Source organism: Mobula hypostoma, chromosome X2, assembly GCF_963921235.1.
Source record: "Mobula hypostoma chromosome X2, sMobHyp1.1, whole genome shotgun sequence".
Taxonomy (NCBI): Eukaryota; Metazoa; Chordata; class Chondrichthyes; order Myliobatiformes; family Myliobatidae; genus Mobula; species Mobula hypostoma.
In genome coordinates this window covers 23,700,513-23,844,691 of record NC_086129.1, presented here as the reverse complement: position 1 = coordinate 23,844,691, position 144,179 = coordinate 23,700,513, and the positions used below count along the sequence as shown (strand labels likewise).

General features: G+C 42.3%; 3 protein-coding genes and 1 long non-coding RNA gene across 4 annotated transcripts; 1 reads left to right on the top strand and 3 right to left on the bottom strand.

Annotated features, from left to right (window-relative positions):
* Positions 1-554: 554 nt before the first annotated feature.
* Positions 555-1,067, bottom strand: LOC134340758 (jupiter microtubule associated homolog 1-like). Its single transcript, XM_063038242.1, has one exon. It carries the CDS (start codon positions 1,065-1,067, stop codon positions 555-557), a length of 513 nt encoding a protein of 170 aa, XP_062894312.1.
* A 28,114-nt stretch (positions 1,068-29,181) lies between these two features.
* Positions 29,182-29,694, bottom strand: LOC134340919 (jupiter microtubule associated homolog 1-like). The gene has a single exon (XM_063038515.1). It carries the CDS (start codon positions 29,692-29,694, stop codon positions 29,182-29,184), a length of 513 nt encoding a protein of 170 aa, XP_062894585.1.
* A 20,692-nt stretch (positions 29,695-50,386) lies between these two features.
* LOC134340817 (uncharacterized) lies at positions 50,387-99,946 on the top strand. The gene is made up of 4 exons (XR_010016644.1): positions 50,387-51,987; positions 77,609-77,629; positions 79,847-79,876; positions 99,930-99,946. It is a non-coding gene; the product is annotated as an uncharacterized LOC134340817 (long non-coding RNA).
* Positions 54,070-54,582, bottom strand: LOC134340694 (jupiter microtubule associated homolog 2-like). Its single transcript, XM_063038154.1, has one exon. It carries the CDS (start codon positions 54,580-54,582, stop codon positions 54,070-54,072), a length of 513 nt encoding a protein of 170 aa, XP_062894224.1.
* Positions 99,947-144,179: the final 44,233 nt, after the last annotated feature.

The window sequence follows — 144,179 nt, the reverse complement described above, 5'->3', positions numbered from 1 at the left end:
AGTTCCGGTAATCCATCATCCAATTATGTGGAAACCTCAATGATTTGGCATCACAAGAGTTGTTTGTCATGCTCCTTCCAACTTGACAAATCCTTGGTTTCCACACTCCCTTCAACTCTCTTTAAACTTTATTTTGCAACTTTAAGTTTAACAAATTCATTGGAAAAGTTTTTATAATACTGGGTAAGATTTTAAAAAAGAGTATTAAAAGTATGTTGGGGAATTCCAACATCCAATAATACAGAAAATCAACAAGTCCAGCATCATCAAAGCCCAGAGCATGCCAATTTTTTTTTCAATCACAAATCACATCCAAATACCAAGTCAAAAATGCCAGAATTAAGTCTGAAGTCACAAGAAAAACAAACACTCAGTACTTCACATCACAGGGAATAAATGACGCGTGCCTTTTCCAGCAGGCCTCATGTTTTGAGCACCTATGGACCATTCAAATATAAAATGCCAATACAAAATGGTGACGCTCAAATTTTAAGGTCACAATAAAATCAATGTTTATTCAGTCTGCAGCTGATACACTGAGGTGAACAGTGGATTTACCCCAGCACAATGGTAGACCATCCACCAGGTGGGACTCTCTTGCGCCTTACTGGTTCAGTTTGAGCAGACTGTACTGGCCCAGGCACACATTCTCCTTTCTTTCCCTGGGCTTCCATTTGGTTTTCAGTTTCGGAGGAACCTGGGCTATTTTCACCTTCCCCAGTTGCGATATCCGGAGTTTTGGGAGGTATTTCCACAACGTCACAGATGCCACTTGTCTTGCCAGCAGGAGGATTTCTCTGTTGCTTTAGATCAGGTGTTTCAGTGGTAGCTGCCGGAAAGATACCACTACTTTTTCCATCTGGCGGGTTCCTTCTTCTAGTCACAGGTTGATTTTGCAATGGTGGCCCGAAGGTATTGGATGCAGTTTTGCTTGGACGGGAATGCACTGGTTTGACATTTTCCTCCACCCCCAATGAGATACTGGATTTACCACCTGGAGGCTGCAACACCCTGCAACTGCGGCGAGCCTTGGAGTCCAGGCCTCGGAAGGTGGTTGTGCTGCTCATGTCTTCCGATCCGCAGATGAGGTACCAAACTATTGATAGGTATAACAACCACCAGGTTATTACGTACATTTAGGCTGCTATTGATACAGTACCCAAAGGAGTCCTGTAGAGGTTACATCTGATGATGCTATGCCATTGTTACACTTCATGATGTCAGCAAACATCACAATGAACTCAAGACCTGCTTAAGGTGTGTGCAAGTAAACAGGCTGTCAGTTCACCAAAGACCAGGAGGGAGGGAAGATCATGATTGTTACAACATGGTTAATTTACCTTTTCGGGCAAACGACATATGATTGGATAGTATCATTCATCGTAAAACAAACTCCTGAGGAAGTAGGGGTGCTGTCCTGATTGCTTTACAATAACATTTACATGATAAGTCTAGGACAGGTCCGCCGAGATTGTGACACCCAGGAACTTAGAGTTACTGACCCTCTCCTCCTCTAATCCTCAGATGACTACTGGCTCATGGGCCTCTGGTTTCCCTTTCCTGAAGTGTACAATCAGTTCCTTGGTCTTATCGACATTGACTGAGAGGTTGTTGTTATTACACCACTCAGACAAATTTTCAATCCTGTGTGTTGATTCATCACCCCCTTAGATACAGCCCACAACAGTGGTATCATCAGCAAACCTGTATATGGTTTGGAGTCGTACTGAGCCTCACAGTCATAGGTGTAGAGTGAGTAGAGTGAGCACAGTGAGTAGGTTGCGGACTACCCAGACAAAATATGAAGTGTTGCTCCTCAAACCTGATAACGGGCCTCATCATGACAGTACAGGATCCCGCGGACAGACATGTCAGAACGGTTGGCCACGGGGAAACCCTGCTTGTTGCAGGTGGAATGAAGGTGCTCAAGAAAGCGGTGCCCCCAATCTATGTTGGGCCTCACCAATATAGAGGATACCATTTCAGAAGCACGGATACAGTAGACTTCTTTAATGCCAAGGACCCCTACCATTAAGCAAGGGGTTCATGGACCCCAGGTTTGGAACCCCTGCAGCAGACGATCCAAACCGATTTGCAGGTGAAGTGTTCCCTCATGTGGGTGAGGGCAGCATCAATAGTGGAGGAAGGGAAACCCTGCTCTTTGAAGAAGGAGGACATCTATGATTTGTCCTGGAAAGGAAAGCCTCATCCTGGGAGCAGATGTGGTGAATATGAAGCAACTGACAAAATGGTGCCACAGATGAAATAAGATCTAATGCCTTCCTGGCGTATACGACAAATAAACTCTTCGTGAGCTTCTTGTACGTGGCTGGAAGCCCAAGATGAGTGTATTTGGTGCCACAGATATTCCCTTTGTGCTACCTATTCCTCCCAATCCTCGCTGCAACTTCAAACTATGTTTTCTCACATTTCCAGTCCCGGTGAAGGGTTTTTGACATGAACTATTGACTCCATTTCCCATTCCACTGATGCTGCCTGACCCGCTGACTGATTCCTGCATTTTCTGTTATTAATTCACATTTTCAGCTTCTGCAGTGTTTTTTTTATTTTCAATCATTGTCTGTGAAACTCAGCAAAAATTAATTTTAAAATGCATCTTTTAAATACAAGGCAAATATTTGCACTCTATGCAAGTATGATGGCTTGCAAATGTTTAAAGAAAAGCATCTCACCTGAAGTTCTCATTGCAAAACAGCTATTAAATCAAGACTTGGTAAATAAACTGACTGCATGCTCACTTAAGGTATTTGTCAAATGAGTTAGAGGCAACGTGGAAAGAATTTATTTTCATTGTTATCTGGAATGCATGTGGCAGATACACTTAATGCCAACTATCATTCGGGATTTGGATAGACGTGGGGAGGAAGCAATTACAGCACAACGAAGAAACAGCAAGGAAATGGATCAAGTTGAAATATTGGCCAACTCTTTCAAAGAGCAAGCACAGGCTTGATATCTACTTTCTTTGCTCTATCGGACAACAATTCTATGATTATATATTGCAATTAATGATTCTCCTACATACATCAATGAAGTATGCTTTCAGCACGTTAATAATCCCTGAATATATACCACTTCAGCGTACTGCAAGTTCAATTTTCAGTAAAAAAAATGCCAACTTCTCATTCACTGTGCATAGCAAGCCCTTTAATCTTGCTTTAGAGTTGTGTTAAAATATGACTGCTTAATTACGACATTCATACCTCTAGGTGTAAATAGCGACAAACCCACAGGGATTGCAGCATATATTGGCAAGGATATATTGGCTGATCAATGGGCTAGATATCCCACCATGTCAAATGAGACTGTACTTATAAATAAACGGAAATCGATTTTGGCTGACAGAGAAAAGATGTTTGGCAGCCATTCAGACTAGATTTTTTTCAGTAATTTATTTTTTGGGGGAGTTGATCTTCACCGGCATATCCACCATTTTACCTTCTACCATTTCAGAGAGACACTGAAAGTAGTGGATACAGAAGTCTTTTATTCACAAAAACAAGCAGCACGCATCATATTGAGACACGCTTGGAGAAAGAGACCTCCCGACCCAATATTCCATGACATTTTTATATGTTAAAGATCAAAGATAACAGCAGGACAATTCTATAGTTATCATGTATCTACAATACTTCATTAGAATTACATATGGTTTTCAAACACCTCCTTCTTTGCACGCAGACTCCAGACACCCAAAATGAATGTTAGTCAGCATTGTCTGGTTTGCAATCAACTCCAGTCTGCAGCTCCAGGAAAACTATTGGTCAGGGCTGCATTTTAAATTCAATTTACAATCCATGTTCATGTCTGAAAATTGCTTGCTGGTGAAATTAATATTTGCTATATACCCCAACTCCAGAGTACGCCCTAACACTAGAGGCAATGAAGAAATGGCAATATGTAACTTGAAAGAGTGTATACAGGTGCTGCTGATGTTTCTGTATGTATCCTGGCCAATGTATAATTTTTAGCTTAATGATCAACCTTTTTCAGGGAAGATCAAAGAGAAATATGGAGACCTGTATTAAAATCATACAGGATTATTATTTTCTCTTTCACAAACACGATGTCACATCCAAAGACACCTTTGTCAACCCTCAGTATACATGACAAAGCTACACACTGAATGCGGTGAATTCGCACTGGTGATGCCAATCCACCTTTGATGCCCAAATGGTGGATGGCTTATAAAGCTGAATTACTTGAGTGTACGACAGTTAACAATTGTTGATGTCTCGTGGGCAATTGTCTTATCCACAGGTACTGTACATCCTGAACCACAGCTAGTTCAGAAAATAATCAATCCTTTGTATGTTTGTTGGGAATTGAATAGATGAGCAAACTTTAGTCAGTGGGCTGAAAGACTTAAACAAAAGTCAGTAGCTGAGAAGAAGGTCAGAGGAAACTAACGAAAGGTGCAAGATCTTTGATAGAAGCTTTCCATAATATTTCTCCGAGAGTTGGTTCCACCCAAAACCATTTTCCTCCACTGCTTGATATGCTAAGTTTCAGATTCCAGTACCTACTGTCGCTTGTGTCTCCTCTTGATAAGAAATCCATCCAGAACTTTCACTTATTGCAGCTAAAGCTCATGCCACCTTCCCCTGTCTGGACAGGTCAACTTGCAGAGAACAGTAGGTGTAGCTTCGCGATCACTTCAGACCACATGTCATGCTTTGTCACACATCAAAGCACACGTCACATCATGGATGCTCTCTTCCCAAGGAGAGGGGAATTCATCTGCTTGTGAAGTCCTGCTAAGCAGAGTGGGGAAGCCAGAGTGCAAAAGCAAGCTGCGATATTTCGGACGCAGAGGCAGAGTTAAGGCAGCTGAACTGGCAATCCCAGTAGGCTACGGCAGATCTCACGGTAGACTAGTAGACTCTGTTGCCACCAAAGTAATTTGCATTGACTGGTTCTCTGACTTCCTAACCTGGCAACATCCTTTGCACACCAAGATATCCCAGGCATGTTTTAAAGTAGTCCTATCTGCAACAGAAGTATACAACTGTGGTTGTTACAAGGAAAACATAACAGAATCATCACACCACCAAGATTCAAGATTGAAGATTAAAATTTATTTATCATGTGTACATCGAAGCATACATACATACGTTGTTTGCGATAACAACCAACACGTCCGAGGGTGTGCTGGGACAGCCCGCGAATGACACCACACATTCCAGCACCAACATAGCATGCCGACAATGCCTGGCAGAACAACACAGAACACAGCAAGCAAAACAAGCCAGGTCTCCCTCCCACCCATGCACATACACAGTCCTTTAACCACAGAAAAGGTCTCCAGCCTCCAGTGGACTCGTAGAGATTTGTAAACTCAGCTCAGGCCAATGGGCCATGACTTCTGGACTTCCAGTTCACCCTTGGGCCTCGATCTTTGGCATCGATTCCAGGACACACCAATCATCAACCACAGGGCCTTGAACTCCGGACTCACTGATGACGGGACTCTGAACACTAGACCTTGAACTACGGCCACTTCAACTTGCGTACACTGTTGGTCATTGGAACTTGTTCCTCATGCCCGCACGGAAATCCGACTCCAGAACCTGCTGACAAGGGGTGGGGGAAGGGGTATGACCCTTGTCCACTCTCTGCTAACCCGGCATCTGACATTCGATCACCTCTACATTACTCGCCTTTGAACGCGAAGCAGAGACTTAGACTGGCCTGATCTCTAATTCCTCATTCCTGTCCCTAAACAGTACAAGCCCTTTGGAGCAACATTGTGAGCCGAGGGGCCTGTACTGTGCTGTAACATTAAAATAAAAACCCTAAGCTGATCCGTAAATCCACTCTCTGTCCCCAACACCATCCTTACAAACTTTAAAAAACAAATCTGAGCCACAACTCAACAGAGTTCACAGCTTGGTGCCATCTTGGATTATATAGTATCTAGAATCACCATTCTAAGCTTTTACAGCACCAACCTGACAATGCAGCACCTTGACTGGCTCATCAGCTCAGACGAGAGGTAAGAATTTCACCATCCAAAGCACCTTAACATCATCTCAGAAAGGGCCTTTGCCAATCACGCCCTACCTAAACTTTCCTCTTGCCTAATTATATGTTTCCTCAATCAGGGAAATTGTATGTTTCCTGCAACAAGAAATGTTCAGGAACAGTCATTACCCCTTAACCATCAGGCTCTTGAACCAAAGGGGATAACTTCACTCAACTTCATTTGCCCCATTATTGAAATGTTCCCATAGCCTATGGACTCAACTTCAAGGACTCTTCATCTCATGTTCTCAATATTTATTGTTTATTTATTTAGTTATTATTATTTCTTTCTTTTTGTATCTGCACAGCTTGTTGTCTTTTTCATGCTGGTTGAACACCCAGGCTGGTGCAATCTTTCATTGATTCTATTATAGTTATTATTCTATTATGGATTTACTGAATATGCCCACAGGAAAATGAATCTCAGGATTGTATATGGTGACATATATCTACTTTGATAATAAATTTACTTTGAACTTTGAACCTATCAATCTCTGCTTTAAATATGCTCAATGACTTCCACAGCCTTCCATGGCAATGAATTCCACAGATTCACCATCCTCTGGCTAAAGAAATTCCACCTCATTTCTGTTCTAAATGGGCGTCCCTCTATTACAAAATAATTCTCGTGAACTTCCTCTGGACCTCTTCAAGGCCAGCACATCTTTGATTAGATGGGGGCTCAAATACTCCAAGTGTGGTTTGACCAATGCCTTATAAAGCATCAGCATCATATCCTTGCTCTTACATTCTAGTCCTCTTGAAATGAATGTTAACATTACATTTGCCTTCCTTACCAATGACTCATCCTGCAAGTTAACCTTCAAGGAATTCTGCACAAGGACTGCAAAGTCTCTTTGCACCTGTCCGTTTTGAATTTCTTCCTCGTTTAGACAATAGTCTATGCCTTTATTTTTTCCGCCAAACTGCATGACCATATATCTCCCTGCGCTATATTCCATGTGCCACTTTGCCCATTCTCCCAATCTGCCCAGGTCCTTCTGCAGACTCCCTGCTTCCTCAATAATATCTGCACCTCCACCTATCTTCGTATTGTCCACAAACTTAGTGATAAACCCATCAATTCCATCATTCAAAACGATGTCATATTACATGAAAAGAAGAGGTCCCAAAACTGAATGTAACGGAACACCACTAGTCACTGGCAGCTAACCAGAAAAGGCCCCCTTTACTCCCGTACTTTGCCTCCTGCCAGTCACTCAATCTTCCGTCCATGCTAGTATCTTTCCTGTAACTTTCCACCTTGATAAAGCCACTAAATAATTATCATCAATAAATCACTTGTAGTAGCAGAGGAACCAACACACTGGACCACTGTTACACCACTATCAATAGTGTTTATCGCGCTATCCCACGCCCACACTTCAGAAAGACTGATAAGTCTGATCACCTGGCTGTGCTTCTATTCCCTGAGTATAGGCAAAGACTGAAGACTGCAGCACCAGTAGTGAGGACCAAGAAGGTAGGGACAAGGGAAGCACAGGAGCACTTATAACACTGCTTTGAATCAGTGGACTGGCATTCATCTTCCAATCTGGATAAGTATGCCATAGTTCTTAGCAACATCACTAAAACCGGTGTGGTTGAGTGTGTGCCCATGAAAACTTGTTGTACTTTCCCAAATCAAAAGCTGTGGATGAACTACAAGGTTAACCTTCTGCTGAGGGCTAGGTCTGTGGCATTTGAGTCTGGTAACCCAAGTCTGTGCAAGAAAACCAGGTACAACTTGATAAATGGTAAATGGTAGGGCATTGAAGAATGCAGTAGAACAGAAGGATCTAGGAATAATGGTGCATAGTTCCCTGAAAGTGGAATCTCATGTGGATAAGGTGGTGAAGAAAGCTTTTGGTATGCTGGCCTTTATAAATCAGAGTATTGAGTATAGGAGTTGAGATGTAACGTTGAAATTGTACAAGGCATTGGTAAGGCCAAATTTGGAGTATTGTGTACAGTTTTGGTCACCGAATTATATGAAAGATGTCAACAAAATAGAGAGAGTACAGAGAAGATTTACTAGAATGATACTTGGGTTTCATCACCTAAGTTACAGAGAAAGATTGAACAAGTTGGGTCTTTATTCTTTGGAGCGTAGAAGGTTGTGGGGGGACTTTATAGAGGTATTAAAATTATGAGGGGGATAGATAGAGTTGACATGGATAGGCTTTTTCCATTGAGAGTGGGGGAGATTCAAACAAGAGGACATCAGTTGAGAGTTAAAGGGAAAAAGTTTAGAGTTAACAAGACGGGCAACTTCTTTACTCAGAGAGTGGTAGCTGTGTGGAACGAGCTTCCAGCAGAAGTGGTTGAGGCGGGTTCGATGTAGTCGTTTATAGTTAAATTGGATAGGTATATGGACAGGAAAGGAATGGAGGGCTGAGTGCAGGTCGGTGCGACTAGGTGAGAGTAAGAATTCGGCACGGACTAGAAGGGCCGAGAGGGCCTGTTTCCGTGCTGTAATTGTTATATGGTTATATATGGTTATAACTTGCAGAGGGCTATTTCAAGAGCGAAGAAACAATTCTGAGTGAGGTTGGAGGGAACATCGGATGCACGTCAACTCTGGTGGGGTTTGCGGGACGTTAATTCCTACAAAGCAAAACCCAATAAACAGCATGAATGGCAGCTAGGCCTCACTACCAGACGAGCTCAATGCCTTCAATGTTTGCTTTGAAAGGGAGAATATAACTAGAGCTGTGAAGCTCCCTGCTGCATCCGGTGACCCTGTGATCTCTGTCTCAGAGGCCGATGTCAGGCTGTCTTTCACAAGGCAGCAGACCCCGGTGCAGTACCTGGTAAGGCTCTGAATACTTGTGGCAACCAACTGGTAGGAGTGTTCAAGGACATTTTCAACCTCTCACTGCAATGGCTGAAAGTTCCCACCTGCTTTAAAAGGGCAACAATTATAGCTGTGCCCAAGAACAGTAGTGTGAGCTGCCTTAATGACTATCGCCCAGTAGCACTCACATCTACGGTGATGAAATGCTTTGAGAGATTGGTCATAACTAACATCAACTCCTGCCTCAGCAAGGACCTGGACCCACTGCAATGTGCCTATTGCCACAATAGGTCTACGGCAGACACAATCTCAATGGCTCTTCACACGGCCCTAGATCACCTGGACAATACTATGTCAGGATGCTGTTTGTTGACTAGAGCTCAGCATTTAACACCGTCATTTCCACAGTCCTGATCGATAAGCTACAGAACCTGGGCCTCGGTACCTCCCTATGCAATTGGATCCTCGACTTCCTAACCGGAAGACGAGAATTTGTGCAGGTTGGCAATAATATCTCCTACCCACTGACGATCAACACTGCTGCACCTCAGAAATATGTGCTTATCCCACTGCTCTACTCTCTCTATACCCATGGCTGTGTGGCTAGGCATAGCTCAAATGCCATCTATAAATTTGCTGATGATACAGCCATTGTTGGCAGAATCTCAGATGGAAATGAGAGGGCGTACAGGAGTGAGATAAACCAGCGAGTAGAGTGGTATTGCAGCAACAACCTTACATTCAATGTCAGTAAGAACCAAGAGCTGATTGTAGACTTCAGGAAGAGTAAGGCAAGGTAACACGGACCAATCCTCATAGAGGGATCAGAAGTGGAAAGAGTGAGCAGTTTCAAGTTAATGTGTGTCAAGATCTCTGAGGATCTAACCTGGTCCCAACATAGCGATGTAGTCATAAAGAAGGCAATTCAGCAGCTATACTTCATTAGGAGTTTGAAGAGATTTGATTTGTCAATTAGAACACTCAGAAACTTCTATAGATGTACCATGGAGAGCATTCTGACAGGCTGCATCACTGTCCGGTATGGGGGTTGGAGCTACTGCAGAAGACCGAAAGAAGCTACAGAAAGTTGTAAAATTAGTCACCTCCATCTTGGGTACAAGCCTTTGCAGTATCCAAGACATCTTCAAGCAGCGTTTATGCACCAAACGAAAATGATGCAAAATTCATACAAGAAGCTTTTTTGAATTTGGCGGATGCACATGAAAAAATATTAATTGGAGAAGACTTTAATTTTTGCTTAGACCCAGTCTTAGATAGATCAACCAAGGATGTTATAAAATCGAAGGTAGTAAATCTAACTTTATCATTGATGAAAGATTTAAATTTGATTGATATATGGAGAAGAATCAATCCTAAAGAAAGAGACTATTCGTTCTATTCTCATAGACGTAAAACTTACTCAAGGATAGATTTTTTTCTATTATCAATGCATATTCAACACAGAGTGAAAAATATGGAATATAAAGCAAGAATATTATCAGATCATTCTCCTTTATTAATGACAATAATAATGGCTGATAAGGAAGAAGTGGGTTATAGATGGAGATTTAATTCAACATTATTAAAACGTCAAGATTTTTGTGATTTTATGAAAAAGCAGATTCAATTTTTTTTGGATACAAATTTTCATTCAGTGGATGATAAATTTATATTATGGGATGCGATGAAAGCATATCTTAGGGGCCAGATAATAAGTTATACATCTAAAATTAAGAAAGAATATATGGCAGAACTAGATCGATTGGAAAAAGAGATTACAAAATTAGAAAAAGAATCTCAAAGATATATGTCAGAAGAAAAATGAAGGCAACTTGTCAATAAGAAGTTACAATATAATACGCTTCAGACATATAGAATGGAAAAAGCAATTATAAGAACTAAACAAAGGTATTATGAGTTAGGTGAGAGAACACATAAAATTCTTGCCTGGCAGTTGAAAACAGAACAAGCTTCCAAAACAATAAATGCAACTAGAACAAGGGCAAATAAAATAGCTTATAAACCTCTTGAAATAAATGAAACCTTTAAAAGTTTCTATTCTGAATTAAATCAATCAGAATCACAAAATGATGTTAATGAGATAGAAAGGTTTTTATCACAAGTATCTCTTCCAAAATTGAATTTGGAAGAACAGAAGGGATTAGATATGCCTTTTACATTAAAAGAAGTTGAAGAAGCTTTAGGATCACTCCAAAGTAATAAATCTCCAGGAGAAGATGGTTTTCCACCTGAATTTTATAAAAAATTTAAAGATTTATTATTTCCTCTCTTTATGGAACTAATACGTCAAGCAGAAAAAACACATAAACTCCCAGAATCTTTTTCAACAGCGATTGTAATAGTATTGCCAAAAAAAAGACAGAGACCCTATGAAACCAACATCATACAGGCCTATTTCTCTATTGAATACGGATTATAAAATAATAACAAAAATTTTATCGAATAGATTATCTAAATATTTACCAAAATTAATACATATGGATCAAACAGGATTTATTAAAAATAGACAATTGGCAGATAATGTAACCCGGCTACTCAGTATAATTCATTTGGCACAAAAAAGGGACGAGAAGAGTATAGTAGTAGCCTTGGATGCAGAAAAAGCATTTGATAGATTAGAATGGGATTTTTTATTTAAAGTATTAGCAAAATATGGGTTAGGAACATCTTTTATAAATTGGATTAAAACTTTAAATTCTAATCCTAAGGCCAAAGTAGTGACAAACTCTCAAATTTCAACACCATTCCAGTTAAAAAGGTCAACTAGACAAGGTTGTCCACTATCACCTGCTTTATTTGTACTGGCGATAGAGCCATTAGCAGAACTAATCAGAACTGATCCAGATATCATGGGTTTTAGAGTTAATCAGGAGGAATATAAAATTAATCTTTTTGCCGATGATGTTTTGATCTACTTAACAAACCCACAACATTCGTTACATAAATTATCTTTTAGATTGGATGAATATGGGAAGGTATCAGGTTACAAAATAAATTGGGATAAAAGTGAAACTTTACCTCTTACTAAAGGAGACTATAGTCAATGTCGATTAGTAACCCAATTTAGATGGCTGGTAAATGGTATAAAGTATTTAGGTCTAAGACTTGATAATGATGTAAAGAATTTATATAAATTTAATTATTTACCACTATTGAAAAAAATTCAAGAAGATTTTGACAAATGGATGATACTACCAATAACATTAGTAGGTAGAGTCAATGTTGTAAAAATGAATATATTTCCTAGATTACAGTATTTGTTTCAAACATTACCAATACAACTGCCACAGAAATTTTTTCAAGAGTTAAATAAATGTGTGAGAAAATTTCTTTGGAAAGGTAAAATGTCAAGAATATCATTGGAAAAATTGACATGTAAATTTGGGTTAGGAGGGTTACAACTTCCAAACCTTAAAAATTATTATAAAGCAAATCAACTTAGATTTATTGCATCTTTCTTCGATGATCGAAAACCAGCATGGATTAAAATAGAATTAGACAAGATAGGAGAAAATAGACCTGAAGACTTTATATATAAATGGGAATCTAAATGGATACGGGAAAAGAAAGAATCTCCTATATTAAAACATTTGATTGATCTATGGAATAAGATAAATGTTGATAATGAAACACAGAAATCTTTATTAGCAAGGAAACCTTTGTTCCAAAATAGACTTATTCCTTTTACAATGGACAATCAACTTTTATATAATTGGTACCAAAAAGGGATTAAATTTATTGGAGATTGTTATGAACGAGGTATATTGATGTCATTTGAACAATTAAAGGATAAATATAAAATATCAAATAATACTTTCTTTTATTACCTTCAATTAAGGGCTTACTTAAAAGGTAAGCTGGGTCAAACAATGTTTTTGCCAAAACCTAATGAAATTGAAATTTTAATTCAAAAAGGGAAAATTAAAAAATGTATTTCTTGTATGTATAATTTGATTCAAGAACAGACAATTAAACAAGGAATCCATAAGTCAAAGCAAAAATGGGAAACAGATCTGAATATTAATATTGATGAAACAAATTGGTCAAGACTTTGTCTTGACAGTATGACAATATATTACACCACAAAAAATAAATAGATTAAATTCAAATCTATCCGATAAATGCTTTCGGTGTAATCAAGAAATTGGTACTTTTTTACATTCTACTTGGTCTTGTTTTAAAATTCAACCCTTTTGGATAAATCTAAGAGTCTTATTGGAACAAATTACTGGAATTCAACTTCCACATAACCCGGTATTATTTCTATTAGGTGATATTGAAGGGATAAAACCAAAACTTAAATTGAATAAATATCAGAAAGAATTTATAAAAATTGCATTGGCAGTAGCTAAGACGACTATAGCAGTTACTTGGAAATCTGATTCGTATTTAAGTATGGATCGTTGGAATAATGAAATGGCTAGTTCTATTCCACTCGAAAAAATTACTTATAATTTAAGAGATAAATATGTAACATTTTTGAATATTTGGTGCCCTTATTTACAAAAGATAGGATGTCATATTTAAGTGCTCCGAAAAAGATCTTGGTCCCTTGGGGAAAGTAACGAATAATTATACCAAATTTATTTTGAATCCCATGGAGCATGTGGAAACCTTCCAATACCCAGGCGGCTCTTCTTTTATTTTCTCTTCTTCCTTTTAGGTAGGACTATATATGGGGGGGGGAGGGTTAAGGGGAGGGGGGAGGGTAGATTTTATCTTTCATGTATTCTTTTTGAAAACTCAATAAAAATTATATTATTAAAAAAAAAGCAGTGTTGCCTCAGAAAGGCAGCGTGCATTGACAAAGACCACCATCAACCAGGACATGCCCTCTTCTCACTGTTACCATCAAGAAGGAGTTACAGAGGCCTGAAGGCACACACTCAGCGGTTCAGGAACAGCTTCTTCCCTTCTGCCAACCGATTCCTAAATGAACACTGAACCCATGAACACTACCTCACTTTTTTATATTATTTCTGTTTTTGCATTATTTTAATTTAACTATTTGTATATAGAGAGTTCCTGTAATTCACAGATTTTTTTCTATACTATCATGTACTGCTGCTGCTAAGCTAACAAATTTCACAACATATGATGGTGATATTAAACATGATTCTGATTCTGATTCTGATTGTAATACCATGGGCTCTCATTTTGCGAAGCAGCCTGATATGTGGCACCTTGTCAAGGCCTTCTGAAAATCCAAGTAAACAACATTCACTGACGAAGGGTCTCGGCCTGAAACGTCGACTGCACCTCCTCCAACAGATGCTGCTTGGCCTGCTGCGTTCACCAGCAACTTTGATGTGTGTTGCTTGAATTTCCAGCATCTGCAGAATTCCTGTTGTTAACATTCACTGACTGTCCTTTGTCTTTCCTGCCTGTTACTTCCTTAAAGAATTCCAACAGATTTGTCAGGCAAGATTTCCCATTGAGGAAACCATTCTGTCTTGGGCTCATTTTATCAAGTACCTCCAAGTACCCCAAAACTTCATCCTTAATAATGGATTCCAACATCTTCCCAACCATTGAAGTCAGGTCAACTGGTTTATCATTTCCTTTCTTCTGTCTCCCTCCCTTCTTAAAGAGTGGAGTGACATTTGCAATTTTCCAATCCTCTGCAACCATTCTAGAATCTAGTGATTCTTGAAAGATCATTGCTAATGCCCCCAGAATCTGTTCAGCCACCTCTTTCAGGACCCTGGGGTGTACACCATTTGGTCCAGATGACCAGTGACCTTCAGACATTTCAGCTTCCCACATAACTTCACCCTAGTAATTGCAACTGCACTCACTTCTGCCCCGACACTCGAATTTCTGGCATACAGCTTGTGTCTGCCACAGTGAACACTGTTGCAAACTAATTATTCAGCTCATCTGCCATTTTTTGTTCCCCCATTACTACCTCGAGCGGCATTTTCCAGTGGTACGATATCCATTCTCACCTCTCTTTTACTCTTTATACTGTATATCTGAAAAAAACTTTTGATATCCTCTTTTATATTATTGGCTAGCTTACCTTCATATTCCATCTTTTCTCTCTTTATGGCTTTTTTTTAGTTGCCCTCGTGTTTTTAAAAGCCTCCCAATCATCTTGCTTTCCACAGATTTTTGCTGTATTATACGTCCTTTCTTTTGATTTTATGCTGTCTTTGATTTCTCCAGTTATCCACCATTGCCCTATACTCCCTTTAGAATACTTCTTCACCTTTGGGACCTATCTATCTTGTGCCTTCCGAATTAACCCCTCTGACCTTTGAACATTTATCTCATACCAAGCTAGGAACGTAACCCAGCTATCTGCATTTTATTTACTTTGTGGTTCAGCTGGCGTAAGATAGTGGAAGTGAAGCCCTGGACGTGTTTATATTGTAAGGGTAAGCTCTGAGGTCACAATATGGTGTATTCTGATCTACATGTCCATTACACATTTTCCCAATTTTCACTTCCTTCGTATTCGTTCTCTTTTCTCAATACTATTCTACCTCATTTCTAAAGTTTAAATACACAATCTCCAATCTTTACACTGCAGATTAATGGTTTATTCACACACTCCTTTACATTGTGGCAACCACAAGAGAACAGAAAGTACACAATATATCATCTGACCAGATGTAATGCAGCAATTGTAATTGGAAGTATGGAAAAGATCAAGGTAATTTATAATGATTGAGTAACAGGTCAGTTAATTGAGAAATTTGCAGGTAAATTACTATTTTAAGGCCAGGTAATATTCTGAGGGCTTATTAGCATTAAAATTAAATAACTTGTAAGATGATAATAGTTACAGTTTCAAAGGTCAAAGGTCGAAGGTTCATTTATTATCAAAGCATGTGTCTATACACAACTCTGAGTTTTATCTTCTCCAGATAGCCACGAAACAAACAACAGGAAAGTCATTCAAAGAGAAACATCAAAACCCACACCCGCACAAAAAGGAACACTATCAGCCCCCAAACTCCCCTTCCCCCACACAAAACGGAACACTAATATCGACCCCCCACACCCTTTTCATTCACACAAAAATATGAAAAGAAATGGGCGAAAAACACAGAATATGAAAACCATATTACTGAGAAAGTCCTCAGTCCATAAACACAATAGTCCAATCCATAACACAGAACCACAGTAACATCTTCCTTTGTCAACAAAGAGAGAGAAACCACTCAAACACAAAGCCCTACCCACCAGCGGCAGTGAACCATACAGCGACAGGCCAGTCGCATACACCTTCTCAGCAGCAATCAAAAGGAAGGCGGTTGGCGGTAAACTCTCGCTCGCATTTGGCATTCACCTCGATGTCTCAATCATTTCAACAGATAAGCAGGGATTGTGTTCATGATACTTAGCCAAAAATTGGAATCATTCCTGGTCACTAGTTTTAACTCACCATTGGTGCTCTCCTTAATAATTTCCTTCTGTTTGCAGTTTCCATCTGTTCCTCAAACAATGCCTTATCACAAGGTAATGATTTAAAATGAAGCTGTGAAATTTGTAGTGATAACCCAGAGATAATATTGTATGCACTGAGGAGCTATCAACTATCTGCAAGTATAATAGGTTTAATCAGGAATATTACTCCCAAGTACCAGTTCGCCAAGCTGTTCCACATGCTTGACTCTGAAAGACAGACAGATATGTAATATCCAGTCTCTGTTTTCCTGGAATACCATGCAATGTGACTTTAATGACTTGAAGGCAAACTTCTAATTGTCATATTAAGTGTAAGAGCCGTTGGAACATGAAGACTACAGATTATGTTTAGTAATACCAAGCAGCATACAATGGTCTTTTACTTCCACCTTGCATTAAACATTCATGGGTGCTGGTGTCATCAGTTCGAAGGTTAAGGCCTGCTTTGTCATTGGTTAAAGGAGTTCACACTACCGCTGCAGAGTCTGGGGAGTCATCTTAGACTCAGTGATAGAGGACTAATCACAGAAACAAGCCTTTCGGCCCATTTAGTCTGTGCCCAACTGTGATCTTGCCTAGTCCCATCAACTCTCACCTGGACCATAGCCATCCATGCCACTCCCATCCACGTATTTATCCAAATTTCTCTTAAATGTTCTGACCAGTGTCTCTGCTGGCAACTTCTTCCACACTCACACCACCTTCTGAGTGAAGAAGTTTCCCCTCATGTTCCCTTAAACTTTTCACTTTTCACCCTTAACCTTTAGATCTAGTCTCAACCTATCTATACCCCTCATTTTCCTAACTCCAGGGAACAAAGTCCTAACCTGTTTAATCTGTTCCTATAACTCAGGTCCTCAAGTTCCGGCAATATCCTTTAAATTTTCCCTGTACTTTTTCAATCTTTTGGATCTTTCCTGTAGGTACAGTAGGTGACTATAACTCCACTTTGGCCTCGCCAATGTCTTCTCTAATTTCAACACAACATCCCAACTCTTGTCCTCAATACTTTGACTTTAAAGGTCTATGTACCAAAAGCTCTCTTTGTGACCTTATCTGCCTGTGACACCACTTACAAGGAATTATGAATCTGTATTCCCATATCCTTCTGTTCTACCACAATCCTTAGTGCAACACATCAAGGCTTGTCTGCATTAAATTGTACCTGCCATTTTTCAGCCCATTTTTCGTGTTGTCCAGATCCCATTGCAAACTTTGTTAGCCTTCTTCGCTGTCCATTACGCCCTGATCTTAATGTCATCCACAAATTTGCTGATCCAATTTACCACATTATCATCCAGATGACAAACAACAATGGGCCCAGACTTTCAGAAGGCCTTTGACAAGGTGCCACACATGAGGCTGCTTACCAAGTTAAGAGCCATTGGTATTACAGGAAAGTTACTAACATGGTTAGAGCATTGCCTGATTGGTAGGAGGCAGCGACTGGGAATAAAAGGATGTTTTTCTGGTTGGCTGCCAGTGACTGGTGGTGTTCCGCAGGGGTCGCTGTTGGGACCGCTTCTTCTTATGCTGTATATAAATGATATAGATGATGGAATAGATGGCTTTGTTGCCAAGTTTGCAGATGATATGAAGATTGGTGGAGGGGCAGGTAGTTTTTGACGAAACAGGAAGGCTGCAGAAGGACTTAGGCAGATTAGGAAAATGGGCAAGAAAGTGGCAAATGAAATGCAATGCTGGAAAATGTATGGTCATACACTTTAGTAGAAGAAATAAATGTGCAGACTATTTTTTAAACAGGGAGAAAATTCAAAAATCTGAGATGCAGAGGGACTTGAAAGTCCTTGTGCAGAACACCCTAAAGGTTAACTTGCAAATTGAGTCAGTGGTGAGGAAAGCAAATGCCAAGTTAGCACTCATTTCAAGAGGTCTTGAATATAAGAGCAGAGATGTGATGCTGAGGCTTTATAAGGCACTGGTGAAACCTCGCCTTGAGTATTGTGAATAGTTTTGGGCTGCTTATCTAAGAAAAGATGTTCTAGCATTAGAGAGGATGCAGAGGAGGTTCACAAGGATGATTCTGGAAATGAAAAGGTTATCATTTGAGGAATATTTGATGACTCTGGGCCTGTACTCGCTGGAAATTAGAGGGACGAGGGGGGTTCTCATCGAAACCTTTTGAATGTTGAAAGGCCTAGACAGAGTAGATGTGGAAAAGATGTTTCCCATGGTGGTGGAGTCTAGGACAAGAGGGCACCGCCTCAGGATAGAGGGGCATCCATTTAAAACGGAGATGCAGAGAAATTTTTTTAGTCAGAGGGTGGTGAATTTGTGGAATTTGTTATCACAGGCAGCTGTGGAGGCCAGGTCGTTGGGTGTATTTAAGGCAGAGATTGATAGGTTCTTCATTGGCCATGGCATCAAAGGCTACGGGGAGAAGGCTGGGGAGTGGGGCTGAGGAGGGGTAAAAAAGGATCAGCCTTGACTGAATAGCAGAGCAGACTCGATATACCAAGCTGCCTCCTTCTGCTCCTGTGTCTTATGGTCATATGGTTTAAATAGTCTCCTCATGGTGATCTGGTTTCCTCCTGCATACCAAACACATACAGGTTGGTGGGATAACGTGTGTAGTTGAGTGGTAGGATCTGTGAGGGTGGGGGGAGTTGGTGAGAGAATCAAGTGAATAAAAAATGGGATTCACGTAAAATGGATTGTTGATGGTCAGCATAGACAGTGCTTTATGACTTTATAATATAGCATCTATTTATTACATCAGTGTTAGTTTGGCAGTAGACAATTGTTTAAGAAAAAGCTATTCTTGACAAAAAGAGCTTAGAAACTGTAATTTTGTGCTGTTCGTATGTCTTTGAATGAAATTTGCATTTGACAGTTTAGTGAAAAAGTAAAGCAGCGTTTGAGTTCACAAGGACCAACGTTAGGTTCATTCTGACATTCAGGATTATCATTGAGATTTATGATATATTGTCAATGATTACCTCCTTATATCCTGGCGAGAAAGCTGTGCAGTTACGGTTGCAAGATAGTTAAAGGCAAAGGCAACAGAAGCTCAGTTTTGAGTCTTTGCAACACTGGTATTTAAAGGACTTCAGATAAGAAAGAATTTGATGGATATAAATATACCTGTCAAGAGTAGAGTACACATATGTTCCAGTCAGAAGGAAGGACAAGGATGGCAAGGTAAGAGAACCTCGGATGTTGAGGGAGATAATGAATTTATTCAAGAAAGAAAAGGGAAAGTAAGTAATGCTTAGGAAGCTAGAATCAAACAGAGCCCTTAAGGAATATAAAGAAGCCAGGAAAAAAACTCTTAGAGGGGAATTAGGAAAACCAGGAAGTGCCATGAAATGACTTCGGCAAGTAGGATTAAAGAGAATCCCAAGGCATTCTACACCTACATCAAATGCAAGGAGTTAACTATAGAGAGGGTAGGATTCTTAAGGATCTTTATTCTTAGATGTGGCGGACGTGGGTGAGGTCATTAATGAGTGGAGGATAGGGAGGTCAGTGTTGAGAGTATTAATATGCCAGGAGCATTTCGAGGTAAGGGAGGTGGTAGTATTAGATCTCTTAAAGGGAATTGCATTGGATAAATCTGCAGGACCTGATGGGATGTAGCCCAGGTTATTGAGAGAGGCAAGCGATGAGACTGTTTGACTGCATGTCCAACCAGGGATAATCCTGGAAACTATAGACTGATGAGTCTTACATCAGTGGCAGGGAAGTTACTGGAGAAAATTCTTCAGGATAGGATTTATGACCATTTGGAAAACCATGGCCTAATTAGAGAGTACCAGCATTGTCTTACTAACTTGTTTGAGTTTTTTGATGAGATGACGAGGGTGATTGATGAAGATGTTGATGTTATCTACATGGACTTTAGTGAAGCATTTGACAAGCTCCCTAATGGGAGGCTCTTCCAGAAGGTTAAGATGCATGGGATCAGTGGTGAATTGGCCTTTTGGATGTGGAACTGTCTTGCTCATAGAAGACAGAGGGTTGTGGTTGAAGGGACTTATTCTGCCTGGAGGTCTGTGATTAATGCTGTTCCGCTGGGATCTATACTAGAACCTGGTGTTTGTCATGTATAGAAATGAGCTGGATGAAAATATAGATGGGTGGGTTGATAAATTTGCAGATGATACGAAGATTGGTGGTGCCGTGGATTTGGGCGGATAAATGGCAAATGGAGTTTAACCCAGCCAAATGTGAAATTTTGCACCTTAATAGGTCAAATGTAACTGTTAAGGGACCCTCAAAAGTATTGGTGAACAGAGCGATCTTGGGGTCCAAGTTCATAGCTCCCTGAAATTGACTACATAGGCTTGTATTTATTAGTTGAGGCATTGATTTCAAAACCCAGGAAGGTATGTTGCAGCTTTATAAATGTCTCGTTTGGCCTCATACGGAGTATTACATACAGTTCTGTTCGTCCCATTAATGGAAGCACGTTGAAACTTCGGAGAGAGTGCAAAGAGTGGTTGGTGCCTGGGGTGGATGTAGAGGCAGAATCATTAGGGATTATTAACAGACAATTAGATAGGCACATAAATGAGAGAGTAATGGAAGGAGAAAGACATTGTGTAGGCAGTAGGGATTAGTTTAGTTGGCCATTAAATTGGTAATTAAATTCCACACAATATTGAGGGCTGAAAGGCCTGTTCCTGTATTGTACTGTTCTATGTTCTATGTACCTCTCCATATAAAGTTAGATCGGGAAATTCCAGAAGATGTCATTAAGTTTGATGGGTCATCAAAGAACACATTCTAAATGCTTTTCAATTTGACACAGATGGAATCCTTTTGTAATATTAGTTTGCTGCAAGTAACTAATTCAATGATTTCCTTCTTGTTTTCAGATTCTGCTGTCATATCCAGTGGTAAGGGTATTATGTAATATTGTCAGATGGGTAAATAGTTGATGATAATGCAAACCAGTGACAAGTTGAGCATCTCTTGCCTACAATTCCTTCATCTGGGAATCAATCCCAAAATCTATATAAACTATCCAGGATCTGTATTCCCAGATCCCTTTGTTCTACTTCACTCTTCAGTGCCCGACAGTTCACTGTCCATAAGACCATAAGGTACAGGAGCAGGATTAGGCTATTTGGCCCATTGAGTCTACTTGGCCATTCACTCATGGCTGATTTACTATCCCTCTCAACCCCATTCTCTTGCCTTCTCCCTGAAACCTTTGATGCCCTGACTAATCAAGAACCTGTCAACCTCCACCTTAAATATACTCGATGACCTGGCCTCCACAGCCATCTGGGCAATAAATTCCACAGGTTCACCACCCTCTGGCTAAATAAATTCCTCCTCATCTCTGTTCTAAAGGGACGTCTTTGTATTCCAAGCTGTGGCCTCTGGTCCTAGATTCCCTGCTGTAGGAAACATCCTCTCCAAAATCCACTCTATCTTAGCCTTTCAATATTCAGTTGGTTTCTCTGAGATCCCCCAGGCTTATAGACTTCAGAGAGTACAGGTTCAGAGCCATGAAACACTCCTCATATGTTAACCCCTTCTTTCCAAGGATCATTCTAATGAATGTCCTCTGGATCCTCTCGAATGCCAGTACATGTTTTTTGAGATAAGGGACCCTGAACTGCTCACGATACTCCAAGTGCAGTCAGACCAATGCCTTGCAAAGCCTCAGCATCACATCCTTGCTTTTATATTCTAGTCCTCTTGAAATGAATGCTAACATTGCATTTTTCCTTCCTTACCGCTGAACCAACCTGCAAGTTAACCTTTAGAGAGTCCTACACGAGGACTCCCAAGTCCCTTTGCACCTCAGATATTTTAATTTTCTCCTGGTTTAGAAAATAATCTATGCCTTTATTAATTCTTCTAAAGTGGAAGCAACTTTCCTACTTGTATCTTATCTATCCCTTTCAAAATTCTGTATGTTTCTATAAGATCCCCTCTCATTCTTCTGAATTCCAGAGAGTATAGTCCCAGGTGACTCAATCTCTCCTCATAGATTAACCCCTTCATCTCTGGAATCAACCTGGTGAACGTCCTCTACACTGCCTCCAAAGCCAATATATCCTTCCTCAAGTATGGAGACCAGAACTGCACACAGTACTCCAGGTGCGGCCTCACCAGTGCCTTCTTAATAACCTGTTGCACCTGTAAGCCAACTTTTCGCAATTCATGCATAAGCACTCCCAAGTCCCTCTTCACAACAGCATGCTGCAATTTTTCACCGTTTAAATAATAATCTGCTCTTCTATTATTCTTCCAAAGTAGATGATCTCAAACTTACCAACGTTGTCTTCCATCTGCCAGACCTTGGCCCACTCACTTAACCTATCTATATCCCTCTGCAGACTCTCCACATCCTCTGTACTTTTCCACTCAGTTTAGTGTCATCAGCAAATTTTGCTACGCTACACTCAGTCCCCTCTTCCAAATCATCAATATAAATGGTAAACAGCTGCGGGCCCAGCACCGACCCCTGCGGCACCCCACTCACCACTGACTGCCAACCAAAGAAACACCCATTTGTACCAACTCTCTGCCTTCTATTGGTTAACCAATCCACTATCCATGCCAATACACTTCTTCCGACTCCATGCATCCGTATCTTATCTATAAGTCTCTTGTGCGGCACCATATCGAATGCCTTCTGGAAATCCAGGCATACAACATCCACCCGTTCCCCTCTATCCACTGCACTCATTATATCCTCAAAGAACTCCAGTAAGTTTGTCAAACAGGACCTGCCCTTTCTGATTCCATGCTGTGTCTGTCTAATGGAACCACTCCTTTCTAAATGTTTCGCTATTTCTTCCTTAACAGCTTCAAGTATTTTCCCGACTACAGGTGTTAAGTAACTAGCCTATAGTTCCCCGTCTTTTGCCAACATCCTTCTTTTAAAAAGATCAGGTCAGCATGGACTAGATAGGCCGAAGGGCCTGTTTCTGTGCTGTAGTACTCTATGGCTCTAAAACTGCACAAGGAAAAATCTGGCCATGTTGTAACGTGTTTCATCTCATTTCAGCTGTGGCATCAGAAGATTATAGCAGCAATCCCCAAAATAAGACTCTCTTAAATTAACCATGTGTTTCACCAGCTTTGCCTCCATCTGAGGTTCGGTTTTTTGTTAATAACATCTTCAACAAGATGCTTACAAGTGGAAAGAGATAGAGAGATCCCATATTGCTGCTTGTTCAGTCCACTGACACATCTCCTGGAGATAATTTCAGCATTGCTCTATAGTCCCAGATAGACTTGCTATTCAATAACAATGAATATCAACCAGTTGAGTTCCTATCAAAATGGAGACTATGCATATGGCCTGGATTCTGCTCTCCTATTTTCCAAGTCATGTTTTCTTGAAAGAATCCCTTCCAAATGCTTGAAATATTGAACAATATAAACATGCTAGAAAAATTGGAGTTTATACAAGAAAAGAACACCATCAGAATGTTATACGCAGGCATGAATACAACATTTGCTGAGACTTTTCAATGGAACTGAGTTGAATCATCAGTGAACATCGCCAAGTCAAATGTTAGAAGGCGAGGCCACTGATAAACCTGGTGTATATTTTCTGGGTTTAGGATACTGCTCTATTGAATTTTACCAGGCGTAGGATAACTGACTTCCAACATTAACAGTCATCTTTCTAAGTGAGATATTTGCTGCCAGCGGGTGAAGTACTGTACTTACCACTGGATTCCAACCGACTACAGTCTTACCTGGCTTTTGCCTGCATGATCAATCTGCCATTGTGGCTTTGTCAAGTGCTTTGTTAAAAACCATGTACTATAGAACTGCTCTGTCCTCATGAGCATCCACTAGAAATTCAATTCTTGATCAGACACAGCTGCACTTTACAATTCCATGCTGACCGATCGTGAATAATGTATCTCTCTTTATGCTGCCCCTCAGAACATTTCTCAACAATTTGACACTATAGGTATCAGACTGACTAGTTTGTCACTTTCTCCCTCTGTAAACAAGATCACTTTATCTGCACTACATCTAAAGTCAAGGAAACCTGACACTATCCACAACTGCAATCATTCTCTCCCTCCACTATTGGCATACTTTGATTGTGGGGTTTAGGATCTATATTAGCCCAAGCCACACCACACGTTTGTCCAGATCCATATTTCCCAACAAGAAGGGCAAAGGAAGCTGCTGCATGGGGATAATTCACACACTATCCTGACTTGGAAATATACTGCAAGTCCATCATCACGGGGTCAAATCCTAGAATTGTTTACAGGGTGGCACTGTGGGAGTATCTTCATCAAAAGGACTGCAGCTGTTCCAGCATGATGCACAGTGCCGTGTTCTCTTGGGTTATCAGGGCTGGGTAAGAAATGTTGCCCTTCCATTGTTGGCTGCATCATGTAAATTAACAACAGAAATACATCCTTTCCATATTTCCACATTTTCCACACAAGAAAACCTGTAAATAAACCCATATCTTTAATATATAATGTAAGTGTTCATCCTCGGTAGTGAGTTTTACTTCAGAAAGCAAATTTTATTGTTTTTACTCAGAGGATCTCAAAATGCTTGCAGCCAACTAAGTACTTCTTTGTGACCACGATTGTAGGGAACACACAGCACATTTTCACATATCAAGATTCCACAAAACGAAACCAATTGTATAATACTTTATTGATAATATTTAAATATTATCTTGGACAACATGATGTCTGTAATCAAACAAGAAAAAGTCTGCAGATGCTGGAAATCTGAGCAACACACACAAAATGCTGGAGGAACTCAGCAGGCCAGGCAGCATCTATGCAAAAAAGTACAGTCGACGTTTCGGGCCAAAACCCTTTGTGCTTCTAAGTAGTGTCATGAAATGTCTGATACCCATCATAAAACAGTGATTGAACCACAGCTTACTGCCTCATACAAAGGATGGCATCTCCGACACTGCAACACTCCCTCCACTCTGCGATGAACTACTAATATGGATTTTGTGATCAAATCATTGAACCAGGTCTTGAACACACAACATTCTCTCCCACTTTGCTGACAGCTTTGAAGTGAAGAAAAGCGCGAGTTTTCTTTTCCTGAAATACAGACTTCAGGTAAGTACTGTAAGTGTTCAATCCTGACCAGACTGCATGTGATGAGTGATGTTGGACTACTCTGTTACACCAACTTGCAACCTGTTACACTGATACCCAACATCACAAAGCCCAAAAATTACTTCATCTCTGCAACTGGCAGACAGCCTGTTAAAATTACGATACACTGCATTTAAAGTTTTGATGGCGCTTGAATAGCTGACAATAGATAAGAAGAAATAACTTGTTATGAGTTCAATGCATTAAGATGGTAGAACAATGGAATAAACAGTATCAACTGAATTCAGACCAAGAACCTATAGGTGCCCCTGAGAAAGGCTTGTTGGTGCCCCAAAAGAGAGAGGATTTGAGCAGCTTTACATCCATTGTATCACCAAACACTGTGAGATTTTATAACATCAAGGAACACACAGTTGCTGAAAATGGATTGCAGGTATATGGACAGCAAATAGGACAAGACAAGAAGGTGATAACAAGTCACAAGAATGTAAAGGTAAATGAAATGAGGAAGTACTCAGTGACGTGTACTTATCAGAAGGAAGTGGTGGTGGGATTAAATGGTGGTGAGACTGAAGATTTTACAATTGCAACAAAAAATGGCAGCACTCAAGCACAGATCTGCAGGATGGATGCAAGCACTGAGAGAGCAGCTGAGCCAATCATTCTGATCTGTCGAAAGGCAGATCATTTTAGTGGCCCGCTCAGTTTAAGGAGAGACAATGACTCCCTGTCTGCAGCCAGTGGCAGTCCTACCCTTCCTATTGATCAGGATCTGTCCCTTTGGCCCATCCTGTGGGACCCTCAGTCAGAACCTGGGGCCCTGAAGCAACTAAATGCAGAATCTTTACAGCAGCTATCCAATGGGAGGTCTCGATTGAAACTGATCAATAGGTTAGAGACTTGGAGTACAGGGCTGAAGAAAAAGTTCAGAAGTGAATTAGATCAGTTGAAGCAGAAGGTGAAACCTAAAGGAAGATCACCAGACCAAATGGAGGGTGAAGAAGATGATCGTCAGTGGGAAGGCCACATACAGGATGATGGATTTATTGACATTCCACTTATTTAATTTAATTCTTTAAACAATTAAAGAATTTCATTTAAAAAATATTATATGTTATCTACCAGGCATTGGCTGCATTCTTTGAACTCTGAAATATCCTGCATAAACTTGGCTAAGGCTTAGCACCTGTTTGGAAGGAAGCTTATTACTTGTTCATTTATCACAAAATTTCCTAATTACAATCAAGAGTGAGTGGAGCAATGCACCCTCTTTGGGCTGCAGTTAGCTCTGATTTGGACTGAGTTAATTCTAAAGGGTGGGAGGGCCGAGATAATCAAAGCAGCCGGTGATGTTCAGCAGTGATGGGACAAGAAGTCCAAGTTCACTGCCCCTAATTCTAACAAGTTTCTTCAGGCAGGTATTTAAAATTCATTTAAGGGTCCATCCATGTTCGTCCATCGTCGTCGTCGATGATGACCTCGACACCATTGATGGTGCCAAGACTAGTGCATGATTTGGATTTAAGTGAGGGAGAGTTGCGCAGCGTCAGCCTCACTCTCTCTTCCCACTTCCCATCTGGATCCAGTGTCAAGACAGAGTCGAGACAGCTGGAGATGGGACTAGGCGCGGTGGATGACCAGGACGTCTTCTGTGTCTTGTCGTGCTCTACGCGTTCCACAACGCTTGCAGAGACGGCCTTCTCGACCATTGGACCTTCCATTGGTCTCGTCCGCTCAATCCGCCGGAGTCTGTCTTCACATTGTGGGATAGACAACTCCCTATCTCACCGAGGGTTTGAGACCCGTCAGCTACCCTCACCTGGTTTAGCCGGCTTGTTGAAGCCGTTGCCCGGAGTGTGGCCGCTGTCGTATGCAAACAGATACGGGGAGCCACAGGTGTGAGCTGAGTGCCAGGTGGGGACCAAAGCTGGGCTAACCACCTGGAAAAGGACACGACATGTTCCCCCACCAGAGGTGCTCCCCCTCCCTGACACCCCATACACACCCATCTAAGGGTAGGGAAATTGCAAAACATAGGCTTCCAATCTTCACAAACAATTGTAATGAAAATTATTTCCAATTTTCAGGTTCTTTGACTTATACACTGAATAAATTATTTGTATAATCATGTCACTATAGCTCGGAAATAGTAAGGCACATCTAAATCTCCTCTGGCTCACTTCTCCTCCACAGAGTGAGATGTCTTTGTACTCAGATCAACAGTTGAGTTATACAGATCAATTACGTGAACAGGACTTCCAGAAGATCAGGCACTTAATTTGACATACTTAGGAAAACAGGCATAGTAGATAGGGAGAAACGATAGCTAACATTTGTAAGTCTGGGATGGATACAGTGTAACAATTGGACACATTATCGTGAGAGATGTTAAGAAATGATTCTGTGTGCAAAGGGTAGTATAAGATTCTCCTTGCTCTATCATAATAGGAGAAAACTATCAGTCCAGATAAAGGCTCTCAACCCAAAACATTGACTGTCCACTTCCCTCCATTGGTGCTCCCTGACCTGCTGAGTTCCTTTGGCTTTTGTGTGTGTTGCTCCAGTTTCCAGCACCTGCAGACCCCTGCGTCTCAGGAAAATTATGGAAATTTCTATAGTTTATTTGTCTTAGAGACACAACGCAGAACAGGCCCTTGCAGCCCAACCCAGCAACCCAACTATTTAACAGTAGCCTAATTACAGGACAATTTATAATGACAAATTAACCTACTCACCAGTAGGTCTTTGGACTGTGGGAGTAAACCAGAGCACCCAGACAAAACCTACGCGGTCACGGGGAGAACGTACAAACTCATTACAAATGGTGTCAGAATTAAACTCCAAACTCTGACACCCTAAGCTATAGAAGCTTCGCGCAAACCACAGTGCTACAAGACAAGAAAGGATATTTCCTGTCAGAAGCAGCTGGCTATCGGGTCCTAGGTTTAAGTGAAGAAGGACTAAATCAGAATGGACCAAAAAGGAGCACATCAAAATGGTGGCAATATCTAATTCTAATTCTCCAAGAGGCCATTCTTTACTCTGCTCAAACAGAAATTAATCTGGTGTGGTAAACAGGAAGAGAGACAATTTCTCCTGACTTTGAGGTCACTCAGTTTGCAACTGAGCTCCATTCACAGTCCCATGTTCCTAGCATGAGCATGAGGAACTTTCATCCCTTGACCGAACCATTAAAGATTTAAACTTTGCAAAGGGAGCGTTGCTCAGAGTTCTGTATTCGGTATTTAATGGGCTGGGGATACACATGAGTTTGCCATGATACTGAAATTAGAGTAAAGTTCCGGTAATCCATCATCCAATTATGTGGAAACCTCAATGATTTGGCATCACAAGAGTTGTTTGTCATGCTCCTTCCAACTTGACAAATCCTTGGTTTCCACACTCCCTTCAACTCTCTTTAAACTTTATTTTGCAACTTTAAGTTTAACAAATTCATTGGAAAAGTTTTTATAATACTGGGTAAGATTTTAAAAAAGAGTATTAAAAGTATGTTGGGGAATTCCAACATCCAATAATACAGAAAATCAACAAGTCCAGCATCATCAAAGCCCAGAGCATGCCAATTTTTTTTTCCAATCACAAATCACATCCAAATACCAAGTCAAAAATGCCAGAATTAAGTCTGAAGTCACAAGAAAAACAAACACTCAGTACTTCACATCACAGGGAATAAATGACGCGTGCCTTTTCCAGCAGGCCTCATGTTTTGAGCACCTATGGACCATTCAAATATAAAATGCCAATACAAAATGGTGACGCTCAAATTTTAAGGTCACAATAAAATCAATGTTTATTCAGTCTGCAGCTGATACACTGAGGTGAACAGTGGATTTACCCCAGCACAATGGTAGACCATCCACCAGGTGGGACTCTCTTGCGCCTTACTGGTTCAGTTTGAGCAGACTGTACTGGCCCAGGCACACATTCTCCTTTCTTTCCCTGGGCTTCCATTTGGTTTTCAGTTTCGGAGGAACCTGGGCTATTTTCACCTTCCCCAGTTGCGATATCCGGAGTTTTGGGAGGTATTTCCACAACGTCACAGATGCCACTTGTCTTGCCAGCAGGAGGATTTCTCTGTTGCTTTAGATCAGGTGTTTCAGTGGTAGCTGCCTGAAAGATACCACTACTTTTTCCATCTGGCGGGTTCCTTCTTCTAGTCACAGGTTGATTTTGCAATGGTGGCCCGAAGGTATTGGATGCAGTTTTGCTTGGACGGGAATGCACTGGTTTGACATTTTCCTCCACCCCCAATGAGATACTGGATTTACCACCTGGAGGCTGCAACACCCTGCAACTGCGGCGAGCCTTGGAGTCCAGGCCTCGGAAGGTGGTTGTGCTGCTCATGTCTTCCGATCCGCAGATGAGGTACCAAACTATTGATAGGTATAACAACCACCAGGTTATTACGTACATTTAGGCTGCTATTGATACAGTACCCAAAGGAGTCCTGTAGAGGTTACATCTGATGATGCTATGCCATTGTTACACTTCATGATGTCAGCAAACATCACAATGAACTCAAGACCTGCTTAAGGTGTGTGCAAGTAAACAGGCTGTCAGTTCACCAAAGACCAGGAGGGAGGGAAGATCATGATTGTTACAACATGGTTAATTTACCTTTTCGGGCAAACGACATATGATTGGATAGTATCATTCATCGTAAAACAAACTCCTGAGGAAGTAGGGGTGCTGTCCTGATTGCTTTACAATAACATTTACATGATAAGTCTAGGACAGGTCCGCCGAGATTGTGACACCCAGGAACTTAGAGTTACTGACCCTCTCCTCCTCTGATCCTCAGATGACTACTGGCTCATGGGCCTCTGGTTTCCCTTTCCTGAAGTGTACAATCAGTTCCTTGGTCTTATCGACATTGACTGAGAGGTTGTTGTTATTACACCACTCAGACAAATTTTCAATCCTGTGTGTTGATTCATCACCCCCTTAGATACAGCCCACAACAGTGGTATCATCAGCAAACCTGTATATGGTTTGGAGTCGTACTGAGCCTCACAGTCATAGGTGTAGAGTGAGTAGAGTGAGCACAGTGAGTAGGTTGCGGACTACCCAGACAAAATATGAAGTGTTGCTCCTCAAACCTGATAACGGGCCTCATCATGACAGTACAGGATCCCGCGGACAGACATGTCAGAACGGTTGGCCACGGGGAAACCCTGCTTGTTGCAGGTGGAATGAAGGTGCTCAAGAAAGCGGTGCCCCCAATCTATGTTGGGCCTCACCAATATAGAGGATACCATTTCAGAAGCACGGATACAGTAGACTTCTTTAATGCCAAGGACCCCTACCATTAAGCAAGGGGTTCATGGACCCCAGGTTTGGAACCCCTGCAGTAGACGATCCAAACCGATTTGCAGGTGAAGTGTTCCCTCATGTGGGTGAGGGCAGCATCAATAGTGGAGGAAGGGAAACCCTGCTCTTTGAAGAAGGAGGACATCTCTGATTTGTCCTGGAAAGGAAAGCCTCATCCTGGGAGCAGATGTGGTGAATATGAAGCAACTGACAAAATGGTGCCACAGATGAAATAAGATCTAATGCCTTCCTGGCGTATACGACAAATAAACTCTTCGTGAGCTTCTTGTACGTGGCTGGAAGCCCAAGATGAGTGTATTTGGTGCCACAGATATTCCCTTTGTGCTACCTATTCCTCCCAATCCTCGCTGCAACTTCAAACTATGTTTTCTCACATTTCCAGTCCCGGTGAAGGGTTTTTGACATGAACTATTGACTCCATTTCCCATTCCACTGATGCTGCCTGACCCGCTGACTGATTCCTGCATTTTCTGTTATTAATTCACATTTTCAGCTTCTGCAGTGTTTTTTTTATTTTCAATCATTGTCTGTGAAACTCAGCAAAAATTAATTTTAAAATGCATCTTTTAAATACAAGGCAAATATTTGCACTCTATGCAAGTATGATGGCTTGCAAATGTTTAAAGAAAAGCATCTCACCTGAAGTTCTCATTGCAAAACAGCTATTAAATCAAGACTTGGTAAATAAACTGACTGCATGCTCACTTAAGGTATTTGTCAAATGAGTTAGAGGCAACGTGGAAAGAATTTATTTTCATTGTTATCTGGAATGCATGTGGCAGATACACTTAATGCCAACTATCATTCGGGATTTGGATAGACGTGGGGAGGAAGCAATTACAGCACAACGAAGAAACAGCAAGGAAATGGATCAAGTTGAAATATTGGCCAACTCTTTCAAAGAGCAAGCACAGGCTTGATATCTACTTTCTTTGCTCTATCGGACAACAATTCTATGATTATATATTGCAATTAATGATTCTCCTACATACATCAATGAAGTATGCTTTCAGCACGTTAATAATCCCTGAATATATACCACTTCAGCGTACTGCAAGTTCAATTTTCAGTAAAAAAAATGCCAACTTCTCATTCACTGTGCATAGCAAGCCCTTTAATCTTGCTTTAGAGTTGTGTTAAAATATGACTGCTTAATTACGACATTCATACCTCTAGGTGTAAATAGCGACAAACCCACAGGGATTGCAGCATATATTGGCAAGGATATATTGGCTGATCAATGGGCTAGATATCCCACCATGTCAAATGAGACTGTACTTATAAATAAACGGAAATCGATTTTGGCTGACAGAGAAAAGATGTTTGGCAGCCATTCAGACTAGATTTTTTTCAGTAATTTATTTTTTGGGGGAGTTGATCTTCACCGGCATATCCACCATTTTACCTTCTACCATTTCAGAGAGACACTGAAAGTAGTGGATACAGAAGTCTTTTATTCACAAAAACAAGCAGCACGCATCATATTGAGACACGCTTGGAGAAAGAGACCTCCCGACCCAATATTCCATGACATTTTTATATGTTAAAGATCAAAGATAACAGCAGGACAATTCTATAGTTATCATGTATCTACAATACTTCATTAGAATTACATATGGTTTTCAAACACCTCCTTCTTTGCACGCAGACTCCAGACACCCAAAATGAATGTTAGTCAGCATTGTCTGGTTTGCAATCAACTCCAGTCTGCAGCTCCAGGAAAACTATTGGTCAGGGCTGCATTTTAAATTCAATTTACAATCCATGTTCATGTCTGAAAATTGCTTGCTGGTGAAATTAATATTTGCTATATACCCCAACTCCAGAGTACGCCCTAACACTAGAGGCAATGAAGAAATGGCAATATGTAACTTGAAAGAGTGTATACAGGTGCTGCTGATGTTTCTGTATGTATCCTGGCCAATGTATAATTTTTAGCTTAATGATCAACCTTTTTCAGGGAAGATCAAAGAGAAATATGGAGACCTGTATTAAAATCATACAGGATTATTATTTTCTCTTTCACAAACACGATGTCACATCCAAAGACACCTTTGTCAACCCTCAGTATACATGACAAAGCTACACACTGAATGCGGTGAATTCGCACTGGTGATGCCAATCCACCTTTGATGCCCAAATGGTGGATGGCTTATAAAGCTGAATTACTTGAGTGTACGACAGTTAACAATTGTTGATGTCTCGTGGGCAATTGTCTTATCCACAGGTACTGTACATCCTGAACCACAGCTAGTTCAGAAAATAATCAATCCTTTGTATGTTTGTTGGGAATTGAATAGATGAGCAAACTTTAGTCAGTGGGCTGAAAGACTTAAACAAAAGTCAGTAGCTGAGAAGAAGGTCAGAGGAAACTAACGAAAGGTGCAAGATCTTTGATAGAAGCTTTCCATAATATTTCTCCGAGAGTTGGTTCCACCCAAAACCATTTTCCTCCACTGCTTGATATGCTAAGTTTCAGATTCCAGTACCTACTGTCGCTTGTGTCTCCTCTTGATAAGAAATCCATCCAGAACTTTCACTTATTGCAGCTAAAGCTCATGCCACCTTCCCCTGTCTGGACAGGTCAACTTGCAGAGAACAGTAGGTGTAGCTTCGCGATCACTTCAGACCACATGTCATGCTTTGTCACACATCAAAGCACACGTCACATCATGGATGCTCTCTTCCCAAGGAGAGGGGAATTCATCTGCTTGTGAAGTCCTGCTAAGCAGAGTGGGGAAGCCAGAGTGCAAAAGCAAGCTGCGATATTTCGGACGCAGAGGCAGAGTTAAGGCAGCTGAACTGGCAATCCCAGTAGGCTACGGCAGATCTCACGGTAGACTAGTAGACTCTGTTGCCACCAAAGTAATTTGCATTGACTGGTTCTCTGACTTCCTAACCTGGCAACATCCTTTGCACACCAAGATATCCCAGGCATGTTTTAAAGTAGTCCTATCTGCAACAGAAGTATACAACTGTGGTTGTTACAAGGAAAACATAACAGAATCATCACACCACCAAGATTCAAGATTGAAGATTAAAATTTATTTATCATGTGTACATCGAAGCATACATACATACGTTGTTTGCGATAACAACCAACACGTCCGAGGGTGTGCTGGGACAGCCCGCGAATGACACCACACATTCCAGCACCAACATAGCATGCCGACAATGCCTGGCAGAACAACACAGAACACAGCAAGCAAAACAAGCCAGGTCTCCCTCCCACCCATGCACATACACAGTCCTTTAACCACAGAAAAGGTCTCCAGCCTCCAGTGGACTCGTAGAGATTTGTAAACTCAGCTCAGGCCAATGGGCCATGACTTCTGGACTTCCAGTTCACCCTTGGGCCTCGATCTTTGGCATCGATTCCAGGACACACCAATCATCAACCACAGGGCCTTGAACTCCGGACTCACTGATGACGGGACTCTGAACACTAGACCTTGAACTACGGCCACTTCAACTTGCGTACACTGTTGGTCATTGGAACTTGTTCCTCATGCCCGCACGGAAATCCGACTCCAGAACCTGCTGACAAGGGGTGGGGGAAGGGGTATGACCCTTGTCCACTCTCTGCTAACCCGGCATCTGACATTCGATCACCTCTACATTACTCGCCTTTGAACGCGAAGCAGAGACTTAGACTGGCCTGATCTCTAATTCCTCATTCCTGTCCCTAAACAGTACAAGCCCTTTGGAGCAACATTGTGAGCCGAGGGGCCTGTACTGTGCTGTAACATTAAAATAAAAACCCTAAGCTGATCCGTAAATCCACTCTCTGTCCCCAACACCATCCTTACAAACTTTAAAAAACAAATCTGAGCCACAACTCAACAGAGTTCACAGCTTGGTGCCATCTTGGATTATATAGTATCTAGAATCACCATTCTAAGCTTTTACAGCACCAACCTGACAATGCAGCACCTTGACTGGCTCATCAGCTCAAGACGAGAGGTAAGAATTTCACCATCCAAAGCACCTTAACATCATCTCAGAAAGGGCCTTTGCCAATCACGCCCTACCTAAACTTTCCTCTTGCCTAATTATATGTTTCCTCAATCAGGGAAATTGTATGTTTCCTGCAACAAGAAATGTTCAGGAACAGTCATTACCCCTTAACCATCAGGCTCTTGAACCAAAGGGGATAACTTCACTCAACTTCATTTGCCCCATTATTGAAATGTTCCCATAGCCTATGGACTCAACTTCAAGGACTCTTCATCTCATGTTCTCAATATTTATTGTTTATTTATTTAGTTATTATTATTTCTTTCTTTTTGTATCTGCACAGCTTGTTGTCTTTTTCATGCTGGTTGAACACCCAGGCTGGTGCAATCTTTCATTGATTCTATTATAGTTATTATTCTATTATGGATTTACTGAATATGCCCACAGGAAAATGAATCTCAGGATTGTATATGGTGACATATATCTACTTTGATAATAAATTTACTTTGAACTTTGAACCTATCAATCTCTGCTTTAAATATGCTCAATGACTTCCACAGCCTTCCATGGCAATGAATTCCACAGATTCACCATCCTCTGGCTAAAGAAATTCCACCTCATTTCTGTTCTAAATGGGCGTCCCTCTATTACAAAATAATTCTCGTGAACTTCCTCTGGACCTCTTCAAGGCCAGCACATCTTTGATTAGATGGGGGCTCAAATACTCCAAGTGTGGTTTGACCAATGCCTTATAAAGCATCAGCATCATATCCTTGCTCTTACATTCTAGTCCTCTTGAAATGAATGTTAACATTACATTTGCCTTCCTTACCAATGACTCATCCTGCAAGTTAACCTTCAAGGAATTCTACACAAGGACTGCAAAGTCTCTTTGCACCTGTCAGTTTTGAATTTCTTCCTCGTTTAGACAATAGTCTATGCCTTTACTTCTTCCGCCAAACTGCATGACCATATATCTCCCTGCGCTATATTCCATGTGCCACTTTGCCCATTCTCCCAATCTGCCCAGGTCCTTCTGCAGACTCCCTGCTTCCTCAATAATATCTGCACCTCCACCTATCTTCGTATTGTCCACAAACTTAGTGATAAACCCATCAATTCCATCATACAAAACGATGCCATATTACGTGAAAAGCAGAGGTCCCAAAACCGAACGTTACAGAACACCACTAGTCACTGGCAGCTAACCAGAAAAGGCCCCCTTTACTCCCGTTCTTCGCCTCCTGCCAGTCACTCAATCATCCGTCCATGCTAGTATCTTTCCTGTAACTTTCCACCTTGATAAAGTCACTAAATAATTATCATCAATAAATCACTTGTAGTAGCAGAGGAACCAACACACTGGACCACTGTTACACCACTATCAATAGTGTTTATCGCGCTATCCCACGCCCACACTTCAGAAAGACTGATAAGTCTGATCACCTGGCTGTGCTTCTATTCCCTGAGTATAGGCAAAGACTGAAGACTGCAGCACCAGTAGTGAGGACCAAGAAGGTAGGGACAAGGGAAGCACAGGAGCACTTATAACACTGCTTTGAATCAGTGGACTGGCATTCATCTTCCAATCTGGATAAGTATGCCATAGTTCTTAGCAACATCACTAAAACCGGTGTGGTTGAGTGTGTGCCCATGAAAACTTGTTGTACTTTCCCAAATCAAAAGCTGTGGATGAACTACAAGGTTAACCTTCTGCTGAGGGCTAGGTCTGTGGCATTTGAGTCTGGTAACCCAAGTCTGTGCAAGAAAACCAGGTACAACTTGCAGAGGGCTATACCAGCAGCAACAACCTTACATTCAATGTCAGTAAGAACCAAGAGCTGATTGTAGACTTCAGGAAGAGTAAGGCAAGGTAACATGGACCAATCCTCATAGAGGGATCAGAAGTGGAAAGAGTGAGCAGTTTCAAGTTAATGTGTGTCAAGATCTCTGAGGATCTAACCTGGTCCCAACATATTGATGTAGTTATAAAGAAGGTAAGGCAGCGAAGCAGCCTGATATGTGGCACCTTGTCAAGGCCTTCTGAAAATCCAAGTAAACAACATTCACTGACTGTCCTTTGTCTTTCCTGCCTGTTACTTCCTCACTGTGTACATACATCTACTGATGCTTCTAGAAACATCTTCAGTGATGTTCCTGGAATCACTGTTTCAGGTCTTTCAGTATCATACACCCTCCTCCAGGTGACCCAGCCGGGGCTGATCAGACCCCAGCTTGTGTCCAGATGGCTAGCTACTTATGACTCCATGGCTCCCCTCTTTTGAGCCACAGCCATCTTGAGGCCCTCTCTGCCGCATCGGTGGTACTGCGGATGGCTCTCCTCTTCCTCTCTCGCTCGATGCCCAAAGTGCTGAAGGCTCTAACTAAAGAACGGGCTATGAATCCCCTACAACCACCCTCCACTGGGAGACACCTCGCTCTCCATCCAGACTGCTGACAGTTGCTGACCAGTCCTGCGTACTTGGAGAGTTTCCTTTCAAAGGCCTCCTCCAAGCAAAGAATTCCAACGGATTTGTCAGGCAAGATTTCCCATTGAGGAAACCATTCTGTCTTGGGCTCATTTTATCAAGTACCTCCAAGCACCCCAAAACTTCATCCTTAATAATGGATTCCAACATCTTCCCAACCATTGAAGTCAGGTCAACTGGTTTATCATTTCCTTTCTTCTGTCTCCCTCCCTTCTTAAAGAGTGGAGTGACATTTGCAATTTTCCAATCCTCTGCAACCATTCTAGAATCTAGTGATTCTTGAAAGATCATTGCTAATGCCCCCAGAATCTGTTCAGCCACCTCTTTCAGGACCCTGGGGTGTACACCATTTGGTCCAGATGACCAGTGACCTTCAGACATTTCAGCTTCCCACATAACTTCACCCTAGTAATTGCAACTGCACTCACTTCTGCCCCGACACTCGAATTTCTGGCATACAGCTTGTGTCTGCCACAGTGAACACTGTTGCAAACTAATTATTCAGCTCATCTGCCATTTTTTGTTCCCCCATTACTACCTCGAGCGGCATTTTCCAGTGGTACGATATCCACTCTCACCTCTCTTTTACTCTTTATACTGTATATCTGAAAAAAACTTTTGATATCCTCTTTTATATTATTGGCTAGCTTACCTTCATATTCCATCTTTTCTCTCTTTATGGCTTTTTTTTAGTTGCCCTCGTGTTTTTAAAAGCCTCCCAATCATCTTGCTTTCCACAGATTTTTGCTGTATTATACGTCCTTTCTTTTGATTTTATGCTGTCTTTGACTTCTCTTGTTATCCACCATTGCCTCATCCTCCCTTTAGAATACTTCTTCACCTTTGGGATCTATCTATCTTGTGCCTTCCGAATTAACCCCTCTGACCTTTGAACATTTATCTCATACCAAGCTAGGAACGTAACCCAGCTATCTGCATTTTATTTACTTTGTGGTTCAGCTGGCGTAAGATAGTGGAAGTGAAGCCCTGGACGTGTTTATATTGTAAGGGTAAGCTCTGAGGTCACAATATGGTGTATTCTGATCTACATGTCCATTACACATTTTCCCAATTTTCACTTCCTTCGTATTCGTTCTCTTTTCTCAATACTATTCTACCTCATTTCTTAAGTTTAAATTCACAATCTCCAATCTTTACACTGCAGATTAATGGTTTATTCACACACTCCTTTACATTGTGGCAACCACAAGTGAACAGGAAGTACACAATATACCATCTGACCAGAAGTTATGCAGCAAATCTGATTGGAAGTATGGTACAAATCAAGGTAACTTATAATGATTGAGTAACAGGTCAGTTAATTGAGAAATTTGCAGGTAAATTACTATTTTAAGGCCAGGTAATATTCTGAGGGCTCCTTAGCATTAAAATTAAATAACTTGTAAGATGATAATAGTTACAGTTTCAAAGGTCAAAGGTCGAAGGTTCATTTATTATCAAAGCATGTGTCTATACACAACTCTGAGTTTTATCTTCTCCAGATAGCCACGAAACAAACAACAGGAAAGTCATTCAGAGAGAAACATCAAAACCCACACCCGCACAAAAAGGAACACTATCAGCCCCCAAACTCCCCTTCCCCCACACAAAACGGAACACTAATATCGACCCCCCCACACCCTTTTCATTCACACAAAAATATGAAAAGAAATGGGCGAAAAACACAGAATATGAAAACCATATTACTGAGAAAGTCCTCAGTCCATAAACACAATAGTCCAATCCATAACACAGAACCACAGTAACATCTTCCTTTGTCAACAAAGAGAGAGAAACCACTCAAACACAAAGCCCTACCCACCAGCGGCAGTGAACCATACAGCGACAGGCCAGTCGCATACACCTTCTCAGCAGCAATCAAAAGGAAGGCGGTTGGCGGTAAACTCTCGCTCGCATTTGGCATTCACCTCGATGTCTCAATCATTTCAACAGATAAGCAGGGATTGTGTTCATGATACTTAGCCAAAAATTGGAATCATTCCTGGTCACTAGTTTTAACTCACCATTGGTGCTCTCCTTAATAATTTCCTTCTGTTTGCAGTTTCCATCTGTTCCTCAAACAATGCCTTATCACAAGGTAATGATTTAAAATGAAGCTGTGAAATTTGTAGTGATAACCCAGAGATAATATTGTATGCACTGAGGAGCTATCAACTATCTGCAAGTATAATAGGTTTAATCAGGAATATTACTCCCAAGTACCAGTTCGCCAAGCTGTTCCACATACTTGACTCTGAAAGACAGACAGATATGTAATATCCAATCTCTGTTTTCCTGGAATACCATGCAATGTGACTTTAATGACTTGAAGGCAAACTTCTAATTGTCATATTAAGTGTAAGAGCCGTTGGAACATGAAGACTACAGATCATGTTTAGTAATACCAAGCAGCATACAATGGTCTTTTACTTCCACCTTGCATTAAACATTCATGGGTGCTGGTGTCATCAGTTCGAAGGTTAAGGCCTGCTTTGTCATTGGTTAAAGGAGTTCACACTACCGCTGCAGAGTCTGGGGAGTCATCTTAGACTCAGTGATAGAGGACTAATCACAGAAACAAGCCTTTCGGCCCATTTAGTCTGTGCCCAACTGTGATCTTGCCTAGTCCCATCAACTCTCACCTGGACCATAGCCATCCATGCCACTCCCATCCACGTATTTATCCAAATTTCTCTTAAATGTTCTGACCAGCGTCTCTGCTGGCAACTTCTTCCACACTCACACCACCTTCTGAGTGAAGAAGTTTCCCCTCATGTTCCCTTAAACTTTTCACTTTTCACCCTTAACCTTTAAATCTAGTCTCAACCTATCTATACCACTCATTTTCCTAACTCCAGGGAACAAAGTCCTAACCAGTTTAATCTGTTCCTATAACTCAGGTCCTCAAGTTCCGGCAATATCCTTTAAATTTTCCCTGTACTTTTTCAATCTTTTGGATCTTTCCTGTAGGTACAGTAGGTGACTATAACTCCACTTTGGCCTCGCCAATGTCTTCTCTAATTTCAACACAACATCCCAACTCTTGTCCTCAATACTTTGTCTTTAAAGGTCAATGTGCCAAAAGCTCTCTTTGTGACCCTATCTGCCTGTGACACCACTTACAAGGAATTATGAATCTGTATTCCCATATCCTTCTGTTCTACCACAATCCTTAGTGCAACACATCAATGCTTGTCTGCATTAAATTTTACCTGCCATTTTTCAGCCCATTTTTCCAGCTGTCCAGATCCCATTGCAAACTTTGTTAGGCATCTTCGCTGTCCATTACTCCCTAATCTTGATGTCATCCACAAATTTGCTGATCCAATTTACCACATTATCATCCCGATGACAAACAACAATGGGTCCAGACTTTCAGAAGGCCTTTGACAAGGTGCCACACATGAGGCTGCTTACCAAGTTAAGAGCCATTGGTATTACAGGAAAGTTACCAACATGGTTAGAGCATTGCCTGATTGGTAGGAGGCAGCGACTGGGAATAAAAGGATCTTTTTCTGTTTGGCTGCCAGTGACTGGTGGTGTTCCGCAGGGGTCGGTGTTGGGACCACTTCTTCTTATGCTGTATATAAATGATATAGATGATGGAATAGATGGCTTTGTCGCTAAGTTTGCAGATGATACGAAGATTGCTGGAGGGGCAGGTAGTTTTTGATGAAACAGGAAGGCTGCAGAAGGACTTAGGCAGATTAGGAAAATGGGCAAGAAAGTGGCAAATAAAATGCAATGCTGGAAAATGTATAGTCATACACTTTAGTAGAAGAAATAAATGTGCAGACTATTTTCTAAACAGGGAGAAAATTCAAAAATCTGAGATGCAGAAGGACTTGAAAGTCCTTGTGCAGAACACCCTAAAGGTTAACTTGCAAGTTGAGTGAGTGGTGAGGAAAGCAAATGCCAAGTTAGCACTCATTTCAAGAGGTCTTGAATATAAGAGCAGAGATGTGATGCTGAGGCTTTATAAGGCACTGGTGAAGCCTCGCCTTGAGTATTGTGAATAGTTTTGGGCTGCTTATCTAAGAAAAGATGTTCTGGCATTGGAGAGGATGCAGAGGAGGTTCACAAGGATGATCTGGAAATGAAAAGGTTATCATTTGAAGAACGTTTGATGACTCTGGGCCTGTACTCGCTGGAATTTAGGGGGATGAGGGGGGTTCTCATCGAAACCTTTTGAATGTTGAAAGGCCTAGACAGAGTAGATGTGGGAAAGATGTTTCCCATGGTGGTGGAGTCTAGGACAAGAGGGCACAGCCTCAGGATAGAGGAGCATCCATTTAAAATGGAGATGCAGAGAAATTTTTTTAGCCAGAGGGTGGTGAATTTGTGGAATTTGTTATCACAGGCAGCTGTGGAGACCAGGTTCTTGGGTGTATTTAAGGCAGAGATTGATAGGTTCTTGATTGGCCATGGCATCAAAGGCTACGGGGAGAAGGCTGGGGAGTGGGGCTGAGGAGGGGAAAAAAAGGATCAGCCTTGACTGAATGGCAGAGCAGACTCGATTTGCCAAGTTGCCTCCTTCTGCTCCTGTGTCTTATGGTCTTATGGTTTAAATAGTTTCCTCATGGTGATCTGGTTTCCTCCTGCATACCAAACAGATGCAGGTTGGTGGGATAACGTGTGCAGTTGAGTGGTAGGATCTGTGAGGGTGGGGGGAGTTGGTGAGAGAATCAAGTGAATAAAAAATGGGATTCACGTAAAATGGATTGTTGATGGTCAGCATAGACAGTGCTTTATGACTTTATAACATAGCATCTCCTTTTTATTACATCAGTGTTAGTTTGGCAATAGACAATTGTTTAAGAAAAAGCTATTCTTGACAAAAAGAGCTTAGAAACTGTTATTTTGTACTGTTTGTATGTCTTTGAATGAAATTTGCATTTGACAGTTTACTGAAAAAGTAAAGCAGTGTTTGAGTTCACAAGGACCAACGTTAGGTTCATTCTGACATTCAGGATTATCATTGAGATTTACCATATATTGTCAATGATTACCTCCTTATATCCTGGCGAGAAATCTGTGCAGTTACGGTTGCAAGATAGTTAAAGGCAAAGGGAACAGAAGTTCAGTTTTGAGTCTTTGCAACACTGGTATTTAAAGGACTTCAGATAAGAAAGAATTTGATGGATATAAATATACCTGTCAAGAGTAGAGTACACATATGTTCCAGTCAGAAGGAAGGACAAGGATGGCAAGGTAAGAGAACCTAGGATGTTGAGGGAGATATTGAATTTATTCAAGAAGGAAAAGGGAAAGTAAGTAATGCTTAGGAAGCTAGAATTAAACAGAGCCCTTAAGGAATATAAAGAAGCCAGGAAAAAAACTCTTAGAGGGGAATTAGGAAAACCAGGAAGTGCCATGAAATGACTTCGGCAAGTAGGATTAAAGAGAATCGTAAGGCATTCTACACCTACATCAAATGCAAGCAGTTAACTATAGAGAGGGTAGGATTCTTCAGGATCTTTATTCTTAGATGTGGAGGCCGTGGGTGAGGTCATTAATGAGTGGAGGATAGGGAGGTCAGTGTTGAGAGTATTAATATGCCAGGAGCATTTCGAGGTAAGGGAGGTGGTAGTATTAGATCTCTCAAAGAGAATTGCATTGGATAAATCCGCAGGACCTGATGGGATGTAGCCCAGGTTATTGAGAGGCAAGCAATGAGCCTGCTTGACTGCATGTCCTTCCAGGGATAATCCTGGAAACTATAGACTGATGAGTCTTACATCAGTGGCAGGGAAGTTACTGGAGAAAATACTTCAGGATAGGATTTATGACCATTTGGAAAACCATGGCCTAATTAGAGAGTACCAGCATTGTCTTACTAACTTGTTTGAGTTTTTTGATGAGATGACAAGGGTGATTGATGAAGATGTTGATGTTATCTACATGGACTTTAGTAAAGCATTTGACAAGCTCCCTAATGGGAGGCTCTTCCAGAAGATTAAGCTGCATGGGATCAGTGGTGAATTGGCCTTTTGGATGTGGAACTGTCTTGCCCATAGAAGACAGAGGGTTGTGGTTGAAGGGACTTATTCTGCCTGGAGGTCTGTGATTAATGCTGTTCCGCTGGGATCTATACTAGAACCTGGTGTTTGTCATGTATAGAAATGAGCTGGATGAAAATATAGATGGGTGGGTTGATAAATTTGCAGATGATACGAAGATTGGTGGTGCTGTGGATTTGGGCGGATAAATGGCAAATGGAGTTTAACCCAGCCAAATGTGAAATTTTTCACCTTAATAGGTCAAATGTAACTGTTAAGGGACCGTTAAAAGTATTGGTGAACAGAGCGATCTTGGGGTCCAAGTTCATAGCTCCCTGAAATTGACTACATAGGCTTGTATTTATTAGTTGAGGCATTGATTTCAAAACCCAGGAAGGTATGTTGCAGCTTTATAAAACTCAAGTTTGGCCTCATCTGGAGTATTACATACAGTTCTGTTCGTCCCATTATTAGAAGCACGTTGAAACTTCGGAGAGAGTGCAAAGAGTGGTTGGTGCCTGGGGTGGATGTAGAGGCAGAATCATTAGGGATTATTAACAGACAATTAGATAGGCACATAAATGAGAGAGAAATGGAAGGAGAAAGACACTGTGTAGGCAGTAGGGATTAGTTTAGTTGGCCATTAAATTGGTAATTAAATTCCACACAATATTGAGGGCTGAAAGGCCTGTTCCTGTACTGTACTATTCTATGTTCTGTGTACCTCTCCATATAAACTTAGATCAGAAAATTTCAGAAGATGTCATTAAGTTTGATGGATCATCAAAGAACACATTCTAAATGATTTTTCCATTTGACACAGATGGAATCCTTTTGTAATATTAGTTTGCTGCAAGTAACTAATTCAATGATTTCCTTCTTGTTTTCAGATTCTGCTGTCATACCCAGTGGTAAGGGTATTATGTAATATTGTCAGATGGGTAAATAGTTGATGATAATGCAAACCTGTAACAAGTTGAGCATCTCTTGCCTACAATTCCTTCATCTGGGAATCAACCCCAAAATCTATATTAAACTATCCAGGATCTGTATTCCCAGGTCCCTTTGTTCTACTTCACTCTTCAGTGCCCGACAGTTCACTGTCCATAAGACCATAAGGTACAGGAGCAGGATTAGGCTATTTGGCCCATTGAGTCTACTTGGCCATTCACTCATGGCTGATTTACTATCCCTCTCAACCCCATTCTCCTGCCTTCTCCCTGAAACCTTTGATGCCCTGACTAATCAAGAACCTGTCAACCTCCACCTTAAATATACTCGATGACCTGGCCTCCACAGCCATCTGTGGCAATAAATTCCACAGGTTCACCATCCTCTGGCTAAATAAATTCCTCCTCATCTCTGTTTTAAAGGGACGTCTTTGTATTCCAAGCTGTGGCCTCTGGTCCTAGATTCCCTGCTGTAGGAAACATCCTCTCCAATATCCACTCTATCTTAGCCTTTCAATATTCAGTTGGTTTCTCTGAGATCCCCCAGGCTTATAGACTTCAGAGAGTACAGGTTCAGAGCCATGAAACATTCCTCATATGTTAACCCCTTCTTTCCAAGGATCATTCTCATGAATGTCCCCTGGATCCTCTCGAATGCCAGTACATGTTTTTTGAGATAAGGGACCCTGAACTGCTCACGATACTCCAAGTGCAGTCAGACCAATGCCTTGCAAAGCCTCAGCATCACATCCTTGCTTTTATATTCTAGTCCTCTTGAAATGAATGCTAACATTGCATTTTTCCTTCCTTACCGCTGAACCAACCTGCAAGTTAACCTTTAGAGAGTCCTACACGAGGACTCCCAAGTCCCTTTGCACCTCAGATATTTTAATTTTCTCCTGGTTTAGAAAATAATCTATGCCTTTATTAATTCTTGTAAAGTGGAAGCAACTTTCCCACTTGTATCTTATCTATCCCTTTCAAAATTCTGTATGTTTCTATAAGATCCCCTCTCATTCTTCTGAATTCCAGAGAGTATAGTCCCAGGTGACTCAATCTCCCCTCATAGGTTAACCCCTTCATCTCTGGAATCAACCTGGTGAACGTCCTCTACACTGCCTCCAAAGCCAATATATCCTTCCTCAAGTATGGAGACCAGAACTGCACACAGTACTCCAGGTGCGGCTTACCAGTGCCTTCTTAATAACCTGTTGCACCTGTAAGCCAACTTTTTGCAATTCATGCATAAGCACTCCCAAGTCCCTCTGCACAGCAGCATGCTGCAATTTTTCACCGTTTAAATAATAATCTGCTCTTCTATTATTCTTCCAAAGTAGATGATCTCACACTTACCAACATTGTCTTCCATCTGCCAGACCTTGGCCCACTCACTTAACCCATCTATATCCCTCTGCAGACTCTCCACATCCTCTGTACACTCTCCACATCCTCTGTACAATTTGCTTTTCCACTCAGTTCAGTGTCATCAGCAAATTTTGCTACGCTACACTCAGTCCCCTGTTCCAAATCATCAATGTAAATGGTAAACAGCTGCGGGCCCAGCACCGACCCCTGCGGCACCCCACTCACCACTGACTGCCAACCAGAGAAAGACCCATTTATACCAACTCTCTGCCTTCTATTGGTTAACCAATCCACTATCCATGCCAATACACTTCTTCCGACTCCATGCATCCGTATCTTATCTATAAGTCTCTTGTGCGGCACCATATCGAATGCCTTCTGGAAATCCAGGCATACAACATCCACCCGTTCCCCTCTATCCACTGCACTCATTATATCCTCAAAGAACTCCAGTAAGTTTGTCAAACAGGACCTGCCCTTTCTGATTCCATGCTGTGTCTGTCTAATGGAACCACTCCTTTCTAAATGTTTCGCTATTTCTTCCTTAACAGCTTCAAGTATTTTCCCGACTACAGGTGTTAAGTAACTAGCCTATAGTTCCCCGTCTTTTGCCAACATCCTTCTTTTAAAAAGATCAGGTCAGCATGGACTAGATAGGCCGAAGGGCCTGTTTCTGTGCTGTAGTACTCTATGGCTCTAAAACTGCACAAGGAAAAATCTGGCCATGTTGTAACGTGTTTCATCTCATTTCAGCTGTGGCATCAGAAGATTATAGCAGCAATCCCCAAAATAAGACTCTCTTAAATTAACCATGTGTTTCACCAGCTTTGCCTCCATCTGAGGTTCGGTTTTTTGTTAATAACATCTTCAACAAGATGCTTACAAGTGGAAAGAGATAGAGAGATCCCATATTGCTGCTTGTTCAGTCCACTGACACATCTCCTGGAGATAATTCCAGCATTGCTCTATAGTCCCAGATACACTTGCTATTCAATAACAATGAATATCAACCAGTAGAGGTCCTATCAGAATGGAGACTATGCATATGGCCTGTATTCTGCTCTCCTATTTTCCAAGTCATGTTTTCTCAAAAGAATCCCTTCCAAATGCTTGAAATATTGAACAATATAAACATGCTAGAAAAATTGGAGTTTATACAAGAAAAGAACACCATCAGAATGTTATACGCAGGCATGAATGCAACATTTGCTGAGAATTTTCAATGGAACTGAGTTGAATCATCAGCAAACATTGCCACGTCAAATGTTAGAAGGCGAGGCCACTGATAAACCTGGTGTATATTTTCTGGGTTTAGGATACTACTCTATTGAATTTTACAATTGTAACAAAAAATGGCAGCACTCAAGCACAGATCTGCAGAATGGATGCAGGCACTGAGAGAGCAGCTGAGCCAATCATTCTGATCTGTCGAAAGGCAGATCATTTTAGTGGCCCGCTCAGTTTAAGGAGAGACAATGACTCCCTGTCTGCAGCCAGTGGCAGTCCTACCCTTCCTATTGATCAGGATCTGTCCCTTTGGCCCATCCTGTGGGACCCTCAGTCAGAACCTGGGGCCCTGAAGCAACTAAATGCAGAATCTTTACAGCAGCTATCCAATGGGAGGTCTCGATTGAAACTGATCAATAGGTTAGAGACTTGGAGTACAGGGCTGAAGAAAAAGTTCAGAAGTGAATTAGATCAGTTGAAGCAGAAGGTGAAACCTAAAGGAAGATCACCAGACCAAATGGAGGGTGAAGAAGATGATCGTCAGTGGGAAGGCCACATACAGGATGATGGATTTATTGACATTCCACTTATTTAATTTAATTCTTTAAACAATTAAAGAATTTCATTTAAAAAATATTATATGTTATCTACCAGGCATTGGCTGCATTCTTTGAACTCTGAAATATCCTGCATAAACTTGGCTAAGGCTTAGCACCTGTTTGGAAGGAAGCTTATTACTTGTTCATTTATCACAAAATTTCCTAATTACAATCAAGAGTGAGTGGAGCAATGCACCCTCTTTGGGCTGCAGTTAGCTCTGATTTGGACTGAGTTAATTCTAAAGGGTGGGAGGGCCGAGATAATCAAAGCAGCCGGTGATGTTCAGCAGTGATGGGACAAGAAGTCCAAGTTCACTGCCCCTAATTCTAACAAGTTTCTTCAGGCAGGTATTTAAAATTCATTTAAGGGTCCATCCATGTTCGTCCATCGTCGTCGTCGATGATGACCTCGACACCATTGATGGTGCCAAGACTAGTGCATGATTTGGATTTAAGTGAGGGAGAGTTGCGCAGCGTCAGCCTCACTCTCTCTTCCCACTTCCCATCTGGATCCAGTGTCAAGACAGAGTCGAGACAGCTGGAGATGGGACTAGGCGCGGTGGATGACCAGGACGTCTTCTGTGTCTTGTCGTGCTCTACGCGTTCCACAACGCTTGCAGAGACGGCCTTCTCGACCATTGGACCTTCCATTGGTCTCGTCCGCTCAATCCGCCGGAGTCTGTCTTCACATTGTGGGATAGACAACTCCCTATCTCACCGAGGGTTTGAGACCCGTCAGCTACCCTCACCTGGTTTAGCCGGCTTGTTGAAGCCGTTGCCCGGAGTGTGGCCGCTGTCGTATGCAAACAGATACGGGGAGCCACAGGTGTGAGCTGAGTGCCAGGTGGGGACCAAAGCTGGGCTAACCACCTGGAAAAGGACACGACATGTTCCCCCACCAGAGGTGCTCCCCCTCCCTGACACCCCATACACACCCATCTAAGGGTAGGGAAATTGCAAAACATAGGCTTCCAATCTTCACAAACAATTGTAATGAAAATTATTTCCAATTTTCAGGTTCTTTGACTTATACACTGAATAAATTATTTGTATAATCATGTCACTATAGCTCGGAAATAGTAAGGCACATCTAAATCTCCTCTGGCTCACTTCTCCTCCACAGAGTGAGATGTCTTTGTACTCAGATCAACAGTTGAGTTATACAGATCAATTACGTGAACAGGACTTCCAGAAGATCAGGCACTTAATTTGACATACTTAGGAAAACAGGCATAGTAGATAGGGAGAAACGATAGCTAACATTTGTAAGTCTGGGATGGATACAGTGTAACAATTGGACACATTATCGTGAGAGATGTTAAGAAATGATTCTGTGTGCAAAGGGTAGTATAAGATTCTCCTTGCTCTATCATAATAGGAGAAAACTATCAGTCCAGATAAAGGCTCTCAACCCAAAACATTGACTGTCCACTTCCCTCCATTGGTGCTCCCTGACCTGCTGAGTTCCTTTGGCTTTTGTGTGTGTTGCTCCAGTTTCCAGCACCTGCAGACCCCTGCGTCTCAGGAAAATTATGGAAATTTCTATAGTTTATTTGTCTTAGAGACACAACGCAGAACAGGCCCTTGCAGCCCAACCCAGCAACCCAACTATTTAACAGTAGCCTAATTACAGGACAATTTATAATGACAAATTAACCTACTCACCAGTAGGTCTTTGGACTGTGGGAGTAAACCAGAGCACCCAGACAAAACCTACGCGGTCACGGGGAGAACGTACAAACTCATTACAAATGGTGTTGGAATTGAAATCCAAACTCTGACACCCTAAGCTGTAGAATAGGGATCACCTACCTGTTGATCGCGATCGACTGGTCGATCTTTGACACTTTCCCAGTCGATCCCAAAGAAAAATCAAAAATAAATACACAAATACTGTTGTAATGTGAGCATTATAAAAGTAAGTAATACTAATTAGGATAATGGTAATATAGCAATATTTTCACTAAAAAGCTGTTTGTAAAGAGAGATTGTTTCCGGGTTGCGGGGGTTTAGTTCTGTTCCTTCTGCCCAATGCGCATGTGTACAAGATAATAAGAGGAACAGAGTGGATAGCCAGCGCCTCTTCCCCAGGGCACCACTGCTCAGTACAAGAGGACATGGCTTTAAGGTAAGGGGTGGGAAGTTCAAGGGGGATATTAGAGGAAGGTTTTTTACTCAGAGAGTGGTTGGTGCGTGGAATGCACTGCCTGAGTCAGTGGTGGAGGCAGATACACTAGTGAAGTTTAAGAGACTACTAGACAGGTATATGGAGGAATTTAAGGTGGGATGTTATATGGGAGGCAGGGTTTGAGGGTCGGCACAACATTGTGGGCCAAAGTACTGTGCTGTACTGTTCTTTGTTCTATGTTCTATGTGTGTAGTTCCCCCGCCAGGCACCGCATTTTCAGCGTAGCCTGTGCTGCATCAAAGTGACCAATCAGATTAAGGATAAGAGTACAGACTGTTGCAAACATCAATATACGGCAGTGTCCCCAACCTCTGGGCCACGAAGCATGCAGGGGTGCCGCGGTAGTCGGGATGCACACAGCACATCTTTAAGGAAAAAAAGCCAAAAGAAACAAGCTAATTAATGAGGTGAATGTCGGCTCAGATCAGAGGCAACACAATCGGCACTCGCTCGTGATATCTTGATAGCATGGCGGGGGCTCCACGAAAGAAGGCGAAAAAGTACAAATTCCATCCAGAATGGGAAGAGGAATTTCTATTTACCTTGGTGAAAGACAAGTGTGTATGTATGTTGTGCCACCAAACATAAGCACTGACTAAAAGAGGGAATCTGGAGCAGCACCACAACACCAACCACCAGGAATTTAAAGACACCTACCCCACAAAGAGCGCAATTCGTGCCAGGAAAGCTGAGGAGCTGAAATCGGGGTTGAAGGCCCAGCAATCGTTTTTCACAAATCATGCTGCTCAAAATAAGGCTGCTATTGAAGCATCATTTTGTGTAAGTCACCTTTTGGCTAAACACAAGAAGCCTTTTACAAATGAAGATTTATTCAAGGAAGCAATGGTCATTACCGCAGAGACTGTTTTTAATGACTTTAAAAACAAAAACATCGCAACCACAATACATAATATACCGCTTGGCCCTGCAACAGTGACAAGGAGGGGGTAGAATCACTGTCAGAGGACGTGGATCAACTTGTCACTCTGTGAATATTTTTCACTACAGTTCGATGAATCCCTGGATGTAATGCAAACAGCTCAGCTTGTTGTATTTGTCAGAATGGCTTTCCAGGATTTTACAACAAAGGAAGACTTCCTCGCTCTTTTGCAATTAAAGGAAAGAATGAGAGGTGAGGATATTTACAATGAGTTTAAAAAATATGTCCATGAAAATGACATCCCCATTCATAAACTGGTAGCAATTACTCCTGATGGGGCCGAGCAATGCGCAGTGTGTTTTATAGCAATAAAAGTCAGTGCGTACTTCAGGTTAACTTATCTAGTTTTATAGCACTGAAAGTCAGTGCCTACTTCGGGTCACTACTATGTGAAATTGCATTTTCACAGATGAAAATTATTAAATCTAAGTACAGGAGCTGACTTACTAACAGACACCTCTCTAGGATTGCCAACTTTCTCACTCCCAAATAACAGACAAAAGTAGCAGTCAAATCCCAGGACATTTTGTCACAATGGTGGGGCATTGGGAGTAAGGGTGGACCCAAATGCAAGACACATCTTGTGAGGTTACTTCGATTTAGTTTACTGTTCGATACCAGGAGACAAGGCAGAAGCAGGAGGAGCAAACTGGACAAGTACTCAGGACTACGACTAGGCCGGACCAAGGGTCTGGGCTTGGACTCGGAATCAGCTCCCAGAACTAGAGGAGACATGAAGAGGCTAGGGTATGGACTCCGAGCTGGAGACTGGACAAGGACCTAGTACCTGGGTCTTACCTCGGGCTCAGACCCAGAACCAGGCAAGGACATGACATGGGCTAGGGAGAGGAGGAACATGGAAACACAGAGCCTTGGTCTCAGGGAGCAGGTACATGGAACCATGGACACATACACAGAACAGAGAGTCGGGACCCCTCCTTGGGTACAGGACATAGGGCCGGGACTCATGACCCTCCGCAGGGCAACAGCAAGACAGCCAGACTTACCCCACGGAGGCAAGGACAAGACAAGACATGACTCCCCAGGGGGCAATGGCAAGACGGCCAGACTTGCCCCACAGAGGCAAGGACAAGACAAAACAAGACCAACACAAAAGAACCCCAGACAGTACCTATCTAGCTCTGGCAATGGAACTAGACCGAAGTGCAGGTGGGGGCTACAGACGAGGGCTGGAGGCAAGAGGGGCAGAGAACAGATTCAGACCAGGGGGTAGGACAGGAATCACAGAATGCCAGGGCCAGGACTTGACTAGGTACTTGGAGGCCACCAGGGCCAGGACTTGACTTGGTACTCAGAGACTGCCAGGGCAGGACTTGTACTTGGACGTGGTACTTGGATGCCACCGGAGCCAGGACCTGGACATGGTACTTGGATACCGCCAGAGCCAGGACTTGGACATCGTACTTCAATGCTGCCAGAGCCAGGACTTGGATGTGGTACTTGGAACTTCCGGGTAGTGACGAGTTCTAGACTCGGCCCAGGAACAGTAAACAGCAGCTCCTGATTCTCTCCGGCAGGTTAACTGATGGACCCACCTCGATGAGGAAACTTTGCAGGCTCGCTTTGGCAAGGTAATTGGACAGGGTTGCTCCGGTGCGGAAGGGCGAATTACTGGCACTCACTTCGGCAAAGACTAGGCTTGCTCCGGCCAGATGACATTGGCACACCGTACCTTTAATGACTTCGCAGATGCTCCCACGCCGAACGGCTGAAAGCTGGAGACTATAAACTACCGGTTCAGCCGAGCATTAATTGCCTCTAATCACCAAAGTCGAGGGACACGGGTAAACAGGGAATCAACGGTCCGGATCGTAACATAAACAAGGTAAATTTAAAGAGACCCCGATCCGGACCATGACACATTTGTGTTTACCCCGAGACCATGAAGCCTTGCGCAGGCACCTGTGTGCGCATGCGAGATGTGCCGATTTTTTTTCACGAATCGGTTTTGGTTTAATTTTCATTATTTCTACTTTATATTGGCTGTGTATTTATCATATCATTCCTGCTTTTACTATATGTTACTGTTATTTTAGGTTTTATGTGTTACTTAGTATGATTTGGTAGGTTATTTTTTTGGGTCTGGGAACGCTCAAAATTTTTTTCCATATAAATTAATGGTAATTGCTTCTTCGGCATGAAGCATTTTGGCAAGAAAGGTTTCATAGGAACGTTCTACCTTAGCGGGGGAAATAAGGGACAGTTGGCAACCCTACATCTCACAGACTGTCTCAGACTGGCTGTCTGTAGTTATGAGTCAAATTTCAGGGAACCAGCAGAAGGTATTCAGCCCCAGTCATCACATTGAGCATGACAGTCAATTTTTACTGATTTATTTTTCGTGTTGAAATAAAATTAAATAATGAAACTTAGAATTAAAGGTGTGAAGTATTTTAATATTCTTAAAAAAAGACAGCTATGGCCTGTTTGATATGCTAGTTACAGTGTTTTCTTGTTTGAATTAATTTGAAGGTTTGACAAAAGTATTTTGTGTAATTCAAATACAATTCGCCCAAATAAAAGGCCTCAAATTGGAAATACAATCTGAGCTGTGTTTTCTCTAAACGATTTAGCAGGTAGATCTTGCCTTTCACTGAGTTCGAGGTAGATGATCTTGGGCTTCAAGAGGTTGGTAACCACTACTGTAGAAGCTTCGCGCAAACCACAGTGCTGCCACAACGTGTGAAGACAAGAAAGGATATTTCCTGTCAGAAGCAGCTGGCTATCGGGTCCTAGGTTTAAGTGAAGAAGGACTGATGGGGTCATCAGAATGGACCAAAAAGGAGCACATCAAAATGGTGGCAATATCTAATTCTAATTCTCCAAGAGGCCATTCTTTACTCTGCTCAAACAGAAATTAATCTGGTGTGGTAAACAGGAAGAGAGACAATTTCTCCTGACTTTGAGGTCACTCAGTTTGCAACTGAGCTCCATTCACAGTCCCATGTTCCTAGCATGAGCATGAGGAACTTTCATCCCTTGACCGAACCATTAAAGATTTAAACTTTGCAGAGGGAGCGTTGCTCAGAGTTCTGTATTCGGTATTTAATGGGCTGGGGATACACATGAGTTTGCCATGATACTGAAATTAGAGTAAAGTTCCGGTAATCCATCATCCAATTATGTGGAAACCTCAATGATTTGCATCACCAGAGTTGTTTGTCATGCTCCTTCCAACTTGACAAATCCTTGGTTTCCACACTCCCTTCAACTCTCTTTAAACTTTATTTCCTGCAACTTTAAGTTTAACAAATTCATTGGAAAAGTTTTTATAATACTGGGTAAGATTTTAAAAAAGAGTATTAAAAGTATGTTGGGGAATTCCAACATCCAATAATACAGAAAATCAACAAGTCCAGCATCATCAAAGCCCAGAGAATGCCAATTTTTTTTTCCAATCACAAATCACATCCAAATACCAAGTCAAAAATGCCAGAATTAAGTCTGAAGTCACAAGAAAAACAAACACTCAGTACTTCACATCACAGGGAATAAATGACGCGTGCCTTTTCCAGCAGGCCTCATGTTTTGAGCACCTATGGACCATTCAAATGTCAAGTGCCAATACAAAATGGTGACGCTCAAATTTTAAGGTTACAATAAAATCAACGTTTATTCAGTCTGCAGCTGATACACTGAGGTGAACAGTGGATTTACCCCAGGACAATGGTAGACCATCCACCAGGTGGGACTCTCTTGCGCCTTACTGGTTCAGTTTGAGCAGACTGTACTGGCCCAGGCACACATTCTCCTTTCTTTCCCTGGGCTTCCATTTGGTTTTCAGTTTCGGAGGAACCTGGGCTATTTTCACCTTCCCCAGTTGCGATATCCGGAGTTTTGGGAGGTATTTCCACAACGTCAAAGATGCCACTTGCCTTGCCACCAGGAGGATTTCTCCGTTGCTTTCGTTCAGGTGTTTCAGTGGTAGCTGCCTGAAAGATACCACTACTTTTTCCACCTGGCGGGTTCCTTCTTCTAGGCACAGGTTGACTTTGCAATGGTGGCCCGAAGGTATTGGATGCGGTTTTGCTTGGACGGGAATGCACTGGTTTGGCATTTTCCTCCAGCCCCAATGAGATACTGGATTCACCACCTGGAGGCTGCATCACCCTGGAACTGCTGCGATCCTTGGAGTCCAGGTCTTGGTTGGTGGTTGTCTTGCTCATGTCTTCCGATCCGCAGATGAGATACCAAACTATTGATAGGTATAATAACCACCAGGTTATTACGTACATTTAGGCTGCTATTGATACAGTACCCAAAGGAGTCCTGTAGAGGTTACATCTGATGATGCTATGCCATTGTTACACTTCATGATGTCAGCAAACATCACAATGAACTCAAGACCTGCTTAAGGTGTGTGCAAGTAAACAGGCTGTCTGTTCACCAAAGACCAGGAGGGAGGGAAGATCATGATTGTTACAACATGGTTAATTTACCTTTTCGGGCAAACGACATATGATTGGATAGTATCATTCATCGTAAAACAAACATCAGGTAGATTCGCATCCTTCAGAAAAGGCAAGAATGATCAGTTATATTTTTAGTCTGAGAATGTATTTGTATTATTCTGTACTCTTTCAGGTTTATAACTGAATTTTGATTATCTTATTAAGACGGGGCTTATGACAGACTATAAACAACACACCAAGTATGCAATCTTTACTCAGTCTAAAGCAAGGAATGAAATGAAATGGAAACCACTATACTGAGAGAATCTGGCACTAAAATCCAACAAATTGGCAAGTGCACCAACTCCATATTAGTGAGCTTTAAAGGACAGAGTAAAGCAATCAAGGAGGAACTGCTCAAGTCCACAATACACTGAGGCATGTTTTGAAATTGAATTCAGCAAAGTTAGGAAGAAATGGATTAGATACTCATGCTGGAGGAACTCAGCAGGTCAGGCAGCATCTATGGACATGAATAAACAGCCGACATTTTGGGCCGAGACCCTTCATCAGGACTGGAAAGGGAGGGAGAAGAAGCCAGAATAAGAAAGTGGGGTGGAGGAGAATGAGAAAAGGCTAGAAGATCATAGGTGAAACCAGGTGGGAGGGGGAGGGGTATGAAGTAAGTAGCTGGGAGGTGACAGGTAGATAAGGTAAGGGTCTGGAGAAGATGGAGATAGGAGAGTCTGATAGGAATGCAGAGAGGAACATGGGAGAAAGGGAAGGAGGGCACCAGGGGGAGATGATAGGGAGGTCATGGGAAGAGAAAAGGTAAGGGGTTGGGGGAAGAGTGGGGAATTAAGGGAGAGGGAAGAGGGAGGGGAAAAATTACCGAATGTTGGAGAAACCTATTTTCATGCCATCAGGTTCAAAGTTGAAAAGGTCATAGTAAAATTTATTATCGGAGTACATACATGTCACCACATACAACTCTAAGATTATTTTTTTCTGTGGGCAGACTTAGCAAATCTATAAAACAGTAACTGTAAAAACAGGATCAATGGACAACAAACTGTGCAAATGCAGATATAAATAAATAGCAATAATTAATGAGCATGAAATAACAACATAAATGAGTATTTAAGTGAATATAGATACCCCTTTTGTACAAGAGCCTGATGGTTGAGAGGTAGTAACCGTTCTTGAATCTGGAGGTGTAAGTCCTGAGGAATCTGTATTTCCCTCCTGATGGCAGGAAGTAAGGACCTTTGATAATAGACGCTGCTTTTCTACGGCAATGTTTCATGGCAGATGTGTTCAATGGTTGGGAGGGTTTTACTCAAGATATACTGGGCCAAATTAAAGGCATTCGTGTTCCCATACCAGGCTGTAATACAGCCAGTCAGCACACTTTCCACCACACATCTATAGAAGTTTGCCAATGTTTTTGACGACATGCCAAACCTCCACAAACTCCTGAGGAAGTAGGGGTGCTGTCGTGCTTGCTTTACAATAACATTTATATGATGAGTCTAGGACAGGTCCTCTGAGATAGTGACACCCAGGAACTTAGAGTTACTGACCCTCTCCTCCTCTAATCCTCAGATGATTATTGGCTCATCGGCCTCTGGTTTCCCTTTCCTGAAGTCTACAATCAGTTCCTTGGTCTTATTGACATTGACTGAGAGGTTGTTGTTATTACACCACTCAGACAAATTTTCAATCCTGTGTGTTGATTCATCACCCCCTTAGATACAGCCCACAACAGTGGTATCATCAGCAAACCTGTATATGGTTTGGAGTCGTACTGAGCCTCACAGTCATAGGTGTAGAGTGAGTAGAGTGAGCACAGTGAGTAGGTTGCGGACTACCCAGACAAAATATGAAGTGTTGCTCCTCAAACCTGATAACGGGCCTCATCATGACAGTACAGGATCCCGCGGACAGACATGTCAGAACGGTTGGCCACGGGGAAACCCTGCTTGTTGCAGGTGGAATGAAGGTGCTCAAGAAAGCGGTGCCCCCAATCTATGTTGGGTCTCACCAATATAGAGGATACCATTTCAGAAGCACGGATACAGTAGACTTCTTTAATGCCCAGGACCCCTACCATTAACCAAGGGGTTCATGGACCCCAGGTTTGGAACCCCTGCAGTAGACGATCCAAACCGATTTGCAGGTGAAGTGTTCCCTCATGTGGGTGAGGGCAGCATCAATAGTGGAGGAAGGGAAACCCTGCTCTTTGAAGAAGGAGGACATCTATGATGTCCTGGAAAGGAAAGCCTCATCCTGGGAACAGATGTGGTGAATATGAAGCAACCGACAAAATGGTGCCACAAATGAAAAAAGATCTAATGCTTTCCTGGCATATACGACAAATAAACTCTTCGTGGGCTTCTTGTACGTGGCTAGAAGCCCAAGAAGAGTTTATTCGGTGTCACAGATATTCCCTTTGTCCTACCTATTCCTCCCAATCCTCGCTGCAACTTCAAACTATGTTTTCTCACATTTCCAGTCCCGGTGAAGGGTTTTTGACATGAACTATTGACTCCATTTCCCATTCCACTGATGCTGCCTGACCTGCTGACTGATTCCTGCATTTTCAGTTATTAATTCACATTTTCAGCTTCTGCAGTGTTTTTTTTTATTTTCGATCATTGTCTGTGAAACTCAGCAAAAATTAATTTTAAAATGCACCTTTTAAATGCAAGGCAAATATTTGCACTCCATGCAAGTATGATGGTTTGCAAATGTTTAAAGAAAAGCATCTCACCTGAAGTTCTCATTCCAAAACAGCTATTAAATCAAGACTTGGTAAATACACTGACTGCATGCTCACTTAAGGTATTTGTCAAATGAGTTAGAGGCAACGTGAAAAGAATTTATTTTCATTGTTATCTGGAATGCATGTGGCAGATACACTTAATGCCAACTATCATTCGGGATTTGGATAGACATGGGGAGGAAGCAATTACAGCACAATGAAGAAACAGCAAGGAAATGGATCAAGTTGAAATATTGGCCAACTCTTTCAAAGAGCAAGCACAGGCTTGATACCTACTTTCTTTGCTCTGTACCCATTGAAAAATGGGAAAAAATTCTTCAATAGACAATAGACAATAGGTGCAGGAGTAGACCATTCGGCCCTTCGAGCCAGCACCGCCATTCACTGTGATCATGGCTGATCATCCACAATCAGTATCCAGTTCCTGGCTTATCCCCATAACCTTTGATTCCGCTCTCTTTAAGAGCTGTATCCATCTCTTTCTTAAAAGCATCCAGAGACCTGGCCTCCACAGCCTTCTGGGGCAGAGCATTCCATATATCCACCACTCTCTGGGTGAAAAAGTTTTTCCTCAACTCCGTTCTAAATGGCCTACCCCTTATTCTTAAACTATGGCCTCTGGTTCTGGACTCACCCATCAGCAGGAACATGCTTCCTGCCTCCAGCGTATCCAATCCCTTAATAATCTTATATGTTTCAATAAGATCCCCTCTCAGCCTTCCAAATTCCAGAGTATACAAGCCCAGTCGCTCCAATCTTTCGACATATGACAGTCCCGCCATCCCGGGAATTAACCTTGTGAACCTACGCTGCACTCCCTCAATAGCAAGAATGTCCTTCCTCAAATTTGGAGACCAAAACTGCATACAGTACTCCAGGTGTGGTCTCACCAGGGCCCTGTACAGCTGCAGAAGGACCCCTTTGCTCTTATACTCAATTCCGTTTGTTATGAAGGCCAGCATGCCATTAGCTTTCTTCACTGCCTGCTGTACTTGCATGCTTGCTTTCAGTGACTGATGTACAAGAACACCTAGATCTCGTTGTGCTTCCCCTTTTCCTAACTTGACTCCATTTAGTTAATAATCTGCCTTCCCGTTCTTACCACCAAAGTGGATAACCTCACATTTATCCACATTAAACTGCATCTGCCATGCATCTGCCCACTCACCCAGCCTGTCCAAGTCAGCCTGCATTCTCATAACATCCCCCCTCACATTTCACACTGCCACCCAGCTTTGTGTCATCGGCAAATTTGCTAATGTTACTTTTAATTCCCTCATCTAAATCATTAATATATATTGTAAACAGCTGCAGTCCCAGCACTGAACCTTGCGGTACCCCACTGGTCACCGCCTGCCATTCCGAAAGGGACCCGTTAATCGCTACTCTTTGTTTTCTGTCAGCCAGCCAATTTTCAATCCATGTCAGTACTCTGCCCCCAATACCATGTGCCCTAATTTTGCACACTAATCTCCTATGTGGGACTTTATCAAAGGCTTTCTGAAATTCCAGGTACACTACATCCACTGGCTCTCCCTTGTCCATTTTCATAGTTACATCCTCAAAAAATTCCAGAAGATGAGTCAAGCACGACTTCCCCTTCGTAAATCCATGCTGACTCGGACCAATCCTGTTACTGCTATCCAGATGTGTCGTAATTTCATCTTTTATAATTGACTCCAGCATCTTTCCCACCACCGACGTCAGGCTAACCGTTCTATAATTCCCTGTTTTCTCTCTTCCTCCCTTCTTGAAGAGAGGGACAACATTAGCCACCCTCCAATCCACAGGAACTGATCCTGAATCTATAGAACATTGGAAAATGATTACCAATGCGTCCACCATTTCTAAAGCCACCTTCTTAAGTACCCTGGGATGCAGAACATCAGGTCCTGGGGACTTATCAGCCTTCAGACCCAACAGCCTATCCAACACCATTTCCTGCCTAATATAAATTTTCTTCAATTCATCCATTACCCTAGGTCCTTTGGCCACTATTACATCTGAGAGATTGCTTGTGTCTTCCCAAGTGAAGACAGATCCAAAGTACCTGTTCAACTCATCTGCCATTTCCTTGTTCCCCATAATAAATTCACCCGCTTCTGTCTTCAAGGGCCCAATTTTGGTCTTAACTATTTTTTTCCTTTTCACATACCTAAAGAAGCTTTTACTATCCTCCTTTATATTCTTGGCTAGTTTACCTTCGTACCTCATTTTTTCTCTGTGTATTCCCTTTTTAGTTACCTTCTGTTGCTCTTTAAAAGTTTCCCGATCCTCTGGCTTCCCACTCGTCTTTGCTATGTTATACTTCTTCTCTTTTATTTTTATACTGTCCATTACTTCCCTTGTCAGCCACGGCCTCCCCTTACTCCCCTTCGGATCTTTCTTCCTCTTTGGAATGAACTGATCCTGCACCTTCCGCATTATTCCCAGAAACACTTGCCATTGCTTTTCCACTGTCATCCCTGCTAGGGTATTGTTCCATTGAACTTTGGCCAGCTCCTCCCTCATAGCACCATAGTTCCCTTTGTTCAACTGTAATACTCACACTTCCGAGTTTCCCTTCTCCCTCTCAAATTGTGGATTAAAACTTATCATATTATGGTCACTACCTCCTAATGGCTCCTTTACCGCGAGGTCCCTGATCAGATCCGGTTCCTTGCACAACTCTAAATCTAGAATTGCGTTCTCTCTGGTAGGCTCCAGTACAAGCTGTTCTGAGAATCCATCTCGGAGGGACTCCACAAACTCCCTTTCTCGGGGTCCAGTACCGACCTGATTCCTCCAGTCTACCTGCATGTTGAAGTCCCCCATAACAACTGTAGCATTACCTTTGCGACATCCCAATTTTAACTCTTGATTCAACTTACACCCTACATCCAGACTACTGTTTGGGGGCCTGTAGATAACTCCCATTAGGGTCTTTCTACCCTTAGAATTTCTCAGTTCTATCCACACTGACTCTACGTCTCCTGATTCTATGTCCCCCCTCGCAAGGGACTGAATATCATTCCTCACCAACAGAGCCACCCCACCCCCTCTAACCAATTAGTTAACTCATCCTCTATATGTGCTAAACATGTGTTGATACAGTTTAAAGTAGTGCACAGGGTTCATATGTCCAAAGATAAATTATCTCGTTATTACTCTTATATAAATCCTATATGAGATAAATGTCATTCCGAGATAGCTTCTTTGACTCACATGTTTTGGTCATGTCCTTTGTTGAAAAAATATTGGAAAGATATTTTTGATATTATTTCAATGGTTTTGACTATAGACTTACAACCTCACCAAATTACTGCTATTTTTGGGTTACCAATGATAGAATCAAATCATTTAACCTCTTCAGCTCATTGGATGATTGCATTTCTTACTTTAATGGCTAGAAGATCCATTTTGCTGAATTGGAAAGAGATTAATCCTCCTACCACATTTCATTGGTTTTCTCAAACTATGCTGTGTTTAAATATGGAAAAAAAATAGAAGAGTTGTTTATGATCCCTCTATTAAATTCGAAAAGACTTGGAGGCCATTTATTCAACATTTTCATATGACGTAATTTGACCTTTTCCAAACTTATTTTATTTCTTTGTAATATTGGTTGAGAGGAACGGAGTCGTCGACACTAAGGTTTTCTTTTCTCCCATTTTTTACGATGTTACAAAACAGTTCATGTCTTTTTTTTTGTTCAGCTGATTAATTCTGTTTAGATTAGTTTTATTTTTGGAGAGGTTGTAATATTTTTTCCTTCTTCATGATTTTTTTTAGATAGTTTTCTTTGTTACATATTGCTCATTTGTATCCTATATGATTGGGAGTTCTATCATTTAAGTGCCAACTGGCTTTATAATCACTTATGCTAATTATAACAATGTATCCCAATAACTTTGTACCATTAATATGTTATGTTTATTTTTATGAAACTAATAAAAAGATTGAAAAGAAAGAACTCTTTCGAAGAGCCAGCACAGGCATGATATCTACTTTCTTTGCTCTATCGGACAACAATTCTATGATTATATATTGCAATTAATGATTCTCCTACATACATCGATTAAGTACGCTTTCAGCAAGTTAATAATCCCTGAATATATACCACCTCAGTGTACTGCAAGTTCAATTTTCAGTAAAAAAATGCCAACTTCTCATTCACTGTGCATAGCAAGCCCTTTAATCTTGCTTTAGAGTTGTGTTAAAATATAACTTCTTAATTATGCATTCATACCTATAGGTGTAAATAACGATAATGACAAACCCACAGGGATTGCAGCATATATAGACAAGGATATAATAGCTGATCAATGGGCTAGTTATTCCACCATGTCAAATGATACGGTAGTTATAAATAAATGGAAATCGATTTTGAATGACAGAGAAAAGATGTTTTGCAGCCATTCAGACTTTTTTTTTCAGTAATTTATTTTTTGGGGGAGTTGATTTTCACCGGCATATCCACCATTTTACCATCTACCATTTCAGAGAGACACTGAAAGTAGTGCATATAGAAGTGTTTTATTCACAAAAACAAGCAGCAGGCATCATATTGAGACACTCTTGGAGAAAGAGGCCTCCTGACCCAATATTCCATGACAGTTTTATATGTTAAAGATCAAAGATAACAGCAGGACAATTCTACAGTTACAATGTATCTACAATGCTTCATTTGAATTACATATACAAACCCTATTTCCAGAAAAGTTGGGATATTTTTCAAAATGCAATAAAAACAAAAATCTGTGATATGTTAATTCACGTGAACCTTTATTTAACTGACAAAAGTACAAAGAAAAGATTTTCAGTAGTTTTACTGACCAACTTAATTGTATTTTGTAAATATACACAAATTTAGAATTTGATGGGCTGCAACACACTCAACAAAAGTTGGGACAGAGGCATGTTTACCATTGTGTTACATCACCTTTCCTTTTAATAACTCTTTTTAATCGTTTTGGAACTGATACTAATTGTAGTAGATTTGCAATTGGAAGTTTTGTCCATTCTTGCTTGATATAAGACTTCAGCTGCTCAACAGTCCGTGGCCTCCGTTGTCTGATTCTCCTCTTCATGATGCGCCATACATTTTCAATAGGAGATAGATCTGGACTGGCAGCAGGCCAGTCAAGCACACGCACTCTGTGTCTACAAAGTCACGCTGTTGTAGCCCATGCAGAATGTGGTCTGGCATTGTCCTGCTGAAATAAGCATGGACGTCCCGGGAAGAGATGTTGCCTTGATGGCAACATATGACTCTCTAAAATCCTAATATATGCCTCAGAGTCAATGGTAACTTCACATACATGCAACTCACCCATGCCCTGGGCACTGATGCACCCCCATACCATCACAGATGCTGGCTTTTGCACCTTTCGCTGATAACAATCTGGATGGTCGTTTTCATCTTTGGCACGGAGAACTCGACGCCCGTTTTTTCCGAAAACTAGCTGAAATGTGGACTCATCTGACCACAGCACACGGTTCCACAGTCTTTCGGTGTATCTGAGATGAGCTCGGGCCTAGAGAACTCGCCGGCGTTTCTGCATAGAGTTGATGTATGGCTTCCTCCTTGCGTAATACAGTTTCAAGTTGCATTTCTAGATGCAGCGACAGATTGTGTTGAGTGACAATGGTTTTCCGAAGTACTCCCGAGCCCAGGTGGCTATAGTTGTCACAGTAGCATGACGGTTTCTTAGGCAGTGCCGCCTGAGGGCTCGAAGATCACGCGCATTCAGCAGTGGTTTCCGACCTTGCCCTTTATGCACTGAGATGTCTCTGAATTCTCTGTATCTTTTCACAATATTATGAACTGTAGATGTTGAAAGACCTAAATTCTCTGCAATCTTGTGTTGAGAAATGTTCCTTTTGAACTGACTAACAATTCTCTCACAAATTTTGGCACAGAGGGGTGAGCCACGACCCATCCTTGCTTGCAAAGACTGAGCCTTTGATGGACGCAACTTTTATACCCAGTCATGATACCTCACCTGCTACCAATTAGCCTGCTTAATCTGGAGTCTTCCAAACCAGTGTTACTTGAATATTCTGTGCACTTTTCAATCTTAATTTAACTCTGTCCCAACTTTTGTTGAGTGTGTTGCAGCCATCAAATTCTAAATTTGTGTATATTTACAAAATACAATTAAGTTGGTCAGTAAAACTATTGAAAATCTTTTCTTTGTACTTTTGTCAGTTAAATAAAGGTTCACGTGAATTAACATATCACAGATTTTTGTTTTTATTGCATTTTGGAAAATATCCCAACTTTCCTGGAAATGGGGTTTGTAGTTTTCAAACACCTCCTTCTTTGCACGCAGACTCCAGACACCCAAAATCAATGTTAGTCAGCATTGTCTGGTTTGCAATCAACTCCACTCTGCAGCTCCAGGAAAACTATTGGTCAGGGCTGCATTTTAAATTCAATTTACAATCCATGTTCATGTCTGAAAATTGCTTGCTGGTGAAATTAATATTTGCTATATACCCCAACTCCAGAGTACGCCCTAACACTAGAGGCAATGAAGAAATGGCAATATGTAACTTGAAAGAGTGTATACAGGTGCTGCTGATGTTTCTGTATGTATCCTGGCCAATGTATAATTTTTAGCTTAATGATCAACCTTTTTCAGGGAAGATCAAAGAGAAATATGGAGACCTGTATTAAAATCATACAGGATTATTATTTTCTCTTTCACAAACACGATGTCACATCCAAAGACACCTTTGTCAACCCTCAGTATACATGACAAAGCTACACACTGAATGCGGTGAATTCGCACTGGTGATGCCAATCCACCTTTGATGCCCAAATGGTGGATGGCTTATAAAGCTGAATTACTTGAGTGTACGACAGTTAACAATTGTTGATGTCTCGTGGGCAATTGTCTTATCCACAGGTACTGTACATCCTGAACCACAGCTAGTTCAGAAAATAATCAATCCTTTGTATGTTTGTTGGGAATTGAATAGATGAGCAAACTTTAGTCAGTGGGCTGAAAGACTTAAACAAAAGTCAGTAGCTGAGAAGAAGGTCAGAGGAAACTAACGAAAGGTGCAAGATCTTTGATAGAAGCTTTCCATAATATTTCTCCGAGAGTTGGTTCCACCCAAAACCATTTTCCTCCACTGCTTGATATGCTAAGTTTCAGATTCCAGTACCTACTGTCGCTTGTGTCTCCTCTTGATAAGAAATCCATCCAGAACTTTCACTTATTGCAGCTAAAGCTCATGCCACCTTCCCCTGTCTGGACAGGTCAACTTGCAGAGAACAGTAGGTGTAGCTTCGCGATCACTTCAGACCACATGTCATGCTTTGTCACACATCAAAGCACACGTCACATCATGGATGCTCTCTTCCCAAGGAGAGGGGAATTCATCTGCTTGTGAAGTCCTGCTAAGCAGAGTGGGGAAGCCAGAGTGCAAAAGCAAGCTGCGATATTTCGGACGCAGAGGCAGAGTTAAGGCAGCTGAACTGGCAATCCCAGTAGGCTACGGCAGATCTCACGGTAGACTAGTAGACTCTGTTGCCACCAAAGTAATTTGCATTGACTGGTTCTCTGACTTCCTAACCTGGCAACATCCTTTGCACACCAAGATATCCCAGGCATGTTTTAAAGTAGTCCTATCTGCAACAGAAGTATACAACTGTGGTTGTTACAAGGAAAACATAACAGAATCATCACACCACCAAGATTCAAGATTGAAGATTAAAATTTATTTATCATGTGTACATCGAAGCATACATACATACGTTGTTTGCGATAACAACCAACACGTCCGAGGGTGTGCTGGGACAGCCCGCGAATGACACCACACATTCCAGCACCAACATAGCATGCCGACAATGCCTGGCAGAACAACACAGAACACAGCAAGCAAAACAAGCCAGGTCTCCCTCCCACCCATGCACATACACAGTCCTTTAACCACAGAAAAGGTCTCCAGCCTCCAGTGGACTCGTAGAGATTTGTAAACTCAGCTCAGGCCAATGGGCCATGACTTCTGGACTTCCAGTTCACCCTTGGGCCTCGATCTTTGGCATCGATTCCAGGACACACCAATCATCAACCACAGGGCCTTGAACTCCGGACTCACTGATGACGGGACTCTGAACACTAGACCTTGAACTACGGCCACTTCAACTTGCGTACACTGTTGGTCATTGGAACTTGTTCCTCATGCCCGCACGGAAATCCGACTCCAGAACCTGCTGACAAGGGGTGGGGGAAGGGGTATGACCCTTGTCCACTCTCTGCTAACCCGGCATCTGACATTCGATCACCTCTACATTACTCGCCTTTGAACGCGAAGCAGAGACTTAGACTGGCCTGATCTCTAATTCCTCATTCCTGTCCCTAAACAGTACAAGCCCTTTGGAGCAACATTGTGAGCCGAGGGGCCTGTACTGTGCTGTAACATTAAAATAAAAACCCTAAGCTGATCCGTAAATCCACTCTCTGTCCCCAACACCATCCTTACAAACTTTAAAAAACAAATCTGAGCCACAACTCAACAGAGTTCACAGCTTGGTGCCATCTTGGATTATATAGTATCTAGAATCACCATTCTAAGCTTTTACAGCACCAACCTGACAATGCAGCACCTTGACTGGCTCATCAGCTCAGACGAGAGGTAAGAATTTCACCATCCAAAGCACCTTAACATCATCTCAGAAAGGGCCTTTGCCAATCACGCCCTACCTAAACTTTCCTCTTGCCTAATTATATGTTTCCTCAATCAGGGAAATTGTATGTTTCCTGCAACAAGAAATGTTCAGGAACAGTCATTACCCCTTAACCATCAGGCTCTTGAACCAAAGGGGATAACTTCACTCAACTTCATTTGCCCCATTATTGAAATGTTCCCATAGCCTATGGACTCAACTTCAAGGACTCTTCATCTCATGTTCTCAATATTTATTGTTTATTTATTTAGTTATTATTATTTCTTTCTTTTTGTATCTGCACAGCTTGTTGTCTTTTTCATGCTGGTTGAACACCCAGGCTGGTGCAATCTTTCATTGATTCTATTATAGTTATTATTCTATTATGGATTTACTGAATATGCCCACAGGAAAATGAATCTCAGGATTGTATATGGTGACATATATCTACTTTGATAATAAATTTACTTTGAACTTTGAACCTATCAATCTCTGCTTTAAATATGCTCAATGACTTCCACAGCCTTCCATGGCAATGAATTCCACAGATTCACCATCCTCTGGCTAAAGAAATTCCACCTCATTTCTGTTCTAAATGGGCGTCCCTCTATTACAAAATAATTCTCGTGAACTTCCTCTGGACCTCTTCAAGGCCAGCACATCTTTGATTAGATGGGGGCTCAAATACTCCAAGTGTGGTTTGACCAATGCCTTATAAAGCATCAGCATCATATCCTTGCTCTTACATTCTAGTCCTCTTGAAATGAATGTTAACATTACATTTGCCTTCCTTACCAATGACTCATCCTGCAAGTTAACCTTCAAGGAATTCTGCACAAGGACTGCAAAGTCTCTTTGCACCTGTCCGTTTTGAATTTCTTCCTCGTTTAGACAATAGTCTATGCCTTTATTTTTTCCGCCAAACTGCATGACCATATATCTCCCTGCGCTATATTCCATGTGCCACTTTGCCCATTCTCCCAATCTGCCCAGGTCCTTCTGCAGACTCCCTGCTTCCTCAATAATATCTGCACCTCCACCTATCTTCGTATTGTCCACAAACTTAGTGATAAACCCATCAATTCCATCATTCAAAACGATGTCATATTACATGAAAAGAAGAGGTCCCAAAACTGAATGTAACGGAACACCACTAGTCACTGGCAGCTAACCAGAAAAGGCCCCCTTTACTCCCGTACTTTGCCTCCTGCCAGTCACTCAATCTTCCGTCCATGCTAGTATCTTTCCTGTAACTTTCCACCTTGATAAAGCCACTAAATAATTATCATCAATAAATCACTTGTAGTAGCAGAGGAACCAACACACTGGACCACTGTTACACCACTATCAATAGTGTTTATCGCGCTATCCCACGCCCACACTTCAGAAAGACTGATAAGTCTGATCACCTGGCTGTGCTTCTATTCCCTGAGTATAGGCAAAGACTGAAGACTGCAGCACCAGTAGTGAGGACCAAGAAGGTAGGGACAAGGGAAGCACAGGAGCACTTATAACACTGCTTTGAATCAGTGGACTGGCATTCATCTTCCAATCTGGATAAGTATGCCATAGTTCTTAGCAACATCACTAAAACCGGTGTGGTTGAGTGTGTGCCCATGAAAACTTGTTGTACTTTCCCAAATCAAAAGCTGTGGATGAACTACAAGGTTAACCTTCTGCTGAGGGCTAGGTCTGTGGCATTTGAGTCTGGTAACCCAAGTCTGTGCAAGAAAACCAGGTACAACTTGATAAATGGTAAATGGTAGGGCATTGAAGAATGCAGTAGAACAGAAGGATCTAGGTTACTCACTCTTCCTTCAGTTAGTCCTGACGAAGGGTCTCGGCCTGAAACGTCGACTGCGCTTCTTCCTATAGATGCTGCCTGGCCTGCTGCGTTCACCAGCAACTTTGATGTATGTTGTAGGAATAATGGTGCATAGTTCCCTGAAAGTGGAATCTCATGTGGATAGGGTGGTGAAGAAAGCTTTTGGTATGCTGGCCTTTATAAATCAGAGCATTGAGTATAGGAGTTGGGATGTAATGTTGAAATTGTACAAGGCATTGGTGAGGCCAAATTTGGAGTATTGTGTACAGTTTTGGTCACCGAATTATATGAAAGATGTCAACAAAATAGAGAGAGTACAGAGGTTTACTAGAATGTTACTTGGGTTTCATCACCTAAGTTACAGAGAAAGGTTGAACAAGTTGGGTCTTTATTCTTTGGAGCGTAGAAGGTTGTGGGGGGACTTTATAGAGGTATTAAAATTATGAGGGGGATAAATAGAGCTGACGTGGATAGGCTTTTTCCATTGAGAGTGGGGGAGATTCAAACAAGAGGACATGAGTTGAGAGTTAAAGGGCAAAAGTTTAGGGGTAACATGAGGGGGAACTTCTTTACTCAGAGAGTGGTAGCTGTGTGGAACGAGCTTCCAGCAGAAGTGGTTGAGGCGGGTTCGATGTAGTCGTTTATAGTTAAATTGGACAGCTATATGGACAGGAAAGGAATGGAGGGTTACGGGCTGAGTGCAGGTCGGTGCGACTAGGTGAGAGTAAGAATTCGGCACAGACTAGAAGGGCCGAGATAGCCTGTTTCCGTGCTGTAAATGTTATATGGTTATATATGGTTATAACTTGCAGAGGGCTATTTCAAGAGCGAAGAAACAATTCTGAGTGAGGTTGGAGGGAACATCGGATGCACGTCAACTCTGGTGGGGTTTGCAGGATGTTAATTCCTACAAAGCAAAACACAATAAATAGCATGAATGGCAGCAAGGTAACACAGACAAATCCTCATAGAGGGATCAGAAGTGGAAAGAGTGCGCAGTTTCAAGTTAATGTGTGTCAAGATCTCTGAGGATCTAACCTGGTCCCAACATATTGATGCAGCTATAAAGAAGGTAAGGCAGCGGCTTCAAAGGTCAAAGGTCGAAGGTTCATTTATTATCAAAGCATATGTCCATACACAACTCTGAGTTTTATCTTCTCCAGATAGCCATGAAACAACAGGAAAGTGATTCAGAGAGAAACATCAAAACCCGCACAAAAAGGAACACAATCAGACCGCAAGTTCCCCTTCCCCCACACAAAACGGACAAGAATATCGACCCCCCGACACCCTTTTCCTTCACACAAAAATATGGAAAGAAATGAGCGAAAAACACAGAATATGAAAACCATATTACTGAGAAAGTCCTCAGTCCATAAACACAATAGTCCAATCCATAACACAGAACCACAGTAACATCTTCCTTTGTCAACAAAGAGAGAGACACCATTCAAACACAAAGGCCTACCCCCCAGCCGCGGTGAACCATACAGCGACAGGCCAGTCACAGACACCTTCTCAGCAGCAATCAAAAGGAAGGCAGTTGGCGCTAAACTCTCGCTCGCCTATGGCATTCGCCTCGATGTCTCAATCATTTCAACAGATAAGCAAGGATTGTGTTCATGATACTTAGCCAAAAATTGGAATCATTCCTGGTCACTAGTTTTAACTCACCATTGGTGCTCTCCTTAATAATTTCCTTCTGTTTGCAGATTCCATCTGTTCCTCAAACAATGCCTTATCACAAGGTAATGATTTAAAATGAAGCTGTGAAATTTGTAGTGATAACCCAGAGATAATTTTGTATGCACTGAGGAGCTATCAACCATCTGCAAGTATAATAGGTTTAATCAGGAATATTACTCCCAAGTACCAGTTCGCCAAGCTGTTCCACATGCTTGACTCTGAAAGACAGACAGATATGTAATATCCAGTCTCTGTTTTCCTGGAATACCATGCAATGTGACTTTAATGACTTGAAGGCAAACTTCTAATTGTCATATTAAGTGTAAGAGCCGTTGGAACATGAAGACTACAGATTATGTTTAGTAATACCAAGCAGCATACAATGGTCTTTTACTTCCACCTTGCATTAAACATTCATGGGTGCTGGTGTCATCAGTTCGAAGGTTAAGGCCTGCTTTGTCATTGGTTAAAGGAGTTCACACTACCGCTGCAGAGTCTGGGGAGTCATCTTAGACTCAGTGATAGAGGACTAATCACAGAAACAAGCCTTTCGGCCCATTTAGTCTGTGCCCAACTGTGATCTTGCCTAGTCCCATCAACTCTCACCTGGACCATAGCCATCCATGCCACTCCCATCCACGTATTTATCCAAATTTCTCTTAAATGTTCTGACCAGCGTCTCTGCTGGCAACTTCTTCCACACTCACACCACCTTCTGAGTGAAGAAGTTTCCCCTCATGTTCCCTTAAACTTTTCACTTTTCACCCTTAACCTTTAAATCTAGTCTCAACCTATCTATACCCCTCATTTTTCTAACTCCAGGGAACAAAGTCCTAACCAGTTTAATCTGTTCCTATAACTCAGGTCCTCAAGTTCTGCCAATGTCCTTTAAATTTTCCCTGTACTTTTTCAATCTTTTGGATCTTACCTGTAGGTACAGTAGGTGACTATAACTCCACTTTGGCCTCGCCAACGTCTTCTCTAACTTCAACACAATATCCCAACTCTTGTCCTCAATACTTTGACTTTAAAGGTCTATGTGCCAAAAGCTCTCTTTGTGACCCTATCTGCCTGTGACACCACTTACGAGGAATTATGAATCTGTATTCCTATATCCTTCTGTTCTACCACACTCCTCAGTGCGATACATCAACGCTTGTCTGCATTAAATTTTACCTGCCATTTTTCAGCCCATTTTTCCAGCTGTCCAGATCCCATTACAAACTTTGTTAGGCATCTTTGCTGTCCATTACGCCCTGATCTTAATGTCATCCACAAATTTGCTGATCCAATTTATCACATTATCATCTAGATCATTAATACAGATGACAAACAACAATGGGCCCAAACTTTCAGAAGGCCTTTGACAAGGTGCCACACATGAGGCTGCTTACCAAGTTAAGAGCCATTGGTATGACAGGAAAGTTACTAACATGGTTAGAGCATTGCCTGATTGGTAGGAGGCAGCGACTGGGAATAAAAGGATGTTTTTCTGGTTGGCTGCCAGTGACTGGTGGTGTTCCGCAGGGGTCGGTGTTGGGACCGCTTCTTCTTATGCTGTACATAAAAGATATAGATGATGGAGTAGATGGCTTTGTTGCCAAGTTTGCAGATGATATGAAGATTGGTGGAGGGGCAGGTAGTTTTTGACGAAACAGGAAGGCTGCAGAAGGACTTAGGCAGATTAGGAAAATGGGCAAGAAAGTGGCAAATGAAATGCAATGCTGGAAAATGTATGGTCATACACTTTAGTAGAAGAAATAAATATGCAGACTATTTTTTAAACAGGGAGAAAATTCAAAAATCTGAGATGCAGAGGGACTTGAAAGTCCTTGTGCAGAACACCCTAAAGGTTAACTTGCAAATTGAGTCAGTGGTGAGGAAAGCAAATGCCAAGTTAGCACTCATTTCAAGAGGTCTTGAATATAAGAGCAGAGATGTGATGCTGAGGCTTTATAAGGCACTGGTGAAACCTCGCCTTGAGTATTGTGAATAGTTTTGGGCTGCTTATCTAAGAAAAGATGTTCTAGCATTAGAGAGGATGCAGAGGAGGTTCACAAGGATGATTCTGGAAATGAAAAGGTTATCATTTGAGGAATATTTGATGACTCTGGGCCTGTACTCGCTGGAAATTAGAGGGACGAGGGGGGTTCTCATCGAAACCTTTTGAATGTTGAAAGGCCTAGACAGAGTAGATGTGGAAAAGATGTTTCCCATGGTGGTGGAGTCTAGAACAAGAGGGCACAGCCTCAGGATAGAGGAACATCCATTTAAAACGGAGATGCAGAGAAATTCTTTTAGCCAGAGGGTGGTGAATTTGTGGAATTTGTTACCACAGGCAACTGTGGAGCCCAGGTCATTGGGTGCATTTAAGGCAGAGATTGATAGGTTCTTGATTGGCCATGGCATCAAAGGCTACGGGGAGAAGGCTGGGGAGTGGGGCTGAGGAGGGGAAAAAAAGGATCAGCCTTGACTGAATGGCAGAGCAGACTCGATTTGCCAAGTTGCCTCCTTCTGCTCCTGTGTCTTATGGTCTTATGGTTTAAATAGTCTCCTCATGGTGATCTGGTTTCCTCCTGCATACCAAACACATACAGGTTGGTGGGATAACGTGTGTAGTTGAGTGGTAGGATCTGTGAGGGTGGGGGGAGTTGGTGAGAGAATCAAGTGAATAAAAAATGGGATTCACGTAAAATGGATTGTTGATGGTCAGCATAGACAGTGCTTTATGACTTTATAATATAGCATCTCCTTTTTATTACATCAGTGTTAGTTTGGCAATAGACAATTGTTTAAGAAAAAGCTATTCTTGACAAAAAGAGCTTAGAAACTGTTATTTTGTGCTGTTTGTATGTCTTTGAATGAAATTTGCATTTGACAGTTTACTGAAAAAGTAAAGCAGTGTTTGAGTTCACAAGGACCAACATTAGGTTCATTCTGACATTCAGGATTATCATTGAGATTTACGATATACTGTCAATGATTACCACCTCATATCCTGGCGAGAAATCTGTGCAGTTACGGTTGCAAGATAGTTAAAGGCAAAGGGAACAGAAGTTCAGTTTTGAGTCTTTGCAACACTGGTATTTAAAGGACTTCAGATGAGAAAGAATTTGATGGATATAAATATACCTGTCAAGAGTAGAGTACACATATGTTCCAGTCAGAAGGAAGGACAAGGATAGCAAGGTAAGAGAACCTAGGATATTGAGGGAGATAATGAATTTATTCAAGAAGGAAAAGGGAAAGTAAGTAATGCTTAGGAAGCTAGAATCAAACAGAGCCCTTAAGGAATATAAAGAAGCCAGGAAAAAAACTCTAGAGGGGAATTAGGAAAACCAGGAGGGGCCACGAAATGTCTTCGGCAAGTCGGATTAAAGAGAATCGTAAGGCATTCTACACCTACATCAAATGCAAGGAGTTAACTATAGAGAGGGTAGGATTCTTAAGGACCATTATTCTTAGATGTGGCGGACGTGGGTGAGGTCATTAATGAGTGGAGGATAGGGAGGTCAGTGTTGAGAGTATTAATATGCCAGGGGCATTTCGAGGTAAGAGAGGTGGTAGTATTAGATCTCTTAAAGGGAATTGCATTGGATAAATCTGCAGGACCTGATGGGATGTAGCCCAGGTTATTGAGAGGCAAGCAATGAGCCTGCTTGACTGCATGTCCAACCAGGGATAATCCTGGAAACTATAGACTGATGAGTCTTACATCAGTGGCAGGGAAGTTACTGGAGAAAATACTTCAGGATAGGATTTATGACCATTTGGAAAACCATGGCCTAATTAGAGAGTACCAGCATTGTCTTACTAACTTGTTTGAGTTTTTTGATGAGATGACGAGGGTGATTGATGAAGATGTTGCTGTTATCTACATGGACTTTAGTAAAGCACTTGACAAGCTCCCTTATGGGAGGCGCATCCAGAAGATTAAGATGCATGGGATCAGTGGTGAATTGGCCTTTTGGATGTGGAACTGTCTTGCTCATAGAAGACAGAGGGTTGTGGTTGAAGGGACTTATTCTGGCTGGAGGTCTGTGATTAATGGTGTTCTGCTGGGATCTGTACTAGAACCTGGTGTTTGTCATGTATAGAAATGAGCTGAATGAAAATATAGATGGGTGGGTTGATAAATTTGCAGATGTTACAGGGCAAAAATCTAAAAGGGCCAATTTTCAACATAATTGTATAAGGGTTAAGAGTGTTGTAAAAGCAAGCCTGAAGATTTTGTGTGTCAATGCAAGGAGCATTCGTAACAAGGCGGATGAATTAAAAGTGCAGAATGTTATTAATGAATATGATATAGTTGGGATCACAGAGACATGGCTTCAGGGTGACCAAGGATGGGAGCTCAACATCCAGGGATATTCAATATTCAGGAGGGATAGACACGAAAGAAAAGGAGGTGGGGTAGCATTGCTGGTTAGAGAGGAGATTAATGCAATATAAAGGAAGGATATTAGCCGGGAGGATGTGGAATCGGTATGGGTAGAGCTGCGTAACACTAAGGGGCAGAAAACGCTGCTAGGAGTTTTGTACAGGCCACCTAACAGAGGTAGTGAGGTTGGGGATGGCATTAAACAGGAAATTAGAAATGCGTGCAATAAAGGAACAGCAGTTATAATGGGTGACTTCAATCTACATATAGATTGGGTGAACCAAATTGGTAAGGTTGCTGAGGAAGAGGATTTCTTGGAATGTATGCGGGATGGTTTTTTGAACCAACATGTTGAGGAACCAACTAGAGAGCAGGCCATTCTAGACTTGGTACTGAGCAATGAGGAACGGTTAATTAGCAATCTTGTCGTGCGAGGCCACTTGGGTAAGAGTGATCATAATATGGTGGAATTCTTCATTAAGATGGAGAGTGACATAGTTAATTCAGAAACAAAGATTCTGAACTTAAAGAAGGGTAACTTTGAAGGTATGAGACGTGAATTAGCTAAGATAGACTGGCAAATGATACTTAAAAGGGTTGATGGTGGATATGCAATGGCAAGCATTTAAAGATCGCATGGATGAACTACAACAATTGTTCATTCCAGTTTGGCAAAAGAATAAACCAGGGAAGGTAGTGCACCCATGGCTGACAAGAGAAATTAGGGATAGTATCAATTCCAAAGAAGAAGCATACAAATTAGCCAGAAAAAGCGGCTCACCTGAGGACTGGGAGAAACTCAGAGTCCAGCAGAGGAGGACAAAGGGCTTAATTAGGAAAGGGAAAAAAGATTGAGAGAAAACTGGCAGGGAACATAAAAACTGACTGTAAAAGCTTTTATAGATATGTGAAAAGAAAAAGATTAGTTAAGACAAATGTAGATCCCTTACAGTCAGAAACAGGTGAATTGATCAAGGGGAACAAGGACATGGCAGACCAATTGAATAATTACTTTGGTTCTGTCTTCACTAAGGAGGACATAAATAATCTTCCGGAAATAGTAGGGGACCGAGGGTCTAGTGAGATGGAGGAACTGAGGGAAATACATGTTAGTAGGGAAGTGGTGTTAGGTAAATTGAAGGGATTAAAGGCAGATAAATCCCCAGGGCCAGATGGTCTGCATCCCGGGTGCTTAAGGAAGGGGCCCAAGAAATAGTGGATGCATTAGTGATAATTTTTCAAAACTCTTTAGATTCTGGACTAGTTCCTAAGGATTGAAGAGTGGCTAATGTAACCCCACTTTTTAAAAAAGGAGGGAGAGAGAAACCAGGGAATTATAGACCGGTTAGCCTAACATCAGTGGTGGGGAAAATGGTAGAGTCAGTTATCAAAGTTGTGATAACAGCACATTTGGAAAGCGGTGAAATCATCGGACAAAGTCAGCATGGATTTGTGAAAGGAAAATCATGTCTGACGAATCTCATAGAATTTTTTGAGGATGTAACTAGTAGAGTGGATAGGGGAGAACCAGTGGATGTGGTATATTTGGATTTTCAAAAGGCTTTTGACAAGGTCCCACACAGGAGATTAGTGTGCAAACTTAAAGCACACGGTATTGGGGGTAAGGTATTGATATGGATAGAGAATTGGTTGGCAGACAGGAAGCAAAGAGTGGGAATAAACGGGACCTTTTCAGAATGGCAGGCAGTGGCAAGTGGGGTACCGCAAGGCTCAATGCTGGGACCCCAGTTGTTTACAATATATATTAATGACTTGGATGAGGGAATTAAATGCAGCATCTCCAAGTTTGCGGATGACACAAAGCTGGGCGGCAGTGTTAGCAGTGAGGAGGATGCTAAGAGGATGCAGGGTGACTTGGATAGGTTGGGTGAGTGGGCAAACTCATGGCAGATGCAATTTAATGTGGATAAATGTGAAGTTATCCACTTTGGTGGCAAAAACAGGAAAACAGATCATTATCTGAATGGTGGCCAATGAGGAAAATGGGGGGTGCAATGAGACCTGGGTGTCATTATACACCAGTCATTGAAAATGGGCATGCAGGTACAGCATGGTATGGTAAAAGGTGAATGGTATGCTGGCATTTATAGCGAGAGGATTCGAGAACAGGAGCAGGGAGGTACTACTGCAGTTGTACAAGGCCTTGGTGAGACCACACCTGGAGTATTGTGTGCAGTTTTGGTCCCCTAATCTGAGGAAAGACATTCTTGCCATAGAGGGAGTACAAAGAAGGTTCACCAGATTGATTCCCAGGATGGCAGGACTTTCATATGATGAAAGACTGGATCGACTAGGATTATACTTGCTGGAATTTAGAAGATTGAGGGGGGGATCTTATTGAAACGTATAAAATCCTAAAGGGATTGGACAGGCTAGATGTAGGAAGATTGTTCCTGATGTTGGGGAGGTCCAGAACGAGGGGTCACAGTTTAAGGATAAAGGGGAAGCCTTTCAAGACTGAGATGAGGAAAAACTTCTTCACACAGAGAGTGGTGAATCTGTGGAATTCTCTGCCACAGGAAACAGTTGAGGCCATTTCGTTGGCTATATTTAAGAGGGAGTTAGATATGGCCCTTGTTGCTAAAGGGATCAGGAAGTATGGAGAGAAGGCAAGTACAGCGTTCTGAGTTGGATGATCAGCCATGATTATACTGAATGGCGGTGCAGGCTCGAAGGGCTGAATGGCCTACTCCTGCACCTATTTTCTATGTTTCTATGTTTCTATGATAGTAATATTGGTGGTGCTGTGGATTTGGGTGGAGAAATGGCAAATGGAGTTTAACCCAGCCAAATGTGAAATTTTGCACCTTAATAGATCAAATGTAACTGTTAAGGGACCCTTAAAAGTGTTGGTGAACAGAGCGATCTTGGGGTCCAAGTTCATAGCTCCCTGAAATTGACTACATAGGCTTGTCTTTATTAGTTGAGGCATTGATTTCAAAACCCAGGAAGGTATGTTGCAGCTTTATAAAACTCAAGTTTGGCCTCATCCGGAGTATTACATACAGTTCTGTTCGTCCCATTATTAGAAGCACGTTGAAACTTCGGAGAGAGTGCAAAGAGTGGTTGGTGCCTGGGGTGGATGTAGAGGCAGAATCATTAGGGATTATTAAGAGACAATTAGATAGGCACATAAATGAGAGAGAAATGGAAGGATATAGACATTGTGTAGGCAGTAGGGATTAGTTTAGTTGGCCATTAAATTGGTAATTAAATTCCACACAATATTGAGGGTCGAAAGGCCTGTTCCTGTACTGGACTGTTCTATATTCTATGTACCTCTCCATATAAACTTAGATCGGAAAATTTCAGAAGATGTCATTAAGTTTGATGGATCATCAAAGAACACATTCTAAATGCTTTTCAATTTGACACAGATGGAATCCTTTTGTAATATTAGTTTGCTGCAAGTATCTAATTCAATGATTTCCTTCTTGTTTTCAGATTCTGCTGTCATACCCAGTGGTAAGGATATTATGTAATATTGTCAGATGGGTAAATAGCTGATGATAATGCAAACCTGTAACAAGTTGAGCATCTCTTGCCTACAATTCCTTCATCTGGGAATCAATCCCAAGATCTATATAAACTATCCAGGATCTGTATTCCCAGATCTCTTTGTTCTACTTCACTCTTCAGTGCCCGACAGTTCACTGTCCATAAGAGCATAAGGTACAGGAGCAGGATTAGGCTATTCGGCCCATTGAGTCTACTTGGCCATTCACTCATGGCTGATTTACTATCCCTCTCAACCCCATTCTCTTGCCTTCTCCCTGAAACCTTTGATGCCCTGACTAATCAAGAACCTGTCAACCTCCGCTTTAAATATACTCAATGACCTGGCCTCTACAGCCATCTGTGGCAATAAATTCCACAGGTTCACCACCCTCTGACTAAATAAATTCCTCCTCATCTCTGTTCTAAAGGGACGTCTTTCTATTCCAAGCTGCAGCCTCTGGTCCTAGATTCCCTGCTGTAGGAAACATCCTCTCCAATATCCACTCTATCTTAGCCTTTCAATATTCAGTTGGTTTCTCTGAGATCCCCCAGGCTTATAAACTTCAGAGAGTGCAGTTCAGAGCCATGAAACACTCCTCATATGTTAACCCCTTCTTTCCAAGGATCATTCTCATGAATGTCCTCTGTATCCTCTCGAAAGCCAGCACATGTTTTCTGAGAAAAGGGACCCTGAACTGCTCACGATACTCCAAGTGCAATCTGACCAATGCCTTGTAAAGCCTCAGCATCACATCCTTGCTTTTATATTCTAGTCCTCTTGAAATGAATGCTAACATTGCATTTTGCCTTCCTTACCGCTGATCCAACCTGCAAGTTAACCTTTAGAGAGTCCGACACGAGGACTCCCAAGTGCCTTTGCACCTCAGATTTTTTTTAATTTTCTCCCAGTTTAGAAAATAATCTATGCCTTTATTAATTCTTCTAAGGTGTATAACCATACACTTCCCTACACTTTATTCCATCTGCCACCTTTTTGCCCATTCTCCTAACCCGTCTTAGTGCCTCTGCTTCCCCAACACAACCTGCCCCTCTACCTATCTTTGTATCATCTGCAAATTCGGCCACAAAGCCATCAAACATTGCTTTTTCTTCATGCCTTTTCTATCTCCAGTTGTAATTTGTACCCCACATCCTGGCTATTTTTGGAGGTCTTAATATAACTCCTTTGAGGGTCTTTTTAGCCTTACAGTTTCTTAACTCTACCCACGAGGATTCTACATCTTCAAATCCTAAATTACCTCTTTACAAGGATTAGATTTCGTTTTTTACCAACAAAGTCACCCTGACCCTCTGCCTACCTGCCTGTCCTTTTGATACAATGTGTATCCTTGGATGTTAAGCTCTCAACTATGTCCTTCTTTCAGCCACGACTCACTGGTGCCCATAGAGTCATACCTGCCAATCTCTAACTGTGTTACAAGATCATCTATCTTAATCCGTATACTGTATGCATTCAAATATAACGCCTCAGTCCTGTATTCATCAGCCTTTTCAATTTTCCTCCCATGTTACACTTCAACTCATCCCACTGACTGCAATTTTTCCCCATCATCTGCCTGTCCTTCCTCACAGTCTCACTACACACTGCATTGACTTGTGTACCAACTGCCCCATCCTTAGCCCGATCACTCAAGTTCAAATAGCCCTGCTAAATTAGTTTAAACCCTCCCCAACACTGGCACTGTGTTGGTGCGTGGCCAAGTGGTTAAGGCATCGGCCTAGTGATCTGAAGGTCGCTAGTTCGAGCCTCAGCTGAGGCAGCATGTTGTGTCCTTGAGCAAGGCACTTAACCACACATTGTTCTGTGACGACACCAGTGCCAAGCTGTATTGGCCCTAGTGCCCTTCCCTTGGACAACATCGGTGGTGTGGAGAGGGGAGACTTGCAGCATGGGCAACTGCCGGTCTTCCATACAACCTTGCCCAGGCCTGCGCCCTGGAATCCTTCCAAGGCGCAAATCCATAGTCTCATGAGACTAACGGATGCCTATTAACACTGGCTTTTCAATCAACATTCCCTCCCCCTGCAAAAAATATTAGCATAAAATGAATAGAACTATACATTAAATTCAAATGGTTTGCAAATAATTTTGAAGCCAGTTGAGAATAGTTTTGTGTTAATTCATATCAATAACAGAATTAATGATTTCCTGTTTATTTATAGGTTCCACTTGTAAATTTGGTTCACGTCCAGGTAAGAATACAACATGAAAGTGTGATGTATACGTGATAGAGTTATCATCATTCAAGTGAGTGTGCTTAAGTGAATGCAATTTGCTCAGTGCAATTGCATTCTCCAATTCCCACTTGCATTTCTGGTTGACTTCATCCTCTTGGTTCTCTCATCACACATGTGATGGAGGTAGAACAGTAACATAATGGCTAGCACAACGCTTTACAGTACCAGCGACCTGGGTTCAATTCCCATTGCTGCCTGTAAGGAGTCTGTACATTCTCCCTGTGACCGCATAGGTTTCCTCCAGGTACTCCAGTTTCCTCCCACAGTCCAAAGACCTACTGGTTTGTTGGTTATTTGGCCTTTGTTAATTGTCCCATGATTAGGCTAGGATTAAATCAGGTGATTGCTAGGTGGCGTGGCTTAAAGGGCCAGAAGGGCCTCCTATGCACTATATGTCAATAATAAATAAGTAAATAAACAAACAAATGAACAAACATAAATAAATAAATAAAAATAAACATGCTGTGTCCAATCAACAGTATTTTTACTCAGATCTAGTCTTTTGTGACAACATCTAGCAGACACGGGAGAAGTTGGGAGCTTTGTATGATGTGATGTTAAATCATAAATGTAGCCCTTCAGATATCTAGAACACCAGAACTGGGGGAGTTGATGCAACCATGTGAATATCAGCTTTTATGAGGTTATTGATTATGAAGCCTTTAGATTCCCATTGGTGTGAAACAGTTTGCTGATGGCCATTGTGTAGTTGGGTTTTTTTTTGGAGAAACAACCTGTTAGTTTGAAGGCAATTATTGATAGAATGTTTTTGTATTTCATCATTAGCCATTAAAAATTAAATTGAAAGCAAAACATCAAAGTGATTATTTCTTTTGGAACATTGCCGGGGAACCTAAACTAATTTGATCCAGGATTGACCACCATTCCCATGACAGCTACGTATGACAATCACTGGATTGGGACACATTCAAGTTAAATCCCCTACTTGTGACCTGAAACCCTTCACAACACACACTGGCAGGGGCATGGGAACCAGAGTGACAAGGCTGAGGATGGGGTAGTAGGTTTGCCATCAGAGGCAGTGTGTAATGAGACTGCCAGCAAGGACAGGTTGAAGGTGTAATATTTGAGTGCACGCAGTATACAGAATAAGGTAGATGAACTTGTGGCGCAGTTACAGATTGGCATGTATGATGTTGTGGGCATCAATGAATCGTGGCTGAAAGAAGATCGTAGCTGGGAGCTTAACATCCAAGGATACACATTGTCTCGGAAGGACAGACAGGTAGGCAGAGGGGGTGGCATGGCTCTGTTGGCAAAAAATGAAATTAAATCCTTAGAAGGAGGTGGAAGATGTCAAATCGTTGTGAGTAGAGTGAAGAAACTGCAAGGGTAAAAAGACCCTGATGGGAGTTTAGACGCCGAACAGTAGCAAAGATGCGAGCTACAAATTACAATGGTAGATAGAAAATGCATTCAAAGGGGCAATATTACAATAGTCATGGGGGATTTCAATATGGAAGTAGAATGGGAAAATTATGTTGGTGCTGGACCCCAAGAAGGGGAATCCGTAGAATGCCTACAAGGTAGCTTTTTAGAGCAGCTTGTGGTTGAGCCAACTAGGGGATCAGTTATTCTGGATTAGGTGCTGTGCAAAGAACTGGAATTGATTAGGGAGAGCTTAAGGTAAAGGAACCCTTTGGAGACAGTCATCATAATATGATAGACTTCACCCTGCAATTTGAGAAGGAGAAGCTAAAGTCAGATGTATCAGTATTTCAGTGGACCGAAGGGAATTACAGAGTCATGAGAGAGGAGCTGGCCAAAATTGATTGGAAGGGGACACTAGCAGAGAAGATGGTACAGCAGCAATGGCTGGAGTTTCTGGGAGCCCTTGGAAGGCACAGGACAGATACATCCCAAAGGAGTATTCCAAAGTATTCTAAAGACAGGATGACGCAACTATGGCTGACAAGGGAAGTCAAAGACTACATAAATGTCAAAGAGAGCAAAATTAATGGGAAAGTACAGGATTGGGAAGCTTCTAAAAACCAATAGAAGTCAACTAAAATAAGTAATAAAGAAGGAAAAGATGGAATATGAAGGTAAGCTAGTCAATAATATTAAAGAGGATACCAAAAGTTTCTTCAAATACATAAAAAGTCAAGGGGTGAGAGTAAATATCGAACCACTGGAAAATGATGCTGGAGAGGTTGTTATGGAGCACAAAGAAATGGCGGACAAACTGAATAAGTATTTTGGATCAGGCTTCACTGTGGAAGACACTAGCAGTATGCCAGAAGTTTGAGAGTATCAGGGAGCAGAAGTCAGTGAGGTTGCCATTACTAGGGAGAAGGTGCTTGGGAAACTGAAAGGCCTGAAAGTAGGAAAGTCATCTGGACCAGATTGTCTATACTGAAAGAGGTGGCTGAAGGGATTATGGATGCATTAGTAATGATCCTTCAAGAATCACTAGATTCTAGCATGGTTCTGGAGGGCTGGAAATTGTAAATGTCACTCCACTCTTCAAGAAGAGTGAGAGGCAGAAGAATGGAAATTACAGGCCAGCTAGTCTGACCTTAGTGGTTGGGAAGATGTTGGAGTCTACTGTTAAGGATGTGGTTTCAGGTTACTTGGAGGCACATGATAAATTAGGCCGGAGTCAGTATGGTTTCCATATGGGAACATTTTGCTTGGCAAATCTGTTGGAATTCTTTGAAGAAATAACAAGCAGGATAGACAAAGGAGAATTGGTAGATGTTGTGTATTTAGATTTTCAGAAGCCCTTTGACAAGGTGCCACACATGAGGTTGCTGAACAAGTTAAAAGCCCATGGATAGAGCATTAGCTGACTGGCAGTGGACAAAGAATGGGAATAAAGAGAGTATTTTCTGGTTGACTGCCAGTGACTAGTGGTGTTCCACAGGCTATGTTCCCTCTAAGCTGTGTGTGTGTGCGCGCACACACATTTTTCAACAAGCGCAACAAGTTACCTAAAATAATGCAGTAATTAATAATTATACTTATTGAAAATAATCTTTTAGCTAAATGTTTCTATTAACTAGTTAGTCGGTTTTTCAAATACCACAATGCACGTCACTAATTTACGTCACCTCACCTTTCCTGTTCCGGTTTGTACAGCTGCATCACAGCGGCAGCCATCTTTGATGGACAGTGTTCATGTCCTAAACTTTACAAAGGTCTGTTTCAAATCCTGTAGATAGCTTACTAAGTTTTTATTGAAAAAAATATTGATTCACTATGTTGAATTCAAAAGAAGCAAAGGGCGTGAAGCGCAAAAGAACTGCAAATTTGTTTAAAGTTGAATGGCTTAACAAAATAGTAGGAACTGCTATACCAAAAGCTCATGAGGTCACGAACGTTCAGCTACGAGAAATATTTATGTATGATTCGGAAACTGGAGTTATCTGTCTGTATTGTCGTAATGCGAAAGTTGCTGGAGAATTTGCTAGTGGAAAGAAGTGGGATGATATTTGGAAACTTGACTTTTTGAAGCATTATTTGGCAAGTTAGTCGCATTTGGACAGTGTACAAAAGCTCAGGCAACAGAACTCATCATTACCCGTTACAGGAGTGAACGCATGTTACGGTTGAGTGCAGATGAGCGAGAGCGAAAATGATCAAACTCAGAGGAGATCGAAGTTCTTATCAACAGTGTGTTGTTAGCTGTTAAAATGAATAACTCTTTACATTCAGTTCAACACATTAATGAACATATGGAAAAGTATGTTCAACTCCCAGACAGCTGGCGAAGCAAAAATTATGCATTCGAATTTCTGGAGACTATCAACTTTATTGTTCAGAAAGACATGTTAGACAGTTTAATGATTTCAAATTTTCCGTGCAAGAAAAAATTAAATCCAAGCTGATTTCAAACTTTGCTCAAATGGTGGCATTTGTACTTCAAAATCAACAGTTTTGCAACCTTGCACAGTTGATGGACATTGGGGAAACCTTTCTTGCGTCTAGTGCAGACTGTGAGCGAGGTTTTAGCCTAATGAATCAACTCAAAAACAAGCTGAGAAACCGTTTCCGTGAATGTCATTTGGATATGTTAATGAGAATCAAAAGCTATCAATTGGATGGAAGTTCTATTAGTCTAGACAGAGTTTACAAAGAATGGGTAAATGCCAAAGACAGGAGAGAGAAAAAATAACTGAGTGACTTAAATATGTATGTTATTTTGTTGTTATTCTGTGCAGTTTTATGTCAAATATTTTGTAAACCTACATAAACTGTGCCATGTGTTCATTCAGTGCGCACATACTTTTGTCACAGGAAAAAAATGTGCACAATATAAGATTTTTGTGCACACTGACTACTAAAAATTAGAGGGAACATTGTCCACAGGGGTCTGTTTTGGGACCGATTCTTTTTAGGTTATATGTCAATGATTTAGATGATGGAATTGACATCTTTGCGGCCAAATTTGCAGATGATATGAAAATAGGTGGAGGAAACAGAGAGACTACAGAAAGCCTTAGACAGATTCGGAGAATGGACAAAGAAGTGGCAGATGGGATACAGTGTCAGGAAGTGTACGGACATGCACTTTGGAAGGAGAAATAAAAGCATAGACTATTTTCTAAACGGAGAGAAAATTCAAAACTCTAAGGTGCAAATTCTCTCATGCAGAATTCCCTAAAGTTTAATTTGCAGGTGGAGTCAGTGGTGAGGACGGCAAGTGCGATATTAGCATTTATTTTGAGAGGACTAGAATATAAGAGCAAGGATGTAATGCTGAGGCTTTATAAAGCACTGGTGAGGCATTATTTTGAGTATCGTCAGTAGTTTTGGGCCCCTAATCTGAGAAAGGATATGCTGACATTAGAGAGCATTCAAAGGAGGTTCATGGAAATGACTCCAAGATTGAAAGACTTAACATATGAGCTGCGTTTGATGGCTCTGGGCCTGTATTCACTAGAATTCAGAAGAATGAGAGGGGATATTATTGAAATCTATTGAACGTTGAAAGGCCTCGATAGAGCGGATGCGGAGAGGATGTTTCCTATGGTTGGGGAGTCTAAGACCAGAGGACACAGCCTCAGAACAGAGGAACATCCATTTAGAACAGAGATGATGAGGAAATTCTTTAGCTAGAAAGTGGTGAATCTGTGGAATTATTTGCTGCAGGCGGCTGCGGAAGCCAGGTCATTTGGTATACTTAAGGCAGAGCTTGATGGATTTTTGATTGGTCAGGGCATGAAGGAATACGGGGAGAAGGCAGGAGATTGGGGCTGAGAGGGAAATGGATCAGTCATGATGAAATGGCGGAGCAGATTCGATGGGCCAAATGGCCTAATTATGCTCCTATATATTATGGTATTATGGTCTTATAGTCTCCTTGGCCACCAATCTTGTATCTAACCTCTGCCAATTCCTAATTGTCCAAAATCTACTCCCCGCCATATTATTTCCAGAGGCCACTCCAATGTTCCTGATCATCCCCCAATCCCCTCTCCAAACCATCCGACACTTCCTCCATGAGCAAACACCCGACTCCTTTCCCCACCCACCAATTCACCATCCATCCAGGCTCATTACCATCCAGTCCATCTTAATGGTGTGTTACTTCAACAAAGCTGAGTAGTGTGGTCAAGAATGGCTGCCACCCTAGCCATTCCCCTTTCTCTCTTCTGCCTTTTGGGAGAAGATACAGGAGATGGAAAGCTTAGACAACCATACTCAAGAACAGCTTCTTCCCCACTGCTTTATCAGACTCCAGAACCAACTTCCTCAATCACCTCTCAGTGGTGGTGCCTTGTTCTTGAACCCTTAATTCTTCCTCTTCCATTATTATCACTTTAGAATGTCTTTATACATTACTTCGTTTGCACTCCTCTACTCTGCATCATTGTTGTTTAGAACATCATTGTATTTAGGATTGTATTTATTATTACCATGTATGCTACTTAATTTATGAACTGAATTAGCAGTGCAAAGTGTCTGATTTAAGTTTTGATATCCCAGCCTCATTATGCAATTGAATGCCTCTTCTCTAGAGCAAGAAGATGACAGGACCGTTCCCATCCATCCTGAGCATCAACCTTTACAGCCCACATGGTTGGTAGATCCAACGATCCGTGGCCTTCTCAAAGATAAGCCATTACATTCTCCAAGCAGCTCAGAGCAAAATTACCCTGTCCCTCCTGAGAACTGGGCACTACACGCAACATGTGTTTCAGAATCAAAGGACCCAATTCCTTCTGTGGACCAACCTCTCCATGCACCATTCTCTTCAAGATCAAGTTACCCTGCTCCTCTTGAGAACCAACCATCTATTCCAAGTATTCCTCCTCAGGACCAAGGACGATTGACCTCATGTGTTTCAAAGCAGAATGATTTCACCCCTCTTCTGGAGCAACTGTTACACATACCAAGCACTTCAAAGGCAAAGGATTTGGTACCTCCTAACAATCAGCAGCAGTATGTTGCATGTGGCTCAGTTTTAAACAACATCATCCCTCTTGCCAGTCAGCCTATCAGCACTCCGCCAGTTTCAGAGTCAAAGGATCCTGGCCCTGTTAAATCCCCACCATTACACACCAAGTGTGCTTCAAAGTCAGAAAACCCTGTTCCTCGTGAGAATAAGCCGTCATATAAACCATGCATTTCTGAGTGTGAAGACTCTACCCATCAGGAAGACCAGTCTCAAGGCCCTCAATGTTCTTCACAGTCAAAGGGGCACATCCCATCTAAGGAACAACTAGCACAGTGTTCATGCAGAAAATCCGAGGAGCCCATTCCTCCTGACAACCGACCACCACAAGCTTGCAACATTCAAGAGACAGGCTCATCATGTGAACATGCTACTGAAATATCTAAGCCAGCATCTGGCAAGTCTATGGGCACATGTGAGCAGAAGCACATAGAGGTGATAAGCACAGTGGCAGATAATAATCCTGGTAGGTGCCATCCTTTCCCAGCTTTGCTCAATAGGATAGAGATGTACAATTCCGGCACCCATTAACAGGAGAATTTTTTGAGACACAGGAATGAATCTGCAAGGTGCCTACTATCCTGCCAAGCAGACTACCCACATGGCAGGGACACTATTGCCATTTGTGAGCTGTTTCACAGGAGTTATTTTTCTTCTTCTACTCCCCAATGACACCACAGCCCAACTGTTAAATCTGGAGAGAGTTCTCCCAACTTTTAAACCCCTGACAGAAGGTCTGTCAGCTATATACAGACCAGAACTTTGATGTCCACTCTACCTGGTGGATACTGTTCCCTCTAAGCTGTGTGGGTGCCCAGTCGCACAGTAACTGAAATGCTTCCATGCACATAGACTTTCTTGCCACACAGCTGGATTTTTCTTTTACATAAAGTTTTGTTGAACTGCCATGCAGTTCTCAGGTCATGTAAACATTTTCTGCTCAGAGCAACTTTTAGTCCATGCAGCTGTAAAAAAGAATCAGAGGCAACGTTACTGGCAGATAGGGCTTGCGAGATATCTGTCACATCACCTCCATTTTGATCTCGCATAGACCTGCAGGACTAATAGACAGCACCCCACCTCCCCACCCCTGCCCTAAGGCAGAAAGTTTGGCGGAGTGAGTGAAGAATGTGATGTTTTCTCTCTGAATATTGGCACACCACCGCCCTTATGTCTCCACAACCCCGTTGCCTGAACTGCTTGTCCAGGCCCAGGCTGCTTTGACAAGACCACCAGTCCAAAGCAGGATGCCTGTAAATTTCATCACTCTGAAACCGCATGCTATCATCTCAAAAAGGAGTTGACATGTGGATGTTTCGAGGCATGATACAAAAATATTTGCTTCTCTTGTGCAAATTCCCATCCGTTTACCTTTCGCACTCATCTGCACTGTACTCCCTAAATTAGTTTGTGCGTCTGCCTCTTCATCATGCACTTGATGTGCTAATGAGTTTTTAAGGTGGATTAATGCTGTAGGACTGTGTTAGAATGGATTCAGATCTTGGATAAGTACATCTCTCAGACTTAAAGCCATAAGATGATCATAGCCTGTACATCTTGGACTCCAGAGCTCTCATTATCATGTCACTCTTGCCCCTCTGTTAGGCTGAACTGACCTAATGAAGGACTTACTTACCTTAGAAGCAGTGAAGCACTTGATTAATTTCAAAGATAAAAGCATTACTGTTTGAGGAAAATCTTAAAGGGATCTGTATATTCCTGCATTTAAAAGAATGAAGTAATCTCTTTGAAATATATGAGCTGAAGAGAGTGTTTTCCAAGGAAGGCTCACAGCTGGAGATTGTAGACTCAAGCTAAGGAGTAATTTAAGAAAGGAATAGGAAACACCTTCCTATCCTTTTCTTAAATGGTTTCCCCCTCCCCTTTCCTTTCTAGTGGAAGATATCTGCAGTATACCATATATTCAAGAGCGTCAGGGAAGTGAAGTACGTATGTGCAGTGAAAATTACGACTGAGAAGGTGCTCAGGAAGCTTAATAGTCTGAGGGTGGATAAATCTCCTGGACCTGATGGAATGCACCCACAGGTTCTGAAGGAAGTAGCTGGAGAGATTGCAGAGGCGTTAACGATGATCTTTCAAGAATTGGTAGATCCTGGCATTGTACCGGATGACTGGAAAATCGCAAATGTTACTCCGCTATTTAAGAAGGGTGGGAGGCAGCAGAAAGGAAACTATAGACCTGTTAGCCTGACATCAGTGGTTGGGAAGTTGTTGGAATTGATTGTTAGGGATGAGACTACAGAGTACCTGGAGGCACAAGGCAAGATAGATGAAAGCCAGCATGGTTTCCTGAAAGGAAAATCCTGCCTCACTAACCTTCTGCAATCTTTTGAGGAAATTACAAGCAGAGTCGACAAAGGAGATGCAGTAGGTGTGGTGTACTTGGATTTTCAGAAGGCCTTTGACAAGGTGTCGCACATGAGGCTGTTTAGCAAGATAAGAGCCCATGGAATTACAGGGAAGTTACTAGCATGGATGGAGCATTGGCTGATTGGCAGAAAACAGAGAGTGGGAATAAAGGGATCTTATTCTGGCTGGATGCCGGTTACCAGTGGAGTTCCACGGGGGTCTTGTTGGAACCGCTGCTTTTCACGATGCATGTCAATGATTTTGCACTATAGGATTAATGGATTTGTGGCTAAATTTGTCGATGATACAAAGACAGGTGGAAGAGCAGGTGGTGTTGAGGAAACAGAGAGCCTGCAGAGAAATTTAGATAGTTTAGGGGAATGGGCAAAGAAGTGGCAAGTGAAATACAATGTTGGAAAGTGTATGGTCATGCACTTTGGTGGAAGAAATAAACAGGCAGACTATTATTTAGATGGGAATTGAATTCAAAATTCAGAGATGCAGAGGAACTTGGGAGTCCTTATGCAGGATATCCTAAAGGTTAACCTCCAGATCGAGTCGGTGGTGAAGAAGGCGAATGCAATGTTGGTATTCATTTCTAGAGGTATAAAATATAAGAGCAGGCGTGTGATTTTGAGGCTCTATAAGCACTTGTGAGGCCACATTTGGAATATTGTGTGCAGTTTTGTGCTCCTTATTTTAGAAAGGATATACTAAAATTGGAGAGGGTTCAGAGAAGATTCACAAGAATGATTCCAGGAGTGAAAGGGTTACTGTATGAGGAACATCTGGCAGCTCTTGGGCTGTATTCCCTGGATTTCAGGAGAATGGGGGGGAATCTCATACAAACATTCCAAATGTTAAAAGGCCTGAACAGATTCGATATGGCAAAGATATTTCCCATGGTAGAGGAGTCTAGGACAAGAGGGCATGACTTCAGGATTGGAGGACGTCCATTTAGGACAGAGATGTGGAGAAATTACTTAGAAATTAAATTTAAAAATTGAATTGAGAAATTAAATTAGTCAGAGGGTGGTAAATCTGTGGAATTTTTTGTCACGAGCGCCTGTGAAGGCCAAGTCATTGGGTGTATTTAAAGCAGAGATAGATAGATTCTTGCAACATACATCAAAGTTGCTGGTGAACGCAGCAGGCCAAGCAGCATCTATAGGAAGAGGCGCAGTCGACGTTTCAGGCCGAGACCCTTCGTCAGGACTAGATAGATTCTTGATTAGTCAGGGCATCAAAGGGTATGGGGAGAAGGCAGAGCAGTGGGGATGACTGGAAGAATTGGATCAGCCCATGATTGAATGGCGGAGCAGACTCGATGGGCTGAATGGCCTACTTCTGCTCCTATATCTTATGATCTTATGATGAAGGATCTCAGCCCAAAATATCAACTGTTCATTCATTTCCATAGATGCAGCCTGACCTACTGAGTTCCTCCAACATTTTGTATGTGTTGCTCTGGATTTCCAGCATCTGCAGATTTTCTCTTGTGTTTAGGAAATAGCTTTGTCCACTCTGAACCTTTGGAATTTTCTAACCCAGAGAGAATGAATACCAAATTTTATAGTGCATTCAAGTTGGATTCTCTAGCACAATACAAAGATCATGTCGAAAAGAAGACTGAGAATGAAGATCATTGAATGTGAGAAGAGACTCAAAGGCCCATAGAGCTTTTCATTTCTTCTTGTTTTTAAGTTCATATTGTTCTGGAAACTGGTGGGCAATTAAATCAGGGAGTGGCCAGACCTACCTCAACATTTGAACCCAATTTGTGGTGTGACTGTTGTTTGTGTTTGCATTGTCTGGGAAATTTTTGGAGATATAGTAAGTCATGGTTGGATGGGGGAACCTCCAGTCCTGGTGGATTACCATGTGTTTTATACTATCAGAGTAAAGTTGGATGGAGGACACTTGTCCACAAAATACTTTAAATGTCTGTCACATCTGCTCTCAGGATCTCAATTTCTCCATCACCGCCACATCTGCTCTCAGGATGAGGCTTTTCATTCCAGAACTAATGAGATGTCCTCCTTCTTCAAAGAAAAGGGCTTCCCTTCCTCCACCAGCAACACTGCCCTCAACCACATCTCTTCCATTTTGCACACGTCTGCCCTCACCCCATCCTCCTGCCACCCTACCAGGGATAGCGTTCCTCCTGTCCTCACCTACCACCCCACCAGCCTCCGCGACTAGCAATTAATTCTCCATAAATTCCGCCATCTCCAACGGGATCCCACCACCAAGCACATCTTTCCCTCCCCCCCCCCACTTTCAACTTTCTGCAGAGATCGCTCCCTATGTGACTCTCTTGTCCAGTCGTCCCTCCCCACTGATCTCCCTCCTGGCACTTACCCTTGCAAGCAGAACAAGTGCTACACCTGCCCCTGCACTTCCTCCCTCACTACCATTCAGGGCCCCAGATAGTCCTTCCAGGTAAGGCAACACTTCACCTGTGATTCTGTTGGGATCATCTACCATATCCCGTGCTCCCGGCGTGGCCTCTTGCATATCAGGGAGACCCGACGCAGATTGGGAGACCACTTCACTGAGCACCTATGCTCCACCCGCCAGAAGAAGTGGGATCTCCCAGTGGCCACCCATTTTAATTCCACTTCCTATTCACATTCCGGCATGTCAGTCCATGGCCTCCTCTACTGTTGCGATGAGGTCACACTCAGGTTGGAGGAGCAATACCTTATATTCCATCTGGGTAGCCTCCAACCTGATGGCATTAACATTGATTTCTTGAACTTCCAGTAATGTTCACCCCCACCCCCCCCATCACCATTCCCCATCCCCTTTTCCCTCTCTTACCTTATCTCCTTACCTACCTATCACCTCCCTCTGGTGCTCCTTCCCCTTTTCTTCCTTCCATGGCCTTCTGTGCTCTCCTACTAGATTCCTCCTCAGCTTTGAGGAGACCTATATATCCCAGCTCTTTATTTCATCCCTCCCCTCCTCCGGGTTTCACGTATCACCTTGTGTTTCTTCCTTCCCTCCCCCCATTTTCTAACTCCGGCTCCTCATCTTTTTTTCCAGTCCTGATGAAGGGTCTCGGCCCGAAACGTTGACTGTGCCCTTTTCCATAGATGCTGCCTGACCTGCTGAGTTCCTCCAGCATTTTGTGTGTGTTGCTTTTTTTCCAGCATCTGCAGATTTTCTCTTGTTTTGAAATGTTCTTATGCATAGTTTGTACATGGATTGGAAGCCTTAATGATTACCTAACTGTAAGATACTCCGCACTTATATAGAAGTAGCCAGAAGTAGCTAAAGCTATTCAATGAGAATGCTTTTGTGGCCTGTGCTGTCCTCAGTGAGGAATGTCCCAGTAAATGCAGGCTCTGTTACTTTCCCAATGCTTCTGTACGAGGTTGATTGAGATTCCCTGTTTTCCCTCCTGAATATTCTCCCCTGACTTTTACCCTCCCGAATTCTTAGAATTGGTTTAGACAGCTGCCCAATTCAACTGCTGAAGGGTTTCTTACACAAGGCTTCAGAAACCCACTTATTTACCTGCATATATGGATCTCCTCAAAACCTAGGAAGACAATGCTTTTATCAGCACTGTAAGGCCTCCTGTACTTCCCACACCACACCACCCACCAAAATTGCTCTTCTTCATGTCCTTCCTGTGTGCTTCTTCCTTCTCATCAAAAAGCTTCTGAGAATATCACAGCTTAATTTCTTCCCTGACAGTCAATACCCATTCCCATCAAAGCCCCCTAGTGATGCGGCCAATCTCTGTGAATTCCACTCAGGAATGATGGAGTCATGGAGTTGTACAACATAGAGATACAGGCTCTTCGGCCCACCACATTTATGCTGACCCCTTTTTACATCTACACTAATTCCATTTCCCTGCATTAGTTCCATATCTTCCTATGCCTTGTCTACTTAAGTGCCTGTCTAAATGTTTCTTAAGCACAATAACTGAATCTGAATCCACTACCTCCTCTGGCTGTGAGTTCCATCTTCCCCCTCAGATCTCCTTTAAAAATGTTTCCCCTCAGGTTTAATCTATGCACTCTTGTTTTTGAAATCTCTCTATCTCGGCCTGTTATAATTTCATATATCTCTAAAGGTCAGCTCTCAGCCTCCTTCACTCCAGGGAAAACAAACTCAGCCTATCCAACCTCTCCCATCTCTAAAGTCTTCCAGTCTAGGCAGAATCTTGGTGAACCTCCTTGGCACTCTCCTAGAGTATGGTGAGAAAACTGTGAAGCACCTTCAATAACTCCAAAAGACTGAAGCAGGGTAAACACTGAAAGGCTTTTATTCGCAGTAAAATACGACTTCCATGCTGAGTGTCTGCCCCTGGACTGAGAGGAGGAGCAATGGCCCAATCGCTTTTATTCAGGGGTCTGTGGGAGGAGCCACAGGGGCAGTCAGCAGAGGGGCCTGTCCAGACAGGTAACCCAGTTACAACATATATACATGGTTTACCACATTCACCCCTCCCTTTTTTTTAAAAAAAAGAGTCCCGCGGGGTGAAGTGACTGACAATATTTGAAACAAGTATATTTACAGGTCAAGTCTATCAGGCGGTCGAGTTCGTCGCTGTGACCTACGTAGCACCAGTGGTACTTGCACCGGCGATGGCGGTTATGCTGGCTCTGGCCTGACATGAGGTGCCAGCACGTCAGGCATCGGTAATCCCTCATGCGTGTGCGTTGCACCCGGTATGGAAGTGTCGTGTGGTGTCTGTGTAGGGCTTGGAGTGCGCAGTGTCTGGTGGGTATATATAATTGGTGAATACAGGGTTAATAGTCACCATGGAGTGTTCAGGGTAGGGGCCCGGTGCTCCTGTGGGCGCCAGGTGGCGGATGGAGACCGTGTCCTCCCGCCCATCAGGTAAAACCACATAGGCATACTGAGGGTTCGCATGAAGTAAGTGAACCCTCTCGACTATCGGGGAGTATTTATTGCTCCTCGCATGTTTCCGGAGCAGCACTGGCCCCGGGGACGTCAGCCAAGTTGGTAGGGTGGTTCCAGTGGTCGATTTTCTGGGAAAAGAAAAGAGCCGCTCATGAGGGGTGGCATTGGTGGCCGGATGGAGTGGAGTGCCTCGGGAAGGACCTCCTGCCAGCGGGAGACCGGCAGTCCCTTTGACCTGAGGGCTAAGAGTGTGGCTTTCCACACTGTGCCATTCTCCTTCTCTACCTGTCCATTCCCCCGGGGATTATAGCTCGTGGTCCTACGAGTTGCAATTCCCCTAGCCAGCAGGTATTGGTGCAGCTCGTCACTCATAAACGAGGACCCTCTGTCACTGTGGATATAGCATGGGTATCCGAACAGAGTGAAGAGCTTACGCAGGGCTTTTATAACTGACGTGGTAGTGGTGTCAGGGCGGGGGATGGTGAAGGGGAACCACGAGTACTCGTCGATAACATTAAGAAAGTACACATTGCGGTTAGTGGAGGGAAGGGGGCCCTTAAAGTCAACACTCAGTCGCTCAAAGGGGCGGGTGGCCTTGATGAGTTGTGCCTTTTTGGATCGGTAGGAGTGCAGTTTGCACTCTGCGCAGACTTGGCAGTCCCTGGTCATCGCCCTGATCTCCTCAAGGGAGTAAGGCAGGTTCTGGGCTTTCACGAAGTGGAAAAGCCAGGTGACCCCCGGGTGGCAAAGATCTACATGCAGGGCGTATAGCCAATCGATCTGCGCGCTGGCGCACGTTCCCCGGGATAGGGCATTGGAGGGCTCGTTGAGCTTCCCAGGCCTGTACATGATGTCATAGTTGAAGGTGGAGAGTTCGATTCTCCACCTCAGAATTTTATCATTTTTGATTATTAAACATGAATGCGACTGAGCGCTGGTCAGTTAGCAGGGTGAACTTTTTGCCGGCGAGATAGTGCCTCCAGTGCCTAATAGCTTCCACTATGGCCTGGGCCTCTTTCTCCACTGTGGAGTGCCGAATTTCAGGGCCTTGAAGGGTACGGGAGAAGAACGCCACCGGTCTTCCCGCCTGGTTGAGGGTAGCAGCCAGTGCAAAGTCAGAGGCGTCACTCTACTTGGAAGCCTCATCCACCACATGCATTGCTGCTTTGGCAATGTCCCCTTTTATGTGGCTGAAGGCCGCGCGGGCCTCGGCTGAGAGGGGGAATGTGGTGGACTTGACCAGGGGGCGGGCCTTGTCTGCGTAGTTAGAGACCCACTGGGCGTAATATAAAAAGAAGCCCAGGCACCTTTTGAGGGCTCTGAGGGTGTTGGGAAGAGGGAGTTCCAACACGGGGCGCATACAGTCGGGGTCAGGGCCAATGACTCCATTCTCCACGACACACCCAAGGATAGCAAGTCGGGTGGTTCCAAACACACACTTGTCCTTGTTATAGGTGAGATTGAAAGCTTTGGCCGCTTGGAGAAATTTTTGGAGGTTGTTGTCATGATCCTGTCGGTCGTGACCGCAGATGATGATGTTATCCAGATATGGGAACGTGGCCTTCAGTTGGCACTGGTCCACCATCTGGTCCATTTCCCTCTGGAAGACAGATACACCATTCGTGACACCGAAGGGGACGCGCAGGAATTGATAAAGCCTGCCGTCCGCCTCGAAGGCAGTGTAAGGGCGGTCCTCCCGGCAGATGGGGAGCTGATGGTAAGCGGATTTTAGGTCTATGGTCAAGTACACCTTGTACTGTGCTATCTGATTGACCACATCCGCGATGCAGGGTAGAGGGTACACGTCAAGCTGCGTGAACCTATTGATGGTCTGGTTAGAGTCCACGACCATCCTATTCTTCTCCCCGTTCTGAACAACGACCACCTGCGCCCTCCAAGGACTTGTGCTTGCCTCAAAGACTCCCTCCCTGAGCAGCCGCTGCACCTCCGACTTAATGAAAGCTCTGTCCCCCGCGCTGTACCTCCTGCTTTTAGTTGCCACAGGTTTACAGTCGGGGGTCAGGTTGGCGAACAGCGGTGGGGGAGGGATCCTGAGGGTGGAGAGGCCACAAGTGGCGTCGGTGGTGCGGCAGTTGGCATGGTGTTGGGTGGGATGTGCGGGTTGGTGTGTGTGTGTGTGGTCAGTAGCGGGGTATGTGACGTATCCCTACAAAACTGGGGATTTACGACAGTGATTGGTGGGAGGGGCCCATCATACTCCATTGTCACACTTTTCAGGTGGCTCTGGAAGTTGAGCCCCAATAGCACAGGGGCACACAGTTGAGGCAAGACCAGTAACGTAAAGTTTCGATATTCTGTGCCCTGCACCACTAGCGTCGCTACACAACCCCCCCGGATGTCTGTTGTATGCGACCCGGGAGCCATGGCAACCCCCTGACTTACTTGTCGTATCGTGAGTACGCAATGCTGCACCGTGTCCGGGTGGATAAAACTCTCTGTGCTGCCCGTGTCAAACAGGCAGCTTGTCCTGAGCCCCTCCACCAGGATGTCCATCATTGAGCTTGCGAGCTGGTGGGGAGCGCTTTGGTCGAGGGTCACGGAAGCCAGGATTGAGTCGCTGTCTTGGTCCAGCGCGGTGGCGTTGGTCGTAGGCAGTGGGAGGTGGCGCCGACCAAGATGGCCGCCCCCATGTCTCGCACGTGGTGGCGGCGTGCAGGGAATATGGCGGCAGGCAAGTTGGCGACCCCCATGTCTCGCACGCGGCGCTGCTCAATCCCGCTCGCGGTTTGGACTTACAGACCTTGGCAAAGTGGCCCTACTTTCCGCAGCTGGAACAGGTAGCTTCTCGGGCCGGGCAGCGTTTCCGGGGGCGCTTCTCGAGTCCGCAGAAGTAGCACTTCGCAGACTCACGACTGGCAGCAGCCGAGGTCAATTCGCCGGCAGGTTGCGGGGTCTGCGGCGCCCACGAGGCCATCAGGGGATCGCGTACCTGGACGCCTCAGAGTTGAGCAGAGCGGCCTCCAGTGTGTCGACCAGCTCGATCGCCGAACTCAAAGTAAGATCAGCTTGTTCCAACAGCCGCTGGCACACATACACTGACCTGGTCCCCGTGACGAAGGCGTCTCTCACTAGGAGCTCTGCATGCTGTCCTGCCGTCAGCCCCTGGCAATTGCAGGCTCGCACGAGCGTCTGTAGTGTCCGGACAAACTCAGCACTCGATTCCCCGGGCCGCTGGTGCCGTGTCGCTAAGCGATGGCATGCATAGACGGTGTTTATCGGCCGCAGGTATTGTCCTTTGAGGGCGCTCATCGCGCCGTCGTAGCTCGGCTGGTCTCTGATCATTGAGTAGACCCATAGACTGACCCTGGAAAGGAGAACTCTGCGCTTCGTTGCAGAGTCGGTCACTTTAATCTCCTCTAGGTATGATTCGAAGCAGGCCAGCCAGAGTTCGAAAGTGTTTCCAGCTTCAGGTGTTTGCGGGTCGAAGTCTAACTTGTCGGGTCTCAGAGTGCGTTCCATGCTTTAAAATTACTGCGAATAAAATTGAAGCACCTTCAATAACTCCAAAAGACTGAAGTAGGGTAAATACTGAAAGGCTTTTATTTGCAGTAAAATACGACTTCCATGCTGTGTGTCTGCCCCTGGATTGAGGGGGAGGAGCGAGGCGAAATCACCTTTATTCAGGGGTCTGTGGGAGGAGCCACAGGGGCAGTCAGCAGAGGGGCGTGTCCAGACAGTTAACCCAGTTACAACATATATATATATGGTTTACCACAAACTGCACACAATACTGCAAGTACGGTCCAACTGACATTTTGCTAAATCACTACAAAATGTCCAAAGTATTATATTCTATGAAACTTCAATTAAAGTAAGCACGCCATTTGTCTTCTCCACTACCATATTTACCCATATTGCCATCTTCAAAGAACTGTGGACCTAAACTCCAAGTCAAAAACTACCTTATTATTCCTTATTTTTGCACTATTTATGTCTCTAATTTATAGATTTTTGTCTTTGCACTGACATTGCCGCCACAAAACAGTAAATTTCATGTCATATGTCAGTGATTAAAAAACTGATTCTGACTGTATGCAAATCTAACAAGTAATGCCGGATTAAGTACTAAATTAGATTTCAGGTCTAGCATCTCCTCTCTTTTACATTGTAACTTTACTGAAGATAGGACTTTACCTTTAAATGGCACTGAATGCAGAGGTTTGCAAGTACAATATAGAGTTTAAAATCTGAATGACTTGTCCAACATTTACTAACTTCAATTAAAATTGAAGTCCATATGTTCATGTTTTAAATTATCGAGGAACTTTTGCTACCTTGCAATTCCATCCACTCTGCTCTTGCAGAGTTTTACCTCCTCTGAGTACATTGCAGAGAATAGTCTACCTCAGCTCAGCTCCTTCTGCTTCTGAATTGTTTTTATCTACAGTTATATATCTTTCATTAATATAAAATTTAAACATTACATCAATATAGGATAGATTTCTCTGTATTCCTTGATCTATAACCCTTTCAGCTTTGAACCCATCTGAAGTTCACACCACTGTGAAGTTTCGCTCTGTGGTCAAATATTCCCCTTTGTTATGAGAGAGCAAAGCTTATTTTTATCTATTCAAAGATAAAAAGCAGAACAGGCCCTCCTGTTCCAACGAGCCACACTGCCCAGCAACCAACCTCTTTACACAACCTAATCACAGGACAATTGACAATGACCAATTGGAAACTGGAAACTTATGTGCCCAAGAGCTCAAGGTTTATACAAAGAGAGGACACCGGAATTGAACTCTAAACTCTGACACCCCGATGCTGTAATAAGCGTCATGCTAACTGCTACTCTACCATGGCGCACCAAGTTTCTCAAGTTTTACTGGCCCTACATTGCTTACAGTGTTTTCCTAGCTTGGACATCCTGTAAAATGCAGTGCATGCTGGAAGTTAGTTTTCCTCTACAAAGAGGAATTCTGCTTTTGCTGTAAGACCTCAGCTGAAAGCAAAGAGATTTGTTCAAGTGATTGAGGGAAGTTACTGAGTGCATATGTGATTTTCTGCTGAAACAAATAAATCAATAAGAAATTGTCAATGTGGCAAATTTAAAGGGTTGTAACTGTGATTGTGATTATAATAGAAATGTAACAGACTTCCCACAATAGTCCTACAAGACAGCAGATTAAGGATAGTTTCTTAACTAGTTTGCTTCTTGATCAATCCATTAATGGATTAACCCCACATACCAGGCAATGGTTTGTCCTTCAAAGAGAGCTGGTCAACCAGAACTCAAGTGCCACGCCCTGTTTCTGGTCTGACGCTACCTTTAAGCTTACCCATTAATCTAACTTCACAGGTTTTAGCAGGGTGAAATAATTTAAGGGGAATCTGAGGGGAACTACTTCACTCAAGGAATAGTGTCAGTATGGAACGAGTTGCTAATGTTTGCAGTTCAATTGTAACATTTAAAAGAAGTTTGGATAGGTACATAGATGAGAGTGGTATGGAGGGCTACAGTCTGGGTGTAGGTAGATAGGACTAGGCAGAAAACCAAACTAGCGTTGACTAGGTAGACCAAGTACAGTACTTGTTTATGTGCTATAGTGCTCTATTACTCAATGGTTGGGTATGTTTTAATGTTCTGCCCTTCTGGTTTGAATCTCTCTAAATCAGATTCCAACCCTAGTTCAGGCAGCTTCTGGCAGGAATCCTGCTGTATTGTTTGCAAACTGTCATGTCAGTCATTGCACTTGTAAGTGATTAAGATTGAAAATGTTATCAGCCATATTCAGAGACAAAGGTGAATACAAATACTGGAATCTGGAGCAACAAAATACTGGAGGACTTCAGCAGGTCAGGCACAGCTAACATTTCAGGTCAATTCAGATGAAGGGTCTCAGCCCGTAATACTGACTGTCCATTTCCTTCCACGGACTTTTCCTGACCCATTGAGTTCCTCCAGCAGTTTGCTTCCTGCCCCAGATAGATTCAGTGCTGTTGATAAAATGAATGGTGTCACATTGAAGGAAGAGTAAACAAAGTATTTAGCTGGCCAGATGGTACAACAGGGAATTCTATGCTGTGCAGAAAGAGTGGATAAAATGTGTTTAGAAAAATGAACAGAAATGAGAAGCAAAATCAATTAATGAAACAGGTATCTGCTAAGACCAAAAGATGTACTTTTGATTTAGTTTCCTTATATACCAGTCGCAATGCAGTTTGTAGTATTTGAGATGCTTATTCCTAAATAATAGAGATGAAAATGTTTATTAAATATATGATCTAGGCTGACATTTACTGTGGCTGGTGTTAATAAGGTAACTTGCACATTATGGACCTGCATTTGCTCATTTGTCTTTTGCTTTCCAGAAAGGGAATGTGGACATCAGGGTTTCAGAAAGAAAGAGCCACCTGACAACTAAGAGCATTGGATTGGAGGTGTTAATTTCTCAAAACAGAGGGTGAGGCCTGACATTTCTGATGGGGAATCAACAGCAAATCATGTTTGTCATTTCAATATATGTCAAAGCAACACAGTATCAAAATTAATCTTTCTTATTTTCAAAGTCTTCCATTCCTATCTCCGATTATCACTTGTAAAGTTTCTGTATTCTTCCAGTTCTGCCCTTTAACCTTTCCTGAATCTAATCATATTGTCAGTGACAGATGAGATCTACAGCCCCATTGCTTTGAAAGACCCTCTTTCCACCTCGGGATGCTCCATCCAGTCTTCTGCTCATCCATACTAATATGTGTAAATTTTGTCAGAGTATTTTTGTTATGTCAAAGTCGATGTATGAAAGATAATTGATGTTTGGAGAATGTTGGTAAGTTACAATTGGTAAAAAGGAAAACACAATTGCACTTTTGGAATGGCAGCATCAATTAATTCAAATAGCCTTTAATTCAATTGCAGAGTGCACACTACTTTAAAGGAAAGATGTAAAAGCTTGTAACAATGACTGGTAAATTGGTGGATTACAATGAAAGCCTCTCGTGTTCATTACTATGCTTTGGGGGAAGAATTTTTTATCCTCTTTTGTCCTGCGATACTCGACTCGTCCAACAGCAGTCTGATTGACTTTTAATCACCTTCTAGTGGTCCTAGCAAACTCCTCAAATTTAACAAATTGCTTTGATGACATTATCTGTGGCATAAGGCCTACCTCCAATTTGTCAGCGAAACTGAGAATCTGGAATATATTCCAGCCTCAAAAGCAATGCCTACATCCGAAGAGTTAAACTACAGAAGAAGCTTGAAACCAAATGTTGTATAGTGACACTGCAGAGATACTGTCATCACTTCTGTATGGAGGGTCCACAGAATGACTGACAGCAGCTTAGGGAAAAGAAATTAAAGCAAGAGTCACAACCGCCACTGTGTGTCCTCTAGTGGGATTACACAAAAGATTGCTCCTATAAAATAAAATTGTTAAAAGTATTAATAGAGGGATCTCGTATTCCACATCAATATTGTTCAGAATGCATATGGTGTGTTGGCCTTCATTAGACAGATAGATACTTTATTGATCCAAAAGGAAATTACAGTGTCACAGTAGCATTACAAGTGCACAGATATACAAATATACAAAGAGGTAAGAAAGAATAAAAAAATAAGTTCCCTCAAGCCATGTAGGCTGGGGATTAATTTATAGAGGCACAAGGTAATATTGTAGCCCTATTAAAAAAACCCTGGTCAGACCGTGCTTGGAATATTGTGTTCAGTTCTGGTTGCCTTGTTATATGAAGGATGTAGAAGCTTTAGAGATGGTGCAGAAGAGATTTACCACAATGCTGCCTGGATTAGAGAGCACGTCTTATTGGGATAGGTTGAGCGGGCTAGGGCCTTTCTCCTTGGAGAGAAGGCGGATGAGATGTAACTTGATAGAGGTGTACAAGATGATAATGTAGGTTTTCGCAGATGAAACAATCTGAGACATTTTATGTTAACACACTTTATTGAACTCTGAAACCTAAACACAAAAGCATGCTAAAACTCTTTACGTAACAATGTCATTGCGTCAGACCACCCTCTTAAAGTATAACCCCAACTCAATGTTGGTGATTGTGAATTATGTACATTTCTCCCAATTACATTACCCTACTATAAGAGGTATAGATCAAGTGGATAGCTAGAGATATTTGCCCAGGGTAGAAATGGTTAATATGAGGGGACATAATTTTAAGGTGAATGGAGGAAAATATAGGGGGAATTCAGACAGACAGTGGTGAGTGAGTGGAATGCTGGGCCAGGGGTGGTGGTAGAGGCGGGTGCATTAAGGGCATTTAAGAAACTCTTAGATAGGCACAAGGATAATAGGGGGCTGTATAGGAGGGAAGGTTTAGATTGAGCTTAGAGCGGGTTAAAAGGTCAGCACAACACTGTGGGCTGAAGGGCCTGTGTTCTATGTTTATTTCTTAATCCCATACCTTTAGCCTTTGCAAAAAAAAACATAAAACATATTCCTGGGCCACAGTCATATGAAATGTGATTAGAATAATAGAGGTTCAGTGTTTGCAGGTAAAGGATGTGTCAGGCTGTTCTCTAAAGCAAAGTTGAGCTTAGTGTCATACGCACAAAGACATGTCTGCACAGGTGGAATGAAAATCTTACTCACAGCAGCTGCACAGGCACATTGCATCAGATACACAACATTCATAAGAGAAACAAAACATAAATTGTACAAGACTACATGAGAAAGAACGCAGAACAAACAAAATGTCGATTGTAGTGCAAAATAGTTAAAGTGGCCATAGTGTTGTTTCACTGAGGTGCTGATTAGGGTTGAGCAGGCTGGTTCAAGAACTTAAAGGTTGAAGGGAAGTAGCTGTTTCTGAATCTGGTGGTGGTGTGGGGCTTCAGGTTTTTGTACCTCCTGCCTGAAGGTTGATGTGAGAAGATGGCAGAGTCTACACGATGGGGATTCTTGATGTTAGATCTTGCCTTCTTAATGCAGAACCTCTTGTGGAAATACTGGTGGTGGGGGAGATACGCCCATAATTCGGGAGGTTATGTTTCCCTTGTGACTCAACGGTTTCCTTTAAACAATCATTTTATGTTTTAACTTTATCTACCAGTTGTCCTCCCTGGCACATTCTCCTGCCCATTATCTTGAGCCTACAAAGGCAGTTCCCACTCCCAGCACAGAGCCTTAAAGAGGAGAACACTCAATTCTGCTGACTTAGTGACTGAAATCAAAGAAACAGATAGCAATAGCTGACCTCAAATCATTAACCATCCTATATTAATTACCCCATTCCTTTAACACACTGTGGTCAGTAAATGGCAAGAGCTGTAAAAAGCAATGGGATAAAAGTCCATAATACTATTTTAATAAGATTGGTTGAAAGATAAATAGCAACCAGGATAATGGAGATAACTATCTTGTTCCTCTTCCAAATAGTCCAATGCATTTTTTTTACATTCACTAGGGAGAGAAACAGAAATGCTGGTTTAACAAATACTTCAAAAGAAAAAACAATGTTCATACAACAGTCTCTCATTACTATCATAAGTTGTTTTGCATCTCAAGGCTTTAAGGTGGAACTTGAACTCTCAGCTCAGTGACATAGAAAATAAGAGTGGTGTCCGCTGAGCCAGGGCGATCCTAAAATGAACCATTCTTGTCTTTATCCAACAGAATTGGTAAACCTGCACCTGGAGATCACAGCGAACATATTACTGGGACAGAAAAAACAATCAACATTGTATCCCTCATGAATAAAAGACCTCAAAAAAAGTCTACTGTTCAGTGTACCCCATGCCTCAATTTATTTATTGCAATTGGTTTATTATTGTCACATGTACCGAGATACAGTGAAAAGCTTGTCTGGTATGCTGTTCATATAGATCAAGTCATTACACAGTGCATTGAGGTAGAACAAGGTCAAATAATAACAATACAGAATGAAGTGTAACAGCTACAGAGAAAGGGTGGGGCAGGTAAACAATTAAGTGAAAGATCATTATGAGGTAGATTGTGAGGATAAACTCTAGTAGAAGGTTTTAAAGGCCCATCTGAGAGGATGAATATTAACTACTGAAGAAACTGAAGTGTAAACCATGTATCATATCCCAATCTTTGTAGCATTCTGTATTTGTTGGTGCCAAATATTTTAAAGAATCTTGTTAGGCATTTGACAGAGAAACTTAAGTTGAACACTCATAGACTCATAGCATAAAAACAGGCCTTTCAACCTACCAGGTTTACACTGACAACACGCTGCCCATTTACACAATGGTTGCACATTAATTCTTTCTTTTAATTCTCCCCACTTTCTTACAAAGTCCCTCCCCCCAGATTCTGCCACTCATCTAAGCATGCATACAGCTAAATGAAACAGTATTCCTCTAGGAACAAGGTACAAAACACACACAGTACATACACTCACACACAGCACATATAGTTACCACCCATCACATAGAGTCACAAAATAATATTAACACAAGTCCCTGAGTGGCATGGCTTGAAAATTGACAGGTTGACATAAAGTGCGAAATACATGATTGTGTAAGACACCGTAATGTGTCTGATACTATTATAATAAAACAAGCTGTTGTATAGATATGTGAAACAGCAGCAAAAAAGATGAAAAGTGACCAGTGCAGCATGAAAGTGGGGGGGTGGGATGCAGCGGGGCATTGAGACAGGGTGTGCATGTGTGGTGGGTAGCAGCAGGGTGTTCAGTCCAACAGCCTGGGGGAGGAAACTATTACCAAGCCTGACAGTTCAGGTTCTGATGCTACAGTAACTTCCGCTTGATGGCAGGAGATCAAAGAAATTGTGGAAAGGGTGGGAAGGGCCTTTGACAATGTTGGCAGCACTGCTTATACAATACTTTTGATATATGTCCTATATGTCCTGAAACCCACCAGTCCAAGATGTGGGAGGAAATTTGGGGAAACCCACATGACCACAGTAGAAAATGCAAACTCCACAGGATCCGCCTCCTCATGATTAAACTTGGAGTCCCTGACTGTGGCTCTGCCAGTTGCACCAATGGGGAATGTGGAAATGGAGCAGCAATTCCTGGTTGCCGCTGGCGATGCAACCGCAAAACGTAGCTCATTTCTGGTGCTCTGAATAGGACTAAAGTGAAACAGGCCTGTCAGTGTGATCAGTTTACTGACAAACATGAAGACTTCCCAGTTACATGAAAAACTGATACTAAAAGGGAAACAGGACCGATGTTGGCATTTTATGGGGTATGATGTTGAAATCATTTGGAATGGAGTAAAATAAACAACAAAAGTCCCAAGTCCACACACCCTTGTTAAAATCCATTGATGGAAAATTATGACTTGGACTCCAAATTCCTCCTTCCAATGAGGCATCTCAATATCCATGTTGCTTTATTAATTCTTAATTATTTAAAACTGAGGTGTGAAGGTACTTCTTGCAGAGGGAGCTGAATCTCAGGAATTCTCGATTCCAGAGGATTGTGGAGACTGGATCACTGGGAGGATTTAAGGAGAAACAGGAATAGTTTTGAAAGATCAGGGATATGGGGAACTGACACAAGAGCTGAGGCCTGGGGCAGATCTTCACTCATCAGATTGAAAGGTAGGGTAGGCCTCAGTGGCTGTGTGGCCTTCTCCTGCTCCTATTATCATATGTTTTCTTTAAGTTTTAATTTCAAAAATAAACTTTATTCATAACAAAAAATATACAGAGGGATAAACAGTGCAAAAATATTCTACTCAATACATTTAGTGTTAGCATTTCTTTTTTGAAACCACAGAAATATTATCACTCATGTGGCCCCTTGGGTGATATACCCTCTCATGCCTTTGCATTGGCTATACCAAGTGTCAGTGCATCCCTCAGCACGTAAACTGGCCTGGAATGTGTCAGTTGGCAGCATTCCCTTACGGACATCTGGCTGTGCTGAAAGACCAACAAGTCTTGAGAAGACCAAAGAGTGTCTTACAGTAGGTTGATAATCTTGCAGCAGCTCTTGATGTTTGTCTTACAGTGTGCCCCTGGAACAAGCCATAGATCAGAGAGCCCTCTGTTACACAGCTGCTGGGAATGAACTGAGAGTAGGAGCTTTGCTCCCCTTCTCCACACCCCTTCACAAAACCACTGTCTGCAAAGAGGTGGGTGACCATCTCCTCCCCACTGCAGCCATCCTGAAGGCAGAATGCAATGGCAATGATATCTTGTCAGTACAGGAAGGATCTGACTAGGAGGGCCCATTTCACTGGCACAAAGTAAGGTTTTTGTCTTCCTCCCATCATTCAGTGTCAGTTTCAAACTAACTCTCAATCTGTTGTAGAATGCAGATAATCTTCCAGAAATAGTAAGGGACAGAGGGTCCAGTGAGATGGAGGAACTGAGCGAAATACATGTTAGTAGGGAAGTGGTGTTAGGTAAATTGAAGGGATTGAAGGCAGATAAATCCCCAGGGCCAGATGGTCTGATCCCAGAGTGCTTAAGGAAGTGGCCCAAGAAATAGTGGATGCATTAGTGATAATTTTTCAAAACTCGTTAGATTCTGGACTAGTTCCTGAGGATTGGAGGGTGGCTAATGTAACCCCACTTTTTAAAAAAGGAGGGAGAGAGAAACCGGGGAATTATAGGCCGGTTAGCCTAACGTCGGTGGTGGGGAAACTGCTGGAGTCAGTTATCAAGGATGTGATAACAGCACATTTGGAAAGCGGTGAAATGATCGGACAAAGTCAGCATGGATTTGTGAAAGGAAAATCATGTCTGACGAATCTCATAGAATTTTTTGAGGATGTAACTAGTAGAGTGGATAGGGGAGAACCAGTGGATGTGGTATATTTGGATTTTCAAAAGGCTTTTGACAAGGTCCCACACAGGAGATTAGTGTGCAAACTTAAAGCACATGGTATTGGGGGTAAGGTATTGGTGTGGGTGGAGAATTGGTTAGCAGACAGGAAGCAAAGAGTGGGAATAAACGGGACCTTTTCAGAATGGCAGGCGGTGACTAGTGGGGTACCGCAAGGCTCAGTGCTGGGACCCCAGTTGTTTACAATATATATTAATGACTTGGATGAGGGAATTAAATGCAGCATCTCCAAGTTTGCGGATGACACAAAGCTGGGTGGCAGTGTTAGCAGTGAGGAGGATGCTAAGAGGATGCAGGGTGACTTGGATAGGTTGGGTGAGTGGGCAAACTCATGGCAGATGCAATTTAATGTGGATAAATGTGAAGTTATCCACTTTGGTGGCAAAAATAGGAAAACAGATTATTATCTGAATGGTGGCCGATTAGGAAAAGGGGAGGTGCAACGAGACCTGGGTGTCATTATACACCAGTCATTGAAAGTGGGCATGCAGGTACAGCAGGCGGTGAAAAAGGCGAACGGTATGCTGGCATTTATAGCGAGAGGATTCGAGTACAGGAGCAGGGAGGTACTACTGCAGTTGTACAAGGCCTTGGTGAGACCACACCTGGAGTATTGTGTGCAGTTTTGGTCCCCTAATCTGAGGAAAGACATCCTTGCCATAGAGGGAGTACAAAGAAGGTTCACCAGATTGATTCCTGGGATGGCAGGTCTTTCATATGAAGAAAGACTGGATGAACTGGGCTTGTACTCGTTGGAATTTAGAAGATTGAGGGGGGATCTGATTGAAACGTATAAGATCCTAAAGGGATTGGACAGGCTAGATGCGGGAAGATTGTTCCCGATGTTGGGGAGGTCTAGAACGAGGGGTCACAGTTTGAGGATAGAGGGGAAGCCTTTTAGGACCGAGGTTAGGAAAAACTTCTTCACACAGAGAGTGGTGAATCTGTGGAATTCTCTGCCACAGCAAACTGTTGAGGCCAGTTCATTAGCTATGTTTAAAAGGAAGTTAGATATGGCCCTTGTGGCTACAGGGGTCAGGGGGTATGGAGGGAAGGCTGGGTTCTGAGTTGGATGATCAGCCATGATCATAATAAATGGCGGTGCAGGCTCGAAGGGCCGAATGGCCTACTCCTGCACCTATTTTCTATGTTTCTATGTAAATAATCACACTGATAAAGGTGTCCTTGAAGTGGGGGTTTATTGGTGTGAGAAGATATTCAGTGACATGCACTTACAATTGATTGAGTGACCAATCAGTGAAGAGTAAACTCAAAAGGCGTGTGAGAGCAGCGAAATCACGAATCACAATTGAATAAGTGAGGGGGAGAGAGTGGAATTTTAGACCGATGGAAAAAACAGAAAGACAATAAAGGAGGTTGGGGAAAACTGAAAAGTGTGAGGCAATATGAGATTTGAGCTAGGTCTCGCTCAAATACCATCTATAAATTTGCTGACGATACAACCATTGTTGGTAGACCCTCAGGTGGTGATGAAAGGGCGTGCAGAAGTGAGATATGCCAACTAGTGGAGTGGTGCCACAGCAACAACCTGGCACGCAGCCAGGGTTCCCTAAACTTCCCAGGTTTGCCCTTCACCCTACCAGTAATGTGCGGCCCTGGACTCCTCATATCACATTCTCAAAAACCTGCCACTTGGCAGTCAATCCTTTGCCTTCAAACAGCCTTATCGAATCAACCTCTGTCTGAGCAATACAAAATACTGGAGGAACTCAGCAGGTCAGGCAGCATCTATAGAGGGAACTGAACAGTCGGCATTTCAGGCCAAGACCCTTCATCAAGACTGGAAAGCTAGGAGGGGGTGGGGTGGGAGGGATCAAACTTCTGTTCAATCCTGCCTAATCCCCCCAAAATTAGCCCTGCTCCAGTTTAGGATGCTAACCTGTCCACCCGTCCTATTCTTTTCCATCATTATCTTAAAATTAATAGAATTATGGTCACTAGAGTCAAAGTGCTTCATGACTGCCACTTCATTACTTGCTCTGCCTTGTTATCCTAAGTATTATTAAGTATTGTACCCTCCCAAGTAGTAGGGCCCACTACATCATTGCATCTTGCAGAGAAATCTGAATGGTTGAGGTAAACACCCTGATTTCATCTCATGTCACACTTGGTTGGCCTATGTTGGTCAAACCACATAACCAGCTATGGTTAGCCAATATATATTGCCAGGCAGCCATATTTCAAACTTGCAAACTCATTGGATTATGAACAGTTCTCAGGAATGAAACTGCAACATAACCTGGGAAGGACCTGTACTAATTTTTCCTTACATCCATTTGAGATGGGATTTGATTTATTATTGTCACATGTACCAAGATACAGTGAAAAGCTTGATTGCATACTGTTCATGCAGATCAAATCATTACACAGTGCACTGAGGCAGAAGCAGGTAAAACAATGCAGAATAAAGAGTTTACATTGACAGAGAAAATGCAGTGCAAGGAAAACACATATCGGTGCTCATCGAATGGTCAACAGTGGAAAGAGTGAACAGCTTCAAGTTCCTGGACATCAACATCTCAGAGGATCTATCCTGGGTCCAACATATTGATGCAATTATGAAGAAGGCATGCCAGGGTCTATAGTTCATAAGGATTTGAGGAGATTTGGTATATCACCAAAGACTCTGGCAGATTTCTATAGATGTACCATGGAGAGCATATACTAATTGGTTACATCACCATCTAGTATGGAGAGGCCACTGCACAGTATTGGAAAAAGCTGCAGAGGATTGCAGACACAGTCAGTTCCATCATGGGTACTAGCCTCCCTGCCACTGAGGTTTACTTCAGTAGGTAGTGCCTCAGGAAGGTGGCATCCATCATGAAGGACCCTCATCATCTAGGACATGCTCTCATCTGATTACTCCCTCAGGGTGGAGGTACAAGAGCTTGACAACATAACTCAATATTTTAGGAATAGCTTCTTCCCTTTGTCATCAGGTTTCTGAACGGACAATGAACCCATGTACAGTACCTCATTTTTGCTCTCTTTTTGTAAATATTCTTATTGTAATTTATAGTTATTTTCATGCATTGCACTGTATTGATGCTGCAAAACAACACACTTTATGACATATGTTAGAGACAATAAACCTGATTCTTATAACAGTATGGTAGAAGCTGTCTTTGAGCCTGGTGGCATATGTTTTCATGTTTTTGTACCTTCTCCCCATGGAAGAGGGGAGAAGAGAGAATGTCTAGGGTGGTGGGGTCTTTGATTACACTAGCTGTTCTACTGAGGCAGTCAGAAGTGTAGACAGAGTCCATGGGGGAGGCGGGGAAGGCTGGTTTCTGCGATGTGCTAATCTGTGTCGAAAATTCTCTACAATTGCCATACACACATTCAGGATGTTTCCTACAGCCTACCAACAAAAACAAGGATTGGTGGGGACATGTCAAATTTACTTAGCCTCCTAAGGATGTAGAAGCATTAGTCAGCTTCCTTGGCTGTCTTTAAACAAAAGTGTAGTACTCACAATATTTCAGCCCTGAGGCACCAATCCCACACCACTAATACAGATACTTTGTGGATTATAACCAATGCCACCACAATTTCCTCCCTTCTAAGTAACAGGTTGTAATAGTCTAGAGGACACTGGCAAATTTGACTGTAAGAGATAGGCGCAGTATTAGGCTATTCAGCCCATTGAGTCTGCTCTACCATTAGATCATTGCTGATTTATTTTCCTTCTTAACCCCATTCTCCTGCCTCTTCTCCATAACCTTTGACATCCTAACTAATCAAGAATATATCAACATCCACTTTAAATATGCCCAATGACTTGGCCTCCACAGCTGTCTGTGCCACAGATTCACCACCCTCTGGCTCAAGAAATTCCTCTTCTTCTCTGTTTTAAAGGGATGTCCTTGTATTCTGCAGAAATCCCCTCTGGTCTTAAACATTCTCTCCATCTTTAATCTATTTAGGCCTTCCAAGATTCAGTAGGTTTTAATGAGAGCCCCCACCCTCCATTCTTCTAAACTCCAGCAAATATAGGCACAGAGCCATCAAACACCCCTTGTACATGCACCCTTTCATTTCTGGGTTCATTCTTGTAAACTTCCCCTGGATCCCCTCCAACGCCAACATATCCTTTCTTAGATGTGGGGCCCAAAGCTACTCAGAATACTCCAAATGTAGTCTGCCCAATGCCTTAGAAAACCTCAGCATTATATACTGCTTTTATACTCCTCTGAAAATGAATGCTAATGTGCACTTACCTTCCTTACTACCAACTCAATTTTCAATTATCAAGTTAACCTTTAGGGAATCCTGCACAAGGAATCCCAAATCCCTTTGCACCTCTGAATTCTGAATTTGTTCCCCACTGAGAAAATAGTCTGTGCTTTTATTCCTTTTACCAATGTGCATGACCACACACTTCCCTGCACTATATTCCATCTGCTACTTCTTTGCCCATTCTCCCAGTCTGTCTTAGTCCTCCTGCAGACTTCCTGCTTCCTCAACACCACTTGTTCTTTGTTTGTATTAAAGATTCAAAGCACATTTATTATCAAAGAATGTAACAATTATACAACCTTGAGAGTTGTCTGCTTACAGGCAGCCACAAAGCAAGAAACCCGCAAGAACTCAATTAAAAAAATAAAGACCAACACCCAATGCACAAAGAAAGAGAAAAAACACAAATCATTCAAAAGAATAACAGTGAGCGACAGGATTCCGAAACAAATTGAGTCCTTAGATCCGAATCCCCAGAGCAACCCAGAGTAGGCCCAAGCCTCGGTCTCAGTTCATCATATTAGTAAGGCAAATTGCTGTGAAGCTTGCAAACATGAAGCACAGCAGGCGGGGCAGTCTCACAGCCTCAGCATCACAGAGAGGGAGAGTGAGTGAAATCAGCCCCATTCTCATCTCCGGTCCTGACACCCTGCCTTTCCAGTCTATCTGGGCCAGCATTTAAATTGTCCAAACAGCAGATCATGCCTTGCATTAGGATCTGGGCCCTGCTGCAGCAAAATGCTCCAGGCCTAGAACATGCCGTCTAGCCCGAAGCTGTTCTCGACCTCTCCAAATCAGCTTGGCACTTAGCGTGATCCAAACTTGTACCCGGTTTAGTTGGACAGGCATTAAAGCTCCTCAGCCTCAACTGCTCCTCTCCAAGTTGCTTAATCCAATTCCATCTGTGTCGATTTTTCAACGCACCAGCATGGTTCATCCCTCGAATTTGCTTTGCCTTCACTTGCCTCTTTGTTACTTGCGGTGATAGTTCACCACAATTTACTTCAGAAAAGGTGTTATTAATAATGTTTTGGTCAAATTTCTTGCCTTTCGAACTACCAGTAAGCTGTTGGTCACCTTCAATAGCATCACCTTAAACCAGAAGCTTAGCAGCACAAACTTGCCACAAAGCCATCAATTCCATCATACAGATCATTAACATATAATGTGAAAAGTAGCAGTTCCGACACTGACCCCCAAGGTACACCATTGCATTGGTTACCAGCAGCCAACCAGAAAAGGTCCCCCTTTATTCCCACACTTAGCTTTCTGCCAGCTAGTATCTTTCCTGTAATACTCTTAACTTGTCTAGCAGCCTCATGTGTGGCAGTTTGTCAAAGGCCTTCTGAAAATCCAACTAAACAACATCTACTGACTCTCCTTTGTCTCTCCTGCCTGTTATTTCCTCAACGAATTCCAACAGATTTGTCAGGCAAGATTTCCCCTTAAGGCAACCACGCTGACTTCAGCCTGTCTTATCATATACCTCCAAGTACCCCGAAAACTCATCCTTAACAATGCATTGGCTCAAATGGTTGATGTCTGTATGATCATAACTTACTAGAAGGGTTTGACTGTTAGGAATCAGTTCAAATGAAAGAATCAGGCTTCAGTTCTTAATCTAAATTGCAAGCAGTGATCAGTTTGAAATTAAAAGGGCAGCTTTGTAAGCAAACAGTACTGTCTGCAGAGCACCAGCTAATGGCACACAGCAATGGATTGGCTGCTCAAGGATATGTAAACTAATATGACCATGAACTTTCTCATCTGCATCAGCCAAACATTAATTGGCCTGCATCAAACCAGGCAACTACAGCTAAGTTATTTTATACTATGTGACCAAGTTTAAGAAAGCTTTCAGACCAAACTCATAGTCACAGGCAGACTTACTCTATCAGCTGTTGAGAATATTTCAACTTCCAATTTTGCATGTCTGGGATCTCTGTAATTAGAAGCTTTTAGATCATTCTTGTAAATTACCCTGTCCAGCAAAGTTGTTTGAATATTCAGAGGTGTCTCCCTTTGAAGATAAGTGTATTCTGGAGTTAGGGTATATAGCAAATATTAATTTCACCAGCAACCAATCTTTAGAGATGAACATGAATTGTAGATTGAATTGAAAATGCAGTCTTGAACAACAGTTTTCCTGGAGCTGCAAAATGGAGTTCACTACAAACCAGACAATGCTTATTAACATTCATTTCAGTACATTGTAGATACATGGAAACTATAGAATTGTCCTGCTGTTACCTTTGATCTTTAGCACATAAAAATGCCATGTAATATTGGGTCAGGAGGCCTCTTCCTCCAAGAGTGTCTCATTTTGTTGAATAAAACACTTCTGTATCCACTAGCTTCTGAATCTCTCGGTGACTTTGTTCACATTACAACAATATGTAACACAATGGGTTCCTAAGGTTGTCATAGCTGGGGTGGTGGGGGGGATAAGCTCTCACTACCTATAAAGTGCTCCAAATGGCATGTGTCTCTAACAACCTCTGACAACCAAGTCCATCTCTTGGCCTTCACATGTGGCTTAGCTACTAGGCCCGGTGGAACTGTTTCTACTGACAAGAGAAGAGGCAAAGGTGGACCACTGGTGCCTCAAGACCTGTTGCTTCGAGCAGGTGAGGCTTGTCAGCCTTGGATGGCAGCCCGCCTAGGAGAAGGAAATCTCTGCTGCCTTGCGGTTATACCCACCCATGGGAAAGGCTTCGGGAGTAAACCCCGAGGAAGAAATCCAGAGCCAGGGTCCCTAAGGCACTTTTATGTTGTTTACAAGTTCACTCTGGCAACCTCTGCAACGACACTGGTGCCAGGCTGTATCGGCACTTGCCCTTCCCTTGGACTACATCAGTGACATGGAGAGGGGGAACCCGCTGCATGGGCAACAGCCAGTTCTTCAAATCTTCCCACCCAGGCTTGTGCCCTGGAGAGGATACGGTCCACCAGAGGTGCAAACCCATGATCCCCTGGGATGGTCAGCTGCCTAATAACACAATGAAAGCATTGTCAGACTCAAAAATATTGACGTAAACAATGTCATTGTAGCTATTGAAATGGTAGTGAATCTCCTGTTGTCCCCTTTGTTCTTAAGAGGGTAAAAACTTGATGTACTTTGTGTTTTGTAGACACTTTGAGAGGGTCTCTAGGAGAATGTTAGCTTTTTGTACTGAATAAAGACTATTTATGTCAACCAGCTTCATTGTTTCCCAGATGACTCATTTCACAGTTTGGGTGATTATTTGGGATACATTCAGGACTATTACGTGGCCAGCAACCTCAGCAGTATAAGGGGGGGAATATTTTTAAGTATAGCACCTTATCCTTAGATACGTTCAGGCCAATGACCACAGGTCCAAGAAGTGTCAAAGAACACAGCAGAGAGCTGAAGTCATGCATATAAAAGAGACTAAATGTCATATGGCACTAGCTAGTTTGGTGGGACAGGGCCACCAGTTGCAAAAGTTGGCTACTAGCCCTACAGAACACCAGACAGGTGTGGGAATACTTGATTAGGAGACCATAAAGCAGAACATTTGTTTGTAAATGTGTTTACATTGGGAAGGAAACAAGACCCAGGAAAGTAACAATATTTACAGTAAGATGAAAGGGAAAATAGTGGAAATCATGAGCTCAATGGCATGGAATGGGAAGGTCGCAGACTGCATATTCTTTGGCTTTAAGTGTATGCTGCTTCATTTGTATCTGGTCAAGATGACGCTGAGACGTGATGTCCATCGATGCCATGGCTCAGACGTAGTTCATTGTTTAGGTTTGTTGAGATGGTTTGGGGCAGCATGGGGAGTTAGAGATCAGGTTAGGGTTTAGAGACTGGATTGAGGGGGAGTTAGAGGTCAAGGGCAGTAAATGAAGAGTCTGGGCAGGAGTTTGAGTCCAAGCCAGTGCACTCCATAGTCGAATGTCAGTGATCCCAGAGGTCCAGTCAGCAGGTGCTGAGGAGACCAGCAATCCCCAGCAAGTCCTGATCTCAGGCCAGAGGTCTGTACAGATGGCAAGACATGGGTATGGGCCAGTGACCCCTCCCCCCCATCACCGGAGTCAGTGTTCCATGCTAGTCCAGAAGTCAAAGCCCGAAGGTCAAACCCGTGATCGGTGAGTCTAGAGGTTAGTGAAGTACAGAGGATAAAGCTGAAGGTTGAAGTCCTCTTGCTTCGGCTTATTGCCTTGTGTAGCTGCTGTTGCTGCTTGTGTTGTTCTGCTGAGCATTGTGGGTTTGCAATATTGGTGCCAGAACGTGTGACAACACACGCTGGCTGTCCTCAACTCATCCTTGGGTGGGTTGGTGTTAACACAAACTTTGCATTTCAGTATATGTTCTGATGTACACATGATAAATAATTCTGAATCTTTCCTTGTGCTTTATTTGATATGGGAATCAGTGATTTATTCCACAGTCATGACATCACAAGGCTCAATACACAATTTATTAATGATTCCATCTATATGTAAAGGAGATGATAAGGAAAACAGTTGTGTGGCTAAAGAGAATAGATTAGACTGTAGGAAGATTAGATGTTATGGTTGATGGAAAATGAGAATTTAATCTTGAAAACTATGAGGTCATGTAGCAGGGAAGGTGCGAAAGGGTATTTGAATAGACAGAAAGTGACAGGATATTGAATGATGTGAAGGACCAAACAGATTATTCTAGTGTTCCTTCCAAAGGTAGCATAGCAAATCATTAATATTGTTGAAGATATACAGGACATGTTATTTTCAGACATCTCACCCTGCAAAAACTCATTTCAGGGAGGTATCACCACCACTTCAGGGAGGTAGCCCCCCCCCTCCCCCCGCCCGTCGACCTCCAAGGGTGTACTTTGTTTAGTGACTTTGTCTAATCTGTAAACCAAGTTGGGTATATGCAACAAATGTGACATTAAAATATCTGCTTATATTATATTATCATGTTTATTCTATTACAACCTTAAGCAAGTCTACAGGGAGTTTGGCCTCATCACGTAGGACATCAATAGCGTAGCTCCTTAGCATCCAGCCAGCTAGTTTAAATAACGTTAGCTATGCTAATGGACAAATGACACCTGTTAAACTCACCTCAACATGTCTTTTACATGTTAACCCACCATGGGCAATAGAAAAGTCACTGTTGCAAACAGTGCAGCGAGCAACACTCTCATTATTTTTGAGGTCGACTGTAAAGCCCGCCCACAGAGAAAACTGATAGGTCCCCAATCTTTTTTTGCACTGCAGACCGGTTTAGTATTGACAATATTCTTGCGGACCGGCCAACCGGGGGCGGGGGTGTTAATTACGACCGGAATATAGGTGATAAGTCAATAGCATCATAACATTTTAAATAACGTTTGGATATTAAACACACAGCGCATATTTTCCCCGTATGAACATATAAAATCATTGCAACACACCAACATCGCTGAATCAGGGCGAGCCCTGGGCTTGTTTCCCTGCAACAAGACGGTCCCATCGAGGGGTGAGGGGAGACAGTGATACTCGAAGGGGGTTCCTTATGTCCAGTCTATTCCGCAATTTAGTTTTCATTGTACTCATTGCAGAAAACCCTGCTTCACAGAGGTATGTTGGAAATGGAAGCAACGTTTTCAGTGCTTTCGTGGCTATCTCAGGATATTTAGCCTTGACTTTGATCCAGAATACCGGCAGAGATGTTATGTCAAACATACTTTTCAGCCCACCGTCATTTACAAGCTCGAGGAGTTGATCTTTTTCCCGCGCTGACATGGATGACGTGTATGTAATGACCTCGCGTGTCTTCAAGTTCAACAGTGCGTGACAGGGAATGAGGGAAGGTGCAAATGACTCATATCATTTCATATAGTTTCCTCACAGCCCCGTGGTTGGGGACCACTCTTAGCACGAAGAGAGACCAATCAGGATGCTTGCTCTCCCTCTCCCGCTCAAAAAATCTAGTTCCGGGATATTGTATATAATTTCCGGGTATCAGGGAGCCACTATCGATATGCAGGAGACTCCCGGATCTTCTGGGAGAGGTGGGATGTCTGTATTTTATCAGCTGAGGATTTAGAATGTCAGACTAAGAAGGATTTACTTGAACAGTATCTAACATAATTTAAACCACAGTTTGAGTACTGTGTTCTGTTACAGCCACCACATCAAAAGAAAGATGTACAGTAATGCACTGGAAAAGGTGCAAAGCAGATTATGATTATCTTGTTCAGGAAAATTTTATCTATGAGGAAAGATTGGATAAGTGAGGCCTGGTTTCTTTAGAACAAAAAGAGGAGGGGAATTTATCTGGGGCTTAGATAGAGTAAAGAGGCAGAACAGCAGTGGAAGTCAAAAACCAGGGAGCATAATAGGATATAAAGCAATTTAAATTAATTTTTCACCACGCATTAGGGGATGGTCGAAGTCTGGATATCACTGCTTGAAAGGACGGTAATGGTAGCAGCCCTCATAGAACTCTACAGCACAGTCCAGGCCCTTCAGCCCACGATGTTGTGTCAACATTTTAACCTACTCTAAGATCAATCTAACGTTTCCCTCCTATATAGCCCTCTATTTTTCTATCATCCATGTGCCTGTCTAAGAGTGTCATAAATGCCCCTAATGTAACAATCTCTACTGCCACCCCTGTGTATATGAGGGGCAGTGACTACAGGGCTGTGGATCTTGTATTGGTAAATGGGAATATTTTGAGGAGCTCCTTTTCAACAAGCAGAGACTCTACAACAGACCTAATACCAGTATAAAATGGTGCTAAGCAAAACTATACAATCAAGCCCCCAGTTTCCTTTATTTTTCTCTGCCTCACCTCAAACGACCTTCCTGAGGATGTCTTGCTAATCTACAGGTCAAGTTAGAAACCCTGTTCAACTCGCATCACTTCTGATCCAGAACTAAGTTCACCCACCAAAGTCATGGAGCTGCCATAAATGGACAATGCTAACTCATGCAAAGTTAGAGGCCAAGCTCAAAGCCACCATGGAGTTGTTCATTGGTGTATACAAACAAATGGGCCCAACACTTAACATGCACAAAATAAACATTCTCCAGCACCTTCCCTTTTGATATAAAACATTATGACAAGATCCAGGAGATTTCTGACCACTTCCCAAATCTGCAGAGCTACCCCTCAACAAAGGTGTTTGTGGATGATGAAGTTCAGCATCACTTTCAGTGCACCAAAAGAGCCTTCCGATGTCCGAGGAAAAGGTCAGGACACAACACAATGTGCATTGTCTACCTTTTCTTCAGACATCAGAAGGCGCTTTTGGTGAACTGAAGGTGATGCTGATCTTCAGGACGAATATTGCACTTTTTAGGAAGACTTTGAGAACATCTTTGATCCTTGCAGTAAGAAATGTGAAAAAAGTAGCTGGTCTCCTCAGTTTTACGCAAAGTTAGTACGGTACATTGTTATTCAGAAGTCAGGATAGCAATCATGTCATCAGGATAATAATCATTTGATTTTCCTGAGGTGAAAAGCAGCAAAGACCTCACCAGCTAAACGTAACTTGTGATCACAGACCAAGAACAGTGTTAAGAGCCACATCACAAATCTTACATTACATAGAATACATTCTCTAGCAAAAAGCAAGTAGATTGCCCTCAGTGATGCTGTTGAACATTGAGAGAATTGTTTGGAGAACTTTGAGTTCTGAGAGATACAAATGAACATCAGAGAAAGGGAGGGTGGCAGGTAAATATTCTGCAGGACAAGGTTAGTTTATAGGTCACTGATTGTTAAATTATGGTCCCTTTCCTTCAGGTTTGTGTGGGTTTAGAACGTCAGTACTTAAAATAGATGAGATAGGTTAAGGCTCCCACACATGGAAAACCACATGCTCTTCACAAGTACAGCGAGTGTAGATGTACACTTCTTTGCGGGAGATTCTTGTTTTGTAAAAAAATATGGGCAGACAACTTAATAATTATATTTTTGAAAGTGATTGATGTTAATCAAATTTGCTATCCGACACCTGACTGGGGTTGGAAACTCTTTAGTTTCTCGGTAACTCAGTGCAAGTAGTTTCGAGCAAAGAGTACAGTTGAATATCAATAGAAAGCAGTGTGGCTTGTTCCCCTGGCTGGAAACCCAGTTTGTGGCATTTCTTATTTTTGAACTGTCTGGGTTAAGTACATTTCACAGGAACAAAACCCTACAATGAACTGTAATGTAGTTGTGAATCAGTAAAGGAATTTATAACCAAGAACAAAGATTTGAAATTTGATTGGGTACGTAAGAGCTATTGTAATGATTAATGTCATTCCATTGTTTTAGAAGGGTAGTTAGGAGATGGCAAAGAATGACAGGCTGGTCAGCTTTTCATCAGAGTGGAGGGAAAATTACTAGAGAGAGTTCTGAGGGACAGGACCTACCAGCATTTAGGTTAGGCTTGATTAGGAGGAGTCAGCGTGGCTTTTAGTGCGAAAAGACGTGTTTGATTAATCTTTGAGAATTTTTTGAAGTAGTAGCCAATACGACAGATGAGGGTAGGGCAGTCAATGTTGTCTATTTGCACTTCAACAAGGCCTTTGACGAGGTGTTGCATGGTAGGCTGGTCTGAAAGGTTAGGCCCCTCCCATGGAATTCAGGGAGAGCTAGTTTTGTGCATTCAAAACTGGGTCAAGGCCAGGAAGCAGAAGGTAATGGCTGAAGGTTGCTTCTCGGAAGGGAGACCGGTGACTAGTGATCAGTGATGGGGCAAGTGAAGTTGAGTGAAGTTATCCCCTCTGGTTCAGGAGCCTAATAGTTGAGGGGTTGTAGCTGTTCCTAAACCTGATGGTGTGAGTTCTAAGACTCCTGTACCTTCTTCTTGATGGAGCATCAAGAAGAGAGTGTGGCCTGAGTGGTGGGGGTTCTTGATGATGGATGCTGTTTTTCTGCGACAGCGCTTCATGTAGATGTGCTCAGTGGCGGGGTGGGCTTTAACCACGGTGGACTGGGCTGTATCCACTAATTTTTGTAGGATTTTCTGTTCAAGGACATTGGTGTTTCCATACCAGGCTGTGATGTAGCCAGTCAATATACTCTCCACCACATGCCTATTGAAGTTGGTCAAAGTTTTAGATGTCATGCCAAACTTTCGTAAACTTCTAAGGAAGTAGAATGTCATGCTTTCTTCGTAACTGCATTTAGGTGCTAGGCCCAGGACAAGTCCTCCAAAATGGTAACACTGAGGAATTTGCTGACCCTCTGCAGCTCTTATCCTCCAATGAAGACTGGCTCACGGACCTCTGGTTTCCCTCTCCTGAAGTCAATAATCAGCCCCTTGGTCTTGCTGACATTGAGTAAGAGGTTGTCATTAGGGAACCACTCAGCCAGATTTTTAACCTCCCTCCTACATGCTGATTCATCACCACGTTGGATTTTGTCACCACGCTGACAGTTGGGTCGTCAGCAAACTTAGGGATTGCATTAGAGCTGGGCTTAGCCGCACAGTCAAAAGTGTAAAGCAAGTGGAGCAGGGGGCTAAGCACACAGCTTTGTGGTGCATGTGTCCAGATGGAGATTGTGGAGGAGATGTGGTTGCCAATCCGAAATGACTGGGATTTACAAGTGAGGAAATTGAGGAACCAATTGCACAAGGAGGTATTGAGGCCAAGATCTTAAAGCTTATTGATTGAATTTGAAGGATGATAGCATTTAATACCCAGCTGTAGTCAATACAGAACATCCTGATGTATGCAACTTTGCTGACCAGATGTTCCAGGGTTGAGTAAAGGACCAAAGAAATGGCATCTGCTATGGACCTGTTGTGCCGATAAGCAAATTGGAGTGGATCTAAGTCACTTCTCAGGCTTGGTAGAGAAGCCTGAAAGTATGTACCACCAGGCTCAAGGACAGCTGTTATAAAACTATTGAATAGTTGCCTTGTACAATAAGATGGACTCATCGAGTCTTCAAGTACTACAGCACAAAAGCAGGCCCTTTGGCCCATCTAATCTATGCCAAATTGTTACTTTGCCTAGCACCATCAACTTGCACCTCGACCATAGCCATCATACCCCTCCTATCTATGTACTTATCCAAATATCTGGCAGCTCATTCCATACTCTTACCACTCTCTGAGAGGAAATGTTGTCCCTCTGGTTTGCCTTAAATATTTCACCTTTCACCGTTAACCTATGACCTCTAGTTCTAGTCTCACCCAAACTCAGTGAAAAAAGCCTGCTTGCATTTACCCTAACTCCAATAATGAAGTTAAATAAAACTGTTTTACAACTTTTAGTTCCAGATCTACCCAAATTGGCCGATCAGTCTTATCAACCCAGTATAACCAAAAAGACATATATCGCAGATTAACAGCCCAATAATACATTCTAAAATTAGGCAAAACAAGACCTCCATCCTTTTTCAATTTTTGTAAATGACATTTACTAATTCTTGGTCTTTTATTATTCCAAATAAAAGATAAAATAATAGAATCAATCCGATCAAAAAACTCCCTAGTCAAAAAAACAGGAATATTCTGAAATAAATATAAAAATTTCGGTAGAATCATCATTTTAACTATATGAATACGACCAACAAGTGAAAATGTAAGTGGACTCCATCTACTAAATAAATACTTCATAGAGTCTACTAAGGGAACAAAATTAATTTTAGTAAAAGTGAATTATTTCCTTTAAATGATTCTGTTTCTGTATATGATAATACTCCTTTCAAAGTTTCAGACTCTGTTAGATATTTAGGTATTATAATTACTAAAAAATATAAGGATCTTTATAAAGTTAATTTTGTTCCCTTAGTAGACTCTATGAAGTATTTATTTAGTAGATGGAGTCCACTTACATTTTCACTTGTTGGTCGCATTTACCCTATATATACACCTCAGAATTTTGTACACCTCTATCAAATCTCCCCTCAATCTTCTATGTTCTAGGGAATAAAGTTCTAATCTATTCAACCTTTCCCTGTAACTCAGGTCCTTGAGTCTCGTGAATATCCTTGCAAACTTTCTCTGTACTCTTTCAACCTTAATGATATCATTCCTATAGGTAGGTGAACAAAACTGCACACAGTACTCCAAGTTAGGCCTCACCAATGTCTTATACAACTTCAGCATAACATCCCAACTCCTGTACTCAATACTTTGATTTATGAAGGCCAATGTGCCAAAAGCTCTCTTTGTGACACAATCTACCTGTGACACTACTTCCATGGAATTATGGATCTGTATCCCCTTATCCCTCTATTCTACCGCATTCCTCGGAGTGTTTACTATGTAAGTCCTACCCTGTTTTGTCCTCCCTAAGTTTAACACTCATATTTGTCTGCAGTAAGTTGCCACAGGCCTGTTACCTTTATCTGGTGGAGGGACAATCAACATGGGAGCTGTGTAGCCTCAGATGTAGCAAGAACTAGGCCTCAAACCTCTGCAGACCAGGTGAAAGATGCAGAAACACTACAGTGTGGTTGAGCTCAGCTGGGGACTGGCTTTGCCCATCGGTGCTGCACTCCTGTGTTCAAGTGGAGGAATGATAGGCTGAATTGTGTGCGTCTGTATTCTGCCAGGAAACTGCATCATCGACTGCTAGACATTGTCGCTCAGCGTCTTGGACTACATTTTTTTTTGAGTGAATATGCTTCTTTGCTCAATATTTTGAATAATATTACTCACTATTTTTGAATGTTTGCTTGCTATTTTTAATGGCCCCAGAGGAACGTTGTCTCATTCAGCTTTTTCTATGGTTTTCTATGTGTATGGAGGGATATGGTCTGTGTGCAGGTCAGTGGGACTAGGCAGAAAATGGTTTGGCACAGCCAAGAAGGGTCAAAAGGCCTGTTTCTGTGCTGCAGTTTTTCTATAGTTTTTTTTTCTATGTATCTATGTATGGTTTGAGTGATAATTAAACTTGATTTGATTTGATTAAGTTCCATCTGCCATTTTTCAGCTCATTTTTCCAGCTGGTACAAATCCCACTGCAAGCTTTGATGGCCTTCCTTGCTGTCTACTACATGCCCAAACTTGGTGTCATCTGAAAATTTGCTGATCCTCATTCAGATCAACATCTGGATGACAAACTACAACAAACCTAGCACCAATCTCTGCAGCGTGTCACTAGTCACAGGCCTCCAGTCAGAGTGGCAACCAACTACTACCACTCTGTGGCTTCTCCCTCAAAGCCAATTTTGAATCTTATTTACTACCTCTTGACCAGCTTCACGTGCAGGATCTTGCTAAAATCCATGTAGATAATATCCACCACCTTCCATTCATCAACGTTCCTGGAGAAATGACCGAACATGCATAAAGCCATGTTAACTATCCCTAATCAGACCCTTCTATCCAAAAGGTACATATTCAGTCCCTTAGAATACCTTCCAATAATTTACCCACTACTGACATCAGGTTCACTGGCCTATAATTTACTGGCTCATTCTTAGAGCTTTTCTTGAATTATGGAACAACATTAGCTATCCTCCAACCCTCTGGCACCTCACCTGTGGCTAAGGATGCTTTAAATACCTCAGCAGGGCTCCTGCAATTTCTGCCTCCCACAAAGTCCGAGGGAACACCTTGCCAGGCCTGGGGATTTATCTACCCTAATTTGATTCAAGACAGCAAGCACCTCCTCCTCTGTAATCTATATAGGGTCCATGATCTTACTGCTACATTGCCTGAGTTCTATAGACTGTGATTGTCTCCTGAGTAAATACAGATGCAACAACTCCATTTAAGATACCCCCCATCTCTTTTATTGAAAATGTATTGTATTGTTTGATTAAGCATTCTTTGTTGTTTACATAATTCATTATGGGTTTCCCATGTTTTTCTTTCGATTAATTTCTGGAGTTACAAAACATGTCACAGGGATAAGTTTTAAAACAAACCCATGGTGACTATGGATCCGCAGAAGTGCAGCATGTTCTTTCTTCACAAGGGGGAGTGAAAGAAATTCAAGGTTTTTTTTCTTCTTCAGAAGCACAACGAGATGGGCCATTTAAAAGAAAGGCAAAAAGCAGACAAAATACACAGGTTCATAAACAGTGAGTACTGGATGATAATAATAATACACACAAAAAAAGAAAAAGCAGAAATGGCTGGCTACATCAGAAAGATAGACACATTTGATTTCACAAAAGATAACCGGATATTGCACACTGAGTGAATTTTATTGAGCAGTATTTTAAAGCGAATGAAGTGATCAATGAGAAATGAGTGTCAGTTTTGCTGAGAGCAAATGGTGAAAGAGCATACAGTTTGCTTAGAGGTTTGACTGCTCCCATCAAACCAGTCAATATACACACACACACACACACACACACACACACACACTCTCTTATTTATTTATATTGAGATGCATTCTATATTGAATTGGGAGTTTATAGCTCAGCAGGGAGGATTGTTTTGCATTTAATATTTCAGTACTATTTGCATAATATTATAAATATATTGTTTGATTAAACAACCTTTTGTTTACATAATTCATTTTGGGTTATCTATAAAAGCATGTGAATGGTGTACATCATCATGCCATCATGTCCTGTGTGTACACTTCAATAAAAGTAAAAATGAAGTAGACATGCATCTCCGGGTTCTCTGTGCTTTTCTTTCCATTAATTTTTGGAGCTACATGACATAACACCACTTATCAAGCATCCCTTTGCCAGAAAACAACCTGTCCTTATCCACACTTGCCAGATCCTTTCTGATGCCATCAAAGGTGATTTTTCTCCAATTTAGAATCTCAACCCAAGGATTTGTCCTATCCTTCTCTATAATTATCTTGAAACTAATGTCATTATAACCACTAGATCCAAAGTGTTCCCCTACACACACTTCTGTCACCTGCCCTGTATCATCCCCTCATAGGAGATCCAGTATCGTACACTCTGTTGTTGGGACTGATATTAAGTATATATTGATTTAGGAAGCTTTCCTAAATATACTTAACAAACTCTATCCCATCCAGCCTTTTCCCAGTCAATATGTGGAAAGTTAAAATCACCTACAATCATAACCTTATTTTTCTTGCAACCGTCTGCTACTTCCCACAAATTTGCTCTTCTAAATTCCACTCACTGTTGGGTGGCCTATAATATAATCCCATTACCATGGTCATCCCTTTCTTATTCCCCAATTCCACCCATATCACCTCAGTAGATGAGCCCTCCAGTCTACCCTATCTGAGTACCACTGTGACATTTTCCCTTACCAATAATGCCAACCCTCCCCCTTTAATCTCTTTTGCTCACTCATGTCAAAAACAACAGTATTCTGGAATACTGAACTGCCTGTCTCATCATTCCTGCAACCAAGTCTCACTTATGGCTACAACGTCATAATTCCATGTGCTGTTCCATTATTTAAGATCATCCACCTTGCCTACAATACTCCTTGCACTGAAATAGACAATGCAGAACATTATTCCCACTATGCTCAACCTTTTGATTCTTGCCTTTGAACGTAGGCTTGACAACATCTTTCCTCACAACCACTCCACTATTTACCCTGGCTCTCTAGTTCCCATCCACCTGCAACTCTAGTCTAACCCCTCCCCCAACACTTGACCTCGCAATCTACCTCATTACGGCCTTGCACCTTGTTGTTTGCCTGCAATACACTTTCCCTGTACTATAATACCTTATTCTCCATTCTGTTATTGTTTTCTCTTGCCTGCCTCAACCACTATGTAATGAAATAAACTGTATAGATGGCATGCACATTAAGCTTTTCACTGCACATCAGTACATAGAGAATAATAAATGAATTTACCAACTTACACAGTTCACAGCTGGCCTGCACCTAATACTCTGTTACTCCTTCCACAGATGTTGCCCGACCTAGTGTACATTCCCAGCATTTTTCTATTTTTACCTGTATATGACCAGTTATGAACTAGCAACCTAAAAGCAGCCCATCCAGGTGAAGCAGATGTTCACGTGCTCCAGCCTTGTCTACTCTTTTTGGTGCTCTTCTACGTTGGTGAGACCAAGGGCAGACTGAACCACCATTTCACAGAATATCGACCCTTGGTCTGCAATGGCCAAGAAAAATTCAAACAGCCTCAAGAAGGAATGTGCACTGTTCCTGGGAAGTAAACAATTCATTATGATTATCATTCAGCTTGAAAAAATGTATCAATATCCTCCTACCAATATTTATCCATCTCAAGCTCTCAGTGGCATTTGCTATTTCAATTCCCCTTCCCATTCCTATATTGACCAGTAGATCTTTGGCCAGGATGAGGCCCAATGTAAACTGAAGGAACAGATCTCATATTCCACCTGGGTAGTCACAACCCAATGGTACGAATATCAAGTTTTCCAATTTTATGTTACCCTCCCTTCCCTTCTAGTGGATTATTTTCTCACAACCCCACATCTAAACCTCCTCCAGTCCTCACAGTTTTGTCACTTTTCCCTCATATTCTCCCAGCCCTCCTTTCAAGATTCAAATTTATTTATTACATGTACAGTACTGTGCAAAAGTCTTAGGTACATGTAAAAGTATTCTGTAAAGTGAAGATGCTTTCAAAATAATGAAATGAAAAGTTTCCAACGAATCAAAAAAAGTTCTATAAAGAGCAGTAAACAGCGTTGGTCAGAAAAAAACTGCAGTCCACAAGTCAGTGAATTCAAATGAATTAAGAACAGTGGAAGCAGAGAGACCAATTGTCTTTGCTCTTGCCATGAGGTTGAAGGAATGGAGGGTGTGATACTGTGAAACTGCTCTGTATCCTCCATTTTGTGGACCTGGTTTTGCTCAATTGAATCAGTGCTTTAGAGCAGACAAAATAATGTTCCAGTTAATCTGCTGGGCTGGAGATAATTTCCAAATAAGAAGTTACTTGTGAGGTGTTATTTGGATATATCATGTAGGATGGTGAATGGTGGGGTCTGTGTCTTTTCCCAAAGAAGCAAAGGGCATGAAGTGCAAAAGAACTGCTAGTTCATTTAAAGCGGAATATTTTATTATCCGTTGAACAGCTTCAGATTTACTTCCACTTAAATATTCCATGGGCACATGTTGTTCTCACTAGGCAAAACAATTGTACAGCACAAGATCTTTGCAGACACTGGTCATTACAAATTAGAGGGAACATAGGCCCACACCACCAAAATTACCCATGAGACCAATTAACCCACTAACCTGTAGATCTTTGGACTGTGGAAGGAAACCAGAGAATCCAGCTTTTCTTTTGAATGATCTTCCCAAGATTTTGTTAACTTCACAGTCAAATGCAAAGCTGAATTTAAAGTTAATATAAGCATTGTGGTAGGCTGCCTACTAGTGCCACTTGCAGAATAATTAGGTAGCTACTTGTTAAGTAACTAATAGCAGAGGAATTAGTTCTTTGAAATCCTGAATGATTTAACTGTAGGAGCCTTTTGCTGTTGTATGAAATAAATAGAAGGGAGGTCTGGTTTATGATCTGTTTCTGTAGAATACAAAATACAACAGGCCACACATTTAATGTAGGTAAATTGGATGAGTGTAAGTACCTGCAACAGGTAGCATAGATGAGGTGGGCCGAAGAGCCTGTTTCTGTGCTGAATGTCTCTATGATAAAAGTAGAATTTGCCTGGAAGTGGTGAAGTGAAGGAGAGAGCTGCGGTGTCTAAGAATTCTTGTCAACATGTAGGTGTACGAATTGATGTGATATCAATAGTAGACAGGATGGCAGCTGGATGTTGCAGGTGTTTTCCCTTGCTGCATATGACAGCTAGTTGCCGTACTGAACTGCTGAACAAGTGACCTTTGCCTTGCAATGTTCTTCAGAGAAGGAATCCAGCCATCCTGACCCAGAATGGCCCATCTGTGAACTTCTGACTAGCCAATATCATTAATACCCCAGTCCAAGGAAGGTCAGGGATAAATTTTAAATATTGCCAATGCACATGATGACGAGAGCTCTGAATAGAATAACGCACAGATGTAGTGTGTGAACTTGAGGCTGTGACTACAAGCAAAGTAGGTAACACCCTATCCTCATTGTATGCGAGGGATACGTTCCTTGAAGTTGACGCATAATGTGAAATCACATAATGTGAATAATTATTTAAATGGAGAAAATAGAGATACGTTCCAGAGGGCTTCCTAAATATGTTTTATCTGTAATTTATTCACATTTTCATACCGATACGACACAAAAGCAGTACTACAAGACAACATTTGTATTATATTTAATCAATTTAAGGTAATATTCAATGTAATAAATAACAGAAAACTAACATTCTCTGGTGTACAGTACTCACCAACAGTGGCAGGTGTGTTCGCTCTGGGAGATGAGTGGTTGTTGTGGTGTTGGGCAGCTTTACACGGATGAGGTGGATGGTTGTGGTCGTCAGGATCATCAAGCACAGCAAGAGGTGAAGGAAGACTCACAGAGCTCTTAGAACTGCCGACAGCAGCAGATGACAATGATTTGAATAAAGTGGTGAGGGTTGTTTGCTTGGCAGCATTTTGTTTTTCAGCGTAAATTTGCTTGTAGGGAAGAAGGGTTGACGGCAGGGAATGACTGAAATGCTGACTCTGTTCTAAACTTGGGTCCATGTCCATCGCCATTTGTGCTAAGTGTTCCGACTTCCACCATTCCCTCACCGTTGGTAAACTCCCGGGATTTTCAAAATCGTCTGTTGTTTGCAGCATCTGAGAGATAGTTCGCCGTATAAAAAGAAACGTACCCCTTGAATGTGGATCACACCGGTCGAGTGGTTGAATCAGCGATGTTGTGTTAGGCGGCAGGAAACGCACTGTTATGTTCCGATGAATGCTGTCCAAATGTTTCGGATGGACTGGCGCATTGTCAAGCAACAAAAGAACTTAAAAGGCAAGACTCTGTTCCTGGCAGTAGCGTCCGACAGCTGTGTTACCTTTCAGCTGATGCCGCGCTGTTTATAATTTCCAACTTTTTTTCCAAGTGTTAAAGCAGTTCTCTGCCGCACGGCTGACAGCCCGAGACATGACATCGGACACTTAGGAGGCATAGTTAAATATTTCAAGCACAAAATCACTGCACCGTAGGTAAAACCAACAAAAGTTTAATATCGTGCATCCACACCTTGCCAAAACCAATGTGAGAGTGGCGGGAGTGAAATTGTGAGGCGCGCACACCTGACTTGGATTGGTGGGAAAGTGGTGTTTCTCGTCCCAACAGTGAGAGTGTGAAGCGTGCGCACGTGACTTGTATTGGCGGGAAGGCAGTGCTCCTCGCATAACTGAATTTTGGACGCATATAACGAGACGTTGGTAGAAATAGGTTCCTCGCATAACTGTGAATCCGCATAGTCTGAAGACGCATATAATGAGGATAGGGTGCATTCAATGTTTCCACTCATTTCATCAATATGACGAGACACAGTTATTACTCGGAGGAATTGATTTTAAAATACTGGTATCCATTTTGAGAACAATGATGAGCACTTCTTATACAGCAAGCATTATTAATCTTTGGACATATTATAAGAAGCATTGAGACCACTATCAAGGTCATTTTTAGCTTTCTTGGCAAATGACTATCTGTTGCCCATGCAGTGGGACCCCCCCCCCATGCTGATGACAGGCCCAACGGAATGATGAAAGTTGATAGAGTTTGGTTCCAGCAGCATCGCAGGAGTTGCCGTGCCAGTGCTGGGTACAGCAGTCAACCACCTTCGGGATTCCAACTCCGGAATTTTCCTCGGGGTTTACTCCCAAAGCCTTTCCCGTGAGCAGGTATAGCTGCAAGGCAGCAGAGGTTTGAAATCGGAGTTTTCCCTCTCCTATCAAAGTACATATATGTCACCATATATAACCCTGAGATTTGTTTTTTGCAGGCGTACTCAATAAATCCAATCACCATAATAGAATCAGTGAAAGACTACGCCCAACAGGTCAGAAACCAGTGTGCAAAAGATAAAAAACTGTAAATAAAAAGAGGAAGAAGAAAAGAAATAATAATAAATAAGCAATAAATATTGAGAACATGAGATGAAGTGTCCTTGAAAGTTGCCTGAACAGTTCAATGATGGGGCAAATGATAGTTATCCCCTCTGCCTCAAGAGCTTGATGATTGAGAGGTAATAACTATTCCTGAACCTGGTGGTGTGAGTCCTGAGGCTCCTGTATCTCCTTCCTGATGGCAGCAGTGAGAAGAGAGCATGTCCTGGGTGGTGGGGGAGTCTGATAATGGATGCCGCTTTCCTGCGACAATGTGTAGATGTGCTTAATGGTGGGGAAGGCCTTATCCGTGATGGACTGGGCCATATCCACTACCTTTTGGTAAGATTTTATATTCAAGCCCATTGGTGTTTCCATATCAGGCTGTGATGCAGCCAGTCAATATACTCTCTGCCACACATCTATTAAGGTTATTCAAAGTTTTAGGTGTCATACCAAATTTTCATAAACCCCTAAGGAAGTAGAGGCACTGCTGTGCTTTCTTTGTCATTGCAGTTGAATGCTGGGCCCTGGACAAGTCCTCTTGAATGAAAACACCAAGGAATTTAAAGTTACTGACTCTCTCTACCTCTGATACCCTGATGAGGACTGACTCATGGACCTCCGGTTTTCTCCTCCTGAAGTCAATACTCTTTGGTCTTACTGACATTGCTGCCACCTTTGATTCGGCCTATGACAGTGATGTTGTCAGCAAATTTCTATATGGCATTGGAGCTATACTTAGCCACACAGTAGTAAGTGCAAAGCGAGTAGAGCAGGGGCCTTAGGCACACAGCCTTGTGGTGCAGCTGTCTTCCTAATTACACAACCACATCCTATCATAAATCACTTGCCTCACTCGTTGCAGGGTCTGATTGGTCTTAACATAGACCTCAGAACCCACAAGTCTGGAGTGGCAGCAAGTCACTGTTGACTCTTAGGGACTGGTTAAAAATAGAAAAAAATATAAACTGTTAGATCAAAATATAGAAATGTAATAACTAATATTTCTTGATCTGCCTTAATTCTCTAACTTTTTATTATTTCCTCTCACTTCCTTTGTAACTTGAGCACTTCAGAGAGCTATTTTCAGATGTCATTGGGAAAGATCCAAATCTGTTCTCCAGACTGGACCAGTCTAAATAAACTTTTGGGAGAATGGATAAAAATGCTTTAATGAAGAGCATTAAAATAAAAAAATAAAATGATCAAACTCACGAAAAAAGGGACAGGAAATTGAAGCTTGAGTGGATGGTGAGGTTTTTGAAATGTTTTATTTGTATGATGTTCATATTCAAATGTTATTAAAGTATCATAACACTGTTGTAATGATTTTTATCAATGCAATATTGCAATTAGTCTGCAGAGCATGAGATTGCTTGGGTTATTAGTAACTTAGCAAGGGCCAATAAAAAGAAGTGAAGTGTAAGCGGAGTGTTCATTGGTGGAGTGCTGACTCCGGGTTCAGACATGGCCCAAGTACGGAGAGAGAGAGACACTGAAGCAGGTCAATATTTCACAGACTTTAATGCGAACAATGTTAAATGGAAAAAGAAAACAATAGATGCTAGGCCAAACAGGGTCATTGACTAAAACACTCAAATTGAAATCGAAGTCTACACTGCGGCTGAAAAGAACAACTAAGAATAAAACGAATACCGCTAGTCTTCAGAGTCAATTGAATCGACAGTCCAGTCTCAGGCAAGGTGGAGTGCAGATAACAAAGCATAGTTATGTCCATGTCCAAGTCTCAACAAAAACTACGACGGAATGAATGGAGTTAAATACTATTACAATTAAATAATAATTAGCTGATGCATGCATATTCATGAGCTCAATTCCTGAATCTGCTGCGCTGCCGAATCTGTGGTTGTGACAGCACCCCCCTCTCTAGGCGCAGCCCCAGAGGCGCCATAGACCTATGTCCACTGGAAGTCCTGAATGAAGGTCTTGTCCAGGATGTCCCCAGTGATGCTCGGAGATAAGTGCCATGGTGTGCACTGCCAATATCAGAGCCAAAGACTTCCACGTAGAGACAGAAACAAGAGCTTATACAGCGGTAGCTCGACTAAGTGACTCTGTGAGACGGATCATTCTCAAAATGAGGATCCTCCAATTGGAGCTAATCGGGCATCTGCTTCCATAATAAATCTAACAGAACCCCTGAGCTTATCAAAATAAACTTAACAAACTTAAACAGAAGCACCAGGAAACTGCATTACAAAGAGCGAGTCGCTCGAGAAAAACACAAGAAACTCTAAAACCATTATTAACTGTTAGGTAACAATTAACCAATTCAGGTGCTCTAAAAAACCTCAGACCCAAAAGCTCTCTGATGCCCTGCACAGGCCTGAAGTCACTACAGGGCCCCCCTCCCTATAGCTGGCACCTGCTGGGCAAGGAAAACCTGAAAACTCGAGAGACCTGGGGAACTTGAGAGCGGGGGCTGGGAAATAGACCGAGCTCATAGATCGCCAGTACCAAGACCACCTCCAGGAGAACGACCCCGTTCAGTGATAATTTGTCTTCATGACTTTCAAACAAAGGAACTTTTAATTCGTGAATCTCGTCGGAAAGGTATGATTGATTATGTAGGCCAAGAGATCAGAATTTTGGAGGATTTTTCACCCAAGGTGTTGAATGAATGCTTCAAGTTTAAAAAGGTTATGCTGGAATTGTATAATAAAGGTTTCAAACCCTCTCTTCGTTATCCCACTCGTCTCAGAATCATTTTGAAAAATGGCTCTCAGAAATGGTTCCGTTTGACTCAAGAGGTGCAGGATTTTTTAATTTCCGAATCAGTATCAGAAGTTTAACTGTTCAATAATTCCCTACATAAATCTATGTTGCGTCTGCCTGATGGATCCTCTTTTGTTTTTTTAGAATCGGTAGTCTAACTGTTCATTACTTTCTTTTATGAACACTTTTTTTTTACTTTTGGTATACCTTCGTATCTAATTTTTTTTGTACTTTTATTTCTTTGCTTAGAAAATTACGGATTTAACATAAATAAGTTTTCATTGAGTTAATACTTTCCAAGATATGTTCTGAATTTTCTTAGTTCTTTTTAATATTTTATACTATATTTTTATGAGGTTTTTTTAATAAGTTTAATTTTGCTCTGTTTTTTGTTGTGTCTTGCTGGAATGCAGTTAGCCTTGAAAAATTTTTGGAGCTCAGCCAGTAGATTGTTTTGGGAGGGTAATGTTGGTAGGTTTAGCTGTCGACTGCCCTTTGGTCGACTTTCTCTCTTTGGGTGGGGGGAGGATTTCTTCTTTTCTATCAGCTGTTTGGTCCTCTTAGCTTCATTTGTTGCTTGGTTACTTTACCTTAAAGCACATTGTTTGGATTTAATATACATTCCAGTGGTTTTTATTCTAACCTCTCTTTTAAGCAATGTTTAAAATGGACCATACTATTAATTTGCTTAGTTTTAAAGTGAAAGGATTAAACCATCCTGTGAAACGTAATAAGATATTTAATTATATTAAGAAATTGAATGTTTTCAATTTTCTTTTACAAGAAACAGATGTTCGTAAATGTGATAATTTACGTCTTTTCATCTGTTGGAAGGGCTTATTTTTTTCATTCCTCCTTTCAGGCTAAGGCTGAAGGAGTTTCGATTCTTATAGACAATTCAATTTCTTTCGTTCAACATAATGTAGTGTCTGATACCTATGGGCATTTTGTTATAGTGTCAGGAAAATTAGATAATAAATTAATGGTTTTTGCTAATTTGTATGCCCCGAATATAGATGATCCAGGTTTTTTGAACGCTTTTTTTCGCTTTTAGATTAGATTAGATTCAACTTTATTGTCATTGTGCCGAGTACAGATACAAAGCCAATGAAATGCAGTTAGCATCTGACCAGAAATGCAAAGAATAGTGTTATTTACAAAATAACTGCGAATAAAAAGTAAGTACTACAGCACACAAATATATAAGTACTGAGACAGTACAATATGGGTGCAATACTGCTTAGCACTGTGATGTGAGGTTCAGCAGGGTCACAGCCTCAGGGAAGAAGCTCTTCCTGTGCCTGTTGGTGCGGGAGTGGAGGCTCCTGTAGTGCCTACCAGATGGGAGGAGAGTAAAAAGTCCATGGTTATCCTTGATAATGCTTTTTGCCCTGCCCAGGCAGCGTTTATGGTAGATGTTCTCAATGGTGGGAAATTGGGTGCCGATAATCCGCTGGGCAGTTTTCACCACATGCTGGAGTGCTTTGCGGTCCGATATGGGACAATTGCCATACCACACTGAGATGCAGTTGGTGAGTATGCTCTCGATGATACAGTGGTAAAAGTCCATCAGTGTGCTGGGGCACAGGTGAGCTTTCTTGATGCTCCGCAGGAAATAAGGGTGCTGTTGCACCTTTTTGACCAGGATGGAGGAGTTCAGGGACCAGGTGAGATCCTTGGAAATGTGGACACCAAGGAATTTGAAGCTTGAAAGATGCTCCACTACAGCTCCGTTGATGTAGATGGGGACATGAGTGTGGCTCCTAGCGTGTCTGAAGTCCACAATGATCTCCTCGGTTTTCTGGGTGTTAAGGCCAGGTTGTTGTCGGCACACCACGTGGCCAGGTGCTGGAACTCATCTCTGTAGGCCGTCTCATCATACCCTCTGATCAGACCAACCACTGTGGTGTCGTCTGTGAACTTGATTATGGAGTTAGAACCACATACAGGAACGCTGTCATAGGTGAAAAGGGAGTACAGAAGAGGGCTCAGCACACAGCCTTGAGAAACACCAGTGTTCAGGGTGAGAGTGGAAGAGGAGAGGTTGTCTAACTTAACTGATTGGGGTCTGTTAGTCAGAAAGTCCAAGGTCCAATTGCAGAGGGATGAGCTGATACCAAGCTAGCAAAGTTTGGTGATCAGCTTGGAGGGAATCACAGTATTAAACGCCGAACTAAAGTCAATGAACAGCATTCTGACTTAAGAGTTGGGGCTGTCCAGGTGGGTCAGGGCAGAGTGAAATGCCATGGAGATGGCATCCTCTGTTGACCTGTTGGTGCGATAGGCAAATTGATGGGGTTCCAGGGTAATGGGCAGACAGGATTTCAGATTTACCAGATTTAAGTCTGTATTCTCTGGTTTTAGGAGGAGACTTCAACTGTTGTTTAGACCCTGTTTCAGATTGCTCATCTTTTAAACAATTGACTTTTAGTAGATCTGCCTCCTTTATCCAATATTTTCTAATGAAATGGGATATTGTTGATGTTTGGCACTTTTTATATCAAACAGATAAAGAGTATTCATTTTTTTCTCATGCTCATCATATGTATTCCAGGATTGATTATTTTTTTGTTGATAGTCAATTGATTCCATTGGTTCGATCCTGTGAATATAAAGAAATTGCTGTTTCAGATCATGCTCCTGTGTTTTTATCTGTAAATCTTCTGGGTATCTCCCAAATAAACAGATTCTGGTGTTTTATTCCAACTCTGTTATCTGATAAGGATATTTAAAAATTTTTGGAGAGACAAATGACTTTTTTTTTTAAAGAGAATACACTAGAAGAGACTTCTAGTCTTATTTTATGGGAAGCTTTTAAAGCTTATATTAGAGGACAAATTATTTCTTTTACCGCAAATGTTAAGAAAAAAGCTAATAATAATAAACCTTTTTGTTGGGTTTGTGGAACAATCTATGTTCCGTGCCTATTCTGGTATCTGTCCCCCACTTTCCCTTCGCTACATCGACGACTGCATTGGCGCTGCTTCCTGCACGCATGCAGAACTCGTTGACTTTATTAACTTTGCCTCCAACTTTCACCCTGCCCTCAAGTTTACCTGGTCCATTTCCGACACCTCCCTCCCCTTTCTAGATCTTTCTGTCTCTGTCTCTGGAGACAGCTTATCCACTGATGTCTACTATAAGCCTACTGACTCTCACAGCTATCTGGACTATTCCTCTTCTCACCCTGTCTCTTGCAAAAACGCCATCCCCTTCTCGCAATTCCTCCGTCTCCGTCGCATCTGCTCTCAGGATGAGGCTTTTCATTCTAGGACGAGGGAGATGTCTTCATTTTTTAAAGAAAGGGGCTTCCCTTCCTCCACTATCAACTCTGCTCTTAAACGCATCTCCCCCATTTCACGTACATCTGCTCTCACTCCATCCTCCCACCACCCAACTAGGAATAGGGTTCCCCTGGTCCTCACCTACCACCCCACCAGCCTCCGGGTCCAACATATTATTCTCCGTAACTTCCGCCACCTCCAACGGGATCCCACCACTAAGCACATCTTTCCCTCCCCCCCTCTCTCTGCATTCCGCAGGGATCGCTCCCTACACAACTCCCTTGTCCATTCGTCCCCCCCATCCCTCCCCACTGATCTCCCTCCTGGCACTTATCCGTGTAAGCGGAACAAGTGCTACACATGCCCTTACACATCCTCCCTTACCACCATTCAGGGCCCCAAACAGTCCTTCCAGGTGAGGCATCACTTCACCTGTGAGTCAACTGGGGTGATATACTGCGTCCGGTGCTCCCGATGTGGCCTTTTATATATTGGTGAGACCCGACGCAGACTGGGAGACCGCTTTGCTGAACATCTACGCTCTGTCCGCCAGAGAAAGCAGGATCTCCCAGTGGCCACACATTTTAATTCCACATCCCATTCCCATTCTGACATGTCTATCCACGGCCTCCTCTACTGTAAAGATGAAGCCACACTCAGGTTGGAGGAACAACACCTTATATTCCGTCTGGGTAGCCTCCAACCTGATGGCATGAACATTGACTTCTCTAACTTCCGCTAGGCCCCACCTCCCCCTCATACCCCATCTGTTACTCATTTTTATGCACACATTCTTTCTCTCACTCTCCTTTTTCTCCCTCTGTCCCTCTGAATATACCTCTTGCCCATCCTCTGGGTCACCCCCCCCCCCCCCGTCTTTCTTCCCGGACCTCCTGTCCCATGATCCTCTCATATCCCCTTTTGCCTATCACCTGTCCAGCTCTCGGCTCTATCCCTCCCCCTCCTGTCTTCTCCTATCATTTTGCATCTCCCCCTCCCCCTCCAGCTTTCAAATCCCTTACTCACTCTTCCTTCAGTTAGTCCTGACGAAGGGTCTCGGCCTGAAACGTCGACTGCGCCTCTTCCTATAGATGCTGCTTGGCCTGCTGCGTTCACCAGCAACTTTGATGTGTGTTGCTTGAATTTCCAGCATCTGCAGAATTCCTGTTGTTTGCTAATAAGGAGAGAATTGAATTAGCCAATCAGTTGAAACAATTAGACCAAAAATATGATTTGGCTCCAGATCCTGTTTTATATAAAAGACGTGTTGAAATTAAAACTAAATATGATCTGCTTTTAACTTATCCACTTGAAACTCAACTTTTAAAAGATAAAAGTCACTTTTATGTTCATGGAGATAAAATGGGTAAACTATTGGCAATTAAAGACCTTTATAGTTAAACGCCAAATTAAAGAAATTTGTAAAGCTAATGGTGATAAAACATCTGATCATTTAGAAATAAACGATACTTTTAGAGAATTCTATTCTAAACTTTATACAGGTTTCCCCCGCCATTCGAAGGTAGAGCGTTCCTATGAAACAGTTCGTAAGCCGAAATGTCGTAAAGCAAAGAAGCAATTACCATTTATTTATACGGGAAAATTTTGGGACTGTTCACAGACCCAAAAATAACCTACCAAATCATGCCAAATAACATATAAAACCTAAAATAACAGTAACATATAGTAAAAGCAGGAATGATATGATAAATACACAGCCTATATAAAGTAGAAATACTTTTTCACAATCATTAATGAACTGTTCTCCGGAGCGAAAATCTCATGCAAGCGCCGTCGGCAGAAAATCTCACGCAAGCACTGTTGGCAAAAGCATGGCGCAAGCGCTCTCCAGTAACCTTTAAGCTATGAAGCTGCCAATTCATACCAAATAACACGTAAAAATACACAGCCTATATAAAGTAGAAATAATGTATGTATAGTGTAGTATCACTTACCAGAATTGGGAAGACAGCGCAGAGCGCACTGATGATGGTGTGTTAGACTGAGTTGGAGTTTGGGTGGTGCAGTGGCCCCCGCCCTCCAGGCCGCCCAGCGATACATTGCCGCGAAGCATGCAGGGGTGCAGTGGTAGCCGGGAGGCACACAGCACATCTTTAAGAAAAGAGCCGAAACAAACATGCTAACAACAGGAATTCTGCAGATGCTGGAAATTCAAGCAACACACATCAAAGTTGCTGGTGAACGCAGCAGGCCAGGCAGCATCTCTAGGAAGAGGTACAGTCGACGTTTCAGGCCGAGACCCTTCATCAGGACTAACTGAAGGAAGAGTTAGTAAGAGATTTGAAAGTGGGAGGGGGAGGGGGAGATCCAAAATGATAGGAGAAGACAGGAGGGGGAGGGATGGAGCCAAGAGCTGGACAGGTGATTGGCAAAGGGGATACGAGAGGATCATGGAACAGGAGGTCCGGGAAGAAAGACAGGGGGGGGGGAACCCAGAGGATGGGCAAGGGGTATAGTCAGACGGACAGAGGGAGAAAAAGGAGAGTGAGAGAAAGAATGTGTGCATAAAAATAAATAACAGATGGGGTACGAGGGGGAGGTGGGGCATTAGCGGAAGTTAGAGAAGTCGATGTTCATGCCATCAGGTTGGAGGCTACCCAGACGGAATATAAGGTGTTGTTCCTCCAACCTGAGTGTGGCTTCATCTTTACAGTCGAGGAGGCCGTGGATAGACATGTCAGAATGGGAATGGGATGTGGAATTAAAATGTGTGGCCACTGGGAGATCCTGCTTTCTCTGGCGGACAGAGCGTAGGTGTTCAGCAAAGCGGTCTCCCAGTCTGCGTCGGGTCTCGCCAATATATAGAAGGCCACATCGGGAGCACCGGACGCAGTATATCACCCCAGCCGACTCACAGGTGAAGTGTCGCCTCACCTGGAAGGACTGTTTGGGGCCCTGAATGGTGGTAAGGGAGGAAGTGTAAGGGCATGTGTAGCACTTGTTCCGCTTACGAGGATAAATGCCAGGAGGGAGATCAGTGGGGAGGGATGGGGGGGACGAATGGACAAGAGTGCCGATTTCCGATTGCATCATCTCTGATCTGGGCCAACAATTACGTGTCAGCGGCACCTAATTAATTAGCATGTTTATTTCAGCTTTTTTCTTAAAGATGTGCCGTGTGCCTCCCGGCTACCGTTGCATTCTCCGCGATTCGGTATCTGTCTGTGGCCTGGGGGTTGGGGTGGTGGGACACTGGGGTGTCATCTCGTCATCGTCCATTAGGGCAGGCAGGTCATCTTCTATCTCTGCCCGCCTCGATGTCGAAGGTCGAGGTTCGTCGTCTGCTGTGGCTGATGTGGAAGGCTTGCTTGATTGCTGAGCCTCGCGCATTTTTCTATCACACAGTTCTTTGTAAGGACTCAAACCATCCTGCAAATATCCCCTAAACAGACGTACCCTTTCAAAATTAAAGTCGTACTTTATCATTACTCATTTGGTTTCGATTGTTATCTTTCTTTCTTCCAATTGCATCAGCTCTTCATCTGTCAGTTCTTGGTCATGAGATGCCAAAACCTCTTCAACATCATCTTCGTCAGCTTCCACAAGCCAAACTCACTTTATCCTTACTTCGTTCACCACGATCGAAACATTTAATTATGTCTAGTTTAACGCTAAGTGTAACACCCTTACGAACTCCTTTAGGCTTTGCCAACACTTTAGAACTCATCTTGCTAACGGATGCTCACAGGCATGTGTTTAAGCAATGCCGTTCTGAATCCGGGGGAGAGCGGCTGCTCGGGGCACATGCTGCCTTTTATCACGTGCTGCTTTTTTTCGTAACAGTGAAAACACCTTCTGAAAGCGAAAACAGGGTACTAATGTAGGTCTTTCGTAACAGTGAGATTTCATAAAGCGAACGTTCGAAAAGCGAGGACACCTGTAGTTCTGATCCTCCTAAAGATAATACTGTAATGAACAATTTCTTAGATCGATTAAACATTCCTACACTTCTGACGATAATTGAAAATTGCTGGATCAACCCATTTCTTCTGAGGAAATTGCCGAGGTTGTTCACTCTTTGCACTCGGGGAAGGCTCCGGGTCCTGATGGATTTTCTGGAGAGTTTTATAAGGCTTTTTCCTCTTTGCTTATACTTCACTTGTATTCAGTCCTTTCGGACTCTTTTAAATTAGGTAGGTTGCCACAATCTTTTTATGAAGCCTCTATTTCGCTTATTCTTAAAAAGAATAAGGATCCAGCTGAATGTTCTTCTTATAGACCAATTCCCCTACTTAATGTTGATACTAAAATTTTATCTAAACTTTTGGCTCATAGGATTGAAAATATTTTGCCATCTATTATTTCTGATGATCAGACTGGATTTATCAAAAATTGATACTCCCACTTTAATATTTGTCATTTATTGATTTATTCTCCTTCTAAAGAGATATTGGAATGTGTGATATCCCTAGATGCTGAGAAAGCCTTTGATCGGGTTGAATAGAATTACTTATTTAAAACTTTAGAAAAAATTAACTTTGGGCCCGATTTTATTCAATGGATTAAATTACTTTATCTACCTCCCTCTGCTCAGGTTCTTACTAACTCTCAGAATTCTAAACCAATTAAACTTCAACGTGGAACTAAACAAAGTTGTCCTTTGAGTCCTTTGCTTTTTGATTTGGTCTTAGAACCTTTAGCTATTGCTTTCCGGGAATCTAATGGTATTTTAAGGAGGGGGATTATCCACAGGTTTCGCTTAATGCTGATGACCTTTTGCTCTACATTTCTAATGTGGAGTCTTCTTTACCTTCCGTACTTTCTTTACTCTCCAGCTTTAGTCAGTTTTCAGGATATAAACTTAACTTTCATAAGAGTGAACTTTTTCCTTTGAATAATTTGGTATTAGTTAATACTAACCTGCCTATTAAAATTGTAAGAAATCAATTTACTTATTTGGGCGTAACAATTACTAGGAATTATAAATTCCTTTTTAAAGAATTTTTTTTACACTTCTGAATTATAAGACATAAGACAAAGGAGCAGAAGTCAGCCATTCGGCCCATCAAGTCTGCTCTGCCATTTTATCATGAGCTGATCCATTCATCTATTTAGTCCCACTCCCCTGCCTTCTCACCATAACCTTTGATGCCCTGGCTACTCAGATACCTATCAATCTGTGCCTTAAATACACCCAATGACTTGGCCTCCACTGCTGCCTGTGGCAACAAATTCCATAGAAAGCATTGTCTATACTTTGTAAATATGGAACTGTCCTTTGTATTTAGCATATAAATATCGAGCCCCACATTGGGCTAGCAGACCTTTCCACCGAAATTGTCTCCGTATGATACCTGCTGTACCTTGTTTTGTTGAATAAAGAAGCTGCTTTGTATCTACCAGTAATTTTCTCTAGCGATTTCATTCACGCAACAACATTTGGTGTCAGGAATGGGATATGAACACACTTTCATGACCCATAGTGTGGCCAGCGATCTTAGCAGTCTAAGTGGGTGAGTATTTTCTAAAATAGCACTCACACTTGGATCTATTTGGGTCAGTGGTACATGGGAACATGAGGTATCACAAACGCAGAGAGCTGAACTGGTAGATATAAAAGTAGTGTGTACGTGTGCATGTGTGTTTAAGTAAGAGACAAAAATTTGTGTGTTAATTTGCTGGGATGGAGCCACCAGCTGTGAAGGGTGGTTACCAACGGTTTGGGAGGCCAGAGTGGGGGTGTGTATACTCCTATGGGGAGGCTGCATTTTAGCGTATACGTTTTGCAAGTGTGATGGTTCAGGTGCTCAAAAGTGCCAGATTGCGGAGTACATACTCTGCGGTTTTAAGTATGTGCTGTTTAACTGGTACCCATCTTTCATATTTTGCGTAGTGTGGGAATTAGTGTGGAGGTATTTCAGGGAAAGGTTTTACCTAGATATATCTGTCAGGGTGGCATCTATTGAGATAAAGAAACGTCAGGTTGAGAACCTTGATGATCCAAGCCAGCCCTTGACCTTGATTACGACCATTCATAAGCCCTTCATCCTCAGGGAAAAACAGAGCATTTTGTCAGAGTTGCCCTCACTTAAAAATGCATGTGGGAATTCAGAATTCTGGTGGAAGCTCGAAGAAATTGTTGAAATTCACCAGATGCACCCTAAAGATATACACATGCTGGTAAAAGTGAAGTGCCCAAGGAATATGTGGGACTGGATGGCCCAGGGGATGCGGGATGGTACCTGGGCAATTACCGGGAACGCCAACAATGAAGAAAGATATCGCTTTTTTAAAGGGGAAGTGAGGCAGCGACTGGGGGGAGGCGAGCGTAACTGAGGAGCGATAATGGCAGTAATTCAAAAAGCTGACGAGACATCCATGGATTATGCAGAACGTAAATATCGAGTGTACAAGGAGTATTCTGGGTTGGATAATCCAAGGAGGGATGACCAAGCCTTCCCGAAAATGCTGATAGAAGGCCTGAGCTCAGCCCACCAGGAGGTTTTAGATTTCAGCATAACGGTGGGGTTGATCGCAGTGCAGTAGTTTTGTGGGCCAGTGAGAGAGACCGAGGAAAGTGCAAGAGAAATCGTAAAGTGGCTATAGTGGATGCAGCTGTTGTGATGTCCCAGAGAGTTTGTTCTGTTTGCCGGCGGCCAGGGCACAAAGCAGGAAACTGCTGGAATAGACGTGAGAGGGCAAAGGAGTTGATATGCTACAGGTGCGGCCTGTTGGGACATGGTTGGAGGCAGTGTCCAAAAAAAAAGGAAAGAAAAACAGGTGAATGTCACAGCAGCCACTTAATCTCTCACTCCAAGCTGCACGCTGGGTTCCAGCCCCTTCAACTCATTGATGGGGCAAGCAATGCGACTCCCTTATGGGTAACGGCAGGTTGTGGGAAGCCTGGGACTTACAGGGATAGAATGACACAGTATGTGAAAGACCCTTTGTAACCAATTTAGTGTTTAACGACTGAGCAAAACAACGTCAGCACATTGCTGATCAGAGAGAGCTAGAAAAAAAGGAGTCAGTTCTCTCACAGCCGGGAGACCAAGTCATGGTGAGGGTGTTGCCGGAAAGGCCAGGGTTTGCTCCCTGATGGATAGGACCACAGGTGGTACTTTTAACAAATGATGCTTGTGTCTGTGTGCAGACTCGGTGAGGCAGTCAGTGGAAACACTGGACTCACTTTCTTGTTGCTCCCACAGACAGACCAGGGGATCAAGTGTACCAGTAACAGTGTAATTACAGAGCACCTAAGCAAGGAACACCAGCTGGCCACACCAGACCTGACCACAGCTGATGAAAATATACCGGGGGAAACACAAAGGCAGAAGAACCTGAAAGCGTGACAGAAACCCGTGAATAGCATGTTAAAGTGTGATGGTAATGGTACTCTGTAATGAAGGCTGGTTGCTGAAGGTAGATCATTAGTTTAATAGCATAGGATAGAAAAGATATTGGGGGAAATAGATGGGGAGGGATTTTAAGTTAAAGCAGAGACAGCAAGTTCCACAACTTTGATGACATTTCAGATGCACACAGCATCTAAAAGCATCCATTCTGAATGAGGAGTAAACTCAAATGAGCTGGGCCATTTCAGCAGTCAGGCCAGTGATCGACTGGACAGTTCGGAAGGGGGTGCCACCAGGGAGAGATCCTTGCAGACATTTACATGAAGACCACCCCAACCCCTTCCTGTACATCGATGAGAGGGCCTGTGAGCCTCATGCACTTACCTTGCTAGTGCCCTTGGAAAGAAAGAGTTTTAGCGACCAGAGAATAAAGGGGCGAAGACAAGGAATGTAATTAAGCTGCAGTCGGCCTGTGGGGAAAGAGCTAATAGGCACATGAAAGAAGACTTGTTCAAATGTCATCTCTGCTTAACATTTGGTAGGTAGCGATTAGGGAATGCTAGGGTAGATATCGAGGCACACAAAATTGGGGGGCGGGATTTCGAGGTGGGGCATTTTTGCTGCCCTATTTGAGTAGATCCTCTTAGGTTTGACAAGGTCCCTCATGCAAGGCTTATCCAGAAGATTAAGTTGCATGGGATCTATGGTGAATTGGCTGTTTAGATTCAGAACTATCTTGTCCATATCTTTCAATATTTTTCTTATGTTCTCAGAAAGTAACAAACTACCTAGAATCTCCAGGGACTGCAAACATAGAATTGGTTATGTAACAACTTTCACAAACCCAGGCACAGCAATATTTTTGATTAATGCCATCACTGGGCATTTCTACTTAAATATCTTTATGCATTCTTCCAAAAATTTGAGTCACCCTTCATGGAAAAGGAAAAACACATAATTAATCATTGAAGTCACTCAATTGTACTGAATTATATCCACCGGTTACACACTATAGAGTAATTAATGTAACATATCAGAAGTATTTTTCTTTATTGATTCACTTTTGTAATTGCCTTGGGATATTTGCTAACTACAAAGCATATTATGCTGTTGAAGACACAGCCCAAGCCTTAGAATCTATTGCTTCCCAATATGTGGTGCACAGGAAGAAAGATATTCCAATGCTCTTTGCACTATCTTTGGGCTTATTAGATTTTACAGACCTCTGAAATAGAGATTTTGTTCATTTGAAAGTCTTGGCTGAACCCTTTTACCATTATTCATGCTGTGGATAATTTAATTGCAGTCTTGGGGTTTAGTCTTTGACATTTAAACATGTCCTTCCTT

Bases quoted from the DNA above. Each gene is read 5' to 3' on its own strand.
- LOC134340694 (XM_063038154.1), bottom strand. From the start codon at position 54,582: ATGAGCAAGACAACCACCAACCAAGACCTGGACTCCAAGGATCGCAGC.
- LOC134340919 (XM_063038515.1), bottom strand. From the start codon at position 29,694: ATGAGCAGCACAACCACCTTCCGAGGCCTGGACTCCAAGGCTCGCCGC.
- LOC134340758 (XM_063038242.1), bottom strand. From the start codon at position 1,067: ATGAGCAGCACAACCACCTTCCGAGGCCTGGACTCCAAGGCTCGCCGC.